The following is a 107142-nucleotide window of genomic DNA, read 5'->3' as shown; positions in this document are numbered from 1 at the left end:
TAATATATAGTGTCTTTAGGGGTGAATGCTTTTATATTTGTTGAAGGAATTTTAATATATTTAACTTATATTAAAAGAATTAAGTACTTTTTAATTTTATTTTCATATTTTACTTAAATAAAATGATTTTTTTAATTATTGCATGTAATAACAAAATTTTGATATTATTTATTTACTTATAATATTAATTATTAAGTAAATCTATTCATGTCCTTTTTCGTAATTTGACATTTAAAAGCACTTTCTAAAAATCTTGGCCAAACACAAATTATTTCTCAAAAGTGATTTTCAGACTGATTAGCCAAACACAAAGTGATTCTCTCCAAAAGTACTTTTTTCAAAAGCACTTCTCAAAATAAGCTGATTTCTCCAGCTTGGCCAAACAGGCTATAAGTGTCTCATTTCTTACCAAAATCACATCAAACGCAAACCAATCAACTCGAACACATAAAACACGGATAACGAAGCATAAAGAAGCAGAAATGAGGAAAACGGAGCGGTAAATCATGAGACGACTGACCGGGTCATCAAACATACATATCTTATGCGTGAGTTTATATATATATATATATATATATATATATATATATATATATATATGTCAGCAGAAACTATAAATTAAAGAACTTCTAATACATTTTATTTCGTATAATAAGTGGCTTGAGATAGTTTACATAAAGAATCACGATTAATGAGAATTCATATAGCCGATCCTGACTTGTTTGAAACCATTAATTTCTGACAAATTTTTATATCCTCGTGACTTTTTTCATCACTAGTAATACAAACTCAAGATTTGTCAATCCTTTGATATTCTAAATTACTAGTATTAGTACCCGCATGATGTGCGGATAATATTACGATCCTTCTATATTCTATAAATTAAAAAGAATAAATTATATGAATAACTATTAGCATAAACTTAAATATTATAATCACATATATAGTCGGTGATACAAACAAATAAAAATACAATATGATTCAAAAATAAATACTCCTTTCCTTTCAATTTACATAAAGTATTTTTTTTATTAGTCTATTCCAAAAGAATGACACATTTAACTTTAAATTTTTCATTTTACTCATTTTACCCGTAATGAGAAGCTCTTACACTCATACAACTATCACGGCCCCACAAAGCTTTTAGGACCACAAGTTTCAAAAGTTTTCTTTTCGTTTTTAAATTTTGTGCCAAGTCAAACAACAACAACAACCCAATGAGATCCCACAAGTGGGGTGTATGGAGGGCAGTGTGTATGGAGATCTGAGGCTATTTCCGATAGACCCTCGGCACAAGAAGAAGGAAAGAGACCGTGTATCAGTAACAGCTAAATTCAAACTATCTCATCAAAATTGAAACTGAATGAAATAATACTAAATAGAGTAATAACTAATAAAAATACATTTAGTAATATCTTAATTTATATTATAAAAATACATTATATTATTATCTCAAAATAATAATTTCTCACATCAACATCAACTTCTACCAACCTAAAATATCACAATAATAAATTAATATATACACACATGATGATTTATTGACAACCAATATATTCTAACTTTTGGGAGTTACCAACATATAAAACAGTCGGATCGTAATTTGCTCAACAATTTTAATGTCACCTCAATTTTAACCACACAATTAAAGTCACTTTTTTTAACAATTTAAATGATACTTTTGGGATATAGTTAACATTAGTATATTATAATTAAATAAATGTTAAACTACTTTAAATATATTGTACTTCTTAAAATGAATTGTACCTCATGATTTTTGTAATTCACTTTATTTTGTGTAAATAGTAATCCCAAATAGTGCAATTATATTTCTGTATATGTTTACCCTATCTAAATCTATTTTATTCTAATTGACACATATATACCGATCCCATCAGTTGCTCAATCAATTGGCTCATACACTTTGAGAGACATAAATATCAACATCGGGCTAAAAAGTCATAGTCCATACCTGAACTACTGGAAAATAGGCCTACAGGAACAGTTGTTTTGGCAACGGTTATTAAACCGTTGCAATAGATTAGGTACGGTAATGGTTACAACCGTTACAATAGAGTTTGGATGAAACCAGCACACTTTAGATACTAAACCGTTCCCGTTAACAGTTCAGCGCTACCATAGGTCTTCTTTCAAATACTAGACTAAAGCAAACCAATTAAGTCAGCTTTTATCGATTTAGTTCATATTGATTTTTGTCTCTTTTTTAATTTCTCAGTTATTTATGAGTTTTTTCTTAAAAATATGAGACATACACAACCAAACACATATTTTGACAACAACATTTTTTGTAACACTATTAAACAATTGCTCTTTGAGAAATCTATCATTTACCAAGGTATATTGGTGAATTGAATTAAATAGTGATGAATAATTTAAGGACTCAATTAAAAATAGATTATTTTTAACATGAAATAGATTCTTATACTTAGCAAAAGAAAACTTCCATGCAAACTAGATTGCAAAGGCAAAGAACTAGATACAACAACAACAACAACCTAGTATATAATCCCACTCTGGGGAGGGTAGTGTGTACGCAGACCTTACTCCTACCTTGGGGTATAGAGGCTATTTCCAATAGACTCTCGACATCCTTCCCTCCAAGAACTCCCCACCTTGCTCTTGGGGTGACTCGAACTCAGTGGCGAAGCCAGAAATTTTATTTAGGGTGTTCAAACTCGAAATCTCCAATAAAGGGTGTTCAATATATGTTATATACCACTAAAATCTAATATTTTACCTATATATACCGTGTAAAATTTTGATGAAGGGTGGTCAGTTGACCATCCTTGGAGCTACGTAGTTTCGCCCATGCTCGAACTCACAACCTCTTGGTTGGAAGTGGAGGGTGCTTACCATTAGAGCAACCCAATGTGTGTGTGTATATATATAGTACAGGTTAATCGTTTGCACTTTTAATCTAGTCCTTTGTTGTATGTGTGTGTATGTGTAATAATAAATTTTGAATAGTCGAATGATCTAATACACTTGAATGTAGGAGCTAAGTTGCTCAACAATCATCTAAACTTTTAAAGGTGATGTACGTACATGCACCTACTTAATAATCTCTTAAACATACAACTAGAACTCTAGCTTTGCTCGTGTGTATTAATCCAATAATACACAATAATTAGGTTAAAAAAACTGTAGAATTTATTAGCTTCACCTAATAATTAAATGCGCGCACTCAAAATTTATAAGCCAATATTTCAATGAAACTTTATAAGGCAATTAAATGCGCGTCCCCAAAATTTATAAGCCAATTGACACAAAATTTATTAGTTTCAACTAATAATCTCTCCTTCCTTGAATAACTTTTCATTGGTAACTGAAAAGAGGAGTTTACTGAATACAGTACGAAAGAATCACAAAAGTATAAGTCAATAAGGTGTTGGACACAACATTGGTGTGATGCCTTTTGGGAAAGATCGTGCAACTTTTCCCAAAGCAAACAATATCACACCATGTTATAAGTATTTTTATTATGTAGCCGAACACCAATGACACATTGGCTTGATTAGTTTTTTCTTGTTGTGCTGAGGAATTAATTTATTTTCCAGAAGGAAGTTCCAACATTCCAAACAAAGAAACTCTAATAAGTTGAAGGTGCACTGTTGTAAGGATCACCAAATGCTGCAACATTGCCTGGCCTTGAGAATACAATCTACAAGAACAGAAGAATCCTTTGAGTTGTTTTACTTCTCAAAAATTGGAAAAATAAAAGTGTATCCTCTCTATTTACTAAGTTTTTATATGAAGTAGTTCACATAATTCAACATGGTAGCAAAGCAGAGCTCCTAAGTTCGAGTTCAATCGCTATGCTTCACAAGAAAAAAGAGTCTTCTCGTGAAGAGTGTGAAGAGTCATGTTGAAAATACAATTACGTAAATAAAATCATACCATCTCTAATAACGGAAGATTTTAGGTGAGGTAGTTAATATGATTCAACATTAATTAATTGGTTTTAAGTGTCTTCAAAGATTTATCGCCATACCTGATAATCTCCTATTGTGCGTGTTTTGAATCCAGCAGCACAGTAGTCAAAGTAGTACTCCCATGTCCTGATGAACTTGTCATCGAATCCCAAAGCACGAATTTGGCTAGTGACACAGTTATTAATGGCCAACTATCAGCATTTAGAACTGATCAAGCAGCAAACTAAATGATTCATGAAAAAAGACAGTTTTAACTCAGCATAGAAAGGTTGCTACCTCTGATTTTCCAAGAAGTTTTTCCGCCAACATCTCAGCGTCTGATAATAGTGAATTCCTATCTCTTCCAGGTGCACTACACTGCATTTATATCATTTATCAAATGCTTTCAGAAAGAAATGTTTTTGAAAGATTGACAAGGACGCTAGTGCAACAACAACAACAAACCCAGTGAAATCCCACAAGTTGGGTCTTGGGGAGAGTAGTGTGTACGCAAATCTTGCCCCTACCTATAGAAAGACAAAGAGACTGTTTCTGGTAGGCCCTCGGCTCAAGAAAGATAAAAGCAAGAAGCAACAAGCAAATCATCGGAAAACCAAAGCGATAATACAAGACTAACACTAAGTGGTGCAATCAGAAACCGAAGTGAAAGAAACAAGTAATAACATAGATAAGGATGCCAGTGAAAAATCACAAAATGAACTCTTCCTTACCATAATTTGGACGCAGCAGCCATGGCTGATGTTACTCGACTTAGTGCAGGCAAGCATCCGCCTGGGAATATATACTCTTTTATGAAGCCTATGCTATACCTGTATTCGTCATACCTCTCATCTGGCATCGAAACGAACTAAGGAAAGCCAACGATTGTGAAAGCATCATAAAGAAACAAGAGCGACAGAAGATTGAAGGAAATTTAAGGGAAAAAGTGAACAAAGTGGACTGTGTTAAGGGATCAATACCTGCAGAACTAGAAGCCCGTCTTCTGCCAATGAAGACTCACAGCAAGTAAAGAATTCATCCATAAACTCATGACCAACATGTTCTATCATCCCACTGAAAATGAAATTAGTTCAACTGTAACACTGACTCGACATATAGTGAGTAATACAATATGTTAAGATATAGAGGATAAAAGCTCACATTGATATAATCCTATGATATTTGTCCTTATTTGGCATTTGACGATAGTCACATAGGAGAAATGTAATTTGATCCTGTGAAAAAATTTCATTGAATTGAATATTAATAGATAATCGTAGATTTAAAGTTGCTCGGATTTGGGAATGTAACATATAAAGACAAATGTGGGAATACAACATATAAAGAAGCATTTTAATCTTCAAATCTTCAACATATAAAGACAAATTTTGATCTTCAACATTGTAAGTACAATTTATACCTGAAGGCCTGCTTGCTCAACTATTAACTGTGCATATTCCAGTTGCTTCTCGGAGAGAGTTATACCAGTATATTTACACCCTGTTTGCTTGACAACTTCCACAGCAAAACTTCCCCAACCAAATCCTATCTCTAAAATGTGATGTTCCTTGCTAATTTTTGCCTAAATAGAATAGAAGCAAAATCAAATTATGACTGAAATCTATGTTGAAACAAGAGAGCTTTTTACATAGTTGATCACTTACCTTTTTAATGAGAACGGAAATCTTTCTCAGCTGTGCATCTTTTAGGCCTTCATCCTCTCTCTAGAAAAATTATGAAAGAAAATGTAGCTCAACATACGAAGACAAAAAAAATGGCAAGGATTTAAAAATTTGAGAGCTAACCTTGAATATTGCACATGAATATGTCATTGTCTCATCCAGAAAGAGTGAAAATAGTTCATTACTCTGAACAAAACATCAATAAAACAATGCTTATTAGACAAGAAAATTGTAGGAAAATGGAAGTGATAAATCTACTGTAACTGGCAAAAAATACTCGCAGGATTGAGTACTTCAATTTCACTGCTGATATTTGATATCCCCTACATACTTTGGGTGATATAATACGCACAAGTTATTTACCAGGTCATAATGATGGGAGATATTCCGTCGAGCTTGAGTCAGGGTGTTTTGATTCAAAATATGTCGAATGAAATATTTTGCAGATGACAGTGCTGCTGTAAAAAACAATGGTGTCCACCAGCCTCTAGAGCCATGAAAAGTGATGAAAAACTTTAACATATGAACAGAAGTTTATGTTTCTTTATTTCAACTTGAGGATAAACTATTACCTTTTCTTACTAGACCTTGTAACAGACGCTTTCAAATCTGTGTTGGCAATAAGTATCTGTAAAAGAATTCAGGAAGCTAAGTACCAACCAAATGCTATTTACAAAGAATCTATTTATTTCCTCACCATGATAAGATTAAGAAGACCTTCATTCTTGTCAACAAAACAGAAATCTCCATGAATAAAAGCATCAGCAAGGCCTACGTCAGCTTCAGTTGCAATCTATATCACAGAATTTGTCAAGATTTGGATTTAGTTTTTTCCGTATGGATTTATCACTTGATAACATGAAGGAGACAAAAGAGAATTTGAATTTACCTTCCAGTAAAACTGTGGACTATGAATTCTAAGAGAAACTTTCAGAGAGCATTTCCTCTCTGTTCCTTGGAAGGTGAATACTGTACCTCCTTCTTCAAACAAGCTGTATATCGCAAAATATAAAGTAACTATCTAGATATCTTTAACATTTAGAAGAAACAACTACTACTACTAAGACTCAGTCTTAAACAAAGATGGGGTCGGCGATATGACTCCTCACTTGTTGCTTAACTCATATCTCATCACGCCAAAATAAAATAAGAGTTACAGTGAAATTAATGTAAATATATATAAATAATAGTAACAATAATAAGAAAAGTAATTTTTTAAAGCATATTCCTAACTAGTAAGTATCACCTGCATGGATATTTTTCCTCCATTGTGCCTGCCTTTAGCTAAGTTGCATGATTCCAAAGATTTATAAGTCATTCGAGACAACATTTTTACATGTAATTTTAGGTCTACCGTGCTCCTTTTTAACACTTTCATTCACCATATATAGTTTCACACCTACAGACCGGTGCATCTGTAGAGCGATGCAAGACATAACTATTTTGGGCAATTTTGACCCTTTTCGGGATAAGAAATAGGATAGATAGAAATAAACAAGTTGTTAGATATGTATCTGCCACTATTTTGGGATTAAAGCAATACAAGGTGAAACTATCATCACTCACATTATGCATCCCGTTTTAATGAAACTTCTAAAAAATCTTGTAACAATGAGGCGTGCTCCTGTTTCAGGCCAGGTTGGTACTATGTGCTTGAGGTTGTCCAGAATACTACAATTCCTTCTAAGCATGCCATGTGCAGCAGCCACACCCACCTGATGAGGAGTAAACTTCTAATCATCTACATGACATTAAAGGGACAACAATTGTTTTCATAGTAAGGTGATACTTCAAGTCAAAATCTGTTGAGCAAAAGTAGTACTACCTTTAGTCCATCCTCATGGAAGCCATATCCTGGAAGTATTGCAATAAATATACATCAATAAGCAATGAAACAATGATAAAGTCTTGCACTAGAGGGAAGCTAAGACTAAAGTTGGAACAACTCAAACTACAAGCAGTAGCAGTAGCTTTCCTTTAACATTACGCAAATAAAAGAAGTAACCACGACACGAGGTTGTTGAGCTCACTCACAGGAATCAAGTTGAAATGGAAAGAAAAAAAGTGAATGAAGTTCTCTTTGCAAAGACAGTTTGGCAGCTTGTTTAGTCCCCTTAGTCTCGATGGCTCAGGGCTATTTTATCTAACTAGAAACGGAGTCGGATCTTATTCGTGAAGACTCAAAATTATTTCTTAAAACAGATTCAAACTTATAAAATCCAATTTCCATGGACTATCTGAGAGAACTATAAAAGGTCCGGAGACAGAAACTATATTGTTTCCTATGGTGGGTACTACAAGTGATTTAAAAAGCAATAGTGAGTGGTGGAATTCTTCAGGATTACAGGTTACAAAGGAACATCTATCTTGAAAAAACTGTCCATGCTCTGCATAATAGGAGATTCATACCTTGATATCCTCCACAAAACCATATTCCTCTCTTCCCTTGGATTTGATCTAGCTCACGTGAAGCTTTTGATGCAGCAACTGAGGGGACTGGGTGGCCTGTTGTCCACTTAAGCAATGTATGCTCTGGTGTGTGAGGAGGATCGACGGTTACGAGATAAGGCAGCTTTGAGTCACCAAGATTCTGTAAGTTTAGACAGGTCATAAAATAAGAGGTCAGTTATTAAAGAGAAGACTCTCCGCTGAAGAACATTATATTCTAATTTCTCTATAAGGTCATAAATCCTTGTATTCCATATCACACCTGGATTACATTGAGCCAATATGTCATGCATCCTCTATTATTCGTAGTTCCAAGAAAGTTCAAACCACTCCATGCAGATGGGTCGCGAGGCAGGAATATTTTGTCATGATGAAGGAAAATATCGCTGTCATAGAGGAAGAAAAAATGATTTTACATTTAGACATCATATATCTTGAATATGGTTCAATCAAGATGACATAAGTTAAAACGAATTTCTCAATAAGATGAACCTCTTCAATTCGAACATGCATTTTAACTGAACTTCACTAAAGCACAAAATAGGGCTCATCTGGTAACAGAAAATACAAATGCTGGCATGACTATGCATTTATTACCTTTTTTAGAGGAAGATAAACCACATTACTGATGTCAATCTATGGATGAATTTTTCGAAAAAAATATAACGTAAATTTAAAGAGAAAACAAGTCCAAGGTGTTCAAATAAAGGAGTTGAAAGTACCTATAGACATACTGGAATGCACCCAGTATTCTTGTTTCATCATATGTTGCCTCTTTCCCTAACATTCTCAGAGTGTACGGAGCATGTGTTGCCATTATGCATCCATCATATACTTCTTTGGCGCCATCATTGCAATCTATGGTACAACCTGCAACGCTTCTTCCTTTCACAGTTAGAATCACGAGTAGTTCGTAACATAATACAGCTCACTGAAGCTTTTTCCCTAGATAAGCAACAAATTAACTCTATCTAGATCTTTTTCTCTTGAAAAAATATCATAAATTAAAATGAGTATAAACTAAGTAACACATGTTCTTGTACAAACCAACAAGCTAGAAACCAACTCCTAATTCCTTGTCACGACCTGATAAGATCATTGTTCAGTGATTTGTATTTATTTGAAACCGATATTGTGTTTATTTCAATTCAGTTTGTAAAAATCTAAATCTTAGAAGTTCATGATTTGTACTACCAGTTCTTAGGAAAAGTATTAAAGTTCAGCTATTTTATCATTTATTTGTCTAAAAAAACTCATAAAATAGGATAGTTGTTAATTGGCTTAACTAGCGAGTTGGGTTAGGTGCCATCACGACTAGTTGGATTTTGTGTCGTGACAAGGAATTAGGGCTTGGGTTAAAAGATGGTTGGATGTTATCCGGTTGGGCATGGTTAATTATAAATAATCAGGGTTAAAAGAAATGTAGGGTCAAGTAAAGAAGAACCAGTAATATAAAGAAATGTGGCAATAGTGGGGTCGAAAAATTGATTTTTATTATTTAAAACCAGAAAATGGAACTGTTAGTAGACAATGACATAAATAGGCCAAAAGTATAACGTTAGTGGCATGAATAGGGCGACCTTTTAACGGATGGCATAGATAGGCCATTTATGTTAGTTGAGTGGCATTTTTAGGCCTTTTCCATTAAATAAATTGCCATTAGGTAATAACCTATCCGTTTTCCAACAGATATATGCCCATCTACTATTATGATAAAATAATCAGCACAACAAACTCTTGCAACAAGCCAAAAATAAAACCAAACTAGACCTTCTTCATCTGTCAATACAGAATTTACTTCACAACCAGTTCTTATTTGGCAGCCTCTCTTCTCCAGCGCCTCCTTAACCTGCATTCAATGTCCCCCATCATATTACTCTCAAGGATGACACATGCTTAACATATCATGCAAGAAAGTGAAATTTGGTAATTGCCCGAAATTTTCCTCAGGGAAATAGTAAGAACTTTGCGGTATCTAAGAATAAAAATTCACCTTGTTTACAGATATGTGTGATCCCCATCTTACAGTGAGCAACTGAGAGAGACCAAAGAGCTTTAAAAAAAGAAACAAAATCACCCTTAGGCACAAATATAATAAAATGATATATGTAAGCATTCAAATTCAGTCTCTCGCATTTAACAATTGGGTATAATCTACACACAAAGTATCTAATTGAACAGTTGATGAGTGGAAGAACCTGAAGAAGATGATGGTCGCGAAAGAATGAAAGAATGGAATAAGCAGAAAAGCCCATTACTCCTTCTAGGGGACAGGACCAGATTGAAGAACATATTGGAATCTGTGAAACATATGAGTAAATTGCTTATAGCAAGGACAATTTGTTGAGTGAACAAAAAGCATAATACACCTGTCAAAATCAATAACTACGACAATCAGCAGTGTCACCACTCACCAGATAAGCCTTCAGAAATAATTCCGAACTGCCATTTGACTTAATAAATTGCCCTATTGTTTCATTGCGATCAATGTCAGGATTGTTGTCAAGTGCTTCAAGGTAACTGCAATGCGATCAGAAATGTATTCGTGATGAAATAAACTTCATTGAAGATAGCTCTTTCCTTGACACATATATAAAGAAAGCATAAAAAACAGAACGATCTAGTCCATTTTAATCCAATGCATCAACAAAAAAGACTTTGTGCTCTAAATTTCTAATTGTAACAAGTCATATTTAAAGACAAATAAGTTATTGGTACCTTATGACATCCTGTTTGAACTTGATAATTTCTCTAATCATTTGCCAAAAATATGGATTCAAGACATTCCTCTTCTGTGCAAACAAACTAGAGATTCCATTTCGGGTACCCCATTCGCAACCACGGCCTTGGTCTAAGCTCACCGAAAATGACATATCAGTTATCTCCATATCAACTCCAAGGAACTCAAAAAATTCCATCATGTTTGGATAAGTTACCTGTCAAACACATCATTTCAGCATTAACATGTTGAATTCATGCGTCTGCCCTTTAGTGCGGGGCGGATGTAGAGTAGCGGCCACGAGTTTATTCGAACTCATAACTTTCCACGCGGAGGAGCATAGATTTATGTATAAAAGTTCATTAAATTTCAACAAATTGTAGGTCTGAACCCATAAATTTAAAGATATAATAGTTCAATGCTAAAATCCCTAAAACTGAATCCATATAGTTCAAATTCTGAATCCGCATTTGCTTTAGTGCCCTAACTTTCCCCTCTCATTCCGGCGTGAAATTTGACTAAAGCAAGTTTCACACCGAAAGAGTTCATTTGCAATGTATATTTATCTGCTTTCAACCTTTACCGTGGTGTTTATAGTGGTTATATTTATCAAAATTAGCCAACTAGTTTTGCAATCCCACTTTTTTTTTTCCTGTTTCTTACAATATAATTAACAGTTTTTTTAATCCACTAGTTATTTCTCATGGGCTAACTACCTAGACTAGAGTTACCCGTAAACTTAACATAAATCGTCAGTTAGCTACTCAAACTTAATTAGAGTGACTATATAAATACTTCACTTCGTCTGAGGTGTGTCTTTTAATAGGTTATATTTTGAATTTTGATGGTGAAGTTGGGCAGCGGACGTGTCTGTTCTTTACACTAATATGAGAAAGACGAAGAAGAAAACACAACACAAATGAGCTAAAAATTTTGGGACTTCTTTTTTCTTTTTTGGGTTAAAACAATGGTGATGACAATTTGATGGAAATAAGGGTGAATTTGGAATATAATATTTTTATTGTGAGAAGAGCTGACTCAACAACTTGTAGAAAAACTTCTCTCTCAAAAATTACTACTTCTCCCTCCATTTTAATTGATGCGACCTAGTTTAATTTGGAAAAAAATAAACATTTTTAAAATTTATGGTAAAATTGATAAAATAAAAAATTTAAATTAAATTATTTTTAAATACAAAGTTGTGCTTTTAAAACTGATTAATAAAAAAAGCGTATCGCGTAAATTAAAAGAAAAGGAGTAATAAACAATAGGTGGTATGCCATGTAGGACTTTGTGTTCAAAAGACACACTTATATGAGAGGTCAAATGGTTTTATGAGTCATTACAAACTTGTTTTTTAGTTTTATGATCCCACCGTCTTTTTTATATATGAGAGATTTACTTTTACACATAAGAGATCTATCTTGTACACATAAAAGATATAAAAAAACACTTTCTTAATAGGCGTTTGGACATAAAAAATACAATTTTTGAAAAAAGAGTATTTGAAGCTAAGTTGAAAAATAGTATTTAGAATTTGAAATTATGTTTGGACATATATTTCACTTGAAAAAATATTGTAGTTTTGTGAGTGGGAATATGTCCACTTGAAAAAATATTGTAGTTTTGTGAGTGGGAAAAAAAATTCTAAATTTTTTTAAAAAGGTGATTTTTTTTGAAAAACTCATTTTTCAAAATAAATTCAAAAACTTAGAAATTTTTATGGCAAACATATTTTTGAAATTTTATTTTGAAAAAACGAAAAAAAATTATGAATAAACGGGGCCTTAATTTCAACATTGTAAAAAGGGAAGTTACATGATATACCCATTTGTAAAACTCACTTTCATGATATACCTAACTTTTGAAATTACGTCAAATATTCCAAAAATATTACATGCTATACCACCTTATATTCTGAAACGTATCATAATATTCTACTTTGGAATATAATCCAAACGACAATATTTTAATTTGGAATACACTATCTGAACAAAACATACTACAGTATTCTAATTTTGAATTTAATATTCAAACCAAACATACTATATCATTCTAATTTAGAAAACAATACCAAATCAAACATACGATAATTTTCTAATTTGGAATACAATATTTAAAATAAACATGTTACAGTATTCTTATTTTGGAATACAATATCTAAACTAAAATATACCATAATATTCTAATTTGGAATACACAATAATCTATTTTGGAAGACAATAGGTATATATTATAAAATAAATTTATAAGGTAGGTATACATGGTAAATTAAATTTATAAAGTAGGTATACAAAGTAAAATAAATATTTTAATTGTATATGATGTTAACTGGTGTATTCAATAGGCATATCGCGTAGATTAGATGAAGGGGTATTTCCTCCTTAAATGAGATGATGTGTTTATATGGTCGCTAGTTAAATTTGTGTGACTAACTGACTGTAATGACCCGGCTGATCGTTTTGATTATTAAAGCCTCGTTCCCCCATTTACTGCTTATTTTGTGCTTTACAGTTATTATACGACTGCCGGGATAATTGGTTTAGGTCCGGGGAGGTTTTGAAATGAATTGAGACGCTTAGTCTCCAAGATAAAAACATAAGCTGAAAAGGTTAATCGGATATTGATTTATATGTAAACGATCCAAAATAGAATTTTCATAATTTCAATAGTTTCGTATGGTGATTTTGGACTCAGGAGCGTGTCCAAAAAATTATTTGGAAGTCCGTAGTTAAATTAGGCTTGAAATGGCTAAAACATAAATTTAAGCTTGGAAGTTTGATCGGGGAGTTGACTTTTTGATATCGGGATCGAAATCCGATTCTGGAAATTTGAATAGCACGGTTATGTCATTTACGACTTGTATGCAAAATTTGATGTCACTCGGACTTGATTTGATAGGTTTCGGCATGGAATGTAGAAGTTGAAAGTTCTTAGTTTCATTAAACTTGAATTGGGGTATGATTCGTGATTTTAACGTTGTTTGATGTAATTTGAGGTTTCAACTAAGTCCGTATGGTATTTTAGGACTTGTTGGTACGTTTGGTTGAGGTCTCGAGGGCCTCGGGTATAATTCGGATGATGTTCGACGCATTTTGGAATCTTGAAACTGCTAAACCTGCTGCTACTGGTTTCCTTCTTCGTGTTCGCGAGGGAGGTCTCGCATTTGCGAAGAGTACCTGCAGGCAGGCAAAGATTTGTTCTCCGCATTCGCGAAGAGGACAACGCATTCACGAAGGTTTGGGCGAGTGTGTATTGCGAACCCGAGAGGGCAATCGCATTCACGAAGAAGAGTGAGGCAGACGGGGGACTTCATGCTCTTGGCCTATGCATTAAAATCTGGTTTTTACTGAGCAGTAAGCTGTTACATCTTAAATGAGTTGTACCAGCATATGTAGTTATCCTGTTTAGCCTAATATCATATGTCTACATGTCTTAATTGCTTATTTGAAATCTGTACAACATGCTTAATTGATTTCCTATTTTTCCTTGACTTGAATTTAGTCTTAAACTGTAAGCTTTCTTGCTGTTAATTGTTATTTCCATCCATTTTGAGTTGTGTGTGTTTACTTTTGGGACTACGAGGTGGTACCTCCGGAGATCCCTCATTGCATATTTACTTTTAGGACTGTGAGGCGGTACCTCGGGAGATCTCCTGTCGCATATTTACTTTTGGGACTACGAGGCGGTGCCTCGGAGATCCCCTATCACATATTTACTTTTGGTACTACGAGGCTGTACCTTGGGAGATCCCCGTTGCATATATGAGGTGGTACCTCGGGGAATCCCATGTTAAGCATTTACTTTTCGGACTACGAGACGGTTTCTCGGGAGCGCCCCCTATTGTTTACTCTTATGTGATGTGTTGTTACTTTTCTGTAATTTCTCACTATTAAATTCTTAGTATTTTCATTATATTATTATATCTTCTGCCTTGTTTTTTTTATTATTCCAATAGGGCCCTGACCTGACCTCATCACTATTCTACCAAGGTTAGGCTTGGCACTTACTGGGTATCGCTATGGTGTACTAATACTACGCTTCTGCACATTTTTTTGCGTAGATCAAGGTACTTCCTACCAGCCCATGTATCAGTGAGTTAGATTGTACGTGGAGACTTCAAGGTATATCTGCCAGCGTCCGCAGACCTCGGAGTCCCTCTCTATCTTATTATGTTGTTTTCCCTATTCATATTACACTCAGATTTATAATGATATTTGGTATTACTTCTTTAGAGCTTGTGACTTGTATTTATCCGGGTTTTGGGAATTTCTATATGTGTTGAAGTTTTAAAAGTATTTTTTTATTATTTTAATTATTCCGCATGGTAATAGGCTTATCTAGTCTTACAGACTAGGTGCCGTCATAATATCATACGGAGGGAAATTTAGGTCGTGACAAGTTGGTATCAGAGCTCTAGGTTCATAGGTGTTATGAGTCATAAGCAGGTTTAGTAGAGTTTTGCGGATCGGTACAGAAACCTCTGTATCTGTCTTTGGGAGGCTATGGAAATATTAGGAAAAGCTTCATTTCTTTGATTCTTTATCGTACGCAGTTGTTGACTTTGAAATTCTAAACCATTGCCTTTATATTCTCTCACAGATGGTGAGGATACGCACAACTGGATCCGATGATCAGACACTCGTGCCCCCTATTGGATCTATGAGAGGTCGGGGCTGGGGTAGAGACCGAGTCAAAGGCCGAGGAAAACCATGTGGTGCAGCCAAATCACCTGCACGAGCTGCTGTAGAAGAGCCACCAGTAGCTCCAGTTGGAGAGCAGGCACTTGAGATGCCTGTTACTACCCCTGCACTTCAGGAGACTCTTGTACAGTTTTTGAGCATGTTTAGCTTTCTAGCTCAGGCAGGGTTGACTCCACTTGCTCCTGCCACATTTTAGGCCGGGGTAGGAGTACAGACTCCCGCCGCCCGTACCCCAGACCCATGGGTACAGGTTGACCATGTTCCAGGGGTCATACCAGTGCAACTGGTTGTCCCAGTACAGCCTGAGATTAGAGAAGCAGTTTCTGAGGGGGAGCAGCTCAGGCTCGAGAGGTACAAGAAGCACCACCCTCCTAATTTCAACGGATTGGCGTCAGAGGATGCCAAAGGTTTTCTTGAGTAATGCCACCACATCCTTCGTACTATGGGTGTTATGGAGTCTAGTGGGGTTTCTTTCACTCGTTGCAGCTTAGGGGAGCGGCTTATCAATGGTGGTGTGCATATGAGTTGGGTAGTCCTACCGAGGAAGCTTCACTCATTTAAACTCAGTTCTCGGATATATTGTTGAGGGAGTATGTTCCCTAGAGTCTAAGAGATGCATGGCACATAGAGTTTGAGCAGTTGCTCCGGGGTTCTATGACTATCTCGGAGAATATAGTCCAGTTCAGTGATTTATCCAGGCATGCACAGCCTTGGTTGCTATTGTTAGAGAGTGGATTCGTCAATTTATCGAGGGGCTCAACCCTAATATCAGATTCATTATGGCCCGAGAGCTGGAGATGGACATCACATACCAGTAGGTAGTGGCAATTGCTAGGAGATTGGAGGGTATGCGGGTCCGGGAAAGAGAAGAAAGGGAGGCTAAGAGACCTCGAGATTCTGGCACATATAACAGTTCTCATGCCCCAGCCGCAATCCGTCATGATAGAGGTTATGTGAGCCATCCTATTCATTTAGTACTTCCAGCTGTATTCCAACTACTCTCATACCTCAGGTCCCTGATTATGCTCCGCCATTGTCTAGTATACCTCCTGCATGTGGTGCTTTCAGCGGTCAGTCCAGCCGATCAAGCCCGGACCATTTCCAGCATCCACGCCCTCTGAGAGCTTGTTTCTAGTGTGGTGACACTTGTCGCAGGTATGAGATTTCCCCAAGTTTAGGAGGGGTGCACCTCCACAGATTTCCTAGGCCCTACGTATTCCACAAGGCCCTCAGGTTTCCCATACCATGATTACTGCACTAGTTTCCACTCCACCTGTACAGCTAGCTCAAGCAGGTAGGGGCCGCCCTATAGGAGGAGGCTAAGCCCATTATTATGCTCTTCCAGCTAGGACTGAGGTAGTTGAATCTGACTCAATTATCACATGTATTATTCCGGTTTGCCATAGAAATGCATCAGCCTTATTTGATCCGGACTCCACCTATTCCTATGTATCATCTTATTTTGCTCTATATTTGGGAGTATCCTGTGATTCTCTAAGTTCTCCTATATATATGTCTACACTCGTGGGAGATTCCATTATTGTTGACTGTGTGTATCGGCCGTGTTTAATTATTATTAATGGTTTTGAGACTAGAGTCAATCTATTATTGCTCAGTATGGTAGATTTTGATATTATTTTGGGCATGAACTGGTTGTCGCCCTATCATTATATTCTCGATTATCATGCTAAGACTGTAACGCTGGCTATGACAGGTATACCATGTATATTGTGGAGAGGTGCCTTAGATTATGTTCCCAGCAGAGTAATTTCATATTTAAAGGCCCAACGAATGGTTCAGAAGGGGTGTTTATCATATTTGGCTTTTGTGAGAGATGTTGATGCTGACACTCCTACTGTTGACTCTATTTTGGCAGTGTGATACTTTTCAGATGTGTTTCCTGCATATTTTCTTGGTATGCCACCCTATAGGGATATTGATTTGTTACCGGGTACTCAGCCCATGACTATTCCACCATATCATATGGCCCCAACAGAATTGAAATAATTAAAGGAGCAGTTGTAAGAACTGCTTGATAAAGGTTTCATTCGGCCTACTATATCATCGTAGGGTGCCCATTCTTGTTTGTAAAGAAGAAAGATGTCTTCATGTGCATGTGTATTGATTATCGACAGCTGAACAAGGTTACAGTGAAGAACATTGCCTCACATTGATGACCTATTAACTAAAGTGTGCCAAAGTGTTATCACAAATTGATTTGCGGTCAGGGTATCATTAGTTGAAGATTTGAGAGCCAGATATTCCAAAGACTGCTTTCAGGACTCAGTATGGTCATTACGAGTTCCTTGTAATGTCATTGGGCTGACCAACGCCCCAACAATATTTATGAACTTGATGAACAATGTATTTCAGCCTTATCTTGACTCATTCAACATTGTGTTTATTGACTACATTCCGGTGTACTCCCGGAGCCAGAAGGATCATGAGCAGCACCTGAGGACTGTGCTTCAAACTTTGAGAGAAAAGAAGTTGTATGAAAATTTCTAAAGTGTGAATTCTAGCTTGATTCAGCGGGAATTTTGGGTCATGTAGAATCGAACAAGGGGATCTAGGTAGATCTAAAGAAAATTGAAGCAGTGTAGAGTTGGCCTAGACCCTCATCAGCTACTGAATTCCAGAGTTTCAAAACATTCGAAGATCCCAAGTTAAGCACAGTGACCTAAAGAGAAAATGGTCTTGTAACAATAATTTCAAAACAACATTGTACGTCCTCCATAAGAAAGAGGAATCTACCGTGGGTAGTGAACGGGAAGTAAAAATCAAAAGAAATATTCGAAGATCATATGAGTTGTACGGAAATTCCGGCAAGCGTGGGAGACTAAGCTAAGCAAAGTATACACGCAACAAGGAGGAAGAAAGATAAGGAAAGGTAAAAGCTTACGTTAAAAGAAATATGAGAAGGAACGAAAGGAATTATTTGATCAATGATCCCAAGTTAGTCACGTTATTATGCACTCAAGATTTTAGAAAATTATCCATGGAGCATATATATGGCAATCGTATAGCCGTAAAAGACTCTGGTATAAGTTGAAAATAAGGAATTAAGTTCAGGTTATAGAAAAAGGATTGAATTGTTGGATGATGGTATTATGGGTATTCCATAACGCCCATGAAAGGTTAAGGTAATAACTGATACCATGAGCCACAAATCGGAAGATAGCTTAAGCCTATGTAAAGGCTAATTAGAAAGAAGAGGAAACTAAAGAATTACATCACCGAAGTAAATCAGGAATCTGATTATTGGACCTAGAAAAATTATAGAAGTTGTGCTGGAGAAGATGACAGAATAGCTCTTAATAGTAGACGTTCAATAGAAACAACACAACGACTATAATCTATAATGGCTCTACAATGAAACCAGTTAGAAGAAGTACCATCCTCATAAGAAGTCAGTACGAAGCTCCCACCGGATTGTGTATGCACCAAAGGTGTAAAAAAATTATAATAAAGCTTCAAGTATAGACGTGAATTGTACCTATGTGGAAGGGAGGTCATGAAAGAGATAGAAGATACAATGTGAGATTTTAAGTAAGTAAGGAAAAGGTGAACAACATACAAGATACTCAAATACAGAAAGTTATGAATAGTCTGTATTGCAAAAAAGAGACTATAAGCGCGGGATTCAATATCCAGGAATGATAGCGACAAGGTTTTAGGAAGACTGGAGTAAGGATAAGAGAAGGAGAGTGAGAAGGTGACGAGAATGGATAAGTCATAGGGATTAAGCCTATGAAAACAAGAAGAGCTGATGGTTTCTCTAAGTTATAGAAAGCTCAATATAGCCTGAATGAGTTCAAAGGAATCTAAGACTAGTAGCATTTAGAAAAGATGGAATGTTGCCCTGATAGTACAATGAAGGTATAATTGTGATGCATAAAGGATGACGTTTAGGCTTTCGAGTGAGTAATGATTAAAGAGGCTTTCATGGATTGTACGAGATTAAAATACCCACATAAGTAAATCACATTGGGATGCCATGAGATATGGTTATGAAAGCAGGGTATCGCCCCAGGTGGATCAATCTAATCATTTCAGATGTTCCTCGATAAAACATGAATCCTAGCAGTAATATTACATAAAATGTTAAGTTATCAAGGGTGGACTATGGATCAAAATTGAGGTGAATCAATAATAGATGGGTAAAAGTTATAAAGTATGAGAAGAGATTAGGCTGTCATTCTTAAAGATGAACAGTAATGTGGAGGCATTAAAGGACATAGATTTATACGTACGAGATAAGCAATGAAAGTAACCTGAGGTTGGGTAGCAGACCTCAGTAACGAGAAATCGAGGTAAGTGTTATGGTATAGTATGACCTATGTAGATGCAGTAAAGTTATACGAATGGATAACCATATCTATAAAATAAAATATAGCAGTATTCGTAAGTTCGACAAAATACCAAGCAAAGAAATTTAGGATTGGCTAAAAACTAGAGGAAAAAGGAAAGGAGAGTTGCATAAGGACACATACATGGTCAGTATCGTAGGAGTTGTATGATAGGAGGTAGCAACAGTTATGAGATGGGAAAGTATTTGATCACAAGTCATGGCATGGGAAAGAGTCCTAAAGAGGGGAATACCCTGACCTTTGGACTTATTCACAGAACAGTTGCCTAGATGGCAAGAGGACTACTAAAGTATTCGCAAGAGCTATGGTATATGAGAACGATAAGCACATCAGTCAACATTCGAGGATGAATGTTCCAAAGGGGGGAATGATGTTACACCCCATATTTTCGTACATAAAAATACGCCATAAATAAGTTAATGAGAGCTCGAAGTGAGGTGTCACGTCCCGCAGTATTGCATTACGGTGATGTCACGTTTTGCAATGTTAAGTTACGATGATGTTGCACCCTAAAGTATTGTACGTTAAAATTTTATTTTCAGTTAACCGATGTAAGACTCGGGGATGAGATCATCTTGACGTTAACGTACTTGCGCTATTTATAGCAAGCAATAAATAAGTGTTATGAAGAATAAGGGGGTACACGGATTAAAGAAAACAAGTTTCGTTGAAAGTGTCAATTTGGAATAAAATACGGGTCGAGCAATAATACACGATAATTATGAAATACTACCATGTAAGGTACCACATGACCATGATAGTAAAGTATATAAAGTGTATTAAAAGTGAGTAATATTTTAACTAATTTGAGATAATTGGTTAATTATTCATTTAAGTGGGTAAGTGTAGAAATTGTCTTATCCACGTGGGACCATGACAACTAAACTAAACTATGACTAATATGTGTCCTACGTTGGTGTCATACTTTGGGAGCAAGAAGTCTGGCTAAGCATTAATTATAAATGGGGCCTACCAACCAAGACATTTAAAAATGCATTTTGTAACTAGAGAAATCATTTTTGAAACTCAAGCCTTTGGATTTAGGCTTGCTAAGAACGGTGGAACTCACCATTTTTCAAAGACATCTTTATCTTAGAACTTTTTCACGCGAGATATCATATGACCACGGTAGTGTAATATATAAAGTATATATGAAGTATTTTAAAATAAATAAAATTTTAAGTAATTTGTGATAATTCTTGAATTATGCAGGTAATAGATTAATTACCGGGTAACGAAACATTACCTGGTTAACTAATATGTGGATAAACTTAACAAAAAAATCACCTCTCAAAGAGGTACGTGACAGCCCCCTCTCTTTATCAAAGTGATTCATCAATCACCTTTAATAGGTGTCAAAAGCACAATTTGAAAGTCTTATTAAGACTTTATGGTTACCTTTATCAAATCAAAATGAGACAACAGAAAGCATTTCACTTAAAGGATCAAAGGCCATCATTCTACCAACTAACGTGAATAGCAGAAGCAATACTTTGGCATTTAAGCCAAGAGGCATTTCTAGTTCTTCCAAAGTTCCATAGGTTAATCAAAAAAATTCTGCTGTGGATTTTAAAATCCAAGAACTTGGAACAGAGTTGTTTCGTCCAAATTATTTAGCCAAGATTCGATTGGAAATTCAAAGAACAACAACAATATTGTTCAAATAAATTCCAGAAACAGGTATGTTAAGGCTAAGCTCTTCTTTCATTTGGCATGACCCCGTAATTACTTGAGTTTGATAACAATACATCCTACTACTTGTTTTACGTTGTACAAGACATATAAGGCAATGTTCAATTTTTAAGGTTAATGAAAGGTTCGGTACTAGCAGCAACTTAGGATAAATGAAAGCTTTTTCATATGACATTAACATAATTAGATAGGTTATTATTATATATTATTTAATCAATCAGATCTCTAAGCTAGTTAAAATCTTACTTGTAGTCCTTACGTGTAAATAGTTGGCGAGCAATTAATCCCATGAAACAATAGGACATAATAATGTACTGTTGGAGTCAACATTAATAATGGGTAAAGTAGAGGTATAGAGAAAAATTCATATCCCTGAATTTACGTATATTTATCTATTTAAACAAGTAGTCCTGTATATATACTTTTCCCTCTACTAACGGGAAGCGTGTTCATAAAACCAATTGTTAATTTGCATTTCATGTTTGAATGTACAACAAAACCTTTTTAATTAAAGGTATCCATGATATTCCTAGAAAGAAGTGAAACAAATAAAGGCATTTAGGTTGACAAAAGGCTCATATATGATTAGTACTGCAAGAGTTATCATAGGCAACTACTTTAAATACATGCAGGAGGTTAATATTTTCTTAGTTTTGTAAATTACCACATTCTTCTTATCAAGACTTCATATTCAGTTGAGTATTTCCTTCTTCCAGTCAAGAGAGCAGATAAGTTACATATATACAGTATTAAAAGTATTTTTATTACCATCGAGCTATAATCGATGGGCAAACCCCTATTGGGCAACCTCTGATCAGATGGTAAGTTATATACCGATCCTACTGTGGCCGAGCGCATATGAGCGAGCCCAGTTGGTCGAGATATAGAGCCTAGTATGGTCGAGAGCTTATGAGCGAGCCTACTACGACAGAGCAAATATATATATGTATACCAAGCCTTATAAGGCCGGACAACTATTTTACTTACTATATTGAGAGAATTGAGTCAGTATCAGCACGTAAGCATATCTTCAGATTATCTTTGACTTCCGACTACTTACAGTTATTATATTATCAGTTCAGTTTCAGCTTTTAGTATATTGCCTTACATACTCAGTACATTATTTCGTACTGACGTTCCTTTTGCCTGGGGACGCTGCGTTTCATGCCCGCAGGCCCTGATAGACAGGCCGAGAGCCCTCCAAGTAGGCTATCAGCTCAGTGAAAGATGGTGGTGCGCTCCATTTGCTTCGGAGTTGCGTATTTGGTTAGTATGATTTAGATGAGTATTGTTTGGTATGGCGGGACTCTGTCCCGACCTATATGACACTTATGTATTCTTAGAGGCTGGTAGACATATGTCGTGTACGTGAAAGATTGTACGGCCTTGCCGGCCTATGTTTTGAGTTTATAAATGATTATGTTGGCATATTAGGCCCATATGTCACGTGTATATGATGATGTAATAAGAAAGATACGTTACATTGGTACTCGGTTGAGTAAGGTACCGGGTGCCCATCGCGGCCCATCGGTTTGGGTCATGACAAATATGGAATCCCTTTGACTTGTATTTATATAGATTGAAGTTGAAAGGGTTGGCGAATGTTGTATTACGCTCAAGAACGGGAAGTTAAGGTATGTAAGACTAACTCTCTATGTTTGGAAATATTAATTATTCTCCTTACACTATGTTTCTTGTACGACGCATCAATTGCCTCAGAAATATAGTTAAGCCTAGCTCCTTGAATAGTTGTAGAACTTCTATTCTCTAGCTTCATAACTCTTTCATGACTTTCATTCTGAACGTTGTGAGCTTAGTGCGTATTCAATATAGACTTGTGTTTGATGCCCCGAGTCTTAGTATAGATTACTTAATATGCCATAAACAGTTGAAGTTTCAATGTTCATAATTAGTTCAAGAATACATGTCTCAGTCTAGTCCTATTCAGTATTCCAGTATTATGTAACTCAGTGTGTTCCAATATTCCAGTATTATGTAACTCAATGTGATTCAGTATTTTACTATCATATATTGCAGTATGATTCCCAGTTCCTGATTTTATATCCCTGACTGTTGAACACTTGTATTTGGGCCTGAGGCCGTAGTTTATGCTTTATGCATCTTTGGGCCTGAGGCCACAGTTTATGCTTTATGCATTTTGGACCTGAGGTCGCAGTTATGTATACGTATACTTGGGCCCGAGGCCGCAGCTTGTGCATATATATATATTGGGCCTGAGGCTGCAGTTTAATATTCAGATAAACAGGTTGTTCATCATTTAGAAGAGGGAGTATTCATATCCTTACTTTTTTCAGTTCAATTATTAGTTACCATTCAGTTATCAACTATCATATCAGTTACCAGTTATTAGTTCAGTTATCAGTTATCAGTTCAATTACCAGTTATTAGTTATCATTTCAGTTTCAGTTTGAATAGTTATCATTTTAGTTATCAATTATAAATTTTCAGTTATCAGCTAAGTTTTAGTTTCGACATTTATAATTATTTCTTTCAGTTGCTTTACATACTAGTACAATTCAAATGTACTGACGTCCCTTTGCCCGGGGCCTGCATCTCACAATGCAGGCAATGAATTACAGGTTAATGATTCCAAGCGCTAGGATTCTCGTGCCAGCTATTTGGTGATCCTAATTCTTTCGGTGCATTATCATTACCTTACAGTCTTCAGTATTTTTTTAGACAGTCAGTATTTTCAGTACTTTATTAGAGGATTCATAGACTAGAGTAACAGTTAGACAGAGTCTCAGACTTTTCATATTAAATATGTTGGCTACAAATATGTTTCAAAATTGTATTAGTATTTCCGCACTTTGATTTATATCATCCAGACTTTCAATATATCAGTATGTATTAGTTTTATCTTCCACATTCAGTATGTAATGACACCACTTGTTGATTCATCCAGCCTGTTGGTTCGCTCGATCACATGTAGTCATGCACCGAGTGCCGTGTTACATCTAGGCCTAGGTTTGGGGCGTGACAAAAGCTTTGGCTACAGCCCCAATATTGGTATTTTGTACAAGTTCGAGGTATTATACTGTATATTGTGATGCGTCGCGTATTGGTCTTGGTGCGGTGTTGATGCAGGACGGAAGGGTGATTACCTACGCGTCAAGACAGTTGAAAGTTCATGAGAAAAACTATCATGTCCATGACCTTAAGTTAGCAGCTATTGTTCATGCTTGAAGATTTGGCGGCATTATTTGTACGATGTCCATTGTGATGCCTATACTAACCATCGAAGTCTACAACATCTGTTCAAATAGACGGATTTCAATTTACGACAACAGAGGTGGTTAGAGTTACTTAAAGATTATGATATCACCATTTTGTATCATCCGGGAAAGGCTAATGTGGTGGCAAATGCTTTGAGTCAAAAGGAAGAGAGTTTGGGCAATTTAGCATATCTACCGGTAGTAGAGAGGCCATTAGCATTGGAGGTTCAGGCCTTAGCCAAACAGTTCATTAGATTAGATATCTTGGAGCCCAGTCGAGTTCTGGCATGTGTGATTTCTTAGTCCTACTTATAACCGCATCAGAGAGCGCCAGTATGCTGATCATTATTTGCTTGTCTTGAAGGACATAGTTCAACACGATAATTTCAGATATGTTACTCTTGGGGATGATGAGGTATTGAGTATGTAGGTTCGGATTTGTGTGCCCGTGCCCAATGTAGATGGTTTGCGTGAGTTGATTCTCCAAGAAGCTGACAGTTCGTGGTATTCCATTCATCCGAGAGCCACGAAGATGTATCAGGACTTGAAGCAACAATATTGGTAGAAAAGGATGAAGAAGAACATAATGGATTATATAGCTCGGTGCCTAAATTGTCTGTAGGTAAATTATGAGCACTAACGACCAGGTGGATTACTTCAGAATCTACAGATTCCGGAGTGGAAATGGGAGCAGATTACTATGAATTTTGTTGTTGGGCTTCCACATCCACGGACTTAGAAGAAGTTTGGTGCAGTTTAGGTAATTGTAGATAGACTCACCAAGTTGGCACATTTCATTCCGATAGTGACTACTTATTCTCTGAAACAGTTAGCGGAGATCTATATCCGTGAGATTGTCAGGTTTCATTGTGTACCAGTATCTATCATCTTTGACCGGGGTACGTAGTTTACATAGCGGCTCTAGAGGGTTGTACAACATGAGTTAGGCATACGGGTTGAGTAAAGTACAATGTTTAACCCTTAGACAGACGAATAGTCCAAGCACACTATTCAAATATTGGAGAATATGCTTCGCGCTTGTGCTATGGATTGCGGAGATTCTTGGGATAAGTTCCTACCACTTGCAAAATTTACTTACTATAATAGATATCAATCGAGCATTCAGATGGCTCTGAATGAGGCTTTATATGGGAGACGGTGTTAGTCTCCGTTGGGTTAGTTTGTACCAGGTGATGCTAGGTTATTGGGTACTAACTTGGTGTACGATGATTTGGAAAGGTTAAATTGATTCAGGATCGACTTCGCATAGCGTAGTCTAGACAGAAGAGTTATGCCGACCGAAAGGTCGATGATGTTGCTTACATGGTTGGGGAGAAGGTTCTGCTCAAGGTTTCACCCATGAAAGGTGTGTCGAGGTCCGGGAAGAAGGGCAAGTTGAATCCTAGGTATATTGGGCTTTTTGAAATACTTAAAAGGATTGAAGAGATGGCTTATGAACTTGCATTAACACCTAGTATATCGGGTGTCCACCCAGTGTTCCATGTATCCATGCTTCGAAAATATGTCAAAGATCCGTCTCATGTTTTGGATTTCAGTACAGTTTAGTTGGATGGTAATTTGACTTATGATGTAGAGCTGGTGGCTATTACGACCCGGCCGGTCGTTTTTAATATTACAGCCCCGTTCCCCCATTTAATGCTCATTTTGTGCTTTACATATATTATAAGACTTGTTGGGGTAATATGTTCGGGTCTAGTGAGGTTTTGAAATGAATTGAGACACTTAGTCTCCAAGATGAAAACTTAAGTTGAAAAGGTTGACCAAATATTGACTTATATGTAAACAACCCCAACAAAGAATTTTGATGATTCCAATAGCTCCGTATGGTGATTTTGGACTTAGGAGCGTGTCCGGTAAATTATTAGGAAGTCCGTAGTTAAATTAGGCTTGAAATGGCTAAAACAGAAATTTAAGCCTGAAAGCTTGACCGGGGAGTTTACTTTTTTGATATCGGGATCGAAATCCAATTCTACAAATTTGAATAGCACTGTTTTGTCATTTACAACTTGTGTGCAGAATTTAAGGTCAATCAGACTTGATTTGATATGTTTCGGCACTGAATGTAGAGATTGAAAGTTCTTAGTTTCATTATGCTTGAATTGGGGTATGATTCGTGGTTTTAATGTTTGATGTGATTTGAGGTTTCGACTAAGTCCATATGGTGTTTTAAGACTTGTTGGTATGTTTGGATGAGGTCCCAAGGGCCTCGGGTTTAATTCGGATCATGTCCGGCGCATTTTTGAATCTTGAAACTACTGAACCTGCTGCTACTGGTTTCCTTCTTCGTGTTCGCGAAGAGTACATGGAGGCATGCGAAGATTTTTTCTTCGTGTTCACGAAGAGGACAATGAGTTCATGAAGGTTTGAGCGAGTGTGTATCGCGAACGCGAGAGGGTAGTAGCGTTCGCGAAGAAGAGAGAGGCAGACTGGGAACTTCATGCTTTTGGCCTATGCGTTCGCGAAGGCAGTATCGCATTTGTGAAGAAGAAACTCGGCCAACAACATTTTTGTGCTTCATGAACTTGAGGCACTGGCCGTGTTCACGATAAAGAAATTTTGGGGCAACAAATTTGTGCTTCGCAAATGCGAGGCACTGGCCGCGTTCGCGATGAAAAAATTTTACGGAAGCAAAATTGTGCTTCACGAACGAGTGGCACTGGCTGCGTTCACGAAGAAGGAATTGCTGGGCAGAGAATTTAAGTTCTGAAAATGGGACTTCGTCCCATTTTCCATTATTAATGACTTGGAGCTCGGGAAGAGGCAATTTTTGGGAGATTTTCAAAAAAAACACCGGAGTAAGTGTTCTTAGCTTAATTTTCGTTAAATTACCCGAATCCATCATTATTTGTAACATTTAATTGGAGTTTTAAGTTGGAAAATTGTGAAAACCTTTAAGGTTAAGATTGAGGATTTAACGGCCGAATTGTTATCGAAATTTAGTAATTTTGTATGGTTGTACTCATGGTTGAATATGCATTCATATTTTGTAACTTTTGTCGGGTTCCGAGACGTGGGCTCCATTGTTGATTTTTGATATGAATTTTGGATTTTATTGAACAATTTAGTATTTTCATATGGGATTAATTCCTATAATTTGTGTTGACTGTATCAAATTATTTTTGGCTAGATTCGAGACATTCAGAGTTGGATAATCGAGGAAAAGGACTATTTGATTGAGATAGTGTTATTTGAGGTAAATGACTTGTCTAACCTTGTGTGAGGGAAATCCCCTTAGGGTTTCACATTGTTGTGATAATTCTGTGATATGCGAGTGTCGTACGCTAGGTGACGAGTGCGTACACGGGATAATTATTTTAAAAAATTGAGTTTTACTAAGCAGTAACCTGTTACATCTTAAGTGAGTTATACCAGCAAGTGTAATTATCCTGTTTAGCCTAATATCGCATGTCTACGTATCTTAATTATTTATTTAAAATCTGTACAACATGCTTAGTTGATTTTCTATTTTTCCTTAACTTAAATTTAGTCTTAAACTATAAGCTTTCTTGCTATTAATTGTTGTTTCCACCGATTTCGAGCTGTGTGTTTACGTTTGGAACTACGAGGCGGTACCTCGAGAGATCCCCCGTTGCATATTTACTTTTGGGACTACGATGCGGTACCTTGGGAGATCCCCTGTCACATATGTACTTTAGAACTACAAGGCAGTACCTCGGGAGATCCCCTATCGCATATTTATTTTTGGGACTACGAGGCGATACCTTGGGGGATCCCCTTTGCATATTTACTTTTGGGACTATGAGGCGGTACCTCGGGAGATCCCTTGTTGAGCTTTTACTTTTGGGACTATGAGATGGTATCTCGGGGGTGCCCTCTATTGTTTACTCGTATGTGTTGTGTTGTTACTTTTCTGTAATTTCTCACTATTAAATTCTCAGTCTTTTCATTATATTATTATATCTTTTGCCTTGTTTCTTATTATTCCAGTAGAGCCCCGACCTGACCTCTTCACTACTCTACCGAGGTTAGGCTTGGCACTTACTAGGTACCGCTGTTGTGCACTCATGCTACGCTTCTATACATCTCTTTGTGCAGATCCAGGCACTTCTTACCAGTCCAGGTATCAGTGAGTTAGATTGTACGTGGAGACTTTAAGGTATATTTGACAGCGTCCACGAACCTCGGAGTCCCCCTCTATCTTATTATGTTGTTTTCCCTATTCACATTAGACTCCGATGTATAGAGATATTTGGTATTACTTCTTTAAAGCTTATGATTTATAATTCACCAGGTTTTGGGAATTTCTATATGTGTTTAAGTTTTTAAAGTATTTACTGTTATTTTAATTATTTCGTATGGTGATAGGCTTACCTAGTCTTAGAGACTAGGTGCCGTCACAATATCCTACGGAGAAAAATTTAGGTCGTGACACTCACGAATCATGTCACGCTAAATTTAAGGGGTTATATTTAGCCCCTTACAATTTGGGGGTAGACCTGAGCAACACGAGTAGAGCCAATTCGGGATTTGTCTCTTCATTCACTAAAGGAAAGACTTTCTCGGGGATGAAAGAGGGGGAACTTTGTTTAATTGGAACCAGTTACTTTTAAAGAAGTTAATAATTTTTTTTACGTAGACGGGTACACCAAATTTTTTAAAGTGAAATATACTACATTTAGCTAAACAATAAAAACACTTATAATAGAGGTTTAATTTTATAAATCAAAACTAACTTAAAAAAGATAACAATAGAAATTTTACTCATAAAAGTAAGCATACAACCAAAAGAAAAAAACCGAGAGGGATTTTAGTATATAGAGAGCTTTGTTGAAGAAATGTTTATAGAGCTTGAGTTTTAAATTATAAAATTTATTTAAGAAATAACTTTATGTGACGACCCAAAGGGTCATCACTTCCTTTCAGTTAATTTCTGTGTCTCCGAGGCCTTGAAAACCTCATTAGAGTCGCCTCGAATTGCGTGCGCAGTAGCTGGAAAACTTAAATATAAAACTCTGTGAAAATTAAATGCTAAGTTTTGATGTTAAAAAGAATAATCTTGACTTCGGTCAACATTTTGGGTAAACGGACCCAAATTTGTGATTCAACGGTCTCGTAGGGTCCGTAGGAAAATATGGGACTTGGGCGTATGCCCGGAATCGGAATCCGAGGTCCCTATCCTGAGAAATGAATTTTTAAGTGAAATTATTTTCAGAAATTGTTTAAGGAAATTTGATGTGAAAACTGATTAAAAAGCAATGGTATCGGGCCCGTATTTTGGTTCCGGCGCTCGGTACAACAGGTCTTATATATGACTTGAATCATTCCTGTAAAATTTGGTTAAAAACGGACGTCGTTTGATGCGATCCGGATCTTAATTGAGAAATTTGATGTTTAAAAGAGTTTTGAGAAATTTCAGTGATCTCGAGGTTTAATTCGATGCTCGTAATGTTATTTTGATAATTTGATTACACGAATATGTCCGTAGGATGTTTTTGAGGTTGTGTGCATACTTGGGTTGGAGTTTCGAGGGCTCGAGTGAGTTTCGAGTAGGTTCCGGGATGCCTTAGGCTTAGAAAGTCAGTTGTTGCAGGTTCAGGAAGCCACAGTCTCTGAACCCTCTAGTGCGGTCCGCGAGAAATTGCGTGCGACCCCGGAAGGGCCAGCGCTGCCGCGGTCGCCTTTGTGCAGTCCGTGGTGGAAGTTGTGCGGCCGCAGTCGCCTTTGTGCGGTTCGTACAGGGTGCTCAACTGCAAGTCTTTAGGGAGGGGCCAGCGCGGCCGCCGTTGTGCGGTCCGCGGTGGAGGCTATGCGGTCCATTTGATACGGTCCGCACTGGGGGTCTGAGAGGGGTATAAATAAATGGGAATTTTAGTTATTTTTCACTTTTTCAAAACCCCAAACATAAGAGGCGATTTTTCAAACAATCTTTCTTCTCCAAAACATTGGTAAGTGATTTCTAACTCAATTTCTTCACTCCTTAACATCTTTTAACATGATTTCAAATTCAAATCAAAGATTTTCATGGGAAAAATTGGGTGTTTTGGGTAGAACCTAGGTTTTTAAAATTGGGGATTTGGACCTCAATTTAAGGTCCGATTTCAAAACAAATTATATATTTGGATACGTGGGGGAATGGGTAATCGGGTTTTGGTACGGACCTCAGGTTTCAACCACGTGGGCCCGGGGGTGATTTCTGACTATTGGGTAAAACTTTAGAAAACTCATTTTCATGCATTGGGGTTGATTCATTTAACACTTACTGATGTAATTAAGTAACTTGTGACAAGATTCGAGCGGATTGGTGGTGGAATCAAGGGGTAAAGCTATAGTTGAGACTTGAGTGGTGATTAAGGAATCGAGGTAAGTGTTTGGTCTAACCATACCTTGAGGGATTAGGAGTTGAGTCATACTTGCTATTTGCTTCTTGTTGAGTACGACGTATAGGCATGGTGACAAGTATCTATACGTTGGTGTCAAGCATGACCGTGAGTCTTAAATTGAAAGTTGTTGTGTTCTTAAATGACACTTGGGTGCTTTACTTAATGATCTTCTATGATTGAGCATTTTCAATAATTGAACTGAGTACAAGTTGAGTTGAGGTAGGTTATAGCTAATTCTCCCTTGTCGGGAAAATTATAACATTGGTGTGTTCCCTTGCCGGGAAGTTATTATATTATTTATGTTCCCTTGCTAGAATTTCTTGTGATTGTGTGATGAAATGTAAAAGGGAGCGGGTGGTACGCCTACCATAAGATATAATAAAATGGGAGCGGGTGGTATGCCTACCACGAGATATAATGAAATGGGAGCGGGTGGTACGCCTACTATAAGATATACTAAAATGGGAGCGGGTGGTATGCCTACCACAAGATATGAGAAATGGGATCGGGTTGCACGCCTGCAACAAGATGAAACTTAAAGTGAAAGTTGCCTTATTTCTCTTTATCCCTGTTAGAAGTTAAATTGTAGTTTCCTTACTATTTTTTGATATTCTATTTTATCTGGTACCCCGGAGCATGTTTCCCCTTTCCCAGCTTTGATTGCTTATTACCTGTTTACTTTTCCGCCATATAGTATATAACTGCACAGGTTTATCTTGAGTCTGGTCCTAGCCTCGTCACTACTTCGCTGGGGTTAGGGAGACACTTACCAGCTCATGGGGTCGGTTGTGCTGATACTACATTTTGTGCTCTTTTGCACAGATCCAAGTCTTGGACAGCAGCAGTAGCGCGGGAGCCAGTTTTCAGTCCAGTGAGACTCCGAGGTATCCTTGCAAGTTTTCGCAGGCCCGTCATCTCCTCTATCTCTATTTCAGTTTGTTATCTCATGTATTCGAGACAAACACTTTATATTTTTCTTTCAAACGGTTGTATTTAGTACACTTAGAAGTTCGTGAGTAATGTGACACCAGTTTTTGGGTAGAGGTATTTGTTGATTCCCGTATTATTATTGAATTTCTTTAATTTAAGTCTTTTGTACATTTATTAAATTCCGTTTTTTTCATGCTATCACTAATAATCATTAAAAAAAGTGATTTGTTATTTAAGTAAGCTGTTAAGGATTGGCTTGCCTAGCTCACATTAGTAGGCGCTATCACGACTCCCGAGGGTGGAAATTTTGGGTCGTGACAAGTTGGTATCAGAGCTCTAGGTTACATAGGTCTCACAACTCACAAATAAGCTTAGTAGAGTCTGAGGGATCGGTACGGAGACGTCTGTATTGATCCCCCAGAGGCTACAGAGTTAGGAAAATCTCACATTTGTTCTTTCTTGTCATGTGAATTTGTTCCTCAAATGCTAATTGGATTTCTACTCCGTTCTCTCGCAAATGGAGAGAACATGCGCTTCCTCATCTACCGCTCAGCAGCCCGAGCACCCAGCAGCAGCTCCCACTAGGGGCAGAGGCCGAGACCGTGTTAGAGGCCGAAGTAGGGGCAGAGTTTATCCATGAGCAGCAGCACCAGTGGCAGAGCCTCAGGTTGATTTTGAGGAGGAGGTACCGGCCCCAGCAGTTCCGGTAGGCCCAACTCAGGTCTTAGAGGGGTTTATTGCTACCCCGGTCCTTCAGGACGCTCTGGTCCGATTGGTCGTACTCATGGAGAGTGTCACCCGAGCAGGTTTTCTTCCTGTAGCACCAGCCACTTCTCAGGCTGGGGGAGGGGCTCAGACTCCTGCTACACGCACTCCGGAGTAGGTAGCTCTTCAGATTCAGACTCCAGGATTCAGCTAGTTGGAGCAGTTTAGCCGGGTGTAGTAGATCAGACCAGTGATGGAGCGGCTATGTCTGCCGATGCTTTGTGGAGGCTGGATAGGTTCACCAATCTCTTCACTACTACATTCAGCGGTGCTTTTTCTGAGGATCCCTAGGATTTTCTTTATAGCTGTCACGAGGTTCTCAGGAACATGGGTATAGTTGAGACTAATGTGGTCGATTTTGCTACATTCCGCTTGTCTGGATCTGCCAAGACTTGGTGGAGGGATTATTGCTTAGCTAGGCTAGCCGGGTCGCCATCTTTGACTTCGGAGCAGTTTACAGTATTGTTTCTGGAGAAGTTTCTCCCCGTTACTCAGAGAGAGGCCTATCGGAGGCAGTTCGAGCGCCTACAGCAGGGTTCCATGACGGTCACCTAGTATGAGACCAGGTTCATCGACTTAGCTCGCCATGCTCTTGTCATACTTCTTAGCGAGGGAGAGAGAGGGTGAGGAGGTTTATCGACGGTCTTATTCAACCGATTCGTCTTCAAATGGCCAAGGAGGCCGGGAGTGAGATCACTTTTCAGGAGGCGGCTAATGTGGACCGCAGAGTTGAGATGGTTCTATTGCAGGGAGGTGGTCAGTTGTCGGATAAGAGGCCCCGTCATTCAGGAAGATTCAGTGGTACCTCATCTGGAGGTAGAGATTCATATGGTAGAGGCAATCCTTCTAGGCCCTTTGAGTCAGCTCTTCAGGCTTTTCACGGTGCTTCAGGTGGCCATGGTTCTCCGATTCAGTATTCTGATCCGTAGTCTTTATTGTACCACCAGCACCTATCAGTGCACCACCGCTTCAGAATTTTTAGAGTCGTCATCCCCAGCAGCCGAGGGCTTGTTTTACTTGTGGCGACACGAGGCACATTGCTAGGTATTGCCCTCGGGCTTCGAGCAGTTCTCCGTATCAGGGTTCCCGTGCTATGGTTCAGGCACCAGATGTTCCACAGTCTGCCCAGCCAGCTAGAGGTGGGGGGTAGAGGTGCTAGAAGTGGAGGTAGAGGCCCTAGAGGTGGAATTCAGGCCGCCAGAGGTGGAGGCCAGCCAGCAGCACGTCGTCCGAGAGAGGTAGTTCAGGGTGGTGGGGCCCAGTCTCGATGTTATGCTCTCCCATCTAGGCCCGAGGCTGAGGGATCAGATGTATTTATTACAGGTACGGTTCTAGTTTGTGATAGAGATGCTTCAGTGTTATTTGATTCAGGTCTACATACTCGTATGCGTCATCTTATTTTTCACCAAATCTGGTCATGCCTAGTGATTCGTTGAGTATTTCTGTTTATGTGTCTACGCCGGTGGGTGATTCTATTATGGTAGATCGAGTCTATCACTCTTGTGTAGTTGTGATTGGGGGTCTTGAGACTCATATGGATTTGTTGCTTCTAGACATGGTATATTTCGATGTCATATTGGGGATGGACTGGCTATCACCTTACCACGCTATCTTGGACTGTCACGCCAAGACTGTGACCTTAGATTTACCTAGTATGCCTCGTTTAGAGTGGATAGGGACTCCTGGTCATTCTACCCGTAACGTCATTTCTTATGTGAAGGCTCGGTGTATGGTCGAGAAGGGGTGCTTGGCCTATATAGCTTATGTTCATGATTCTAGTGTGGAGGTTTCCTCTATTGATTCTGTGCCCATGGTTCGTGAGTTTCCAGAGGTATTTCCTTCAGACCTGCCGGGTATGCCGCCCGATAGAGATATTGAATTTTGCATTGATTTGGCTCCGGGCACTCAGCCCATTTCTATTTCGCCATATCGCATGGCCCCGCCTGAGTTGAAAGAGTTAAAGGAGCAGTTGCAGGACTTGCTTGAGAAGTGTTTCATTAGACCCAGTGTTTCTCCTTGGGGTGCACCAGTGTTGTTTGTTAAGAAAAAGGATGGTTCGATGAGAATGTGCATTGATTACCGACAGTTGAACAAGGTTACCATCAAGAATAAGTATCCACTATTGAGGATCGATGATTTGTTCGATCAGCTTCAGGGTGCCAAGTTATTTTCAAAGATAGACTTGAGATCTGGCTACCATCAGTTGAGGATTAGGGCATCTGATGTCCCTAAGATAGCTTTCTGTACTCGGTACGAGCATTATGAGTTCTTGGTCATGTCATTTGGGTTGACAAATGCCCCAACGGCTTTTATGGATTTGATGAACCAAGTTTTCAGGCCTTATTTGGACTCATTCGTGATAGTCTTCATTGATGATATTTTGATATATTCCCGTAGTCAGGAGGAGCATGAGCAACATATCAGAGTGGTTCTTTAGACTCTGAAGAATAGTCAGTTATATGCTAAGTTCTCAAAGTGTGAGTTCTGGCTGAGTTCAGTTGCATTTCTGGGTCATGTTGTGTCAGCAAAGGGTATTCAGGTTGATCCGAAGAAGATTGAGGCAGTCAAGAACTGGCCTAGACCAATATCAGCTATAGAGATTCGGAGTTTCTTAGGATTGGCAGGCTACTATAGTCGGTTTGTGGAGGGGTTATCATCTATTGCAACCTCGATGACCAGGTTGACCTAAAAGGGTGCCCAGTTCAGATAGTCGGACGAGTGTGAGGTGAGATTTCAGAAGCTCAAGACAACTCTGACTACTGCACCGGTGATGGTTTTGCCCACGGTTCAAGGCCTTACACAGTTTATTGCGATGCTTCCCGTATTGGGCTTGATGTAGTGTTGATGCAGGATAGCAAGGTCATTGCCTGTGCTTCGAGGTAGTTGAAGATTCATGAGAAGAACTATCCGGTCCATGATTTAGAGTTGGCAGCCATTGTTCATGCATTGAATATTTGGAGGCATTATCTCTATGGCGTGGCATGTGAGGTGTTCATTGATCACAAGAGACTTCAGTATTTGTTCCAGCAGAAGGAGTTGAATTTGAGGCAGAGGAGATGGTTGGAGTTGTTGAAGGATTATGATAGCACCATCTTATATCACCCGGGAAAGGCCAACGTGATGGCCGATGCTCTGAGTAGAAAGTTAGCCAGCATGGGTAGTGTTGCTTATATTTTGGTCGGTGAGAGGCCGTTTGTGTTGGATGTTCAGGCTTTGGCCAATCGATTTGTGAGATTGGATATCTTTGAGCCTAGCCGAGTATTAGCTTGCACGGTCGCTCGATCTTCATTATTGGAGAGTATCCATGATCGACAGTTTGATAATCCCCATTTGTGTGTCCTTAGAGACACGTTAACGCATGGAGGTTCCAAGAAGGTTACCTTAGGTGATGATGGAGTTTTGAGATTGCAGGGGTGAGTTTGTGTGCCTAATGTGGATGGGCTTCGAGAGTTGATTTTAGAGGAGGCCCTTAGTTCCCTGTATTCTATTCATCCAGGCACCGCGAAGATGTATCAAGATTTGCGGCAGCATTATTGGTGGAATAGAATGAAGAAGGATATTGTTGCATATGTGGCTCGATGTTTGAATTGTCATCAAGTTAAGTATGAGCATCAAAGGCCTGGTAGACTGTTTCAGAGGATTGAGCTTCCCGAGTGGAAGTGGGAGCGGATTACTATGGACTTCGTTACTGGACTTCCGCTGACTCGGAAGACGTTTGACGCAGTTTGAGTCATTGTTGATAGGCTGACCAAGTCAGCGCATTTCCTTCCTGTGGCAGTCTCCTATTCATCCGAGAGGCTAACTGAGATCTATATCCGGGAGATTGTTCGTCTTCATGGTGTGCCCGTATCTATCATTTCGGATCGAGGTATGCAGTTTACCTCGCATTTCTGGAGAGCAATTTAGCGAGAGTTGGGCACCCAGGTTGAGTTGAGTACAACATTTCATTCTCAGATAGACGAGTAGTCCAAGCGGACTATTCAGATTTTGGAGGATATGCTCCGAGCTTGTGTCATCAATTTTGGAGGTTCGCGGGATCAGTTTTTGCCTTTAGCAGAGTTTGCCTACAACAACAGCTACCAGTCAAGTAGCCAGATGGTTCTTTATAAGGATTTATACGGTAGGTAATGTCGATCTCCAGTTGGGTGGTTTGAGCCGAGAGAGGCTCAGTTGTTGTGTACGGATCTGGTTCAGGAGGACTTGGAAAAGGTCAGGATCATTTAGGATAGGCTTCGTACAACTCAATCTAGGCAGAAGAGTTATGCAGACCGCAAGGTTCGAGATGTGGCTTTTATGGTTGGTGAGCGGGTATTGCTCCGAGTATCGCCTATGAAGGGCGTGATGAGATTCGGGAAGAAGGGCAAGCTTAGCCCTAGGTTCATTGGTCCATTTGAGATTCTTGATCGAATGGGAGAGGTGGCTTATAAACTTGCATTGCCGCCTAGCTTATCAGCTATACATCCAGTATTTCATGTGTCCATGCTTCGGAAGTATCACGGCCATCCATCCCACATGTTAGATTTCAGCACTGTCCGGTTGGACAAGGATTTGTCGTATGAGGAGGAGTCGGTGGCTATTCTAGACCGGCAGGTTCGACAGTTGAGGTCGAAGAGTTTTCCTTCGGTTCGTGTTCAGTGGAGAGGTCAGCCTCTTGGGGCATCGACCTGGGAGCCCGAGTCTGATATGCGTAGCCGTTATCCTTATCTTTTCTCCGACTCAAGTACTTTCTTCTTCTGTCTGTTTGAGGATGAACGGTTGTTTTAGAGGTGGAGAATGTGATGACCCTTTGGGTCATCACTTTCTTTCAGTTGGTTTTGTGTCTCCGAGGCCTTGAAAATCTTATTAGAGTCACCTCGAATTGCGTGCACATTGCGGGCGCGTAGTCGAAAAGCTTAAACATGAAACTCTGTGAAAATAAAAATGCTAAGTTTTGATGTTAAAAGGAATAATCTTGACTTCGGTCAACATTTTGGATAAATGGACCCGGATCCGTGATTCAACGGTCCCGAAGGGTCCGTAAGAAAATATGGGACTTGGGCGTATGCCCGGAATCGGAATCCGAGGTCCCTAGCCCGAGAAATGAATTTTTAAGTGAAATTGTTTTCAGAAATTATTTAAGAAAATTTGAAGTGAAAACTGATTAGAAAGCAATGGTATCGGGCTTATATTTTGGTTTTGGCGCCCGGTATAGGTCTTCTATATGACTTGAGTCATTCCTGTGAAATTTAGTTAAAAATGGACGTCGTTTGACGCGATCTATACCTTAATGGAGAAATTTGATGTTTAAAAGAATTTTGAGAAATTTCTGTGATCTCGAGGTTTAATTCGATGCTCGTGATGTTATTTTGGTAATTTGATTACACGAATATGTCTGTATGATGTTTTTGAGGTTGTGTGTATGCTTGGGTTGGAGTTTCGAGGGCTCGGGTGAGTTTTGAGTAGGTTCCGGGATGCCTTAAGCTTAGAAAGTCAGGTGTTGCAGGTTCAGGAAGCCACAGTCTCTGAACCCTCTAGTGCGGTCTGCGAGAAATTGCGTGCGACCGTGGAGGGGCCAGCGCGGTCGCGGTCGCCTTTGTGCGGTACGCGGTGGAAGCTGTGCAGCCGCAGTCGCCTTTGTGCGGTCCGCACAGGGTGCTCAACTGCAGGTCTTCAGGGAGGGGCCAGTGCGAACGCGATCACCTTTGTGCGATCCGCGGTGGAGGCTGTGCGGCCGCGGTCCATTTGATGCGGTCCACACTGGGGGTCTGAGAGGGGTATAATAAATGGGAATTTCAGTTATTTTTCACTTTTTCAAAACCCCAAACATAAGAGGCGATTTTTCAAACAACCATTCTTCTCCAAAACATTGGTAAGTGATTTCTAACTCATTTTCTTCTCTCCTTAACATCTTTTAACATGATTTCAACTTCAAATCAAAGATTTTCATGGGGAAAATTAGGTGTTTTGGGTAGAACTTAGGTTTTCTAAAATTGGGGATTTGGACCTCAATTTGAGGTCCGATTTCAAAATAAATTATATATTTGGATTTGTGGGGGAATCGGGTTTCGGTCCGGACCTCGGGTTTCGACCACGTGGAACCGGGGGTGGTTTCTGACTGTTGGGTAAAACTTTATAAAACTCATTTTCATGCATTGGGGTTGATTCATTTAACACTTATTGATGTAATTAAGTAACTTGTAACTAGATTCGAGGGGATTGATGATGGAATCAAGGGGTAAAGCTATAGTTGAGACCTGAGTGGTGATCAAGGCATCGAGGTAAGTGTTTGGTCTAACCCTACCTAGAGGGATTAGGAGTTGAGTCATACTTGCTATTTGCTTCTTGTTGAGTACAACGTATAGGCATGGTGACGAGTATCTATACGTTGGTGTCAAACATGACCGTGAGTCTTGAATTGAAAGTTGTTGTGTTCTTAAATGACACTTGGGTGCTTTACTTAATGACCTTCTATGATTGAGCATTTTCAATAATTGAACTGAGTACAAGTTGAGTTGAGGTTGGTTATAGCTGATTCTTCCTAGCCTGGATGACTAATTCAATATTGTTGTTCCCTTGCCGGGAAAATTATAACATTATTGTGTTCCCTTGTCGGGAAGTTATTATATTATTTATGTTCCCTTGTCGGAATTTCTTGTGATTGTGTGATGAAATGTAAAAGGGAGCGGGTGGTACGCCTACCACAAGATATAATGAAATGGGAGCGGGTGGTATGCCTACCACAAGATATAATGAAATGGGAGCGGGTGGTACGCCTACCACAAGATATAATGAAATGGGAGCGGATGGTTCGCCTACCACGAGATATAATAAAATGGAAGCGGGTGGTACGCCTACCATGAGATATAATGAAATGGGACCGGGTGGTACGCCTGCCACAAGATATACTAAATTGGGAGCGGGTGGTACGCCTACCACAAGATATGAGAAATGAGATCGGGTTGCACGCCTGCAACAAGATGAAACTGAAAGTGAAAGTTTCCTTATTTCTCTTTATCCGTGTTAGAAGTTAAATTGTAGTTTCCTTACTATTCTTTGATATTCTGTTTTATCTGCTACCCCGTAGCATGTTTCACCTTTCCCGGTTTTGATTGCTTATTACCTGTTTACTTTTCTGCCATATAGTATATAACTATACATGTTTATCTGGAGTCTGGTCCTAGCCTCGTCACTACCTCGCCGAGGTTAGGCCAGACACTTACCAACACATGGGGTCGGTTGTGCTGATACTACATTTTGTGCTCTTTTGCACAGATCCAGGTCTTGGACAGTAGCAATAGCGCGGGAGCTAGCTTTCAGTCTAGTGAGACTCCGAGGTAGCCTTGCAAGCGTCCGCAGGCCCGACGTCTCCTCTATCTTTATTTCAGTCTATTATCTCATGTATTCGAGACAAACAATTTATATTTTTCTTTCAAACGGTTGTATTTAGTACTCTTAGAAGTTCATGAGTATTGTGACACCAGTTCTTGGGTAGAGACATATGTTGATTCCCGTATTATTGTTCCATTTCTTTAATTTAAGTCTTCCGTACATTTATTAAATTCTGATGTTTTTCATGCTATCACTAATAATCGTTAAAAAAGTGATTTATTATTTAAGTAAGCTGTTAAGGATTGGCTTGCCTAGCTCACATTAGTAGGCGCCATCAAGACTCGCGAGGGTGGGAGTTCCGGGTCGTGACACTTTAAATTTTAAAAACCATTTTTAAAATTAGTTGTTTGTTTTACACATATTGTGGTTTGAACTCCTAAACAAGAGCTCACTTTGAACACTCTAGACTATTGGGTTGCCTTACTCTGCTTTATTAAGGGTATATATATATATATATTTCAGCAAAGGTGTTCGCTAGACCACCCTTGATAGCTATACCTGTTTGGTCAAACTTACAAAATTTGTGTATTTTAAAGGCAAAACGGTCCCTGGCCACTTAAACTTGCATTGAATTGTCAACCCAGTAAAAGAACTTATAAGTTTCCCAATTTTGCACCTTTACTTTATAAAGTAATGAGTAATAAACACATCTGACTGTTGACTATATATATGTGCAAGAAACATTACTTACATGGCCAAACTACGTGAAACTCACACTTAAATGGCGCGTGAATATAGTAGTTTTGGTAGAAAAATAGTAAAATAAACAAAAGTATTTAATTAATATCAAAAATAAAAAAGAATTAAAAAAATTTAATATCCCAACACTTTCTCTCATCTCTTTCGTTCCCAACCCATCCATCTCCGACGTTCCTACCCCCTTTCCCCACTCTTTCCGTTTCTTACCCCATCGCTCACCCCAACCTTTCCTCCCCACATCCTCTTCATTCTTCTCGTTATTATACTTTAGCTAAAAAGGAATTATAGCTTCTTCTTTTTTTTAAAACGAAATTGGGTATACAGATCTAATGGGAAGAAGGTAACCCATAACTCGATTTTAGGGCGTAAGAAAATCGCATCAATTCTCTAATTTGGTCATTACCGCGATGACGATGGTTGATTTTTGATAAGTTAGGATTTTAACATATTTTATGCCCTTACTTGCTTATGCTTTGATCATATATTATTACAAAATAGCCCTAAAAGACTCATAAGTTGTGCTTGATCGCATGTTTGATTGACAAAGTGATGAAATGTCAAAGATCGGCTCAAAAAGGAGTGAAACCTGCTCAAGTATCAAAGACCAAGAAATTTAAGAAAAGATGGCCTAGTGCGGACCACGCAAAGTGGAATGCAGCCACACTAGGTGGTTCAAAGAGTTGGTGAATCAGGCTAGAAGAAGCGCGGGCGCGGTACACATCTCGCAATCCGCGGTGAAGGCTCCGCGGCCGCACTACTCTTTTATGCGGCCCGCGGTCATGAGATTCAGAGAGATGAAGTTTGCAAAGCCAGTGCCATGAGGTCCGCGATCGTGGTTGCGCGGACCGTGCCACCTCCCTCTGCAGCCACGGTCCGTTCTACGCGGTCCGTGGAGTCCAAGTTTAGAGAAGCAGAAGTGAGCCCAGTGTGGCCGCGGTCCATTTAATGCGGCCCGTACTGACCCCGCAGAGGTATTTTGTCCAGTTTTTCCAGCCTAGTATAAATAGAACATTTTACCATCTTTTAGGTTATAAGATACATCAGTGGAGAGCTGCACTCGTGAGAACGTATTTTGTAGCCATTTTTGGCACTTTTGCTTTACATTTACGATAGATTCTTGTAATTTAATTTTAGCAATTAATTAATATGCTTAGTTCTTCATCTATTTCTTCAATTTTTTTATCTAGCATGAGTAGCTAAACTCATTAGCTAGAGTTGTGGCTCAACCCTACTGTGGGTAATTGATGGGTGTTGCCATCTAGTATCAGATTAACTATGGGTGTTTGCTATTTGGGTTGATTTTATGTTTTAATATAGAATTGGTGGTTGCAAACACTGATTCAAGCTTTGTGGGTTTAACTCTTCTTGAGAAAGAGAGCCAATGACCCCAAAAATTGACCCAACAAGGAATTGGAATGGACTCATGAGAAATGATAGTCCCAATTAACGGGTTAAACCTCGAGAGTAATTACCTTACTTGAACCCTAGTTGCTCGGTCTAATTTACCTACCCATTTGGTCTTGAGAGAGTCAATTGGAAAAAATCCCTCTCTCTACCGAGAGCTGTGAGAGTGGGTAAAATTGTGCAATGGTTATAGCATATGCCCAATTATTTCAATTGAACCTTAGTAACATCTACCCGTCAATTAGCCACCTAAGTAGTGTCACGACCCTAGTGCCCATCTTCCTATTAGATACAACTTAGCAATATTCTCATAGCATAATTTAGTGTTAATGTTTTACAAAAATAGTTATAATTTGAAAACCCAAAAATATTTGAAGTGACATTAGGAGTACAAAGACATCTCTAGGATAGACAGACAATCCAACTCTACTACTAGCTCCCTGAGAAAATCGATCCTGACCCTCATATCGAGTAAAAGCTATTGCAACCCGCTTTTCCTACCTTAGTGTAGCGTCGAGTTGGCCGTGATCACTTTTTGGCGCCGTTGTCGGGGAGCTTACGATGTTGACTATCTGTTTATTTAGTTTTGTGTTTTGCTTATCTTTCCTTCTTGTTTACTAATTTTGTTTGTGTCGATCAATCAGGTACAAATGACTCTTAATGCAAATGACCCTCTCGGCAACGTGATAGCGGGAGAGGAGGTAGAGGATCTAGAACAAGATGAGGTCTTACCTCAAGTTCCACGAAGAGGCCAAAATGCCAATGTAAATGCAAATGAGAACAACAATATTCCAGACCCTCCTCCGGCACCGCCGAGAGTGGCTCCCAGAGTTTTACCAAATCAAGGATATGCCAGTGCTATTGTTCCTCCTCGAATCCGGGCGGGAAACTTTCAAATAACAAATGTTATGTTGACCTTGCTCGAGCAAAGAGGGTATTTCACGGGTGCCTCCGATCAAAATTCCTACAAGCACTTGAAGGGGTTCGTGGATATATGTTGGGGTAGTAAGCAGACAAATGTGTCCGATGATGAGTTGAAATTGAGGCTTTTCTCGTTCTCTCTTCGGGGTAAAGAATTAGATTGGTTAGAAAGGCTCCCCAATCATTCTATTACAACATGGGATGAATTGGCGGACAAATTTATTGCCAAGTTCTTTTCTCCAAGTCATATGGTGGTTCTTCGGGATGAAATTTTAGCCTTCAATCAAGAGCCAATGAAACCTTTGTACGAGATATGGGAACGATATAGAACAGTAGTGAAAGAGTGACCTAATAATGACATGACCGAGGCTATGTTTCAACCAACCTTTTATCGGGGCATCAATACCACGAATCAATGCATTGTGAACCAATTGGCCGGAGGGAACTTTATGAAACTTTCTTACAAATAGGCATTTGATGTACTTGATGAAATGGCCGACACCTCTTCGGCATGGAAAAGTCGAGCAAATGTTCCCCAAGGTGACCCTACGGTCATCCATTTGCATAAGGAATTGCATGATCATGGCCAAGTTGTTGTCGAGCTTACAACAACTACGAATCAATTGGCAGAGGCATAATTGCAACAAGTCCAAAACCCGCGCCAAGTCAATGCAATGGAGATTTCTATATTGAAAAGGAGGCAAAGAGGGCAACATCCTCAAGGTAATTGTGAACAATATGACAACAACAATGATGGTGGTGGTTATTCAAATGAGTGCTATGATGACCAAAGCGAAGAGGCCCAATATGTCAATAACTACCAAGGGAATAGAGGCAACTCTTCGAATCAACAATGGCGTCCTCAAGGAAATTGGGCCAATCAACAACAAGGCGGAGGTAATTGGAATAACAACAATCAACAACAAGGTGATGTCAATTGGAATAATAACAACCAAAACAACAATTGGGGTAATCAAAGCAACCAAGAGAATTGGAATAGTAATAACAATAATTGGGTAAACAACAACAATCAAGGAGGGTGGAACAATAGCAGGAACCAAGGCAACTGGGGGCAAGGCTTTCTAAGGCCCCCCATGTACCAACAACCGAACAATCTACCCCCTTCCCTTCTCAAGGTCTGAGTTCTTCCGGGAGTGATATGGGGAAAATTGAAAGCATGTTCGAGCAAATGATGAAAAAGAACCAAGATTCCGATGCCTAATTAGCTTCTCATAATACATCTATCGGGAACTTGGAGGTGCAATTAGGACAAATCTCTCAAGCATTGAATACTCGTCCCAAGGGTGCGCTACCAAGTGATACGGTAGTGAATCTGAAGGGTGGGAATAATAATCATGTGATGGCGGTTACATCTAGAAGTGGGAGAGGCGGTGATGTGAATGCCTCAAAGCAAAATCAAGTTATGGATGAAGATGTTGAATTGCGAGATAATGATTTACCTTTGATTGTTGATGATATGGTTAATCAAAATGTGAACAATGTGGATTTATATTGATGATGAAGCCAAGGTAGAGACTCAAGATGCCGTGAACCCGTCTAGGGAATATGTGATTGACATGCCCGAGCCGGTTGTACCAAAGGCACCTTTGCCTAGGCCATCTCTACCTTATCCTCAACGGTTAGCAAAGCAAAAGAGTGACAATCAATTCAAAAAGTTCATTGACATAATGAAGAGCCTCACAATCAATGTACCTTTAGTGGAGGCGCTTGAGCAAATGCAGGGGTACGCTAAGTTCATGAAAGATTTGATAACAAAGAATAGGTCTATGGAGTGTGAAACAAATAAAATGACTCATCAAGCAAGTGCCATAGTTAATTCAATGGCACCCAAGCTTGAGGACCCCAGATCTTTTACTATCCCTTTTACCATCGAAAGCGCGGATTTTTCCAAGGCCCTTTGTGACTTGAGGGCTAGCATAAATGATGCCGTAATTGGTCTTTAAGATTTTGGGAATTGGACAACCTCGACCCACATCAATGAGACTTCAAATGGCGGATCGATCGATGAAGCGAACTTTGGGCATAATCGATGATGTACTTGTCCGGGTGGATAAGTTTATACTGCCGATCGACTTTGTCATATTGGATTGTGAGGTGGACTTTAAAGTGCCGATTATTCTTAGTAGGCCTTTCCTAGCTACGGGGAAGGCATTGGTTGATGTTGAAGCGGGTGAGTTGACTTTTCGAGTGGGGGATGAGAAGGTGGTATTCCATGTTTGCAAATCAATGAGACAACCTAATAGCACGTAGGTGTGTTCATTTGTAGACATTATCACAGCTGTGATAGTGGATGACACAAGTTCCATGATCCATGTTGAAGATTCCCTTGAGGCCGTGCTTCTTAATATGGATGTCAATGATGATGCTAGTAGAGTGGAGTGCGTGAATGCATTGCATGGTATGGGTTCATATTCATATGAGCCTAGGAGGCTATCCTTGGATCTTGAAAACCGCAAAACTCCACCAACAAAGCCATCGATTGTAGAGCCACCGGTGTTGGAGTTGAAGCCACGTCCTCCACACCTCAGATATGAATTCTTGGGTTCAAATTCTACTTTACCTGTTATTCTTTCTTCTTGCCTTACTAACATGCAGGTTGAGGCTACCTTGGCGGTTCTTCAAAAGCGGAAAAGGGCAATCGGATGGACTCTAGCTGATATTCGAGGAATAAGCCCCACATTTTACATGTACAAAATCATCTTGGAGGAGGATGCAAAACCTTACTTAGAGCATCAAAGAAGACTAAATGAGGCGATGCAAGAGGTGGTGAAGAAAGAGGTTATCAAGTGGTTAGATGCTGGGGTGGTTTATCCTATTTCTGACAGTTCGTGGACTTCTCCGGTGCAATGTGTGCCGAAAAAGAGCGGTATGACCGTGGTGACCAATGACAATAATGAGCTCATTCCTACTAGAACGATCATCGGGTGTAGAGTTTGTATGGATTATCGGAAGCTAAACAAGGTGACTAGAAAAGATCATTTCCCATTGCCATTCCTTGACCAAATGCTTGATCGTCTTGCTGGCCGGGCTTTCTATTGTTTTTTGGATGGTTACTCGGGGTACAATCAAATTCTAATTGCCTCGGAGGACCAAGAGAAGACCACCTTTACATGTCCTTATGGCACATTCGCTTTCTCTAGAATGCCATTTGGATTGGGTAATAATGCTCCGGTGACCTTCCAATGTTGTATAATCGCTATTTTCACCGACATGGTGGAGGATATCTTGGAGGTCTTCATGGATGATTTCAGCGTGGTTGGGGATTCTTTTAAGGAGTGCTTGGTAAACTTGGATAGAGTGTTGGCCCGATGTGAAGACACCAACCTTGTTCTCAATTGGGAAAAGTGTCATTTTATGGTAGAAGAAGGTATAGTGTTGGGTCACAAAATCTCGAAGCGAGGAATTGAAGTTGATAAGGCCAAGATTGAGGTTATTTCGAGGCTCCCTTCCCCTACTTCTGTCAAAGGGGTGAGGAGTTTCCTTGGGCACGAGGGTTTCTACCGGAGGTTCATAAAAGATTTTTCTAAAGTGGTACATCCGTTGTGCAAGTTGCTAGAAAGATGCAAAGTTCTTGTTCGATGAGAGTTGTATACACGCATTCGAGCTTCTTAAGCTCAAGTTAACTTCTACCCCCATCATTACCGCACCAAATTGGAGCTTGCCTTTTGAGTTCATGTGCGATGCTAGTGACGTTGCGGTTGGGGCTGTTTTGGGCCAAAGAATCAACAAGATATTTCATCCAGTGTACTACACAAGCAAGACCATGAATGAGGCTCAAAGAAACTATACAGTCACCGAGAAAGAATTGTTGGCTATTGTGTTTGCTATGAAAAAGTTTTGACCTTACCTTATGGGGGCCAAAGTTATAGTGCACACTGATCATGCCGCCCCTAGGTATTTGATGACCAAGAAGGACTCCAAGGCAAGATTGATGAGATGGGTGCTACTTATTCAAGAGTTTGATCTAGATATTTTTGACCGAAAGGGTAGTGAGAATCAAGTGGCAGACCACTTGTTCCGTTTGGAAGAGTAGGGGAGGCCTTGTGACGGCCTTGAGATCAATGATTCATTTTCCGACGAACAACTCCTTGCGGTGTCAATGAAGGATATGCCATGGTTTGCCGATGTTGCCAATTACCTTGTGACCAGAATAATCCCGTGTGAGCTCTCTTCTAACCAAAGGAAAAAGCTCAAGCGGGATAGTTTGGATTTCTATTAGGATGAGTGCACAGATGGTGTGATTCGACGATGTGTCTCGGAGGAGGAACAATTGGGTATTTTGGAGGCTTGTCATTCCTCTCCCTATGGTGGCCATCATGGTGGGGCGAGAACGACTTCTAAAGTGCTTAGTTGCGGATTTTACTGGTCTACCCTGTTTAAAGATGTGGGCGATTTAGTGAAGAGATGTGATGAGTGCCAAAGAGCCGGCGGAATTTCTAAAAGGGATGAGATGCCCCTCAATACAATTCTCAAAATGGATATTTTTGATGTTTGGGGCATCGATTTCATGGGTCCTTTTGTAAGCTCTTGTTGGAGCACTTACATTCTCATGGCGGTGGACTATGTCTCAAAATGGGTTGAATCCATGGCTTTGCCCAAAAATGAAGCCCGGTGAGTTGTGCCATTTTTGAAAAAGAGTATCTTCACAATGTTTGGCACTCCTCGTGCTATCATTAGTGATGGGGTCTCACTTTTGCAACAAGGCTTTCGACATGTTGCTTTCTAAGTACATTGTCAAGCATAAGGTTTTGACCTCCTATCATCCTCAAACTAGTGGCCAAATGGAAGTCTCCAACAGATAAATTAAGAGTATATTGTCTAAAACTGTCAATGCAAATAGGACCGATTGGTCGAAAAAGTTGGATGACGCTCTTTGGGCTTATTGGACAGCCTACAAAACTCCGATTGGTATGTCAGCGTACCGATTAGAGTTTGGGAAAGCTTGTCATCTTCCGGTGGAATTATAGCACAAGGCCATGTGGGCTTTGATGAAGTTGAACTTAGAATGGGATGTTGCGGCAAATCTGCGGGTTGAACAACTTAATGAGCTTGATGAGTTTATATTCCATGCCTACTCCAGCTCGTCATTGTACAAGGACAAAATGAAGTACTTTCATGACAAATATGCTCGGAGCAAGGAGTTCAAGGTTGGAGATATGGTTCTCTTATTCAATTCCCGGTTACGTCTGTTTCCGGGTAAGCTCAAGTCAAAGTGAAGTGGGCCGTTCGAAATTGTGTTCGTGAACCCATTGGGTGCTCTTGATCTAAGGAACAAGAATGATAAAGTATTCAGAGTCAATGGACATCGAGTCAAGCATTATCTTGGGAAATTTGATGATAGCCATGTGGTGGCACTTCTCCATCTAAAGTGATGTGTTGGTAACATGTGTCGTGCCGCGACATTAAATCGGGTGCTGTTTGGGAGGCAACCCATGTCTTTTTTTTCCTTTTTGTTGTTTTCTATGTTTTCTTGGTAGTGTAGGTTTGATTTTTGAGCTAACTGATTGTGAGATGTTGCAGGGATTGAGTTGATGCAGTGCAAAATAGTTTGAAAAAAGTGTTGAACAGTCTTTGAAGATTGCCAGAGCGACCGTAGTTGCTTTTGTGCGGCCCGCACTAGTGATGGTCAAAAGTGGTGCTCTCTGAAGTTTTCCACCGCGGCCGCATTCCATTTAGTGTGGTCCGCGGTGGACCTCCGTTGCCGCGATCTGTTTTGTGCAAACCGCGGAGGTTGCCTACTCAAGCTTCATTTTGAACAAACCCAACGCGATCCGTGGTCGGTTTTGTGCAGCCGCGCTGGTAGGTAAGGTTGTGTCCCACTATTTTCTATAAATAGAACTCATGGGTCACTATTTACCTTTTTTGAACTTTTTACACTTAGAGAAATAAAAGTACTGTTCATAACCTCTCTTGACCGTGATTCTTGCTTAAGATTGACCAATTACATTTCATTTTCTCATCTAGTAATGTGTCACTCAGTCCATGTACATTTACTTGATTAATTTTGTTTTCTTTTATTATCATTAGCTTATAACTTCTTTTTCTTCTCATTAGTTTCTTCTTCTTTATTTTAGTTGTTAGCTTAGGGTAGTTTTAAATGCTGGATTTGTGTGCTAAATATGCATAATGGTTGGGCAAGTGAGTAGGGAAAAAGTAGATGAACAAATTTGAACAATTGTGCAAAAAAAATGAAACCCTAACTTATTGCCTGTGCAAATTACTCTCCGCGGCCCGCGGTCGCCTTTGTGCGGTCTGCGGTGCCCTGATGCGGTCCGCATTACCATTTTGCATGGACCGCGGTGCCCAAGTGACTGAAATTGAACCTATGCCTAGCGTGGCCGCATTGCACTTTATGCGGTCCGCGTTGGCCCACCGCAGCCGCAGTGCTTCTTTGTACAGGCCGCGGTGGTTGGATTAAGAGAGATAGTGTTACAGACCTCACCTTAGCGCGGACCGCGGTTGCTTTTATGCGGTCCGCGGTGCCCTAATGCGGCTGCAGTACTTTTTGTGTGGACCACAGTGGGGAGATTCAGAGAGGTGTTTTCCAGGGCCTTGTCCCAATGCGGACCGTGGTCGCCTTTGTGCAGTCCGTGGTGCCCCTAGTGCGGCCACACTCCTGTTTGTGCGGGCCGCGGTGTTCTGTTCTATACTGTTTTTGCAACCTATAATCTGCTATCTACAATTCATTTTCAACCCTTGTTTCACTGCCTGTGCTGATACTAACCATGTTAGATGTGTATGCTTGCAGATAATAGTTAAACAACGAGGTGGAGGTGCCAAACAACCCGGGCGAGGTAGTTCCTCCCGGAGAGGGAAGCAAAGGATGGTAAAACTCACTCCCTAGGCTAGAAAAAACATAAAAGAAATGAGGAAAGCAATCAAAGCGGCTGATAGAGCCATTGACAACTCGGGGAGTGAGTACGAGCCCTCCCGAGAGATCTCTTCAGATTCATTCCCTCTTTACATCCCGTATCCAGAGAATGCCATACATACAGACACTCCACCATCTTCCCCCGATGCTCAACCTTCAATCAAAATTTCTTCTAGGTCGTCTGAGAGCTCAGCAGCAGCTAGTGGGGATGAATAATCTACCTCTCCCATAGCATCAATATCTGGAGAGGGTGCTAGAGGTGATGAGGGAGATGGGGAGTTATCGGGGGTGGTGTGCCGCAGGTTGGGTTTGTTGACCGGACTAGGAATCCCGCTACGTTGAAAGATAGATTCATCAGCTAGGTGGCGTTCCACAAGTTTAGGGAATGGTGGCAAGCACGGAAATTAATTCTTGAGAGGAGTTTCATTGATAGAGACCTCCTACTCCTACACCCCAATGTACATAGACAGTTTCAGGCTCGGGTGGGTTGGGAGTTCTTAAAGATAATTGTGTGAAGGCGAATGAGCATATGGTCAAAGAATTCTATAGCAATGTGGCCCACATCTTGAAGGGCACTAAGGTGACCAAAGTGAGAAACAAAAAATGTGGTATTTACCGGGAAGGCGCTAAATGAATACTTGGGGTTCAATGATGAAGATGAGTCCCTTTATAATGAAAAGTTGGCAATGGGTGAGGAGGTTTGTCCGTGGTTAGCTTCATACCTGGCAATCTCGGGTACGGTTCCAGAGTGGTTGCAAGAAGGGGCCAAAATACTACGGAGAACTTTCAACTTGAGGCTAGAGGATGGTTGAATTTTGTGTGCAGTTGACTCGACCCCACTACCCATGATCAGACCATTCCACTTTCCCGGACTGTTCTTGTTGCTTCTATTATGGCAGGATATCCTATCAACGTGGGCAATGTGATGTCCCGCGTCATTTCTGCAGTGGGGGTTGAGCATGACCGGAACTACCCTTTTCTCAGCACCCTAACTATGTATTTCCGGGACCTGGAGGTGGAGAAGAGACCTTTTGACGTCAAGGTCAAACTTGTGGCTCCGTTTTCATGGTACAGTTTGAATGGGTTAGACAACCCCAGGGACAAAATTTACAAGCCGCCTGCTTCTGCCCCAACCGGCCAGTTTGAAGAGCCGGTTGTACTAGAGCCATCCACTGAGCTTACTTCTACAGTTGCTGACATGCCTCCCGGACCTTCCACTTCTGCTGGTCCTTCGACTTCAGCTGGCCCATGGATTCCATCTTCCCGGGACCATCCTATCACCACCCACCAGCTGAGCCAGACACTTCATAGCTTGAACAACTGGATGGCGACTGATTCATCCTAGTTGTCCACCTTGACTTCTACTATCGCGGCTCAGTCGGTGCCACAGCCAGTGCAGGTGCCCCAGTCTATCGAGGATTCACTTAAGGAGATTCTTGCCAACCAGCAAAAGATCCTTGATTCTCAGGCTGCCTTGGCTAAGGTAGTGGATTCACATGACAATTCCTTGAAGGAGCTTTCCAGGGAGCACAAGACGCTGCGCAAAACACGGGCTTCCAAGGATTCTGTGAAGGCGTTGAGGGAGGATGTTGACAAACTGAAGGCAGACCAGCTGCCTTTAGACTTGCAATTTGAGGATCCAACCCTAACAGCAGCACCAGTAGCAGAGCCACGGTAGGAGAAGACACAGAGGCTTCCAAAGAAGAAGAGGAAGCTCCCTAGTGCAAATGAGGTGATCATCTAGTTGGCGAACCCACCGGAGGTTTCCACCAATCAACCACAGGATGTTCTAGATATTCAGCCCATACAGGTCCAGGCCCCAGTCCTAGCAGCTGAGCAGCAGGAGACCGGGAACCAGTCTGAGGTTCCCATACATACAGAGGACTAGAGGACCACTCATGTTCCTATGCAGACAAACGAGGCTTAGGGAGCTCCTATATCCTTTCCTTTTGATTTCTTGATGCTTATTTATTTAGTTGGCATTGGGAACAATGCCAACTTTTATTTGTGGGGGTGCGCCCTACTTGTTATCCGGATGATTGTATATATTAGTTGGCTTAGTTTATGTTTCTATTGATTTTTTTATTTGGTCTGTATATAACATTACATTTAGTTACTTTTATCGTACTTTTTATCTTCTCTTTGGTCTGTATATAAAGTTACATTTTTGTATATATATTCATCGCCCGTTGTATATTCTAATCCCCTATTGTAAATATTCATTCAATTTTCTATTTTCATACAAATTTTTTATTCTTAGCTTAGTAGATAGGCTCGCAGTCTTTTTGTTTCGGTTTTGGCGCTTTCAATAAACCCTTGGTTTTCTTAATGCCACGGTTCTTTCCAAGGGTGGAGTATTGTGCGAACCAGGTGTCTCTTCCTGATGATGGATGACGTGACAACCTGCTTAAGGGTTTGAGTCCGTTTTTGATTTTTTTCTTATTTTTAGTAGTTTATAGTTAAGGGTACCTCAAGCAAAGCTTCACTTGGGCCTAACACATTTGCCTTTGATCCCATTGTCAAAGACAAGGAGTTGTGTTTAGGATGGTGAAAGTAGTGACCTTGAGACTCTTTTTTTGACCAAACAAATCGAATTATGAGTCCAAGTCCCAAGCCAATGGTCTAGAACTTGCCCTGAATGTTTGTTGAGGCGAAATTTCTAGTGAAAGTTGATTTGAGAAGTGAATATAGGCTCTCCTTGATCCAAACAATAGTCGAACAATTCCATAGCCTACCAACGATATAATCCTTAGCTAACCCTTTTGAGCTTTAACCCTTTTTCTTTCAAGAACCAATGCTACAAGCCTATACCCATTCTAAATTATACCCTCTCTTAGCACCCAAATCGTCCCTTAAGTAATGGCAAAAGTCTAAGTTTGGGGGGGGGGAGACAAGAAAGGAAATAAAGTAGTAAAAGGAACAAAAGCAAAAGAAAAAGAAGGCGATGAAAAAGACAAAAAGAAATCACAATGTGCAAAGAATAAAACGGGATTCAAGAAAAACAAAAGTGAAAAAGGTGTGAAAAAAGGAGAAAAGGGAGAAATGCTTTGAATAGCATAAGAAAGAGTGACAATGTGTCTCTCTAACTCCTTGAAAAGAAGTGAAATACTCAAAGAGTCAAAGAGAATTGTGCCAAAATGAATCAAAAGAAGTGCTTAAGGAAAGATAGAACCCATATAGACCAACAACCTTTCCTACCTTGAACCAAAAACCTTCACATTGACTCCACAAAAGCCCTATATGATCTTGAGTTGGATGACGCTCGCATTAGTGGATACTTACATGAGGGTCTAGCATATAGTACTTAGAGCCGGACTTGTGACCTTTCCTTGAGAGGGAGACGAGTGACTTCCCATTAACCTTGGTTTGCGTGCTTATACTCTAAAAGGTGAGGTTTGCTTAGGGAGAGTTGAGGATGTGTGAGTTTGGGGTCCACAACGATCAAAGTAATTGAGAGAGTTCTTTGATGTAATGAGTCAATTCTTGATGCTCTTGTGTCATACTTGATCTATAGTTTTTTCAAAGTTTAAATTTTGTTAATGATCCATTAGTATTGAGGGCAATTGTTAGTCCCAATTGATGCTTGTTGAGGTTACTTTAGAACAGCTGGAATTACATGGATTTTCCTTTAAGGGGTGAGTCTTATTTTGTTTGCTTTAGGACAAGCAAAGGTTTAAGTTTGGGGGAGTTGATAAGTTAGGATTTCAACATGTTTTATGCCCCTACTTGCCTATGCTTTGATCATATATTGTTACAAAATAACCCTAAAAGGATCACAAGTTATGCTTGATCGCAGGTTTGATCGACAAAGTGACAAAATGTCAAAGATCGGCTCAAAAAGGAGTGAAACCTGCTCAAGTATCAAAGACCAAGAAATTTAAGAAAAGATGGCCTAGTGCGGACCGCGCAAAGTGGAATGCGGCTGCACTAGGTGGTTCAGAGAGTTGGTGAATCAAGCTAGAAGAAGCGCGGCCGCAGTACACATCTTGCAGTCCGCAGTGAAGGCTCCGCGGCCGTACTACTCTTTTGTGCGGTCCGCAGTCATGAGATTCAGAGAGATGAAGTTTGTAAAGCCAGTGCTATGCGTTCCGCGGTCGTGGTTGCGCGGACCGCGCCAGCTCCCTCCACGGCCGCGGTCCGTTCTACGCGGTTCGCAGAGTCTAAGTTCAGAGAAGCAGAAGTGAGCCCAGTGCGGCCGCGGTCCATTTAATACGGCTCGCACTGACCCCGCAAGGATATTTTTGTCCAGTGTTTCCAGCCTAGTATAAATAGAATAGTTTACCATTTTTTAGGTTATCAGATACATCAGTAGAGAGCTGCGCTCGTGAGAACGTATTTTCTAGCCATTTTTGGCACTTTTGCTTTACATTTACGATAGATTCTTGTAATTTAATTTTAGTAATTAATTAATATGCTTAGTTCTTCATCTATTTCTTCAATTTCTTTATCTAGCATGAGTAGCTAAACTCATTAGCTAGGGTTGTGGCTCAACCCTAGTGTGGGTAATTGATGAGTGTTGCCATCTAGTGTTAGATTGACTATGGTGTTTGCTATTTGAGTTGATTTTATGTTTTAATCTAGAATTGGTGGTTGCAAACACTGATTCAAGCTTTGCGGGTTTAACTCTTCTTGAGAAAGAGAGCCTATGACCCCAAAAATTGACCCAACAAAGAATTGGGATGGACTCATGAGAAATGATAGTCCCAATTAACGGGTTAAACCTCGAGAGAGTAATTACCCTACTTGAACCCTAGTTGTTTGGTCTAATTTGCCTACCCATTTGGTCTCGAGAGAGTCAATTGGGCAAAATCACTCTCTCTACCGAGAGGTATGAGAGTGGGTAAAATTGTGCAACGGTTATAGCATAAGCCCCAATTATGTCAATCGAACCTTAGTAACATCTACCCGTCAATTAGCCACCTAGGTAGTGTCACGACCCTAGTGCCCGTCTTCCCATTAGATATAACTTAGCAATATTCTCGTAGCATAATTTAGTGTTAATCAATAGTTTTACAAAAATAGTTATAATTTGAAAACCCAAAAATATTTGAAGTGACATTAGGAGTACAAACACATCTCTAGGATAGACAGACAATCCAACTCCACTACTAGCTCCCTGAGGAAATCGATCCCGACCCTCATATCGGGTAAAAGCATTTGCGACCCGCTCTTGCTACCTTAGTGTAGCGTCGAGTTGGCCGTGATCAATTTTATTATGAAATTCTGGCGAAAAAAGGCTCTCATCTTCATATTTTAAGTGTTTGGAGTATGATTTTTGTCAATGAAGGGGTTGATGTTAGTTTATGGCCGATGTCACTATTAGAAGCTTTCCGATATGGTTGCCGCATAGTGAAATGGAATTTCTGATCATTTTGCTGGTTTATAATTCTTGCTGGTCTCAGTTGTGGTAGAGGAGAAGAGAAAAAAAAAATATGTTAAAAATTTGATAAATTGTAATTAGAAAGTTGAACCTACAAATTACACATCTCAAAGTATAAAAGGTTAAATGTATGACATGTCATTTATGTTACACTGGATTTGCAATCGGGTACAAGTTTAAGTGACTAGGATATCGTTTTGTTTATATTTAAATATGTAATTTTCGTAATATGATTTTTGCCTAATAAATTTAAAAACTACTTGGTCAAACGTTTAAAAAAGTACTTACCCGATTGAAGACTATAAAACCAAGGTCAAGATCAACGCCGTCGACAGTGACGGACTTGGCGTGGCCGCCGAGATAATCCTCCTTTTCATAAACCACAACCTTAACACCAGCTTTTGCCAATTCATATGCAGAAACCAGTCCACTTATCCCTGCCCCAACCACTGCTACTTTCATGTTTAAAACTTAGGTTTCAAAGTTACAACTGCATGCAATAACAATCAAGATTAGAAGAGGTAAAAGGACAGATCGAAGTAATTAGTAGTCACTAGTCAGTAAACTATTAACTTTGTCTTTAATTTATACATTACATATCACTCATTAGATGAGCATAGGAGTTGGTGTTTAAGATGGGTGTTATAATGGTGGTAAACGTACCTCAAGGATATTGCTGGAGTTTTAAGAGTTGAGGATATTCTAAAAATGCAGTAGGAAAGGAAATGAAGTGAAAGAGTACAAGAAACTCCCTTAGCATGTTTGTGACAAATTAGTTGACTATTTATAACCTGCACAAGATACTTCGGTTTGGATATGTTGGGTTAAAGCGGCTCAAAGATACTCTTAATATGGTGTGATAGTGTCAGTTTTGGACTAAGGCCGTATGTTATTCCCATAAGGCCTTATACCATTAGGAGTATTCAATTTCTTATAAGGTGAAAATAGCATGGGCTAGCCAGTTTTCGGATTGGTAATCGAAAATTAGACAACATTTGTAAAGTTATTGAAAAAAAGCAACTGTTTTAGCTCAAACACAAAAAGTTTCAGCATAATATGCTGGATTATGGAGCTTCTGCATATAAACTTCCAACCTATTATGTTGGAACTCCAGCGCATTATGCTAGAATTTTTCCGGATTTTTAAGGGTGTTTTTATTTAGATTTTATCTTTACATAAAAAAAGTAGCTAAATTTCAATTACTTTTGAAACTCTTGCTATTTTCAGTTACCAGTTGTAAATCAGGCTATTTTTTATTTTCCCCCATTGTAAGTAGCTTATTTTCTTTTCTATTTTTCATATGGGACTTTGTTCAAACTCACCCAATAATCTCTCATTTGAAATACGTTTCACATAGCTTATCACCATTTATGGGCTAATTTTAAGATTAACTGTGTGCAACCCATATGATCCAAGTTTTTATGGTCACCGAAGTTAGCGGAGAGGTCGTATATGCGTCTTTGAAGTTACGGGTAAAAGTAGTAAACCAGCCTATAGACAGGCAAAGGCAGTAAGCCGATCCTATGCCATCACTCTGCATCTCCATACTCATCCTGCCAAATCATTGCCTCTGATATCAGTTATTGGGCTAAAACGGCCTAATTTGCTTTGGGAGATCACACGGTGTCACGACCCGGATTTTCCACCGTCGGGATCGTGATGTCGCCTAACCTTACAATTGCTAGGCTAGTAAACATATAAAAATTTAAAATACGGAAACCCGTTAAGAAATTCACTAGATGATAGTAATTTAAAACATCACAATTTAATAAAGTGCGGAAGTTTATAATTACCCAAATACTTATACACGACTATCCAGAAATTGGTATCACAATCCACGAACTTCTAAGAGTCACTACATATACTGACTGGAATAAAATACAACTATCTTCGAATTAAAAACAGTAAACTGGGATAACTGAAAGGGGACTCCAGGGTCTGCGTACGCCGGAGATTTACCTTGGGTCTCCTGAAGGACTGAAGGCAGCACCTTAATTTGGACCGGTACCAAAATCTGCACAGAAAGTACAGAGTACAACATCTGTACAACCGATCCCATGTACTGGTAAGTGTCAAGCCTAACCTCAGCGAAGTAGTAACGAGGCTAGGACAAGACAATAACATGAACCTGTGCAGTTAAATCATATACGAGAAAATAACAAGTAGAAATAAAGCAGTTAATAAGAGGAAGGGGGAAAACATGCTGAGGGGAATATTAGATCGTGGAATAGTAATGGTGAAGAAACGCAGTAAACAACATACTTTGCACCAACGAAAGTAATAATTATAGCAAAACAAGTGCACGACATCATCCTTCGTGCTTTTACTCTCATCCTCACCATAAGAAACAATAGAAACAGAAACCAAGTATGTTGATTTTTCAATTACTGGAACCAAACCAAATTAATTAAGTCAATTTTTATTGAATTAGTTCATATCGATTTTTGTTTGTTTTTCAGTTTTCTCAGTTATTTATCGGGTTTTTTCTTAAAATATATGAGACATACACTATCAAACACATATTTCGGCGACCACATTTTTTTGTAACACTATTAAACAATTGCTCTTTGAAAAATCTATCACTTACCAGGGTATATTGGTGAATTGAATTAAATAGTGATGAATAATTTAAGGACTCAAGTAAAAATAAATTATTTTTAATATGAAATAGATTCTTATACTTAGCAAAAGAAAACTACACTTGAATATAGGAGCTAAGTTGCTCAACAATCATCTAAACTTTTAAACCTTAACTAAATTTGAAAATGTTATCCTAGAGTTGCTAACGTGCCCCTCATGTGCCGTTTTGATTCTTTTTCATAGGCTAAGTATTTGAAAATTTTTTGTGACGATGAGACTCGAACCCATATTTAATATCTGGTCTGATACTAATTTTAAGTGTGTGACCACTGGCCATCTCAAATTAAATTGTAAAATGTTAAAGGTGATATACGTGCACCTACTTACTTATCTCTTATTTATCGAATGTTATTAAAGCAGTAAACCTCTCATAGCTTATGTTATTCGATATTCGCAGACTAAATTACATCCTAAACAAAAGGTTTCAAAAATTAATGTATACATAAAATCTTTTTCCTTCGTTTGTGAAAAGTGTTGAAGTAATAAAGACTGAAAATGGACCTAAAGTGTCAAGGTGGCCAAATAATTATTTCTATTTGGCCAGCATAGGAGAAAAAAAAAATCAAAAAATAGCTAAATTTACAATGTGTAATTGAAAAATAACTACAGTTTCAAAGTAATCGAAATTTAGCTACTTTTTAATATAAAGATAAAATCTGAACAAAAATACCCTTTAAAATCCAGAAAAATTCTAGCATAATATGCTGGACTTTGAATTTTTTACATATGAGATTTTAGCATAATGCGTTGGAGTTGCAATATAATATGTTGGAAGTTTAAACGCAATAGCTCCATAATCTAGTATATTATGCTGGAACTTTCCGTGTGATGGAGTTCCAACACAATATGCTGGAAGTTTATACACAAGAGCTCTATAATCCAGCATATTATGCTAGAACTTTTTGTGTTTCAGCAAAATAATGATTACTTTTCAATGATTTTGCAAATGCTAGCTATTTGTTGAATATCAATCCGAAAAATGGCTAGCCCGTCCTATTTTCACCCTAATTTAATTGATTATACCAGACATACCACATATTTCAACTCAAGCTAGTATATCAGGTTGAATTACGTTGTGTATAATATTAAGGTATACAACATGTGAAATGTATATTCCAAGCATACGACGTACATAACTAACTATTGGGTATTTTGTAAATATTTATCCTAAATCTGCAGAAATTATAATTCTTTTTAATATGGTTTCAGATAAACTATTTATACATATTAAGTAAATATCTTAATAAAAATATAAAGTTTTAATCAAAGTTATTAAATTCCACTCAACATATAACTAGAACTCTAGCTCCGCTCGTGTGTATTAATCCAATAATACACAATAATTAGGTTAAAAAAACTGTATAATTCTGTCACGACCCCAATCTCCGGTCGTGATGGCGCCCAACACGAGGCTAGGCAAGCCCGACCAATTTGTTACTCACAATCCCTTATGTAGAATTCATTACCAATTAACAGGATTTAATGCCAAATTAACATGATTATAACTCTGTAGCAATAGATAAACAGTACGGAAAATCCATAAAATATCAATATAAATCCCACCGATCTGGTGTCACGAGCCAAGAGCCTCTAATACAAGTTTGTGTAGCAACCTATACATAGAGTTGTCTAGAATGCGGAAAATAAAGGGGATAAGGGGAGAAATCGGGTCCTGCGGACGCCATGCACTACCTCGATGACTCCGGAATAAGCTGAACAACAGCAGAAGGCTCAAACTATGCCTCCGGGATACCTGTATCTGCACACATAGTACAGGGAGTAAAGTGAGTACTCCAACTCAGTGAGTAATAGCAATAAATAATGACTGACGGAAAGAAAACTCGTAAAACACTACGCAGTTCTATATTAAACAGTGAGAATATCAAAAACAACAACTGAATGAAGAAGTCAATTAAAAGTCCCTTAAGCCAGTATTCATTTCATTTGCTCCTCATGATAACCGAATTCATATTTGTACTGCTGCGGCGTGCAGCCCGATCCATATAGTATGCTGCTGCGGCGTGCAGCCCGATCCAAGAATAGTCGACTGCGCTCACTAAGGGTGTGCAGACTCCGGAGGGGCTCCTTCAGCCCAAACGCTATACTAATGCGGCGTGCAGTCCGATCCATATAATATACTACTGTGGCGTACAGTTCGATCCATATAATATACTACTGCGGCGTGCAGCCCGATCCATAGCATATCAAATAGCCTTACAATGGGGTTCTCAACCCCTCTTAATCAATATAGACTTGGCCTCTCGGGCACACTAAGATAAGACGGGGTTCTCAACCCACACGTTACTCTCATTAAGATTTGACAATTTCTAAAGCTGGTTCATATCATGTTTATCAGTTAAGAACATGACTGAGGGTATGATTTCGACTAGAAAAGTGAGGTCAGCCAATACAAATGCCCCCCCCCCAAGGGTTCTACATATCGGCACAAGGCCCCAAACATGGCAACTAGCCCATAATATAATGATATTAATTAAGTCTCAGTCAAAAGTACAGTAGAATCATCAAACGGGATGGACCGAGTCCAAATCCCCAGTAGTAATAGACCCCACGCTCATCAAACAGCGTGTGCCTCATCTAAACATAGAACCACGTTGTGCAAATCCGGGGTTTGAAACCCTCAGAACATCATTTATAACCATTACTCATCCCAAGCAGGCCGAAATCCTAGCTCGCTACTCCCTTGCCTCGCAAATCAACCTCCTCGAGCGTCGAATCTGATCAAAACCACAAGCAATACGTTACCATAGGCTAAGGGAGTACAACCCAATCGAAAAGACTCGAAAAATATCGAAAATCACGAAGTTGGCAAAACCCGAGCCCCGGGCCCACTTCTCGAAAAATCAAAAAATTCACATCTCCGGATTCCTTATCTCGCCATGAGTCTATACATATCAAATTTACCAAAATTCGAGCTCAAATGCTCCCTCAAACCCCAAATTTACATTCAAAAAGTCAAGCCCTAATTCTTCTCTTTTTAATCAAATTTCCATGAATTTAGATGTTGAATCTACAATTAAATGATGTTTTTAAGTCATAAGACTCACCTCCAATCAATCCCAGTTGAAACCCTCTTTAATCCTCGTCCAAAAGCTCTCAAGGATGTTCAAAAATGGAGGAAATAGGCTTAGGCTCGCGGATAAAATTCTATTAAAAACCCTTCTGTCCAGCCCAGATTTCTTCTATGCGATCACATAGACCAAAAATTCCATGGTCTCAAATTAACCTATGTGATCGCAACAGGCCCTATGCGATCGCATTGCCTTACCAGACAACACTGTGCGATCGCAACCCCTTCATGCGATCGCATTGAACAACCAAACAGCCCCTAAAAAATCCTTCTATGCGATCACAGCCCTTGCTATGCGATCGCGTAGAGCAAAATTGCTCTGCACTGACTGCTGCATTTCTACAGCATTTTCCAACTTCAAAAATTCCCGTTAGCCATCCGAAATCACCCCGAGGCCCCCCGGGACCTCAACCAAAAGTGCCAACCTGTCCTAAACATCATTCAAACTTGTTCCAATCATCAAAACACCACAAACAACACCACAAACCATCAGATTACATCGGATTCAAGCCTAAATTTCTTAAAAACTTCTGAAATACGCATTTGATCAAAAACCCGACCAAAGCACCTCCGAATGATCTAAACTTTTGCACGGACATCGAAAATCACCTAAGAAAGCTACTGAAATAGTCGGAATTCCATTCCGACTCCCGTATCAAAATCTCACTTACCAACCGGAATTCGCCAAAATACTAACTTCGCCAATTCAAGCCTAATTCCACTCCGGACCTCCAAAATCAATTCTGATCACACTCTTAAGGCACATGTCAACCCCCGAAGCTAACCGAATCACCGGATATCACATCCGAGCCCTCTAACTCAATAGTCAACATCCAGTTGACTTTTCCAAAACAAGCCTTCCTTAAAGAGACTAAGTGTCTCATTTCCTATCAAAACCAATCCGATTTAACTCTAACACACCGAATACCGATAACGAAACATGAATAAGCATAAAATGGGGGAAACGAGGCAGTAACTCACGTGACGATGGGTCAGGTCGTCACATCCTCCCTAACTAAAACAAACGCTCGTCCTCGAGCTGGTCAAGAAACATACCTGGAGCCTCAAACATTTGAGGATATCTGCTCCGCATCTCCCGTTCGGTCTCCCAAGTAGCCTCCTCCACGGGCTGACCTCTCCACTGCACCTTCACCGAAGCGATATCCTTTGATCTTAATCTCCGAACCTGACGACCCAAAATGGCCACTGGCTCCACATCGTAGGTCAAATCATTATCCAACTGGACCATACTGAAGTCTAAAACATGAGACGGGTCCCCAACATACTTCCGGAGCATAGAAACATGGAATACCGGATGCACACTCGACAGGCTGGGTGGCAAAGCAAGCTCATAAGCCACCTCCCCAATCCTCCTAAGTACCTCAAAAGGCCCAATGTACAGAGGACTCAACTTGCCTTTATTCGCAAACCTCAGAACACCCTTCATGGGAGAAACCTTCAGCAAGACCTTCTCACCAACCATATAGGACACATCTCGAACCTTCCGGTCCGCATAACTCTTTTGACGTGACTGAGCTGTACGAAGTCTTTCCTGAATCACCTTCACTTTCTCTAAGGCATCCTGAACCAAATCTATCCCCAATAGTCTAGCCTCGTCGGACTTGAACCAACCAATCGGAGATCTACACCGCCTCTCATACAAAGCCTCATATGGAGCCATTTGAATACTCGACTGGTAGTTGTTGTTGTAAGCAAACTCTGCAAGTGGTAGAAACTTATCCCATGAATCTCCAAAGTCAATAACACAAGCACGCAACATGTCCTCCAATATCTGAATAATGCGCTCGGGCTATTCGTCCGTCTGAGGATGAAACGCTGTGCTCAACTCTACCTGAGTACCCAACTCTCTCTACACGGCTCTCCAAAACTGTGAAGTAAATTGAGTACCTCTATCTGAGATGATGGAGACTAGAACACCATGCAACCGAACAATCTCCCGGATATAAATCCCTGCCAACCGCTCTGAAGAAGAGGTAGTACACACAGGAATGAAGTGCGCAGACTTGGTCAACCGATCCACAATCACCCAAATAGCATCGAATTTCTTCAAAGTCCGAGGAAGTCCAACCACGAAGTACATAGTGATTCTCTCACACTTCCACTCGGGAATAACCATCTGCTGAAGCAAGCCACCCGGTCTTTGATGCTCATATTTCACCTGCTGACAGTTGAGACACCGATCCACATACCCTACTATATCCTTTTTCATCCTTCTCCACCAGTAGTGTTACCTCAAATCCTGATACATCTTCGCGGCACCTGGATGGATGGAATACCGCGAGCTGTGGGCCTCCTCTAATATCAACTCCCGAAGCCCATCCACATTGGACACGCAAATCCGGCCTGCATCCTCAACACGCCATCACTATCAATGGTCACATCCCTGGCATCATCATGCTGAACCCTGTCCTTAAGGACAAGCAGATGTGGATCATCATATTGGCGCTCTCTGATGCGGTCATACAAAGAAGACCGAGAAACCACACAAGCCAACACCAGACTAGGCTCTGAAATGTCTAATCTCACCATTCGATTGGCCAAAGCCTGAACATTAACTGCAAAGGGCCTCTCCCCAACTGGAATGTACGCCAAACTCCCCATGCTAACCGCCTTCCGGCTCAATGCATCGGCCACCACATTGGCCTTCCCGGGGTGATACAAAATGGTAATATCATAATCCTTGAGCAACTCAAGCCACCTCCGCTGCCTCAAATTAAGATCCTTTTGCTTGAACAAATGTTGAAGACTGCGATGATCGGTGAATACTTCATAAGATACGCCATATAAATAGTGCCTCCAAATATTTAAAGCATGAACTATGGCATCCAACTCTAAGTCATGAACAGGATAGTTCTTCTCGTGGGGCTTCAGTTGACGAGAAGCATGTGCAATCACTCTACCCTCCTGCATCAATACACAGCCAATCCCAACTCTCGAAGTGTCACAATAGACAGTATAAGAACCTGAAGATGATGGTAACACCAATACCGGAGCTGTGGTCAAAGCTATCTTGAGCTTTTACAAGCTCTTCTTGTACTCGTCCGACCATGCGAACGGAGCACCCTTCTGCGTCAACTTGGTCAAGGGCGATGCAATGGATGAAAATACTTGATCAAACCGGTGATAATAGCTTGCTAACCCAAGAAAGCTACGAATCTCTGTGGCTGAGGACGGTCTAGACCAATTATGAACCGCCTCTATCTTCTTTGGATCAACCTGAATACCCTCGTTGGACACCACGTGCCCCAAGAAAGCCACTGACCCAAGCCAAAACTCACACTTGGAGAACTTTGCATAAAGCTTCTCCTCCCTCAATCTCTGTAATACCACTCGCAAATGTTGTGCGTGCTCCTTCTGGCTACGCGAGTACACCAATATATCATCAATAAAAACGATCACGAACGAATCCAGAGATGGCCGAAATACATTGTTCATCAAATGCATGAACGCGGCTGGGACATTAGTCAGCCCAAAGGACATAACAAGAAACTCATAGTGTCCATATCTAGTCCTGAAAACAGTCTTCATAATATCTGAATCCCTGATCTTCAACTGGTGATAGCCTGAACGAAGATCAATCTTGGAGAATACCCTTGCCCCCTGAAGCTGGTCAAATAAATCATCAATACGGGGCAGGGGATACTTGTTCTTCACTGTTACTTCGTTCAATTGCCTGTAGTCCATGCACATTCTCATTGTGCCATCCTTCTTTTTCACAAATAGAACCGGTGCACCCCACGGTGACACACTAGGCCGAATGAACCCCTTATCCAGGAGTTCCTGAAGTTGATCCTTTAGTTCTTTCAACTCTGCCGGTGCCATACGATATAGAGGAATGGAAATGGGCTGAGTGCCCGGCACCAGGTCAATACCAAAATCAATGTCCTTGTCCGGTGGCATGCCCGGCAGGTCTGCAGGAAACACATCGGGAAACTCCCTCACAATTGGAACCGAATCAATGCTAGGAGTCTCAGCTCCAACATCCCTGACAAGAGCCAAATATGATAGACAACCTTTCCCAACCATACGCTGGTCCTTTAGAAAAGAAATCACCCTGCTAGGCACATAGTCAGTCACGCCACGCCACTCAATCCTCGAAACACCCGGTATGCCAAAGTGACTGTCTTAGCATGATAGTCTAGAATAGCACGGCATGGAGATAGCCAATCCATGCCCAAAATGACATCAAAATCCACCATGCTCAATAGCAATAGATCCACTTAGGTCTCCAGACCCCCAATAGTCACCACACATGACCGGTACTCACGGTCTACAATAATAGTATCGCCCACTAGGGTAGATACATGAATAGGTAAAGCAAGAAACTCACGGGGCATACCCAAATAACGAGCAAAGTATGACGACATATAAGAAAAGGTGGAACCAGGATCAAATAATACAGAGGCATCTCTGTGGCCGACTAAAACAATACCTGTAATGACAGCATCTGAAGCAATAACATCTGGCCTGCCAGGAAGTGCATAGAAACGGGCCTGACCGCCCCCTAATCGACCTTCCCCTCTAGGGCGACCCCTGGCTGTCTGACCTCCACCCCTAGCTGGCTGGGCGGGTGGTAAATTAACTGGAGCGGAAGTCGAGGGCAGACCCCTCTGTTGAGATGAGTTAGAAGCACGGCGAGGACACTCCCTTCGCATATGCCCGAACTCTCTACACTCACAGCAACTCCCGGTTGCTGGGAACTAGGACTGAAGGGAACCCCTCGTTCCAGAGTGGCTAGCTGATGCACTCGGCCTGAATGAACCCTGAGCAGATGGAGCACGAGACGAACTCTATGCTGGAAGAGCGCTGAGAGATGGCTGACTCTGTTGAGGACATTGATAACCACGACCAGAAGATCCACCTCGGTACTCGGGTCGATCTGACTAAACAGGCCTGAAAGAACGACCCTGACCCTGCTAGAACTGGCCCTTCGAAGAAGCGCCACTGAAATTGCCAGAACCTCGAGGCCTCTTGGCCTCCCTCTCCTGACGGCGAGCCATCTTAATATCACGAGAAATATCAACTGCATCCTCAAAGGAAATACCCAGAACTCTCTCTCGAGTCATCAGAATACGAAGGTGATAATTAAGACCATCCACGAACCTCTTAATCCTCTCCCGATCAGTCGAAACTATCTATGAGGCATAACGAGCCAGCTCAGAAAATCTCGCCTCATATTAAGACACAGTCATATCTCCCTGGCAAAGCCACTCAAACTATCTACGCAGCTCCTCCCTCTAAGACTGCGGTATCCACTTCTCCAAGAAGAGAGTGGAGAACTCCTGCCAAGTCTAAGGTGCTGCACCTGCTGGCCTATGCTGCTCATATGCCTCCCACCAAGTGAAGGCCGCTCTAGTAAACTAAAATGTAGTAAAAGCCACACCGCTGGACTCAAGAATCCCTGTTGTCCGAAGCATACACTGACACTTGTCGAGAAAACCTTGGGCATCCTCGCCCTGAGCACCACTGAAAGAAGGAGGCTGAAGTCTACTGAACCTCTCGAGACGACGCTGCTCATCGTCCGACATAGCTGGTACTACGAACTCCTGAATTGGTATTACTGGCTGAGCTGGAGGTGCCTTTAGAGTCTGTAATCCCTGCACTACCTGCTCAGGTGTGCGAGCAACGGGGGTCTGATTGTCTCCCCCGACCTGTGAAGTAGCTGCTGTTGTGGTGGCTAAAACTACCTGAGCCAGGCCTGTGCAAACTGTCAAGATCTAGGCCAATGTCTCTTGGAGACCCGGTATCACAATGCGCACAGTTGGTGCCTGCATTGGTGCTACTGGAACCTGGTCCTGAGCTGGGGCAACTAAAGGATCCACAGGTGCTGCCCATGCTGCTCTACCTCTGCCATGACCAGGACCACATCCACGACCTCTAGTACCCTCAGTAGGTGGTACTGGTGGTTGTCCGGCGCGTCCGGTAGCTCGAGTCCTCACCATCTATGAGAGAATGGAATAAAGAGAATTTTAGTATCCGGATCAACGAGTTCGCACGACAAAAATTTCAAGAATGTGGAATTTTTCCTAACAGGTCCTGCAGCCTCCTGAGGATAAGTACAAACGTCCCTGTACCGATCCGCGAGACTCTACTAAACCGGCTCAAGACTCGCGAGACCTAGTAACCTAGGCTCAGATACCAACTTGTCATGACCCCAATCTCCGGTCGTGATGGCGCCCAACACGAGGCTAGACAAGCCCGACCAATTCGTCACATACAATCCCTTATGTAGAATTCATTGCCAATTAACAGGATTTAATGCCAAATTAACATGATTATAACTCTGTATCAATAGATAAACAGTACGGAAAATCCATAAAATATCAATATAAATCCCACCGATCTGGTGTCACGAGCCAAGAGCCTCTAATACAAGTCTGTGTAGAAACCTATACATAGAGTTGTCTAGAATGCGGAAAATAAAGGGGATAAGGGGAGAAATCTGGTCCTGCGGACGCCATGAAGCTACCTCGATGACTCCGGAATAAGATGAACAGCAGCAGAAGGCTCAAACTATGCCTCTGGGATACCTGTATCTGCACACATGGTGCAGGAGTAAAGTGAGTACTCCAACTCAGTGAGTAATAGCAATAAATAATGACTGACAAAAAGAAAACTAGTAAAACACTACGCAGTTCTATATTAAACAGTGAGAATATCAAAAACAACAACTGAATGAAGAAGTCAGTTAAAAGTCCCTTAAGCCAGTATTCATTTCATTTACTCCTTACGATAACTGAATTCATATTTGTACTGTTGCGGCATGCAGCCCGATCCATATAGTGTACTGCTGCTGCGTGCAGCCCGATCCATATAGTATGATGCTGCGGCATGCAGCCCGATCCAAGAATAGTCGACTATGCTCACTAGGGGTGTGCAGACTCCGGAGGGGCTCCTTCAGCCCAAGCGCTATACTACTGCGGCGTGCAGTCCGATCCATATAATATACTAATGTGGGGTGCAGTCCGATCCATATAATATACTACTGCGGCATGCAGTCCGATCCATATAATATACTACTGCGGCGTGCAGCCCAATCCATAGCATATCAAATACCCTCACAATGGCGTTCTCGACCCCTCTCAGTCAATATAGACTTGGTCTCTCGGGCACACTAAGATAAGACGGGGTTCTCAACCCACACGTTACTCTCATTAGGATTTGACAATTTCTAAAGTTGGTTCATATCATGTTTATCAGTTAAGAACATGACTGAGGGTATGATTTCTACTAGAAAAGTGAGGTCAACCAATACAAATGCCCCCCCTAAGGGTTCTATAGATCGGCACAAGGCCCCAAACATGGCAACTAGCCCATAATATAATAATTTTAATTAAGTCTCAGTCAAAAGTACAGTATGGGATGGACCTAGTCCAAATCCCCAGTAGTAACAAACCTCACGCTCATCATACAATGTGTGTCTCATCTCAACATAGCACCACGTTGTGCAAATCCGGGGTTTCAAACCTTTAGAACATCATTTATAACCATTACTCACCTCAAGCAGGCCGAAATCCTAGCTCGCTATTCCCTTGCCTCGCAAATCAACCTCCTCGAGCGTCGAATCTGATCAAAACTACAAGCAATACGTTACCATAGGCTAAGGGAGTACAACCCAATCGAAAAGACTCAAAAAATATCGAAAATCACGAAGTTGGCAAAACCCGAGCCCCGGGCCCACTTCTCGAAAAATAAGAAAATTCATATCACCGGATTCCTTATCTCGCCATGAGTCTATACATATCAAATTTACCAAAATCCGAGCTCAAATTCTCCCTCAAACCCCAAATTTACATTCAAAAAGTCAAGCCCTAATTCTTCCCTTTTTAATCAAATTTCCATGAATTTAGATGTTGAATCTACAATTAAATGATGTTTTTAAGTCATAAGACTCACCTCCAATCAATCCCAGTCGAAACCCTCTTTAATCCTCGTCCAAAAGCTCTCAAGGATGTTCAAAAATGGTGGAAATAGACTTAGGCTCGCGGATAAAATGCTATTAAAAACGCTTATGTCTAGCCCAGATTTCTTCTATGCAATCGCATCCAGACCTCTGCGATCGCATAGACCAAAAATTCCATGGTCTCAAATTACCCTATGCAATCGCAACAGGACCTATGCGATCACATTGCCTTACCAGACAACACTGTGTGATCGCAACCCCTTCATGCGATCGCATTGAACAACCAAAGAACCCCTAAAAATCCTTCTATGCGATCGCAGCTCTTGCTATGCGATCGCATAGAGCAAAATTGCTCTACACTGACTGCTGCATTTCTGCAGCATTTTCCAACTTCAAAAATTCCCGTTAGACATCCGTAATCACCCCGAGGCCCCCGGGACCTCAACCAAAAGTGCTAACCTGTCCTAAACATCATTCAAACTTGTTCCAATCATCAAAACACCACAAACAATACCAAAACCATCAGATTACATCGGATTCAAGCCTAAATTTCTTAAAAACTTCCGAAATATGCATTTGATCAAAAACCCGACCAAAGCACCTCCGAATGATCTGAAATTTTTCACGCACATCCAAAATCACCTAACGAAGCTATTGAAATGGTCGGAATTCCATTCCGACCCCGTATCAAAATCTCACCTACCAACCGGAATTCGCCAAAATACTAACTTCGCCAATTCAAGCCTAATTCCACTCCGGGCCTCCAAAATCAATTCCGATCACACTTCTAAGCCACATGTCAACCCCCGAAGCTAACTGAATCACCGGAAATCACATCCGAGCCCTCTAACTCAATAGTCAACATCCAGTTGACTTTTCCAAAACAAGCCTTCCTTTAAGAGACTAAGTGTCTCATTTCCTATCAAAACCAATCCGATTTAACTCTAGCACACCGAATACCGATAACGAAACATGAAGAAGCATAAAATGGGGGAAACGGAGCAGTAACTCACGTGACGACGGGTCGGGTCGTCACAAATTCATTAGCTTCACTTAATAATTAAATGTGCGCACTCAAAATTTATAAGCCAATATTTTAATGAAACTTTATAAGGCAATTAAATGTGCGCCCCCAAAATTTATAAGCCAATGGACACAAAATTTATTAACTTCAAGCAATAGTCTTTCCTTTCCTTGAATGACTTTTAATTGGTAACTGAAAAGAGGAGTTTATTGAATATAGTACGAAAGGATCACAAACGTATAAGTCAATTGTTAGGTGGTATGAATAAAGTCACAAAGGAAACTTTAAAAAAAGTTACTTATAAGGTATTGGATACTACAATGGCGTGAGGTCTTTTGAAAAAAATCGTGCAACTTTTCTCAAAGCAAGCAATATCATACCATATTACAAGTACTTTTATCATTTAGCAGAACACCCATAACACATCTGTCTTGATTAGGTTTTTCTTATTGTCTTGAGGAATTAATTTATTTTCCAAAAGAAAAGTTCCAACACCCCAAACAAAGAAACTCTAATAAGCTGAAGGGGCATTGTTGTAAGGATCACCAAATGTTGCAACATTGCCTGGCCTTGAGAATACAATCTACAAGAACAGAAGAATCCTTTGAGTTGTTTTACTTCTCAAAAATTGGTAAAATAAAAGTGTATCTTCTCCATTTACTAAGTTTTTAAATGAAGTAATTCACATAATTGGTATCAAAGCAACAGAGCTCCTAAATTTGAGTTAAATCGCTATGCTTCACAAGAAAAAAGAGTCTTCTCCTGAATAACGTGAAGAGTCATGTTGAAAATACAATATATATATATATATATATATATATATATATATATACTAGTATCTATAAACGTGCGCTGCACGTTAATAATGGAACATGATGGTTTAAATATTTATTTATATGAAGGAATAATAAAATTTAATTAATGAGATATAACAATCATTTAATTACCAAAAAATATTGTTATATTAGCATAATACGTGAATTCAAAATACAAGGACATCATCAGAACTTACATAAATGATTAATTTTAGTCATGTTAAGTAGATAATTATGTATTGTTGTTTACAGCATGGGCGAAGTCACACTTTGCTTAGGGTGATCAATTGACCACCCTTTGTCGGAAAACATTGTGTATATAGGTAAAATATTAGGTTTTGGAGATAAATAATATATATTGAACACCCTTTGTCCTAATTTTTTTTACTTATTTCAAGTTTGAATACCCTTGAGAAAATTTCTGGCTTCGTCACTGATTTACAGGTATCTAATGTGATGGTATCTTTACGAACACTTCTTTATAGACGGTATTTTATTTTTGTATATATTTCCTTCTAATGCTTGGTTACTCTGCCATAACCAGAACTCTTGTTGTCGGTATTGATATCTCTCTTGAAAGTGCAACATATAGTTATTCGTGTAAGAAAATATATTGTGATAAATATAGTCCAATATTTAGGATGTTTGTCCTTATACTTTATTTATTATAACTACAAAACATAAATATACTAAAAATTATTTTCATGCAAATTTAAAAAAATATTCTTCAGTTTCAAAAAACCAAAATTGAATGCGGAGATAAATACATACTTAAAAGCACATTGACCAATATCATAAGTTCCGCATATATGATATTATTGTCAAATCTTTTATATACCATATGTGTATTATTGCATAAGTTATTCAATGGATCTAAGTTTGCAGTAGCATGACATGCATATTTTTTTTCAAAATCAACCTATATGCAATGGAAGATCAATTTTAACTTAGTCTACTATATATATATGGTGACACTAACATACCTAAGAAATAATGAACTTGACAACAAACATATACGGTAAAAGGCCATTTGGTTATAAAGTATTTAAGTATTCTTCTTGGTAGTATTCTTCTGCTGATTCAAAACTGAAAAATATTTTATTTTTACCATAAAATTAGCAATCAACCTTTTATTTAATTGATCAACATATTCATTTCTGCTAGCTAAAATAGTTCTTTAATTTCTATCATGTAATTTGCACATGCATTTTAATCTAATGATGAAAATATTTTTCTTATGAAATGCACTACTATTACCATTGCGATTTATAACCAAGTGTTCTAGAAGAATCAAATCATCTTTTATTGAATGCTCTTCTTCGTTTTCCACACGAAGCAAGAAGTCACTGAATGTTTGATCTGTTCTTACTTTTATATTTCTTGTCAATTGAATATTTTTTATTTGAGGTCATAAGTATAATTTTGGCAAGCTAGATTTTACAGTTTCTGCTTTGGTCAATATTGAAACTACTGATCGTACGTGATAGAAATTACCTCCCAAACTATTACTTTTCCACCAAATGGTTCATCGATATCTAATATATCTATAAAACTCAGGGCGATTGTTTCGATTGTTTGACGCGTAGCCAAAAGCGCTTCATCCCATATTATCACTTCTGTTTTCCTTATAAATTTAGCATTATTGCTCTACTTTGATATATTTGTGATGGTCATTTCAGTTATTTGAAAAGGTATATCAAATCTAAAGTGAGTTGTACGACCTCATAATAAAATCGTTGCTGGCACACCACTTGTTCTTATTGCTAACAATGCCATGCCTCTTGATCTTACATTTGCAAGTAGTGCATGACATAAGAATATTATTTTGACTTTGTCGGAGGCATATACAAAGGATAATCCCGCTATACTAGGTCGACTTTTTATAATATAGTTTTGAAAACTTATTCTTATTTAGGATTTAGCTTTGATTGTGCTTCCTCAAACACTTGTATGGCCTTCTTGCTATTATACTAATCTTTTTTACTTTATGATCTATTTTTTTAATCTCTAACACTCTTTTTATGGAATAAATTTATGTACCCTAAGATTTATTTTTAACTTGAAAAATAATTTTACTCAGATGATGAATTTAAAAAATAATTTAATTGGATTCTCTTGCTAAATAATTCAGTCAAATATTTGATTATTTGGTTTTAACATAAAGTATAATTTATTTTCTGTTGATTTAGATTATTAATATTAGTTCATCTCATGTCTGAATATTTAACCGTAATTATAATTTATCCTCCATAAATTTTATTTTCAAAGAATAAAAATGATCGATCGACATTTCACTTTTAGATCTTTACGTTTGCAAAATCATTAGTGGTATTGACTTTGTAACGACCCTACCGGTCGTTTTGAGCTTTTGCACTTTGCTCACCAGTTCTTGGGCATTACTTGCCCCGTGTGGTGTATTATGACTTATGTAAATCATTGGTGTTGGGTTTCAGGTTAATCAGAATGAATTTGGAAGAATAGTCTCAGTTGAAAGCTTTAAATTTGAAAGGCTTGACCAAGAGTTGACTTATGTGTAAATGATCTCGGATCGGAATTTTTATGATTTGTCTAGCTCCATTAGGTGATTTATGACTTAGGAGCGCGATCGAAATTGGTTTTGGAGGTCCGGTGTGGAATTTGGCTTGAATTGGCGAAAGTAGTATTTTAGCGATTTCCGGTTGATAGGTGAGATTTTGATCCAAGGGTCGGAATGGAATTCCGAGAGTTGCTGTAGATTCATTATGTGATTTGGGATATGTGTGCAAAATTTCATGTCATTCGGAGGTGATTTGGTCGGGTTTTTGATCAAATGCGTGTTTCGAAAGTTTTTGTGAATTCGATGTGAATTGATGGTTTTGATGTTGTTTGAGGTATTTTGTTGATTGGAAAAAGTTTGAATGATGTTATGAGGTGTGTTGGCATGTTTGGTCGGGGTCACATGAGGCTCGGATAAGTTTTGGAAGAGTTTTTGGAAGATTTTGCCGTTTTGAGCATAAGCATGTAATGATCTAAAGGTCCATTTTTAGTTCTAGAGATCAAAATTTGATTTTGAGACTTCTGTAATTTTGATAATGAATTATAGGACTGATCTGGAAAGTTTGGTCTAATTTCATCAAGTCGCGATTTGGTTTTTTACACGAAACATGAGTTAATTGTTTAACGAGTGAAATGGGTATTGAACTGAGCAAATGAGCTCCGAATTGAGTTTCGACTGAAGGGATATGTTTGTATCATTATTTGTGACTCATAGGAACAAGAATCATCGAATTCCGAGGTCCCAGGCCCGAGAAATAAATTTTTGAGAAAACTTGTTTTCTAAAAATATTTAAGGAAAATGGAAAAGAAATTTGATTAGAAAGTGATGATATCGGGCCCGTATTTTAGTTCCGGTGCCCGGTACAGGTCTTATATATGGTTTAAGCACTTTTTGTAAAGTTTGGTTGAAAACGGACGTCATTTGATGTGTTTCGGACTCAAAATGGAAAATTTGATGTTTTATGAAATTTGAAAGAATTCTTGGATTTTAAAGCTTAATTCATGGTATATGACATTATTTTGGTGATTTGATCGCACGGTTAAGTTCGTATGATGTTGTTGAGTTAGTGAATATGTTTGGTTAGGAGCCCCGAGGGCTCGGGAGTGTTTCGGAGGTGTCTCGGAGTGATTTCGGACTTAGGAAAATTTGGAGAAAAATTGCAGAAATAGTACCCAGTGAACAGTAACCACACATGAACAGTAACCACATGTGGTGAACAGTGCTCATGAACAGTGTCGTGTACAGTAACCCCGCGAACAGTACCCCGTGAACAGTATCGGACAAAATGTTAAGTTCGGGAGATTTTCCATTTTTAACGATTTGGAGCTCGGATAAGGCGATTTTTGGGGAGATTTTTGGAGAGAACAACGGGGTAAGTATTCTTAACTCAATTTTGGTTAGATTACTCGAATCTATTACTAGTTTTGGCATTTAATCCGTGAATTTAGCGGGAAAAGTTAGAAACCCTCTCAGATAGAATTGAGAATTTGAGGATCGAAATGTTATGGGAATTTGATAATTTTGGTATGGTTAGACTCGTGGAGAGATAAAGAACCCGTTGATGTAAAAAAAAGTTGAATTTCGAGACGTGGGCCCGGGACTCGGGTTTTTGCTAATTTCGAGAATTTTGGTATTTTTCGATTGTTTTTATTGGGCTTTGTTCCCTTATCATATTATGACATATTCGTTCTGATTTTGGATAGATTCGACGCACGTGGAGGCCAATTCGAGGGGCAAAGGCGTCGCGAGCTAACGAAGTAGCCGATTTGAGGTGAGTAATGAGTGTAAATGATGTCCTGAGGGTTTGAAACCCCGAATTGCACATCATAGTGCTATATTGAGGTGAGACACACGCTGGATGAAGAGCGCGGGGTCCTTTACTACTGAGGATTGTGACTTGGTCCATCCCGTATTGATGGTTTTACTGCAAATTTGATTGAGACTGATTTGTTATCATCATGATTTGGGTTGTTTGTCATATTTGGGCTTCGTGCCAATTATTTGAATCCTTCGTGAATTTTTATCACTATTTCCTCACTATTTTGACTTATATTTAAACTTAGTCCTGTTGATGATTATTGTTTTACAAACTCAGCCACTTTTATACAAATTTGAAACTCAAATGATATTTCTAAATGATATTTTGGGCTGAGAACTACTGTTTTACAAATGCCCAAGGGGCTTGTGATGATTTTCGAACTGAGTGAAGCCAAGGGCCATATGTGAGGATATGCTGAGTGATATGAGGCTGAGGGCCTGAGTTACTATTTATGCCACGTGGTGGCTTGAGTGATGTGAGGAGGCTTTCAGGCCTTATGAGTGATGTGAGGAGGCTTTCAGGCCTTATGAGTGAAGTGAGAAGGCTTTCAGGACTTATGTTATTATTGCGCTTGGACTGTAGGAGCCCCTCCGGAGTCTGCACACCCACAGTGAGCGCGAGTACCCATGTGATTTGAGACAGTGGTAACAATGACTCTGTATGATGCAATTTGGTCAGGTAACAATGACTGACCAGGACAGTGGTAACAATGACACTGTATGATGCAATTTGGTCAGGTAACAATGACTGACCAGGAATAACACCGTGAGGTCAGGTAACAATGGCTGACCAGGAACTAATTTGTGCCCGAGGGGTTGGTACTATTCTATATGATTACCCGAGGGGCGAGGTTTATATGTTCATTTTGCATACTCACTTGTCTTTTACTTGTTTAATTGTTGTATTTGTGCCCGAGGGGTGGATTTCTGTGCATAGCACCACTAATTGTTTTGAAATTATTTCACAACTGTTGAAAAGATCATTTTCAAAAGAGGTTTAAAACTGAGCCAAGGTATTTTCTAAAGAATTCACAGTTTTACTGATTTTTCTCAAGGAGTTTTACACTGCTTCTATATAGCATGTTGGTTGCTTTACGTGTTTTCTTGCTGCTCAGTTATTATTTACCTTTATTACTCACTGAGTTGGAGTACTCACTTTACTCCCTGCACCTTGCGTGCAGTTGTAGGTATTTGTTCACCCGGTAGCGGGTATTGGCTGCATGGAGGCAGAGTTGTAGAGGTTTTAGCGAGGTGACTGCCAGCGTTCGCAGCACCACTATCTTTCTATGTTATTCATTATTCTTGTTCAGTGTATTTCTAGATTGTAAAGTGGAAATTTCATTCTTATAGATGCTCGTGACTTGTGACACCCTAGTTAGGGCTGTGTCGGGCTGGACTTCCGCATTATTATCTATACTTGTGTTAATTAACTGCTTTAAAAGATGAATTGGGTTAGACTGGCTGGCCTTGTCTTCAAGAGAGGTGCCATCATGACCGGGTTCGGGAATTAGGTCGTGACAGACTCTTACCAACCTATTTCTTTCTTTTCTCACACATTTATAGTCTTAAAATTTTTTTAGTTGTTCCTTAATAATTGTATATATTTTTCTTATATTACATGAAAAATTAATAATAAAGTAAATTATTTGAGCAGGAAATCAGTTCAAATATAATATAATAATATATTATCTTGTTTCTCAAGTTTAACACTTTATGCTATCCGTTTAGCATTACTTTTATATTTTGATATTGAATATTATAGAATAGTAATGTATTACCAATATGGAGGATTCTTACGAAATTAATTTTATTAAAACTTTCTACATATTTTTAATAAGAATTCATTAGACAAGATTGTATTAATTTTAAAATATTAAATATTAAAAAATTAATATAGAAGTTATTGCGGTCCAATAAAATAAGTTATTACAACTATATATGTCCTTTCACTGATTTATTCTGTTTAATATTTAGGGTTATTTTGATCTATTAATATTATATTCACACTTTTATGATAATATAGGTTCTCCTATTTCTAAATGGGTTGGGACAATATAATACATTTTTAAATTAAATTAGTAAAAGGAATATTTTAAGAAGTATATCCTAAAAGTAATAGGATTACATCGCTAAAAATATGTCCATATTCCAAAATTAGTTATACTAATAGAAAATATAACATGTTACTAAAGGTATTAGGTTTACATGCTAACATGTAGTATTATATATTTATGCCTAAAAATAATTATACTAATAGGATTTCTAAAGGTAATCATGTAGAATTCCTAACATGTAGTATTATTTCATAAAACTAATTGCATTACAAGGCTAATGTCTAGAATTTCGATTATGTCCTTTTAGTGTGAGTTATTAAGCTTCATATTAAAAGGTTATTTGAGTTATTATCCTTTTTTGCTTGATAGATAGATTGTCATGCCATGACAATAAAAGTAAAAGATAAACTAAGAAAGAAAAAAGTATAAGAAAATTTAGGGACTTTATGCAAAATATATTTTATCAAGCAAAAAAGGAAAAATAAACACAATAATAAGTAAGAAAAAGGTTTGGTGCCACGCTCTGGGGCAGATGTAGCGTATATTTGAGGGGTTCAATTGAACCCATAACTTTCAACGCTGAGTAAAAATTTATATGTAAAAATTTATTAAAATTGCAAAAAAAGTAGATATGAACCCATAATTTTTAAAATATAATGGTTCAATATTAAAAATTTTAAAAATTGCACCCATAGAGTTTAAATTCTGGATCCGTGAACGTTGAATTAGAATAATTGTAACGACCCAACCGGTCGTTTTGAACTTTTGCACTTTGATCGCCAGTTCCCGGGCATGACTTGTCCCGTGTAACATATTATGACTGATGTAGATCATTGGTTTTGGTTTTCAGGAAAAATCAGAATGAATTTGAAGGAACAGTCTCAGTTGAAAGCTTTGAATTTGAAAGGTTTGACTAAGAGTTGGCTTATTTGTATATGAGTTCGGATCGGAAATTTTATGATTTGGATAGCTTCGTTGGGTGATTTATGACTTAGGAGCGCGATCGAAATGCATTTTGGAAATCCGTGGAAGGATTTAGCTTGAATTGGCAAAGTTAATATTTTGGCGAATTCCGGTTGATAGGTGAGATTTTGATCCGAGGGTCAGAATGGAATTCCGAGAGTTGTTGCAGCTTTGTTATGTCATTTGTGATGTGTGTGCAAAATTTCAGGTCATTTGGACGCCGTTTGGTTGACTTTTTGTCGAATTTGGATTTCGGAAGTTTTGGAATTCTTAGGCTTAAATCCGAGGGTGATTTGATGTTTTGATGTTGTTTTGAGCATTTCGAAGGTTGGAACAAGTTTGAATTATGTTATAGGGTGTGTTGGCATGTTTGGTCGGGGTCCCATGAGGCTCGGATATGTTTTGGAAGAGTTTTTGAAAGATTTTGCCGTTTTGAGCATAAGCATGCAATGATCCAAAGGTCCATTTTTAGTTCTAGAGATCGAAAATTGTTTTCGAGACTTCCGGAATTTGATAATGAATTATAGGACTGATCTGGAAAGTTTGGTCTAATTTCATCAAGTCGCGATTGGGTTTTTGACACGAAACATAAGTTAATTATTTAACGAGCAAAATGGGTATTGAACTGAGCAAATGAGCTCCGAATTGAGTTTCGACTGAAAGTCTATGTTCGTATTATTATTTGTGACTCATAGGAATAAGAATCATCGAATTCCAAGTTCGTATGATGGAGTTAGAGCCTTTTTAGTGAAAAGAAAAGCTGCTGCAATTTTCTGGGCAGTTTCTGCATTTTTCGCACGTGTGAACAATAACCGCACCTGCGTGAACAGTATCTGTGTACATACCATGTACAGTAAACATGAACAGTATCCGTGTACAGTACATATGAACAGTACCCCGTATACAATACCCATGAACATTACCGTGAACAGTACCCATGAATAGTAAAATGCATGAACAGTAACCACGGAAATTCTGGACAGAATGTTGAGTTCTGAAAATGGGACTTCGTTCCATTTTTCATTTTTACCAAATTGGAGCTTAGGGAGAGGCGATTTTCGGGAGATTTTCAGATAAAATAACGGGGTAAGTGTTCTTAACTTAATTTTGGTTAAATTACCCGAATCTATTACTAGTTTTGGCATTTAATTAGTGATTTTAGTTGGAAAAATCTCGAAAACCCTCTTGGTTTAATTTGAACATTTGATGGTCGAGTTGGTGTCGGATTTTAGTAAAATTGGTATGGTTGGACTCGTGGTTGGATAAGGTTTCATATTCCATAATTTTTGTCAGGTTCTGAGATGTGGGCCCCACTGGCGAATTTTGAGTGCAATTTCGGATTTTTAATGGAAAATGTAGAATTTCATATGGAATTAATTCCTATAATTTTTATTAACTGAATCGAATTATTGTGGCTAGATTCGAGGCATTCAGAGGTCGATTTGAGAGACAAAGGCATCGTGAACTAGAGGATTAGCCGGTTCGAGGTGAGTAATGATTGTAAATGATGTCCTGAGGGTTTGAAACCCCAGATTTGCACATCGTAGTGCTATATTGAGGTGAGACACGCGTTGGATGATGAGCGCGGGGTCTTTTACTACCCGGGATTGTAACTTGGTCCATCCCGATTGATGATTTTACCGCATATTTGATTGAAACTTATTTGTTTTCATCATGATTTGGGTTGATTGTCATACTTGAGCTTCGTGCCAATTATTTGAATCCTTTGGGAATTTTTATTACTGTTTCCTCACTGTTTTGACTTATATTTAAACTCAATCCTATTGATAATTATTGTTTAACAAACTCCTCCGCTTTTATGCAGATTTGAAAACTCAAATGATATTTCTAAATGGTATTTTGGGCTGAGAACTACTGTTTACAAATGCCCGAGGGGCTTATGATGATTTCCGGACTGAGTGAGGTCGAGGGCCATGTGAGGATATGCTAAGTGATATGAGACCGAGGGCCTGAGATACTATTTATGCCATGAGGTGGCTTGAGTGATGTGAGACCGAGGGCCTGAGATACTATTTATGCCACGAGGTGGCTTGAGTGATGTGAGGCCGAGTGATATGAGGTCGAGGGCCTGAGATACTTTATATGCCACGCGGTGGCTTGAGTGATGTGAGGATATGCTGAGTGATGATGCCACGAGGTGGCTTGATATAGCGCTTGGGCCGTAAGGGGCCCCTCCGGAGTCTGCACACCCACAGTGAGCGCGGGTACCCATTGTTCCGAGTGATTGATATTGTGCCCGATGGGCTGATATGAGTGATTGTGAGGTGGCCCGAGGGGCTGATACTATTCTGAGAGTGAGCCCCAAGGGTTGTTACTGATCTGATATTGAGCCCGAGGGGCTGGCACTGTTCTGATATTGAGCCCGAGGGGCTGGTTCTGTTGATATTATGCCTGATGGGCGGTTTGTTGTACATATTTTGCCCGAGGGGCTGTTTACATTTCTATCATTTTTGTTACTCACTTGTAAACTACTTGCTTTACTTGGTGGAAAAAAGGGATTTTCACTTGATTTCTCACTGCTTTACTGTTTAAAGTGATTTTACTGCTTCAGTATGGAATACCTTGTGTTTTTGCGTTATTTCTTGCCTTCAGTCTTTATTTATTATTATTACTCACTGAGTCGGAGTACTTACATTACTTCTTGCACCTTGTGTGCAGATTCAGGTATGTTTTGGCTGATCGGAGGCAGAGTCATCATGGTTTAGCAAGGTAGCTGCCGGCGTTCGCAACACTGCTTTTCTCTCTCCTCATTTCATTAGTCTGTATTTGTACACTCCAGGCTTTCAGTTGTATTTATACCCTAGTAGATGCTCATGACTTGTGACACCCCGGTTAGGGCTGTGTCGGGTTGTGCTTTCGTTAATTATATCATTAAATCATATTTAAACTGTTTATTAATGTTTAACTATTTTTGAAAAGGCGATATGGGTTTGTTGGCTGGCTTTGTCTTCACGAGAGGCGCCATCACGACTGGAGCGGGGTTTGGGTCCTGACAATAATCCTTATTGTGATTTGGTATTTGTTTGATTCTTTTGTGTTTGCTGAATTGTTTGTGAAAAAAATGTGACCTTGGCCAAGGGCGAGAATAAACTTCCCAAACTTGAAAACGCAGCAAGAAAGTATATATTTGTGAAACCTAATTGTTACGATAATCACATGATTGCAAATACTTCTTTAGTGGATAATATCTGGACAACATAAGTAAGGTAGTATTTGATTATATATCGAATGCCTGAAAATAATTATACAATTTGGACAATAATTATACTATTAGGATTCCTAACGTACAATATTATGTCCTAAAACTAATAGGATTACAAGGCTAATGTCTAGAATTTCAATTATATCTTTTTATTGTGAGTTATTATGCTTAATATTAAAAGGTTATTTTTGTAATCCAATATTTTATTCATGCTTTCTTATATATATATATATATATATATATATATATATATAAAAGAGGAAATAGACAAGATGACTTAGCACATCTCTTTGGCCAAGGGTATATATATATATATATATATATATATAAGAGGAAATAGACAAGATGACTTAGCACATCTCTTTGGCCAAGGGTCTTATTTATCTTTTTTCTCCTTTTTTTTTGAGATTTTATCTCTCATTTTAATACAAAAAAACTCATTTACTACTTAGGAAAGTGAACTAATAAGGAAAATAAATGAGGTTTATGGATGAACTTTTCAAATATGGAATATAAACATGTCATGACCCAAAACTCATCCCGTCATAATGGCGCCTATCGTAGAACTAGGCCAGCCTCAATCCAACGCAATCCCAAAACCACAATATTAAAATTTACAACATTTGCAAAAGAGTAATTTTATCATTTAAGAAAATAAACTATTCAAACATAAGCTAAATCCATAGCACGATTTAACTAGCCCGAAACCAGAGTGTCATGGAGTGCATGAGCGTCTAGAGAAATAACAAAGTCTACTACAATGTTTATTGAATACAACTGAAATACAACTAGAATAGAGAAGGAGGGTCAAGATCTGCCAACGCCATGTAGATACCTCAACGATCTCCCAAGCTTGCAACCTCGATCAGTAACTACCACTGAGACCGATAGCACTTGGATCTCACACAAGTTGCAGGGGGTAACGTGAGTACACCAACTGAGTAAGTAACAAGTCCAAACTATGGACTGAAAGGTAGTGACGAACTCAACCTCATCAAAAATAACAGAAATAACGTATAGAAACGTAGGCATGCTTTCGGTTAAATAAACAACTTGAACAGTAAAACAGAGTAGGTATGATCAAGGTAAAGAAGTGTAACTCTGCTACATCTACATGTCAATACACATGTTGTATGAAATGCACCATACTGCGTGCCTCATGTGCCCCTAAATCTCAAATGCTCATCCACTAAGTACTGTATATGGTACATACGACCCAGGGAAAATCATCCCGGAATATATACATCTCTGACAGTAGTCACTCAATACTGAGGAAGGCCAATCCAGCCTATGGAGAAGATCCATCTAAAGATAATAATAATGATAACAACCTCACAATTACTCGGTACTGTATATGGCTCACAAGGCCCAGGGAAGATCCATCCCGAAATATATACACATCACATACCATCGGTCTCCAGTACCGAGGAAAAGGCCAACCAGCCTCATAAAGAAGATTCATCTCCATACCAAGGGAAGATCCATCCCTGAATATATCAACCGCACTTGCTGGGGGTATGTTACAGACTTCGGAGGGGCTTCTACAGCCCAAGCACTATCATAACCACCAACATGACTGCTGCAGCGTGCAGCCCGATCCTATAATTGTCATTCATAATCAGGCTCTCGGCCTTACTCAATCATCACTCTCCAGTCCCACGCACAGGGGCTCACAATGCCATGAAACTAGACCAAAACAATGATATGATGTGCCAAATAATAATAACTGAGACTAAGTAAAGAATATGAATGAATGAAATGAGATAACAGCAAGAAACGACCACTCGGGTCTCAACAGTATTGGCGTGAAGCCCTAACAGGATATCTAGCATATTTTACAGCACATTTACTTAATCCCATGATATAAACACGGATATCCACAAGAAAGAGTCACTACGCGATACTGTGGAATGAACCACGCCACAATCCTCACAGTGCATGCCCGCACGCCCGTCACTTGGCTTGTGCATCACCTCAATACAAATCATATAGCACATAGTTCGGGGTTTGAACTCTCAAAACCAAGTTTGGAAGTGTTACTTACCTCAATCAAGCCAAAATCCTACTCTGCAATGCCTTTATCCCTTGAATCGGCCTCAAAACGCCCCGAATCTAACCAAAAACAATACGATGCAGTCAATCTAGGCCAAGGAACCAATTCCACACGAAAAACTATCAATTTAGACCAAAATGCTGAAATTCACCCAAACCTACCCTGAGGCCCACGTCTCGGAATCCAACAGATATCATAAAGCTAGAAAGCCCTTTCACTCACGAGTCCATACATACAAGATTTATCAAAATCCGACTTCATTTGACCCCTCAAATCCTCAATCAAAGTTCTTCAATACTCAAGCCCTAACCCCTTCAGCTTCACTCTAAATTCCCACTAATTTCATGATTAAACAGTATAAAAACCATCATAAACACAAGTGATAAAGCCCAAGTAACTTACCCAACTGATAACCTTTATTTCCCTTTGAAAATCACTGCCCAAAGATCTAAACTCGTCCAAAATGGTGAAGAATAGATAAAACTTCGCGAAGGGAACCTTTTATACTTTCTGCCCAGGATTTACCGCACCAGCGGTCCCCATGTCGCTTCTGCGATGCCGCACCTGCGGAAAATTCATCGCAAGTGCAGTTTTCACTTAAACCTCCAATTCCGTTTCTGCGGTCAAATACCCGCATATGCGATCTCGTAGGTGCAATAAAACCTCCGCACCTACAGTCAAACTCAACTGCTCCAAACCGCATCTGCAGTCATCTTTCTGCATCTGCGACCACGCACCTGCTGTCTCTAATTCGCATGTGCGGAAGCAACAGAAGCAGCAACTGCAGGTGCAACACCAACTTCTCCAACTCTCCGTCAACCATCCAAACTCATCCCGAGGCCCTAGGGACCTCAACCAAAAGCGCCAACAAGTCACATATCACCATTCAAACTTATTCGAATCTTCGGAACACTCAAAACCACATCAAAACACCAAATCACCCTCGGATTCAAGCCTATGAACTTCTAATCTTCCGAATTTTGCAAACGGTGCTGAAACCTATAAAACCTCGTCCGAATGACCTAAAATTTTGTACATGCGTCACAAATGACACTACGGACCGATCCCAACTTCCAAAATTTCATTCCGACTCCGATATCAAAATTTCCACTGCCGACCGAGAAACGCCAAAATTCAGATTTTGCCAATTCAAGCCTAAATCTATCACGGACCTCCAAATCACATTCCGGATGCACTCCCAAGTCCAAAATCACCTAACGGAGCTAAATGAATCATTAGAATTCCCGTCCGAGGCTATTTACACATATGTCAACATTCGATTGACTTTTCCAACTTAAGCCTACTCAAAAGAGACTAAATGTATCATTCCACTCCAAAACCACTCCAAACCCAACTCAACCAACACAATACGATAATACACAGCTGAAGAACATAGAAGAAAGTCGGAACAGGAAAAACAGGGCTACAACTCATGAAACGACCAGGTCGTTACAAAACAAAATGTAATTACTGCTTAATTATGAGAAGATTTTAGTTATGGAATGGAAAAAAGAATAATTAACTAATTAATTTGTAACTGAAAATCTCACTAATTATATAGGTTGTCATTTTGCCCCAATTCAGATCAAACATGAAAAACAATTGGTTTAAGATTATTCTGAGTTTTGAAGTGCTGTTGCTGATTATAATGGTGAGCAAATGACGATGTATGCTTCAAGGGTAAGGCTTTTCAAGGAGTACGATACAAAGAAAGAAATCTAATGATTCTGATATTCTAACTATGACTTTTTTTACCAATTTTCCTTTCTTTGTTACTTATTCCCTTTTAAATGATGCTTGGAGATAATCTTTTCTACTTTGTCTACATGTTAGTGGAACGATCTTAAGTTTCAAGAAGAGGAGAGCTCCGCAAGTATATTTTTACACTGCAAAAAAGTTTTTAGATATATGAGTTGTGAATTTTGAAAATCGTTAAATAAGTTTATTTGTCAAATAGTTTGAGAGCTCATCTTTTTCTGATATTTCTTTGAGGATTATATTCTAGTGTCTATTTAGTTGTTGTTATTAACTTATTACAATCAATCTATTAGAAATTCTGGGTTCTCATCATATAGTATTACCAAGGGTATATAAAAAAGGAAAAAAAATGCAAGGAAAAAAAATGACTAGGGTCAGGTCTTTTGATTTTGTTGAGCAATCCAGATATGATGACATCTGTATTTACGGATATATTACATGTATGTATTGAGTCAATGAGTTCCTCCTTGTGTATTAAGTGCAAGAATTTTTATTTATAAAAAATAGAGAAAGCGAGTCTTAAAGATTGTAGAAAGAATCAATCTTGAAAATATAATTAGATCACAATTATGGTTTATGATTGAAGAATATAAAGAAAGTAAAATTGAACAAATAATAAAGCCTTTTTTTTAATTATAAAATTTTTAACAATAAATTTTCATTCATATTTCTTTTCAAAATCGCGCAAAGCACAGAACCTTGACTCAGTTACCAAGATAAATCTTTTCTGATGTGGAAGATCAGACTATGCTGCAACCACAGAGCATACTTAGACAGTACCTTGGCTCTGATACCAATTGTTGCGGAAGCCAAATGTATATAGTGTGAATAAGTCACAACTACTATACCAAAAATTATGACAGCCACCAAATAATAAATAAGACAATAAAACAATAATAAAGGGAACACCAGAATTTACGAGGTTCGGCTAATTTTGCCTACTCCTCGGACACAACCAATATTTTATTTCACTCCAAAAATACAAGTGAAATAATACTAAAGAGAGAAGATACAAATGCCTTAAACAGATGAGAAGGCAAATGAGAGGTGTGTTTCAATCCTAAACATTAGGCCTTCTTTTATAGGGGAAAAATCCCCCCAAACTTAACTCCCAACCAATGTGGGACTTTGGCATTTTGCCAAACTTCAACAAATCTCCACCTTGGCAAAATTCCACATTTTCAATTCTCTCTCAATAACAAATTTTGGTTGTGTCTTCATCTTCAATCTTCAGTGTTCAACAATGTTGATCAAATCCAAACAATGTTGAAACTTGACCGCAGTCACCACCTTTGTCAGCATATCAGCAGGATTCTCTGTAGTATGAATTTTCTTCACCGTGACTCCACCTTCTTCTATGATTTCGCGTACGAAATGATACCGAACATCAATGTGCTTCGTCCTTGCATGATAAACTTGGTTCTTCGCTAATTGAATAGCACTTTGACTATCACAAAAAATTGTGATACCTTTTTGTTCAACACCAAGCTCCTTTAGCAATCCTTGAAGCCAAATTGCCTCTTTCACAGCATCTGTAATAGCCATGTATTCTGCCTCTGTTGTAGACAAAGCAACTGTTGACTGCAAAGTAGACTTCCAACTAACTGGTGCCTTTGCAAAAGTAAACACATAACCAGTAGTTGATCTTCGTTTGTCCATATCACCCGCAAAATCTGAGTCACAATATCCAACTACAGACTGATTGTCTTCCTGCTCAAAAACTAACCCGACATCTACAGTATTATGAATATACCGTAGAATCCACTTCACAGCTTGCCAATGCTCCTTCCCTGGATTGTGCATATATCTGCTAATAACTCCAACAGCTTGTGAAATGTCAGGCCTTGTGCAAACCATTGCATACATCAAGCTACCAACAGCATTTGCGTATGGTACCTTTGACATATACTCTCGTTCAGCTTCATCCATTGGCGACATAGTAGTACTTAGCTTAAAATGGGAAGCAAGTGGAGTACTAACTGGCTTAGTCTTGTCATCTATGCCAAAACGTTGAAGTACTCTCTTCAAATATTCCTTTTGAGATAAACAGAGTTTTTTTGAACGTCTATCTCTAATTATCTCCATGCCAAGAATTTTCTTTGCCTCACCCAAATCCTTCATCTCGAACTCCTTCTTCAGTTGAATCTTCAACTTATCAATTTCTTCCGAATTCTTGGAAGCTATCAACATATCATCAACATATAGGAGAAGATATACAAAGGAACCATCTTTAAGCTTGTGCAAATACACACAATGATCGTATTTGCTTCTCTTGTACCCTTGCCGCAACATAAACTCGTCAAATCGCTTGTACCATTGTCTAGAAGATTGTTTCAATCCGTACAACGATTTTTCAAGTTTGCACACCATATTTTCTTTTCCAGCAACTTTGAATCCTTCTGGCTGAGTCATGTAGATTTCCTCCTCCAAGTTTCCATGTAAAAACGCAGTTTTTACATCCATCTGAACTAGTTCCAAATCCAATTGTGCTACCAAAGCCAACATAATTCTAATGGAGGAATGTTTTACAACTGGAGAAAACACTTCATTGTAATCAATTCCCTCCTTTTGAGCATATCCTTTGGCCACCAATCTTGCTTTGTAGCGAACATCTACTTGGTTAGGAAATCCTTCCTTCTTTGCAAATACCCATTTGCACCCAATTGCTTTCTTTCCCTTCGGGAGATTGGCCAATCTCCATGTATGATTCTGATGAAGGGACTGTATCTCATCATTCATGGCAATCCTCCACTTATCTTCTTCTGAACTTTGAACAGCGTCTTTATAAGTAGTAGGAACATCATCAGCTACAATTGAGGTTGCACAAGCAACCGTCTCTATGAGACGAACAGGTTTCGTTATTGTTCTTTTTGGCCTGCTGGTTGCTATTGATTCAAGTTGTTGTTGAGATTCCTGAGTTGGAATCTCCTCTACTGGCTCTCCTTCCAGAGGGTAATCTTCATTTGTTTCCTCCTCTGCTTCTTGTGTAGGAAAAATAAATTTTCCCTCAAACTCCACCTGCTTAGAAGCACCTTCATTTTGTTTGGTATCTTCTGTTACCTTATTTACCATAGCAAATTCATCAAAGGTAACATCTCTGCTGAATATTACTTTCTTTGTCATAGGACACCATAAGCGATATCCTTTGACTCCAGAAGTAATTCCCATAAAAATAGCCTTCTTTGCCCTTGGATCCAATTTTGACTCTGTCACATGATAATATGCAGTTGAGCCAAACACGTGCAAAGAGTTATAATCTACAGCAGGTTTTCCGTACCATTTTTCAAATGGTGTTTTGCCATCAATAGCAGCAGATGGTAGACGATTAATGAGGTGGCATGCATATGTAATTGCCTCAGCCCAAAATTCTTTGCCCAAGCCAGCATTGGACAACATACACCGTACCTTCTCCAGCAAGGTCCGGTTCATACGTTCTGCCACTCCATTCTGTTGTGGTGTATGTCTAACAGTGAAGTGTCGGATGATGCCATCATTTTCACAGACCTTATTGAAATGATCATTTTTGTATTCACCTCCATTGTCTGTGCGAATACACTTGATTCTCCTGCCTGTCTGATTCTCCACCATCGTCTTCCATTTGAGAAAAATTCCCAACACTTCATCTTTGCTCTTCATTGTATACACCCATACTCTTCGGGAAAAATCATCAACAAAGGTTACAAAATAGTGCTTCCCACCCAATGAAGGTGTTTTGGAAGGACCCCAAACATCAGAGTGTACATAATCCAAAATGCCTTTAGTATTATGGATCGCTGTACCAAATTTAACCCTTGTCTGTTTCCCTTTAACACAATGCTCACAAAACTCCAAGTTGCAAGCCTTTACTCCTTTTAACAATCCTTGATCTGATAGAGTTTTCAAGGATTTTCCTCCAGCATGTCCCAAGCGCATGTGCCATAGCTTGGTTGCTTCTGCCTCTTTGTCGTCACTGGATGTTACTGTCGCTGTCCCAATAACTGTACTGCCACGATAGCGGTACATATTATTATTCTTCCGATTAGCCTTCATTACCACTAGTGCACCGGAGCATACTCTCATCACTCCATTTTCTGCAATGATTTTGAACCCTTTTGATTCTAGGGCTCCCACAGAGATGAGATTCTTCTTTAAATCCGGTACATATCGAACATCTATCAATGTTCTGATCATTCCATCATGGTTCCTTAATCGTATTGAACCAATGCCATATGAGGTAAGAGGGCTGTTATCCGCTGTGTGGATGACTCCATATTCTCCTTCTTGAAATTCCACGAACCAGTCCCTGTTGGGACACATATGATAGCTACAAGCCGAGTCCATCAACCATATGTCTGATGATGTTGATGACTCTGTTGTAACTAATGAGAAGTCTGAATCATCACAATCAGCTACATTTGAATCCATAATAGCCTTTCCATTGTTATGTTTGGCCTTATTCTTCAACTTCGGACAGTCTTTCTTCCAGTGCCCTTTTTCTCGACAAAAGGCACATTCATCTTTGCTGGGTCTGGATCTTGACTTGGATCTTCCCTTCTTTGTCCTCGTTTGATTTTGAGGACGACCCCTCACAAACAGTGTTTCTCCTTCTCCGCCCTTCTGTTTTTCTCGCTTTCTTTGTTCATAGCTGTACAAAGCTGAACAAACTTCTCTGAGAGAAATTTCGTCATTTCCATGGAGTAGAGTAGTTTCAAGGTGCTCGTACTCATCAGGAAGTGACGCCAACAACATTAAGGCCAAGTCACCATCATCATAAGTTGTATCCATATTTTGCAAATCTGTGACCAACTTATTGAAACTGGTGATATGTTCATTCATCGTGGTACCAGGAACATAGGTGAAGTGAAACAGTCTCTTCTTCATGTACAATTTATTTTGACTGTTTTTCTTCAAAAATTTATCCTCCAGTGCTTTCCATAATTTACTTGCAGAAGTTTCCTTTGTGTATGGATATTTCTGCTCTCTAGCAAGGTAGGATCGAATGGTACCGCAAGCAACACGGTTGATAATTCTCCAATCTTCTTCTCCAATAACATCTGGTTTCTTTTCTTCAATGGCCAGATCTAGCCCTTGTTGAAAAAGGACATCTAGAACCTCGCCTTGCCACATCCCAAAATGTCCGGACCCGTCAAAAATTTCTACCGCAAATTTCGCATTTGACACAATTCTTGTCATAAGCGAAGATGCCAATGATGACGTATTGTTGACACTTGATGTAGATTCTTCTTGTTTATTGTCCCCCATATTTGACACAAATATTATTTAATAGCTGACGACACAAATCAAGATTATTTCCTTTCTGATGTAGAAGATCAGACTAAGCTGCAACTACAGAGCATACTCAGACAGAACCTTGACTCAGTTACCAAGATAAATCTTTTCTGATGTGGAAGATCAGACTATGCTGCAACCACAGAGCATACTTAGACAGTACCTTGGCTCTGATACCAATTGTTGCGGAAGCCAAATGTATATAGTGTGAATAAGTCACAACTACTATACCAAAAATTATGACAGCCACCAAATAATAAATAAGACAATAAAACAATAATAAAGGGAACACCAGAATTTACGAGGTTCGGCTAATTTTGCCTACTCCTCGGACACAACCAATATTTTATTTCACTCCAAAAATACAAGTGAAATAATACTAAAGAGAGAAGATACAAATGCCTTAAACAGATGAGAAGGCAAATGAGAGGTGTGTTTCAATCCTAAACATTAGGCCTTCTTTTATAGGGGAAAAATCCCCCCAAACTTAACTCCCAACCAATGTGGGACTTTGGCATTTTGCCAAACTTCAACATCGCCATACCTGATAATCTCCTATTGTGCATGTTTTGAATCCAACAGCACAGTAATCAAAGTAGTATTCCCAAGTTCTGATGAACTTGTCATCGAATCCCAATGCACGAATTTGGCTAGTAACATAGTTATTAATGGCCAACTATCAGCATTTAGAACTGATCAAGCAGAAAACCAAAAATGATTCATGAAAAAAATAGTTTTAACTCAGCACGAATTTACCTCTGATTTTTCAAGAAGTTTTTTCCGCCAACATCTCAGCGTTTGATAATAGTGAATTCCTATCTCTTCCAGGTGCACTACACTGCATTTATATCATTTATCAAAAGCTTTAAGAAAGAAATGCTTTTGAAAGACTGACAAGGACGCTAGTTCAACAACAACAACAATAACAAACCCACTAAAATCCTACAAGTGGGTCTGGGGAGGGTAGTGTGTACGCAAACCATACCCTACCTATAGAAAGGCAGAGAGGTTGTTTCTAGTTGACACTCGGCTCAAGAAAGATAAAAAGAAGAAGCAACAACAAGCAAACCCATCAGAAAACCGAAGCGATAACATAAGACTACACTGAGTGGTGCAATCAGAAACCGAAGTGAAATAAACAACAATTAATAACAGAGATAAGGACGCTTGTGCCAAATCACAAAATGAACTCGTTCTTACCATATTCTGGATGCAGCATCCATGGCTGATGTTACTCGACTTGGTGTAGGCAAGCATCCACCTGGGAATATATACTCTTTTATGAAGCCTATGTCGATGCCTGTAGTCGTCATACCTCTCATCTGCCATTGAAATGAACTAAGGAAATCCAAAACTTGTGAAAAGCATCGTAAAGAAACAAGAGCGACAAAACATTGAATGAAATTGAAGGGAAAAAGTGAACAAAGTGGACGGTATTAAGGGATCACTTTAATTCAATTCATGCAGAACTAGAAGCCTGTCTTCTGCCAATGCAGACTCACAAGAAGTAAAGAATTCATCCATAAACTCATGACCAACATGTTCTATCATCCCACTGAAAATAAAATTAGTTCAATTGTAACACTGGCTCGACATATAGTGAGTAATACAATATGTCAAGATGCAGAGGATAAAAGCTCACATTGATAAAATCCTGTGATATTTGTCCTTATTTGGCATTTGACGAGTCACATAGGAGAAGTGTAATTCGATTTTGCGAAATTGTTTTATTGAATTGAATATTTATAGATAACCCTAGCTTTAAAGTTGCTCGGATTTGTCTTGCAAGTGATAAGCAGATCATGTTCTCATGTTAATCTTATAAAGACAAATGTGGAAATGCAACATACAAAGAAGCATTTTAGTTAATTTTGTGCCATAACTTCTCTGGCCTGACCTGTGACCGATGTTGCTTGGACTCTCCGAAAATATTGTCGGGTGCATGTCGATCACCCAAAAATAGTGTATTTTTAGAGGATCCGACACGGATGCAACAACATTCTGGAGAGTCCGTGCAACATAGCCTGTGAAGGTTTAGTCATGAATTGCAATCTCCTAGTTGTTTTATCTTTGTTGTGCCTGTCCATATATAGAGGAAAATTTCCTGAACCACATATAGTTATGTCTACACATCAGTTTTGAAGTGGTCATTGCACATCTTCACTTTTCCAGTTACAGATTTCAAAAATTTTGAGTTTCAACATTGTATGTACAATCTGTTCCTGAAGGTCTGCTTGCTTAACTATCAACTGTGCATACTCCTGTTGCTGCTCGGATAGAGTTATACCAGTATATTTACACCCTGTTTGCTTGACAACTTCTACAGAAAAACTTCCCCAACCAAATCCTATCTCTAAAATGTGATGTTCCTTGCTAATTTTTGCCTAAATAGAACAGAAGCAGAATCAAATTATGCTTGAAATCTATGTTGAAACAAGAAAGCTTTTTACATAGTTGATGACTTACCTTTCTAATGAGAACTGAAATCTTTCTCAGTTATGAAAAATTATGAAAGAAAACTAGATCACCATGGGATGAGATTCAAGTGGCAAGCATTTAACAATTTGAGAGCTAACCTTGAATATTGCACATGAGTATGTGTGACGACCCAGCTAGTCGTCTCATGAGTTATCGCTCCGTTTTCTCCCATTTCAGCTTTTTTATGCTTTGTTATCCGTATTTTATGTGATCGGGTTGATTAGTTCAAGTTCGGAGAGGATTTGGTAAGAAATGAGACACTTAGTCTCTGTAAGAAGGCTTAAGTTGGAAAAGTCAACGAGATGTTGACTTATGTGCTAAAGGGCTCGGATGTGAGTTCCGATGGTTTGGTAGCTTCGTGAGGTAATTTATGACTTAGGAGCATGATCGGAATGGGTTTTGGAGTTGTAGAGAAGATTTAGGCTTCAATTGGCGAAGTTGATATTTTGGAGATTTCCGGTTAATAGGCGAGATTTTGATATCGGGGTCAGAAAGGAATTTCGAGAGTTGCACTAGCTTTATTATGTCATTTGGGATATGTGTGCAAAATTCCAGGTCATTCGGGTGAGATTTGATATACTTTTTGATCGGAAGCATAAATTAAGAGTTTTTGGAGTTCTTAGGCTTGAATCCTATGTTAAATTGGGGATTGATGTTGTTGTGAGTGTTCCAAAGTTTTGAACAATGTCATGGGATGTGTTGGTACAATTGGTTTGAAGTTTCGGGAGTTCCGGGTAGATTCCGGGATGTTTTAGGGCGAAAATCATAGCTGTAGCAGATCCAGAAGGGTTGCAAGCCTCGGAACCCACTTGCGCGGTCCGCACAAAAAGAAGTGCGGCCGCGGTATGTGCTTTGCAGACTGCACATAATGAAGTGCGGCCGCGGTAGGTGTTGTGCAGACTGCATAGTGCGGCCGCGGTGGGCAACATTTTACTGGTCCTACTTCAAAAGCACATATCTTTTGATATACAAGGAATTTTGAGATAATTTAAAAGGAAAGTTGTAGCCCTTCGTGTATAGTTTCTAGAAATGTAAAGATATCGCAATTTAGACATCTGTAGCGAAAGTTATGGCTAAAATACGAAAGTCTATCACTGCAGAGGAAAGCCTGTGCGGCCGCGATCATTTTTGTGCGGACCGCGGTCAATTTTGTGCTGTCCGCTGAGGTGGAAATCTGTGGGGTATTCTATAAATACGAGGTTTTGGGTTTTATTTGATATTTTGACCTAGAGAGCTCGGATTTTGGCGATTTTTTGAAGGTTTTTCAAAAAAAATCATCGGGGTAAGTGATTCTAACTCAGATTTGGCTAGAGTACATGAATCTATCATTGAATTCATCATTTAATTCGTGATTTGGGATGGATTTTGTGAAGAAAATTGTGAAAATTTTCAAAAATGTAAAATGATGATTTGAAGGACCAAATGGTATCGGAATTGGATAATTTTTGTATGGTTTGATTCGTGAGAGTATAAGGATTCTAGTTTTGTGAATTTTGTCAAATTTCGAGACGTGGTCCCGGGGGTCGGGTTTGACCAATTTCTGGAATTTTGTGGTAATTCGATTGTTTTCGCTTGGGCTTTGTTCCCTTAGCATATTGTGACGTATTGGTTCTGATTTTGGATAGATTCAACGCGCGTGGATGCCTATTCGAGGGGAAAAGGCGTCGCGAGCTAGAGAATTAGCCGGTTCGAGGTGAGTAATGATTGTAAATAATGCTCTGAGTGTTTGAAACCCCGGATTGCATATCGTAGTGCTATATGAGGTGAGGCACTCGCTTGATGACGATTGTAGGGTCGTGCACTATTGGGGATTGTGACTTGGTCCGTCCCAATTGTGACTTGAACTCAGTCCCGTTATTTTCCACAATTTTACTACTCAGCCAATTTTATTCAATTTTGAGACATAAATGATATTTTAAATGATGTTTTGGGCTGAGAAATACTGTTTTACTATTGACCGAGGGGCTTGTAAGTATTTTTGACTGAGCAAGGCCGAGGGCCTAGTTGTGAGGAAACACTGATACTGATTGAGGCTGAGGGCCTGAGATATATATATACACCATGAGGTGGCTTGATTGATATGAGGACGAGGGCCTAGATTTGATGCCACGAGATGGCTTGATTTTGCGCTTGGGCGGTATGGGGCCCCTCCCGGAGTCTGTACACCCCTAGTGAGTGCGGGTACCCATTGTGATGTGAGATTGAGCCCGAGGGGCTGATATTGTTCTGAGATTGAGTCCGAGGGGTTGGTACTGTTTTGAGATGTTGCCCGAGGGGCGGATTTGTTGATACTATGCCCAAGGGGAAAACTTCTATTTGTTTACTTACCTGTCAATTACTTGTTTAACTTGTTGAAAAGGGATTTACTTAACTCTTCACTGTTTTACTGTTTTAAGTGATTTTTACTGCTTCAGTATAGAATGCCTTGTGTTTTACGTGTTTTCTTACTTTCAGTCATTATTTACATTTGTTACTCACTAAGTAAAAGTACTCACTTTACTCCCTGCACCCTGTGTGCAGATTCAGGCGTAGCTGGTACTGCTTCTGAGTGTTGATTCCTCCAGTTCCAAGCGGTTTTTCGGAGACTACGAGGTAGTTATTGACGTCCGCAGCCCCGTGTCTCTACTTCTCTATCATTTCTGTTTCCTTTAAAACACTTGTAGTAGTTTATGACTTTAGCAGACTAGTATTATGGTTTAGAGATGCTTATGACTTGTGACACCCCGGTTAGGGTTGTGTCGGGTTGGACTTTCCGCATTGTTATTGATATTTCCACTATTTAGTATTGTTTAAATCATGTTTAGACTATTTTTCAGGTTGATTAACTCATTTAAAAGTTGAGTTGGGTTGAACTGGCTGGCCTTGTCTTCACGAGAGGCGTCATCACGACCGGGTTTGGGGTTAGGGTCGTGACAGTATGTCATCAGAGTCTAGGTTACGTAGGTCTCATGAGTCATGAGTAGGTTTAGTAGAGTCTCACGGATCGGTATGGAGATATCTGTATTTATCCTCGAGAGGCTGCAGAACCTTTAGGAAAACTTCACATTCTTGAAATTCTGGTCGTGCGAACTTGTTGATTCGAGTACTAAACTTCTGTTATTCCATTCTCTCATAGATGGTGAGGACTTGAGCTATCGAACGAGGTAGACGACCACTAGTGCCACCAACTGAAACCACCAGAGGCCGAGAACACGGTGATGATCGTGGTAGAGGCAGAGCAGCGAAGGCAGCACCTGTTGATCCACCAACTGCCCCAGCCCTAGATCAGACTCAAGCTGTGGATGCTCCAGCAGCACCAGTTTAGGCACCAGCTGTGCCTATAGTGATTCCGGGTCTTCAGGAGGCCTTGGCACAAATCTTATCTGTTTGCACTAGCCTGGCTCAAGCGGTTTTAGCCACTACAGTCGTAGCTACTTCACAGGCCGGGGGAAGCAATCAGACTCCCACCGCTCGCACACCTGGGTAGGTAGTGTAGGGACTTCAGACGCCGGGGGCGCATCCAGCCCAGCCTGTCGCAGCTGCTCAAGACTATGTGGTTCCTGTCATGTCGAAGGATGAGCAATGTGGATTGGAGAGGTTTGGTAGATTACAGCCTCTGAACTTCAGTGGCATAGAGGGCGAGGATGCCCAGGGCTTTTAAGATAAGTGTTAGAGGATGCTTCGTACTGCCGGTATTCTGGAGACCAGCGGGTCGCTTTTACCACCTATCAGTTTTCAAGAGTTGCTTTTACTTGGTGGGAGGATTTTGAGAGGCATAGGCCTGTTGGTATAGCGCCCCTTACTTGGCAGCAGTTCTCCGTTCTCTTCCTGGAGAAGCATGTGCCGCAGTCCCGTAGAGAGGAGCTGCGTAGACAGTTTGAGTGGTTGCAACAGGGGGATATGACTGTGTCACAGTATGAGTTGAGGTTTTCTGAGTTGGTTATCATGCCATCTGGATGGTTTCGCCTGATCGAGAGAGGATCAGGAGATTTGTTGATGGTTTTACTTACCACCTCTGTATTCTTATGACTAGAGAGAGGGTGACTGGTTCCACCTTTGAGGAGGTTGTTGATATCGCCCATGAGATTGAGACTATTATCCATCAGGAGAGAGAGAAGAGGGAGGCCAAGAGGCCTCGAGGATCTGTCAGCTATAGTGGTGCTTCTTCGAGGGGCCAGTTCCAGCACAGCAGAGGCCGTTCATTCAGGCCTGCTCAGTCAGCTCGCCTAGGTTATCGGGGGGAATCTTCGGGTCATGCTTATCATGTATCTCAGCAGGGCTAGTCCTCACTCAGCGCCCTTCCAGCTCAGAGTGCATCTCGTGCTCCATCGGTTCAAAGTTCTTCTATGCCGAGTGCATCTGCTAGTCACTCCGGTGTGAGGGGTTCCCTTCAGTCCCCTTCTCCAGCACCTGGGAGTTGTTATGAGTGTGGTGAGATGGGCCTCATATGGAGGCAGTGTCCTCGTCGTGTTGCTAGTTCATCCCAGCAGAGGGGTCAGTCTTCGGCTTCAGCGCCAGTTTCTTCACCACCACCTGCTTATCCAGCTAGGGGTGGAGGTCAACCAGCCAGGGGGTCGCCCCAGAGGTGGAGGTCGATCAGGGGGCAGTCAGGCCCGTTTCTATGCACTCTCAGGCATACCCGATGTTATTGTTTCATATGCTGTTATCACATGTATTATTTCAGTCTTCCACAGAGATGCCTCTGTATTATTTGATCCCGGTTCCACCTTTTCTTATGTGTCATCATATTTTGCTCATTATTTGGGTATGCCCCGTGGGTTTCTTACTTTACTTGTTCATGTATCTACTCCGGTGGGTGATACTGTTGCTGTAGACCGTGTGTACCGGTCATGTGTGGTGACTATTGGGGGTCTGGAGACTCGAGTGGATCTATTACTATTGAGCATGGTGGATTTTGATGTCATTTTGGGCATGGATTAGTTATATCCATGTCGTGCTATTCTAGACTGTCATGCTAAGACAATCACATTGGCTATGCCGGGTGTGCCACAGATCGAGTGGCGAGGTGTGACTTATTACATTCCTAGTAGAGTGATCTCTTTCTTGAGAGCCCGGCGCATGGTTGGGAAGGGTTGTCTTTCATACCTAGCGTTTGTGAGGGATGTCGGAGTTGAGACTCCCAGTATTTATTCTGTTCCAGTTGTGAGGTATTTTTCCGATGTGTTTTCTGCAGACCTGCCAAGCATGCCACCGGATAGGGATATTGATTTTGGTATTGACCTGGTGCCGGTCACTCAGCCCATTTCTATTCCACCGTATCGTATGGCACCAGCGAAGTTGAAGGAATTGAAGGAGCAACTTCAGGAGCTCCTAGATAAGGGGTTCATTCGACCTAGTGTGTCACCTTAGGGTGCGCCGGTTCTGTTTGTGAAGAAGAAGGATGGCACAATGAGAATGTGCATTGATTATAGGCAATTGAACAAGGTAACAATTAAGAACAAGTATCATTTGCCTCTCATTGATGATTTATTTGACCAGCTTCAGGGAGCGAGGGTGTTCTCCAAGATTGATCTCTGTTTAGGTTATCACCAGTTGAAGATTAGGGACTCAGATATTCTTAAGATGGCTTTCAGGACCCGATATGGTCATTATGAGTTCTTGGTGATGTCTTTTGGGCTGACCAATGCCCCAGCAGCGTTCATGCATTTGATGAACAACGTGTTCCGTCCTTATCTCGATTCATTCATCATAGTCTTAATTGATGATATTTTGGTATATTCGCGTAGTTAGGAGGAGCACGCAGAGCATTTGAGAGTTGTATTGCAGAGATTGAGGGAGGAGAATCTTTATGCAAAATTCTCCAAATGTGAGTTTTAGCTTGGTTCAGTGACTTTCTTGGGGCACAGCGAGGGTATTCAGGTTGATCCAAAGAAGATAGAGGCGGTTCAGAGTTGGCCCAGACCGTCCTCAGCCACAGAGATTTGTAGTTTTCTTGGTTTGGCAGGCTATTATCACTGGTTTGTTCAGGGATTCTCATCTATCGCATCACCCTTGACCAAGTTGACTCAGAAGGGTGCTACATTTGTATGGTCGGACGAGTGTGAGGAGAGCTTTCAGAAGCTCAAGACAGCTTTGACCACAGCTCCATTGTTAGTTTTGTCATCAGTTTCACGTTCATATACTGTGTATTGTGATGTTTCGAGAGTTGGGATTGGTTGTGTGTTGATGCTGGAAGGTAGAGTTATAGCTTGTGTTTCTCGTTAGTTGAAGCCCCATGAGAAGAACTACCCTGTTCATGATTTGGAGTTGGTTGCCATAGTTCATGCATTGAAGATTTAGAGGCACTACTTGTATGTCGTATCTTGTGAGGTGTTCACTGATCATCGCAGTATTCAGCATTTGTTCAAGCAAAAGGATCTTAATTTGAGGCAGCGGAGATGGTCGGAGTTACTTAAGGATTATGATATCACTATATTGTACCATTTGGGAAAGGCCAGTGTAGTGGTCGATGCTTTGAGCCGAAAGGCAGTGAGTATGGGGAGTTTGGCATATATTCCAGTTGCGGAGAGACCTCTTGCAGTTGATGTTCAGGCCTTGGCCAATCGATTTGTGAGATTAGACATTTTGGAGCCCGGTCGAGTATTGGCTTGTGTGGTATCTCGGTCTTCATTATATGATCGCATCAAAGAACGCCAGTATGATGATCCGCATTTGCTTGTCCTTAAGGACAGAGTTCAGCATGATGATGCCAGAGATGTGACCATTGGTGATGATGCTGTGTTGAGAATGCAGGGCCGGATTTATGTGCCCAATGTGGATGGGCTTCGGGAATTGATTCTGGAGGAGGCCCATAGCTCGCGGTATTCCATTCATCCGGGTGCCGCGAAGATGTATCAGGATTTGAGGCAGCTCTATTGGTGGAGAAGAATGAAGAAAGATATTGTGGGATTTGTAGCTCGGTGTCTCAATTGTCAGCAGGTGAAATATGAGCATCAGAGCGGGTGGTTTGCTACAACAGATGGATATTCCTGAGTGGAAGTGGGAGAGGATCATTATGGACTTTGTTGTTGCACTTCCACAGACTTTGAAGAAGTTCGATGCTATTTGGGTGATTGTGGATTGGCTGACCAAGTCCGTGCACTTCATTCCTGTGTGTACTACCTATTCTTCAGAGCGGTTGGCAGGGATTTATATCTGGGAGATTGTTCGTTTGCATGGTGTTCTGGTTTCCATTATTTCAGATAGAGGTACTCAGTTTACTTCATAGTTTTGGAGAGCCTTGCAGAGAGAGTTGGGTACTCAGGTGGAGTTGAGCATAGCTTTTCATCCTCAGACAGACGGACAGTCCTAGCACACTATTCAGATATTGGAGGACATGTTGCGTGCTTGTATCATTATTTTGGAGGATCATGGGATGAGTTTCTACCACTTGCAGAGTTTGCGTATAACAATAGCTACCAGTCGAGTATTCAGATGGCTCCATATGAGGCTTTGTATGGGAGGCGATGTAGATTTCCAGTTGGTTGGTTTGAGCCCGGTGAGGCTAAGCTATTGGGGACTGATTTGGTATAGGATGCTTTGGAGAAGGTGAAGGTTATTCAAGAGAGGTTTTGTATAGCGCAGTCGAGGCAAAAGAGTTATGCTTATAGGAAGGTTCGAGATGTGTCCTACATGGTTGGTGAGAAGGTTCTGTTGAAGGTTTTACCCATGAAGGGTGTTATGAGATTTGGGAAGAAAGGGAAATTGAGTCCTCGGTTCATAGGGCCTTTTGAGGTGCTTCGGAGGATTGGGGAGGTTGCTTATGAGCTTGCTTTGCCACCCAGCTTGTTGAGTGTGCATCCGGTATTTCATGTTTCTATGCTTTGGAAGTATATTGGGGATCCGTCTCATGTTTTGGACTTCAGCACGGTTCATATGGATGATGATTTGACCTATGATGTGGAGCAAGTAGCTATTTTGGGTCGTCAGGTTCGAATGTTGAGGTCAAAGGATATAGCTTCAATGAAAGTGCAGTGGAAAGGTCGGCCCATGGAGGAGGCTACCTGGGAGACCGAGCAGGAGATGCGAAACAGATTTCCTCACCTGTTTGAGGCTTCAGGTATGTTTCTTGACTCATTCGAGGACGAAAGTTTGTTTAAGTTAGGGAAGATGTGATGACCCGGCCAGTCGTCTCATGAGTTGCCGCTCCATTTTTCCCCATTTCAGCTTCTTTACGCTTCGTTATCCGTGTTTTATGTGATCAGGTTGATTAGTTCGAGTTTGGAGAGGATTTGGTAAGAAATGAGACACTTAGTCTCTTTTAAGAAGGCTTAAGTTGGAAAAGTCAACCGGATATTGACTTATGTGTTAGAAGTCTCGGATATGAGTTCTGATGGTTCGGTTAGCTTCGGGAGGTGATTTTTGACTTAGGAGCGCGATCGGATTGGGTTTTGGAGTTGTAAAGAAGATTTAGGCTTGAATTGGCGAAGTTGATATTTTGGCGATTTTCGGTTAATAGGCGAGATTTTGATATAGGGGTCGGAAAGGAATTCGGAGAGTTGTAGTGGCTTTGTTGTGTCATTTGGGATTTGTGTGCAAAATTTCAATTCGGGTGAGATTTGATAGACTTTTTGATCGAAAACATAAATCAAGAGTTCTTGGAGTTCTAAGGCTTGAATCCTATGTTAAATTGGTGATTGATGTTGTTGTGATCGTTCCAAAATTTTGAACAAGTTTGAACGATGTCATGAGATGTGTTGGTACAATTGGTTTGAAGTTCTGGGAGTTCTGGGTAGGTTCCGGGATGTTTTAAGCCGAAAATCATAGCTGTAGCAGATCCAAAAGGTTGCAAGCCTTGGAACCCACCCGCGCGGTTCGCACAAAAAGAAGTGTGGCCGCAGTATGTGCTGTGCGGTCGCGGTAGGTATTGTGCGAACCACACAAAAATGCAGTGCGGCCACGGTGGGGAACATTTCACTGGTCCTACTTCGAAAAGCTCATATCTTTTGATCTACAAGGAATTTGAGATGATTCAAAAACAAAAGTCGTAGCCCTTCGTGTCTATTTTCCAGAAAGATAGAGATATCGCAATTTGGACATAGGTAGCGAAAGTTATGACCAAAATACTAAAGTATGTCACTGCAGAGGAAAGCCTGTGCGACCGCAGTCATTTTTGTGCGGACCGCACTGGTTTTGTGCGAACCGCGGTCGATTTTGTGCGGTCCGCGGAGGTGGAAATCCGTAGGGTACTCTATAAATACGAGGTTTTGGATTTTATTCGATATTTTGACCTAGAGAGCTCGGATTTTGGTGATTTTTCGAAGTTTTTTCAAGAAATTCATCGGGGTAAGTGATTCTAACTCAGATTTCGCTAGAGTACATGAATCTATCATTGAATTTATCATTTAATTCGTGATTTGGGATGGAATTGGGAAGAAAATTGTGAAATCTTTCCAAAATGTAAAATGATGATTTGAAGGACCAAATGGTATCAGAATTGGATAATTTTCATATGGTTAGACTCGTGAGAGTATAAGGATTCTAGTTTTGTGAATTTTGTCAAATTCCGAGATGTGGTCCCGGGGGTCGGGTTTGACCAATTTCTGGAATTTTGTGGTAATTCGATTGTTTTTGTTTGGGCTTTGTTCCCTTAGCATATTGTGACGTATTGGTTCTGATTTTGGATAGATTCGACGCGCGTGGAGGCCAATTCGAGGGGCAAAGGTGTCGCGAGCTAGAGAATTAACAAGTTCGAGGTGAGTAATGATTATAAATGATGCTCTGAGGGTTTGAAATCCCGAATTGCACATCATAGCTCTATATTGAGGTGAGGCACACGCTGATGACGAGCGTGGGGTTGTGCACTATTGGGGATTGTGACTTGATCCATCCCGATTGATGATTTTACCGCGTATGTGACTGAAACTTGTTTGATTTCATCATGCTTTGGGTTGATTGCCATATTTGCGCTTCGTGCAAACTATTTGAACCCTTTGGGGATTTTTTTATTACCATTTCCTCACTGTTTGACTTATTACTTGAACTCAGTCCCTTTATTCTCTACAGTTTTACTACTCAGCCAATTTTACTCAATTTTGAGACTTAAATGATATTTTAAATGGTGTTTTGGGCTGAGAAATACTGTTTTACTATTGCCCAAGGGGTTTGTGAGTATTTTTGACTGAGCAAGGCCGATGGCCTAGTTGTGAGGAAATACTGATACTAATTGAGGCCGAGGGCCTGAGATACATATATGCCACGAGGTGGCTTGATTGATATGAGGCCGAGGGCCTAGATTTGATTCCACGAGATGGCTTGATATTGTGCTTGGGCCGTAAGGGGCCCCTCCCGGAGTCTGTACACCCCCAGTGAGCACGGGTACCCATTGTGATGTGAGATTGAGCCCGAGGGGCTGATATTGTTCTGAGATTGAGCCCGAGGGGCTGGTATTGTTCTGAGATGTTGCCCGAGGGGCAGATTTGTTGATACTTTATCCAAGGGGCGAACTTCTATTTGTTTACTTACCTGTCAATTACTTGTTTTACTTGTTGAAAAGGGATTTACTTAACTCTTCACTATTTTACTGTTTTTAAGTGATTTTTACTGCTTCAGTATATAATGCCTTGTGGTTTATGTGTTTTCTTACTGTCAATCGTTATTTACATTTGTTACTCACTTTACTCCCTACACCCTGTGTGCAGATTCAGGCATAGGTGGTACCGCTCCTGAGTACCGATTCCTCCATTTCCAGGCGATTTTTCGGAGACTACAAGGTAGTTATTGACGTCCGCAGCCCTGTGTCTCTACTTCTCTATCATTTCTGTTTCCTTTCAAACACTTGTAGTAGTTTATGACTTTAGAAGACTAGTATTATGGTTTAGAGATGCTCGTGACTTATGACACCCCGGTTAGGGCTGTGCCGGGTTGGACTTTCCGCATTGTTATCGATATTTCTACTATTTAGTATTGTTTAAATCATGTTTAGACTATTTTTCATGTTGATTAACTGCTTTAAAAGTTGAGTTGGGTTAAACTGGCTGGCCTAGTCTTCACGAGAGGCTCCATCACGACCGGGTTAGGGGTTAGGGTCATGACAGTATATCATAGTCTCATCCAGAAAGAGTGAGAAGAGTTCATTACTCTGAACAAAACATCAATAAAACAATGCTTATCATCTACACAATAGCAGCCCATATTAGACAAGAAAATTACAGGAAAATAGAAGAAATTGAAAAATCTACTGCAACTGGCAAAGAATACGCGCGGGATTGAGTACTTCAATTTCACTATTGATATTTGACATCCCCTACATACTTTGGGTGATATTATATACACAAGTTATTTACCAGGTCATAGTGACAGAAGATATTCCGACGAGCCTGAGTCAGGGTGTTTTGATTCAAAAAATGTTGAATGAAATACTTTGCAGATGGTAGTGTTGCTGTAAAAAGGAATGGTGTCCACCAGCCACTAGAGCCATGCAAAGTGATGAAAAACTTTAACATATGAACAGAAGTTTATGTTTCTTTATTCCAAGATGAGGACAAACTATTTACCTTTTCTTGCTAAAACTTGTAACAGACGCTTTCAAATTATTGTTGGCAACAAATATCTGTAAAAGTATTCAGGAATCTAAGTACCAAACAAATGTTATTTACAAAGAATCTAGTTATTTCCTCACCATGATAAGATTAAGAAGACCTTCATTCTTGTCAACAATAGAGAAATCCCCATGAATAAAAGCATCAGCAAGGCCTATTTTAGCTTTAGTTGCAATCTATATCACAAAAATTTTCAAGATTTGGATTTTGTTTTTTTTTTGTTTGGGTTTATGTCACGACCCAAAATCTCACCCGTCGTGATGGCGCCTATTGTGGTACAAGACAAGCCTCAACTCAACATCTCAACACAGTAGAACTTTTAAATAAAGGTGGAAGGAGTTAATATTAAATAAAACCTTTTTGAACAGAATATAACTCCAAAAGTACTAAACAATCCATCCCCAAAACCCGGTGTCACTGAGTGCATGAGCATCTAAATGATAACAATATTCGACTGATAAAACACTATCTAGAAATATAGAACAGTATAACATAAAAGGAAAGGAGAGTCAAGGTCAGCGAACGCCATGCAGCTACCTCAATAGTCTCCTGAGTCTGACTCCTTAATAAGCAACCGCCGTGACCCGAAGTGTCTAGATCTGTACACGAGGTATATGGGGTAAGTGAGTACACCAACTCAGTAAGTAATAGAAATAAATAAGGAACTGAGAAGTAGTGACGAGCTATGCAAATACAATAATCTCAATAACTTTCAAATAAGAGTAGTCATACTTTCAATTTAACAGTTTAAGTCACATCAGTACGTACTCAATAAACCAGACATCAAATTTGATTGAGCAGTAAGTAATATCTTTCAATAATTTTCAAATAGTGATATGACATCTGCGATGCAACAGTAATGAAGTAAATGTATTTTCTCACAATAACATTCACTCTGTCCTCCCATTCACTCCAACCTCACAATCACTCACTCCTCACATTCACTCATTCCTCCTAGTCGCTCAGCACTCGACACTCACACTCAGTAGGTACCTGCACTCACTGGGGTATGTACAAACTCCGAATGGGCTCCTTCAGCCCAAGCGCTATAACAAGCCACCTCGTGGCATAAATCACTCAGGCTCTCAGCCTCACCCAATCATAAATCAGTAACAACATGTTACGGCGTGCAGCCCGATCCCATAAATATCCTCACAGATCAGGCCCTCGGCCTCATTCAGTCATAACCTCTCAAGCCACTTGGGCTATTAGTAAAATAAGATGCTCAGCCCAAAACAACATTTCATATGTTTCAAAAACAGAGTAATAAAGACTGAATTATAAAATCAGTAAGTATAACATGACTGAATATAGATTTTCAATCAGAGCAGTGAGGGGATAATAAGTAAAAGTCCCCAAAGGATCCAAACAGTTCTGGCACAAGGCCCAAACTTGGCATTCAGCCCAATTTATAGAAACTCTTTCCAAAAAACATAAGTATCATATAGTTTCAATCAAATACGCAACTTTATAGTTGCTATGGGACGAACCAAGTCACAATCCCCAACGGTGTACGCCCACACGCCCGTCACCTAGTATGTGCATCACCTCCAAAACAGTCATATGACACAATGTCTGGGGTTTCATACCCTCAGGACCAAATTTATAACCGTTACTTACCTCAATCCGAGCAAAATCTTACTCTGCAATGCCTTTTCCACTCAAATCAACCTCCGAATGCCTCGAATCTAGCCAAAATAATTCGATTCAGTCAACAAAAATTATAGGAATTAATTCCATATAAAATTCTACATTTTCCATTAAAAATCCGAAATTGCACTAAAAATTCGCCCGTGGGGCCCATGTCTCGGAACCCGACAAAAATTACAGAATATGAACCCCCATCCAACTACGAGTCCAACTATACAAATTTTACCAAAATCCAACAACAATTCGGCCTCCAAATCATCAAATCTTATTTTCAAATCCCTAGGCCCAAATTCCCGATTTACACCGCAAAAACACGTAATCTAGCCGAGATATTCAATGATAATTCAATAATATTGACTAATAATGATTACAAGGGACTTACCTCAAGAATTCCCGTGATTTCTCGCACAAAATTGCCCAAAATCCGAGCTTGGAAGTCAAAAAAATGGCAAAAACTCGAGACTGTTCACTACTGGACTTAAAACTGTCCAGAATTTTGGATTACTGTTCACACGTGTTACTGTTCACGCATGTAATGTTCATGTACTGTACACGGCTACTGTTCAAGGTTGTTGTTCACGGATATTGTACACGCTATTGTACAATGATACTGTTTACGTAGGTGCGGTCATTGTTCACACGTGCGAAAAATACAGAAACTTCCCAGAATATTTCAGTAGATAAATACAAGTCCGAATTGATCCGTTAACCTTCTGAAATCCACCCGAGGCCCTGGGGATCTCAACAAAATACACCAACAAGTCCTAAAACATCATACAAACTTAGTCGAAACCTCAAATCACATCATAAAATGCTACCCAATTCAAG

At 39.7% G+C, this 107142-nt stretch overlaps 1 protein-coding gene across 2 annotated transcripts; it reads right to left on the bottom strand.

The window, feature by feature from the left end:
• Positions 1-3225: 3225 nt before the first annotated feature.
• LOC104210208 (uncharacterized) lies at positions 3226-56252 on the bottom strand. 2 transcript variants are annotated; one of them, XM_070172364.1, is made up of 25 exons: positions 56167-56252; positions 55792-55993; positions 10781-10998; positions 10477-10582; positions 10261-10362; positions 10056-10115; positions 9833-9911; positions 8785-8932; positions 8325-8448; positions 8024-8204; positions 7440-7468; positions 7181-7329; positions 6504-6606; positions 6312-6407; positions 6187-6242; positions 5978-6101; positions 5738-5800; positions 5597-5656; positions 5353-5514; positions 5094-5167; positions 4913-5006; positions 4664-4800; positions 4230-4310; positions 4013-4118; positions 3226-3682 (listed from the first exon to the last, which is right to left on the bottom strand). In XM_070172364.1, exons 2-25 carry the CDS (start codon positions 55963-55965, stop codon positions 3611-3613), a joined length of 2598 nt encoding a protein of 865 aa, XP_070028465.1. In that variant the 5' UTR covers positions 55966-55993; positions 56167-56252; the 3' UTR covers positions 3226-3610. The 2 variants fall into 2 exon arrangements, with proteins under 2 accessions (XP_070028465.1, XP_070028502.1); XM_070172401.1 differs by lacking the exons at positions 55792-55993; positions 56167-56252 and adding an exon at positions 10999-11096 and having other exon boundaries at positions 10781-10913.
• Between the last annotated feature and the right edge of the window lie 50890 nt (positions 56253-107142).

This window comes from Nicotiana sylvestris, chromosome 1, assembly GCF_000393655.2.
Source record: "Nicotiana sylvestris chromosome 1, ASM39365v2, whole genome shotgun sequence".
Lineage (NCBI taxonomy): Eukaryota > Viridiplantae > Streptophyta > Magnoliopsida > Solanales > Solanaceae > Nicotiana > Nicotiana sylvestris.
Note: the sequence above shows the minus strand (reverse complement) of the source record. Positions and strands in the feature narration are given on the sequence as shown.

Bases quoted from the DNA above. Each gene is read 5' to 3' on its own strand.
- LOC104210208 (XM_070172364.1), bottom strand. From the start codon at position 55,965: ATGAAAGTAGCAGTGGTTGGGGCAGGGATAAGTGGACTGGTTTCTGCA. The intron at 8,449-8,784 runs GTACTTTCAACT...CCTCTATGACAG, and splicing joins GCATTCCAGTATGTCTATAG to CGATATTTTCCTTCATCATG. The intron at 8,205-8,324 runs GTGTGATATGGA...CTAAACTTACAG, and splicing joins ATTGGCTCAATGTAATCCAG to AATCTTGGTGACTCAAAGCT.